The 111,031-nt window shown below is 46.5% G+C and overlaps 1 protein-coding gene and 1 long non-coding RNA gene across 2 annotated transcripts; both read right to left on the reverse strand.

Annotated features, from left to right (window-relative positions):
* Positions 1 to 23,591: 23,591 nt before the first annotated feature.
* Positions 23,592 to 95,585, reverse strand: USP10 (ubiquitin specific peptidase 10). The gene is made up of 14 exons (XM_040633239.1): positions 95,468 to 95,585; positions 63,529 to 63,597; positions 56,578 to 56,638; positions 51,156 to 52,196; positions 40,669 to 40,760; positions 40,033 to 40,142; positions 39,574 to 39,629; positions 39,241 to 39,344; positions 36,768 to 36,867; positions 35,835 to 36,012; positions 33,085 to 33,250; positions 29,878 to 30,022; positions 28,054 to 28,119; positions 23,592 to 24,619 (listed from the first exon to the last, which is right to left on the reverse strand). The coding sequence occupies exons 1-14, from the start codon at positions 95,501 to 95,503 to the stop codon at positions 24,432 to 24,434; spliced, it is 2,412 nt and encodes an 803-aa protein (XP_040489173.1). The 5' UTR covers positions 95,504 to 95,585; the 3' UTR covers positions 23,592 to 24,431.
* Positions 95,586 to 100,409: 4,824 nt separating this feature from the next.
* On the reverse strand, positions 100,410 to 103,142 carry LOC103673829. Its single transcript, XR_571482.2, has 4 exons — positions 102,234 to 103,142; positions 101,822 to 102,004; positions 100,854 to 100,999; positions 100,410 to 100,469 (listed from the first exon to the last, which is right to left on the reverse strand). It is a non-coding gene; the product is annotated as an uncharacterized LOC103673829 (long non-coding RNA).
* Positions 103,143 to 111,031: the final 7,889 nt, after the last annotated feature.

Here is a 111,031-nt window from a genome sequence, read left to right on the forward strand (position 1 = left end):
GCTGAGGAAGGGTATGGGCTGAGTTCCACATCTTCTATTGGTGGGCAACTTTTTGGGGGCAGTGCGGGCCCTGCTGGTGGAGAGATCTGGGGCAAGGTCTTGATCTACTGAAGTTGCAAGAGAAATGCACTCAAGTTAGCGTAGGCAGAGAAGGGAGCTTCTGGAAGGGTGGTAGCTTGCAGTGGAACCCAAGGACAGTCAAGACCCTCAAAGAACTAGAATTAGCCCTGGAGGGTGTCAGCGTCGTGGTAGTACTTTGTGAGCATTTCTCACTGCACTGATTGGGGGCCCCTTCCTCTTCCCTCTGTGGCCAGGTCTTGCCCACTCCCTATGGATATGACCATCCCCTCCCCAGCCTGACTTCACATCCCCCTAGTTCCACAGACCTGCTCAGGCTGTGCTTGGGTACCTCCCGATCCTGATTCCTGAAGAGAGAATCTAATTGGCCTTTTCAGGAGCTGATGTCCACCCCTGGTCAATCAAGTGCGACCCAGGGGACAATGCCAGGCAACATGAGTGTGACAGCAGGCACTGTGAGCTGGGGGGGACGTGCCCGAAGGCCAGACTGATGGAGATGGCCCATGGCTGAGTCTTCACATCCTTACAAAAGGGGAGACTCCACTTCATAATTTCATGAAACTCCTTGCTCATGCTGCTTTGAAACCATTAGTCCAGGTTGCCCCAAACCAATGTCCAAAACACGCCTGCGTTCCCACCCTTCCTGGGGTTTCTGTGCCTTCTGGTCTCCCTGATCTCCAAGCACAGGAGCCAAAGAACACCGAGGACCATGACTGGAAATTCCTCAGGAGATCCAGCTCTTTTGGCAAACGCTGCCACGGTGATTGCTTTCTCCCTGGGTGACAATCGGGCTTTTCCAGAGGAGGCTTGGCCCTGAGTTTCACGCCCAGGGTGTGGTGTTTCCGGAAGATTCTAAACCTTTCTGTCAGCCTGGGAGGAAGCCAAGTCTCCGGATGCTGCTCATTCTCCCATGTCCCCAGGGCGTGTGCCGGGTCCTTCTGTGAGCTGGGGCCCTCCTCACTGGCCAGGAAAGGAAACACAGCACGACTCCCCTCCTGCTGGGGAGGGGCCCTCACACCCCTCCTCACGGCAGGAGCTTCTAGATCCCCTGTGGGGCCTTGAATCCAAGCTCTGTCACACCTGCCTTGACTTCTCTGCCCCCAGTGTCCTCCCCTGTAAATGGCAATAGTAACAGGCCACGTTACGGAGCCGTGGCTGGAAACAAGCTAACTGTTGGGAATCCTAGTATCATCCCGTCCACATTGTCCACACTCCTGTTTCTACGAACACTGCCCTTGCCAAGCGTGACCTCCTACGGGGCACCCTCCCTCATCACCCCCACCCCAGGAAGCAAGCAAATAAGTAGTTTGTAGTCAAAGACTGGAAAGCAGGGTACATGAATACACTGGTTTCCTGGGGCTGGTAACACATGACCACCAACAGGGGACTGAATGCAACAGGAATCTGTTCTCTCCCAGAACCCAGAGTCTGAAATCAAGGTGCTGGCAGGGCCATGTTTCCTCTGGAGCCGGAATGGGAGGATTCCTGCCTCTTCCGGCTTCTGATCTGTCCATGTCTCCTCTTCTTATAAGGAGCCAACAGCCAGCACCAACGTGCAGTTATGAGTGTACCATCTTGGAATGGGTCCTCTGGATCCAGTGGACACACGAGCAAGATAAATGCCTGCTGTGCTCCATGCCGCCAGGTGCTGGGGCAGTTTCTTATGCAGCAACAGACAAAGTAAGAAGGATGAACACAGTGCGGGGCACACGGCAGGTGCTCACTGATGCTTGCTGACTACAACGGAACCCTCTCGCCCTCCCGAGAAACTAGCTGGCACTGGCAACAATCAGAGCCATTAATAAAGAGAATGTGCCAGGGCTCTGTCTTCCTTCTCACCTCAACCAAGGTACACTAAGACTTTTATTTCCAATGATGGGGTGGCTTCAGTGTTCCCGTTAAATAGGCCATACTGGCCCCTGATGGAGGACACACCTTTCACGGCCCGTGGCCAGCTCCGGCTGGGTAAGGAAATTCATGAGACCTGCAGACGTGCCAGGCCTAGCAGATGCTTCGACCCGGGGACACTTGCAAGATGACCTCATCCTGCATGTAGATATTTCAGATCACCGCCATCAGCTCAACAACTGGGGGGCTGCTGCTCCTTCGGTCTTGCTTTCAACCCACGCTAAAGCGGAAAACGTCTCTTCAAAAGAGAAATGCCCATGTAAATCATTACAGATCATTATAATGACGGCTCCCAAGGAACCCCACCTCCCCGTGTCCTGCGCCTTGCAGTGTGGCTCTGCCCCTTGTCTCATCAAGAGGTAGAGTCGATTTCCCTCATACGTGGGCTGGCCACGGGATCTACTCTGGCCAACAGATTATGATGCAAGTGAGAGGTACCTGTTCCAAGCCCAGGACTTAAGGGGTCTGCAGCCTCTGCTCTCACTCTCTCAGACCCAGGGACAGCTGTGCTCTGTGGAAGCCCAGTCTAACCTTCTGGAAGATGAGAGGCCACATGGAGGCAAACCAAGGCACCTGAGCAGACAGTGAGCACCAACTGCCTGGCGTCCGAATGAGTGACCGTGGACGCTCAGCCCTACTCAAGCTGTCAGCCACCTGCGGCTGCAGGAGTGAGCCCAGCGAGACCGCAGAAGGACCATCAGACTGCCCCCCTAGAGAACAGGAGAACAATACACTGTCACCTTCTGAATTCCCGGTAGTTTGGGATGCTTTGTTATGCAGCAGACACTACCAGCCCATGTCCTGGAATGACAACCATCGTCAAGGAGGGATGATTCTGAAGGCCAAACATTTCCCCTCCAAACAGCCACCTGCCCAGCACAAAACCCCCGGGGAATAGTCTGCATTTCTGATAAAGCCTGAATTGTGCCCCCGCCACCCCCAAATGCACATGTTGAAGTCCTAGCCCCCGGTGCCTGAGAGGGGCACTGTACTTGGAGACAGGTCTTCAAGAAGGTAATTAGGGAAGGCGCCGGGCTGGCGCAGGTGGTGGAGCTTCGGACTCTTGATCTCAAGGTTGTAAGTTCGAGCCCTGTGCTAGGTGTAGAGATTACTTAAAAATAATAAAAATAATAAAATCTTAAAAAAAAATAAGGTAATTACAAGTAAAATGAGGTCATCCTCATGACTGGTGTGAAATTTCTGTTGTTTAAGCCCCCAGTCTGCAGCACTCTGTTACAGCTGAGCAAGCCGATACAAGTTGCTGTGCAGCTCAACCCTGCTTTGTCATCACAGGACAGGGAACCACTCCTTTCTCCGAGGGCCCAACTAGCCTCCAGCCCTGAGCCCCCACCTGACACGCAGGCACTCACTCAGTACTTGTGGAAGAACTTCTAATACGACCTGTGTAGCCTTCGTGCAGTCCTCACACTTACTGCAGGGCATGTGCTGTTTTCTCCCCTCTCACCTGAAGGAACCAAGGCCCAGAGGGGCTGCCCAACCTGCCCACGCGCACATAGAGGCTGTGAAGCACGGAACCTCCAGGCCACAGTCTCCAACACTGCTGAATCATGGCCCCCAAAGACGTCCCCTCCTCCTCCTGGGCCCCCATGAACATTATGTCACATGATGCATTCATTTCCTGGGGCTGCTGTGATGAAGAGCCGCAAAGGTGGGGTGCACAAAGGGGGTAAACAACAGAAACGTCCCCAGTTCTGGAGGCCAGAAGTCCGAAATCAAGGTGTCATCGTGCCTTTCTCTCAGCTCCTGCTGGCCGCTGGTGGTCACTGGCATTCCGTGTCTCCTCTGCCCCCCAGCTTCTGCCTCTGTCTTCACGTGGCCCATGTTCCCTGTGCATCCTGGTCCAGATTTCCCTTCCCTAACAAAGATGCCGGTGTCCGGATCAGGCCGCGTCCTAATCCAGCATGACCTCACACACGTGCTGACCCTACTTTCCAATCAGGTCACATTCTGAGGGTCTGAGTGGACAGGAATTTGGGGGGGATACTGCTCCACCCTCTACACATTGTAAAAGGTGCTCTGCTGATGTGATTAAAGATCTTGAAGCAAGGACATTAACCTGCATGACCCCATGATTCCAATGTGATCACAGAGGTCCTTTTAAGAGGGAAACAGGGGATTCAGAGGTCAGAGAGGAGAAGGTGATGTGGTGACAGGGGCAGAGGTGGGAGTGACATGCACTGCAGGTGGAGGAGGGGCCGCTGGCGCCTCTGGAAGCTGGAGAAAGCCAGGAAGCAGATTGTCCCCTGGAGCCTCCAGAAGAACACAGCCTTGCAGGCACCCTGACTTGAGCTCGGTGAGACCCATTTTGGATTTCTGACCTGCAGGACTTGAGATAGTAAATTTGTGTTGTTTTGAGCCACGAAGGTTGTGGTGACTTGTCACAGCAGCCCTAGGACACTGACACAGACCCATGATGGGCTGCGTCTGTGAAAGGGCCTTGGGTGGCTGCAGAGCTGGGCCAGGGGCCCCTACGCCGCCCCTCAAGCGGAAAACCACCATGAATCAGCAGAGCCCAGAAACTGCTTCCAGGCAGAACACAGAGCCCTGCGGAAGGCTGGGGCAGCCAGCCGGCTCGCAGACCACACAGCGCTCGGCACAGCCCTGAGTCATCTGGCTCCGAGACGCGCCTCCTTACAGCCTCTTTACCAGAAATGCCCTGGATTTGCCCTGATTATTTTCCTAGTGATCGAGTAACACTTTCCAGATGCGAAGCGGACAGTGGCCAGTCTCAGACTTTGCATGGACTGGGAGGTCCATGCAGGCCACTCCGGTGAGCTCTTCAAGTCCTCATGGCCGTCACGGCACCCCAGGGCCCCTGAGCGCCTGCAGCATCCTGGTGGGCAGTAGCTGGCCCGCCACCAGCCAGGGAGCCTGGACACTCCTGCAGAAGCCCTGACCAGGCCGGACTGGCAAGGGGCCGAGGCTGCGGGCAGAGAGCCCAGCGCATCTCGGTGTCTCCCCGAGCGGCCATCCTCCGCGCCTTTCTCACCTCCGTGGGATGGGACAACTACTCAGAGGTGGGTGTTTGTTTTCTGCAAAGGGCGAGTGGGCGGTGCAGGGAGCGGTACTTAACTTGAACTTGACAATAAGCGGTATCCCGGTTTCTTATCTGACCTCATCTCCGTTCATGTGAAAGTCTCCTGGATGTGCCATCCGGAGCCTCTCCCCACGGTGTCTCCCTCAGCTCTCCCCTTCCCGAGATCCCAACGGGGATGGGATGTGGGGTCCTTGAGGTTTGGATGGGGGACGGCCCACCCCTGGCCCTCCAGGTCCGTTTATAAGGCAGGAGGCAAGATGAGGGTCCTGGGGCTGCCAACAAATGACCACAAACTGGGGGTGCTTAAGACAACAGGGGTTTACTCTCTCCCAGTTCTGGAGGACTGAAGTCCAAAGTCAAGGTGTCAGCAGGGCCATGCACTCTCCCAAGGATCTAGGGGGAAATCCCTCCTGCCTTTTCCAGCTGCTGGTGACTCCAGGTGTCCCCTGTGGCCACATCACCCCAACCTCTGCCCCCCATCCACACGTGGCCTTCTCTGCTTCCTATAGCGACACTCCTCACTGCATTTAGGGCCCACCCAGGTGGTCCAGGACCATCTCAGCTTGGGACCTGCTGCGTGCTCACATTTGCACTCCCAGGTGGTCCAGGACCCATCTCAGCTTGGAACCTGCTGCGTGCTCACATTTGCACTCCTCCCAAACACGGTCACATCCACAGATTCTGGGAATTAGCACTTGGATAGATCTTTTCAGTGGCCTTGCTCAACCACGGCAACAAGCGTGGGCTCACCTCTAGCTGGTCTTGACCCTGACCAAGCCACACCAGCAGCTGGGGCTTCCGCCCCTCCCATCCCCTCCCATTGGAGCTGGGCCACAGTGCACGGAGGTCTCCCCGCCACATGACACTATGGGGTGGCTCTCACCACCCCCCATCTCTTGTCATCTCCCCTCTCCCCGGCTGGAACTGGAAGGGAAGGATTTCCCACCTTCTTATGCCGCAAGGATGCTTCTTCCATGAAGCGCTGGATTTTATTTCCTCTCTGGCTGGTGATCAGCTGGTGATCAACAGGTCTGACTCCTGATGCCTAAGTGGGAAGGGAGCTAAAGGGACTTAGGAAACTCTTCTGTCTTTTACCCACTCCAGCTTTCAGGACTCGATAAGGATGTAAAAGCTACCCCCCCCCCACTCCTTGTCTTGCTGAGCTCCGGCTAAGCTAGCTCAGTCCCCCCCAAGGCAGAAGGAGCCTCAGCTGAGAGGGGAAAGGGTCGTGCACCCGAGACACAAGAGGAAGGCACACCCACGTGTTCTGAAGACCTGACCCCCTCTGCTGATCCCCGTTCTCACCAGCAGGAGGCCTCAGGGGCGGATTTAAATCCACCGTACAAGAGGTCACCTCCGTATACAATAAAGCACACACAGCACCCAGCCCCAGGAGTTCTGACAAACATCTCCATCCGCGAAACGGCAACCACCGCTCTGGATGATTCCACCCCCTCATGGCCCTCCCAGGTTGACCCCTCCCACCTCCCGCCCCCACAGCTCTGCCAGGTCTAGAACGTCAAATAAATGCAATCACACAGCGTGTTAAGAGCTGCTCCTGACCTTTCCCTTCCCCTACAAGAGAGCACATTCAAGCCTCCAGCTCATCAAGCTTGGTCCATGAGGAAAGACTTTAAAATAAATAAAAATTCATTGACTTGTAAGTTGGAAAAAAAACCCCAAAAACCCAAAACCTATTTCGCTAGGTTGTTGTGAGTTTCGGGCACAATAAGGCGTATGAAGTACCTGACACTTACGTACAAGCTTAGAAACGACAGTCGTTATTACTGTGTCTGCTCTCTGCTTACTTTGCAGCCACAAGTATCATCGGAAGACCCGAGCCCGACTGAGACACTCCAGCGCTTACAGACCCCAGCTGGCTTCATTACTGGCAGCTTTCCGGGCACACCCACCTCTCCTGCACCCGACCCCTTACCCCGCCCACAGATGCTTACACCCAACTTCTTCCTGCCCTCTGAACCCACGGGGGCCTTTTGTGCCCCTGGGCCTTTGCACGTGCTCCACCCCTTCCCCTTGGGGATGCCATCCCACCTCTTAAGAACCAGCACAAATGCGACCTGCTCTGTGAAGATATGCAGCTGGCGGGCTGCAGCTGCTGTGACACCTCTGTCTTCCTTAGCTTCCTCTTTTTGCATTTATCGTGCAAATTACTTTACCCAGCTGTGTCAGATAAACTGAGTCATCGATCCCATTCTTTACCTTGCTAGACAACTGTTCTACAGTGTTGGGGCTTGCTATGACCTTGTGGTGGGCAGAGAATACTCCTCAACTCTTGACCTTGAATTTGGCTGTGTGACGTGTTTGACCAATGGGCTTCTGCCATGTCTACAAGGAAACCATACCTCCCAGGTGATCCCTGGAGAACTGGGCACGGAACCAAGATGTGTAGAGTAGAACTGGATCCAACCTACAGCTCGGAGGCAATCCCAGCTGAACCTGGCCTCGACCGGGTGACCCCACTGCCCTCCCCCTCAGCTGACCTGGAGCAAGGTAGAGGCACAGAGTTACGGTGCCTCATTACTCAGCATCACTGTATAACAGCTACCTGTCCCCTCACCTCTTTTTATGACAAGCGTGTGTAAGACAGACCATGTTTCACTCCCTCTGCCTCCCCAGCACCAGCACAGGGCTCACAGTTGAAGGGGAAGATGTTTTAGAAGGCCTTGTGAAGTTACCTAGCGCTCACTTTAACCACTGGAAAGGAGAGATAGAACTAGGAGATCTAAGCAAGACGGGCTGTCCCTGGGATAGCTTAGGGGTTAAGACCACAGGTTCTGATCAGTGGACACCCCAAGTTTAAATCCCAGAAGCTTCCTTAAGGGCCTGAGCCTCATAAAGTAGGACTAAAAACAGTGTGAACCCCAGAGTTTTGATGGGAGAAATAGATGAGTTAATGTGGGTAAGGCTCTGGATAGGGCGCTTGGCACACTGTCGGCCCCAAAATGCTCCCTAGAATTGCTATGGTAGAGAGACATGCAAGCTCACCTAAGAACCGCACTTAACAGTGGTTAAGGACTGGAAAACTCTGGTTAAGAGAAACATCCTTTGGCCACGGCAGTTTTGGAGCATGGGATCTTAGCTTCCCGCCTTAGCACGAGGGCAGCAAGGAGAACCAGGGAAGGGGAGCAGAGGTGAGAACGTCATTCCAGATGGCTGGGCTTTTGGTTCATTACCGAGTCTCCCCCAAATTTCCAGAACTCTCCACTTTGCTCCTTTGATTATTCCAACCACAGATACCACAACTGTGAACCTAAGGAACAAAATCCTTCTGGTGTTAAGTGTATTCTGTTTCCTAATGGTAACCAGAGGCAAATCCAAATATGCACTGTCACTGTTGACCTCTTCCTTAACCAACTGTCTTGGAATTGGGCGTGTTACTTTAGGGAAAACCTCTACTTTCTATATGTCCCTAATGAACATTCAACTTTTTAAATATCTGCAAGCAAATAATAAAGGTAAATTGGAATCACAGAAGCCATGCAATCAATCTAAAAGAAGACAGGAAGAATGAGGCCAAAGGAAAAGAACACATGAGACAAACTGAAAACAAGGAGCAAGATGGTCGGTTTCACCTCAACTACGCTAACATTTATATTAAACGTAAACGGTCTAAACAATGCAACTGAAATGCAGGGGTTATCAGACTGGATAAACAGGCAGGGCATGACACATGTTGCCTGTAAGAAGCCAACTTTAGATACGAAGCTACGGACAGGTTAAAGCAAAAGGACGGAAAGATGTAAGCCCACTGACATACATTCATCAGGAGAAAGCAGAGTGGTGGTATTAGCATTGAAGCAGACCTCAGAACAAGGAATATTCCCAGGGATGAAAAGGAACTTATTATAATGGTAATAAGGCCAACTCATTAGGAATATATAAAATCCCTATTTTATAATAGAGCCTTAAAATACATACAGAAAAAACGTATAGAACTGAAACGAGAAATAGACAAGTCCAAATCATAGTTAGAACCTGAAATTTCCAAATTACCATTTATTACTATTTATGAAATATGAAATACTTAGGTCTAAATCTCACAAAAGATGATCAAGACCTACATACAAAAAACTGAGCTGAGAGAAATTAATGACCTAAATAAACAGAGGACTACACCGTGTTCACTGACCAGAATTTGAGGAACTCACATTGGTCTATACTGTACGTTCAATGCAATTCCAATCAAAATCCCGGCAAGTTTTTGTGTTTTTTTGGTAGAAATCAATGAGTACATCCCAAAATACATATGGAAATACAATGAACATAAAGTAGTCAAAACAACTTTGAGAAAATCAGCCCAAAGTGAGATTTACACGGCTGCTCAAGACTGTGACTATAGGACAGGAAGCAAGGGTGTGTGGTATTGGCATCAAAAGAGACAAAGAGGTCAGCAGAACAGAACAGAGAGTCTAGAAACAGACCCAGATGTAAATGGTCAAGTTTTTTGCAAAGGTGAAAGACATACATGAGGGGAAAGGAGAGTATTTTCAACAAAAGGTGCTGGAAGAACTGCCATATGCAGAAAATTAACCTTAATCTACGCCTCACCCCATACACAAAAGTTAACTCCATCCAATCTTAGACCTACACGTAAAACTAGAAGAAGAAAACATAGGAGAAAGTCTTTGTGACCGTGTGGTTCGGCAAGGATTTCTTAGATACCATATCAAAAGCACAATCAATAAAAGAATGGACGGATAAACTGAATTGCTAAAAGCAATTTAGCAATTGTAACCCTGCCTTGTGGGGCTTACAGTGTGTGAACTACAAGAGCGCAAAGTCAGGGGAGGGGTAAATGGAAATATACTGTTGCAACGGCCCTGCATTGTCTGGAGTAATTCAGCAGTAAACCTAACTAGGTTGCAGTAAGTTCAAATGCACATTGAGAGCCCTAGAACACCACAAAAAATGATGGCTCTTTCCACGGCCCTGGGGGGAAAGGTACTGAAATACACGAGACAAAAATACAGGACAGCAGCATCATATTAAGGGTATAATCCTAAATATATAAAGAAATCCTAAATACAGGAGTGCCTGGGTGGCTCAGTCGGTTAAGCAGACAACTCTTGATTCTGGCTCAGGTCATGATCTCAGGGGTCCTGGGATTGAGCCCTGCCTTGGGTTCTGCGTTCAACAGGGAGACTGCTTGAGGATTCTCTCTCCCTCTGCCCCTCCCTGCCACTCATGTGCTCTCGCACTCTCTCTCTCTAAAAAACAAGTCTTTAAAAAAAAAAAGTGTACTCCTGTGGGTCATGACATTATGGGGGTAGTTCTTATTTTCTGTTCCATGCCTAACAAAAACGTTTACAGTGAGCATGTATTACTTCAGAGGGCAATGTGCAAAACAGGAAAATGACAGAAAAATGAGTGGGAAGGATGAGGAGAAAAAAAAAAAGGAAGAGAGGAAGGGACAGAGGGAATCTTGCAGGGCAGAGGAGGGAGAGGGTGGCGGGGCACTTGCATCCAAGCCAGGAGCTTCCCCCCACATCCCGCCAGGGCCCTGTTAAATGTCGGACGATGGCTGCCAGGTGACTGGCCAGAACAGGGCATCCCCTGAACTTGGAGCGGAAGGAAACCCACCTGTTCAACAGTCCGCACCCACAGCTGCATGCTCCACGCTCGTTATGAACCGAGGGCAGACGGAAGCACGCGAACTGTGTCTCAGCAGCAACCAGACCGACCCCTTGCAGCTGTGCGATGTGTGAGCGGCAGACCAGGGGCCTCTGGAGCACCCCCACTGCCTTGGGGCGGCCTGGGGCGGCCCCTGTGACCTGGTCCTGAGACTCATCAAAATGACCGAGTCGGGGAAACTCTGGTTCCAACTCCTTAGAATCGGACCTCTCTGAGTCAGCGCTGCTGACCGAGACTGGGACGGGTCAGGGGAAGGGAAGGTTAAAAAGTTCCCATGAGTGACGTGGTCTTGCTCCATCGGTGGGAAGAGCCAACTCTGGTGGGAAATGGCAGCTTTCTACACAGAAAGACGGCCCTGGCTTCCCAGAATTCTTCATCCAAACAGAACGCCATAAACGTACAAACTTTCCAAGGTTAACTGTTCTTTACTCACATTTCCCGCCAATAAATTAAAGTCATCTGAGAGAGCACTGGCTACTTCGCTTCTATCTGAGGTCGCTGTGGAGCGCCGGCTGACACGAGGGCCGAGGTGCCGATGACTGAGTAGGAGAGGGGAGATCGGCCACGGGCTGAAATTCTGGAAGTACGTCAGCGAAAGGTAAGCTAGCCTGCTGCGTTTGCCTGGAAGACTTCGTTATTTTACTTTTTTAATTTATCCTGGCTAAGAGGCACCATAAAAAAAAGGAATGTGTTTGAGTCTCTGCCATAGCACTTCCTTGCTGTGTGCCCCGGGGAAAGTCACTGCCCTTCTCTGGGCCTCCCTCCTCCTGCCTGTAAATGAGCGCAGCAAGCCTGATCCGCCTCATGGGGCTACAGGGCAGATGAATGAGAGAATTATGAAGTGCTTAGTAAGTGGTGAGTGCACAAGGGTCAGGGTGCAAGTACGTGTTTAGTGAGGGATGGTGCTTACTTTTAATATTAAAAATAGAGACTCCCAGCTGTGCATGCTTGACCCAAGTGCATTCGATCCCTGGATGAGTCACGCTCTGTTAGCAAGCAGAAGGAAAGAAATAATAAAGATGAAAGGCAAAAATCAATGACATTGAAAAGAGAAAAATAGAGGAAAGAAATGAAACCAGAAACCAGTACTTCAAAAAGACCAATAACATTTGACAGACCTCTAAAGCATGACTGACCAAAAAAGAGAGAGAGGAGAGAGGGGAAGACACACAAAACCAACATCCAGAATAAAATGGAGCTATCACCAGACCACAGACACTAAAAGGCTAATGAAGTAATAGTTTAAGCCCCTCTGTGCGTATAAACTCAACAACACAGGGGCACCTGGGTGGCTCAGTCGTTAAGCGTCTGCCTTCGGCTCAGGGCGTGATCCCAGCGATCTGGGATCGAGCCCCACATCAGGCTCCTCCGCTGGGAGCCTGCTGCTTCCTCTCCCACTCCCCCTGCTTGTGTTCCCTCTCTCGCTGGCTGTCTCTAGCTCTGTCGAATTAATAAATAAAATCTTTAAAAACAAAACTCAACAACACAGATGAATGAGAAAGTTTCCTGATAAGCCACAGATGACCAGAACTCATCCAAGATGAGACAGACCATCCAAGATGCCTACAGTTACTAAAGAAATTGAACGTGTCATTAAAAACCTTCCAGGGGCACCTGGGTGGTTCGGTCGGTTAGGCATCTGACTCTTGATCTCAGCTCTGGTCTTGATCTCAGGGTCGTGAGTTCACGTCCCGTGTTGAAAAATAAAAAATAAAAATAAAAATAAACCCTTCCAAACATGGTATCTTCAGGCCCAGATGGTTTTACTGCTGAATTCTAACAAATGTTTAAAGAAGAAACAATACCAATCCTACACAGTATCTTGCAGAAAGTAAAAGAGGAAGGAATCCTTGTAATTCATTTTATGAGACCAGTATTATTCTGTTACCCAAACCATATGAAGACAGCACAAGAAATGTGCACAGACCAGGAACATAGACACCAAAATCATCAACAGATACTAGCAAATTGAATCCAGCAATATATAAAAAATACACAATGACCAAACGGTGTTTACTCCAGGAATGCATGACTGGTGAAATATTTAAAATTTATTTTTAAAAAGTATTTAATCGATCAACATATTCCATCATATTAACAGACTAAAGATGAAAACACATGATCGTATCAAAATTGGTGCAGAAAAACATATGACAAAATTCGACACCCATTCATGATAAAAAGTGCTCAGAAAATTGAGAGAAAAGGGAACTTCTTTAACCTGACAATGGACATCTACAAAAATTCCTTAGCTAGCATTATAATTGATGGGGAAAGATCAAATGACCTCCCTTAAGACTGGAAACAAAGCAAGTACATATGTTCTTAACATACGCCTTTGTACATTTTACTAGAAGGCCTAACCAGTGAGATATTGCAAGAAAAGGAAATCACTAACATAAAGACTAGAAAAGAAACAGAATTATCCCCCTTTGGGGCGCCTGGGTGGCACAGCGGTTAAGCATCTGCCTTCGGCTCAGGGCGTGATACCGGCATTATGGGATCGAGCCCCACATCAGGCTCCTCTGCTGGGAGCCTGCTTCTTCCTCTCCCACTCCCCCTGCTTGTGTTCCCTCTCTCGCTGGCTGTCTCTATCTCTGTCGAATGAATAAATAAAATCTTTAAAAAAAAAAAAAAAAGAATTATCCCCCTTTGCATACATTATCATCTATGTAGACAATTTTAAGTAATCTATAAAAGAATGATAGAAATAATGACCTCATTAGCAAGGTCACAGGATATAAGGCCAATATACAAACTCAATCATATTTCTATATACTAGCGGTAGACAACACCAGAAATCCTCAAAATCACATCCTTTACAATTGCTCCTCCAGAATGAAATACTTAGGTATAAATCTAACTAAACTTGTACATGACTTGTAAGTTTCATCAAAGCACCAATGAAAGAAATTTAAAAAGACCTAAATAAAGTGACAGAGATATCACGTGTATGGACTGGAGGACTCAATGTAATTGAGTTGCAAATCCTCCCCAAACTGATCTCTAGGTCTTGACGCATTTCCAAAAATTCCAGCACACCTTTTGTAGACAGAGGCAAGCTGAAACGCGTGGACAGCCAAGGACCCGGAAGACAGAAAATAATTTTGAGAAAGAGTAAGACTAAACTCATCCTGCACCGTCGGCCCTTCCTCTGGGCTCTCCCACCCCCAGCTCTTGTCCTGTGACCTGAGCACTCAGGCTGCGTCCCTCTCATTCCCCGGGTCCAGCATCCTCCCACTGACTGTGAACTCATCCAAATGGTCAAAATTCACAGTTGTCCAGGGGCGCCTGGGTGGCACAGCGGTTAAGCGTCTGCCTTCGGCTCAGGGCGTGATCCCGGCGTTATGGGATCGAGCGCCACATCGGGCTCCTCCGCTATGAGCCTGCTTCTCCCTCTCCCACTCCCCCTGCTTGTGTTCCCTCTCTCGCTGGCTGTCTCTATCTCTGTCGAATAAATAAATAAAATCTTAAAAAAAAAAATTTCACAGTTGTCCAAATTCTTACCTCCTTTCACTTCTGATCTCCCTGCCACTACAAACCAAACCTGGCACGGAGTTGGTGCTCAATAATGGTTTGAAGAATGAATAAATGCACTTGAAACTGATCCTGGTAACGGCTGATAGTGGACTCGGGGCAAGTATTTCAGGGAGGGGGACCAGGAGGGGGAAGGAGGCTGGTGTGTGATGGTGGAGAGACTGGCCAGGGCAGCACGACCCCCAGACCCCACCTGCACCAGTACAAATCCTCAGTACAGAGTACAGATGTCTCCTTCGCCATTTACAGTACTAAGAATAGACTGGCAAAGCCCCTATAGACATAGTTATTAAGTATCAATTAGGATTCAGGCTGGAACCATCCAGGGTTTGGAAAATTTTTCAGATTATTTTCCAAGTGTTTGATGAAACCCCAAAGCTATTTTTCCCAGGCATACTTTCCCCAGGAGTTGGAAACCCATAAGTATTTAAAGGAGAATTTAATCCTTGGGTTTAGCCTTTGTTTGTGCTGAGCTCATCCCAACGGAACGGCACACGATACCCAGGAGGCCCGCATGCCCCGTATTTGAAACGTACAATTAGACACTTGCGTTTCAGATGCACACAGTGAATCCCATGGTCCTTCTCAAACCAGTACTTGAATTCCAAGAGGGTGCAGACTTGGCAGGTGTGCTCCCCAATTATTGGAATCAAAATAATCCCCTTGGGTTGCAACAAAACCAAACTGCAGGTCTTGGGGAACCAGGACCCTTGGTCTTCAGGAAATGGAGGACAGGAGGGGCTCCAGCCAGCCTGGGCGGGCAACTCAAGCTCGGAGACACAGAAGGACAAAGTATTTTAAACTCAGAAAGTAAAGGGGCGCCTGGGCGGCTCAGTCGGTGAAGCATCTGCCTTCAGCTCAGGTCAGGATCCCAGGGTCCTGGGATCCAGCCCCTGCATCAGGCTCCCTGCTCAGCGGGGAGTCTGCTTCTCCCTCTCCCTCTGCCTGCCGCTCCCCCTGCTTGTGCTCTCTCTCTTTCTCTCTGTCTGACAAATAAACAAATAAAATCTTTTTTAAAAAGTAAATAAACTTAGAAAGTAAAAAACACCCATTGTAGAAAACTCAGAGTACTCGTACAGATAGATTTTAAAAAGCAACCTCCAAAGACAACCACCGCTGATGCTTTTAGATGAGGGTTATTTGCTTTCAGGGTTTTGCCCTGGGCTTTGGGAACCGGCTCTGAGGCTGGCGAGTGTGTCTCTGAAAGGCGTGGTGCAGCTGCCTGAACACCGGCACCGGCCCCTCCGGGAAACCTGCAGGCACAAGAGACGGGTGGGGCTGCCCTCCTGGCGGGCAGTGGGATGGCGAGGTGGCCAGCCTTGTCACTCACGCAAACTTCACCCACAACAAGTGGACACCACTCTGCCCATCCACAGAAGCTGTGACATCGGGGTGGGAGCAAAGCAGAGGACAGACGAGCCAGGCCACGATGGACCGGATGCGGGGACTCCGCAAGGCAGCACCAGCTAAGCTTCATTTTCCTTGTTCTCAAACGGGACTAACCCTGCCCCACCACCCCTAGGGATGAGGAAGGTTCGCGTGCCCTGCCCCACCACCCCTAGGGATGAGGAAGATTCGCGTGAAGACTCCGTGGTACCTGTTTGGCCTGGTGTCTGATTATGGTAAACGCGCCTTCGATAAACGGTAAATGGGAAGAAAAGGGTTTTCTATTGTTCTGAACTATGAGAGTAGTGGATACAGCATTATTAAAACTGGCACTCCGGATATACTTCTGTGATCTTAAACCCTCCTACTGTGAATTTCAATCCAACATGACTTCGAGCACATCAACAGGGTCGCGTTAACCCCGCAGTGCGTTTAAAATCGTGACCAGAGCCTCATGGCCGGGAGCAGTGGAAAACGGTACAACTATTTTGGAAAACTGTGAGGCGGTGTCCACGAATGCTCAACACAGGCCTACCCCAGGACCCTGCACCTCCCCTCCCGCGTGTGCACCCCAGAGAAACAGGCACACACGTGTACCAAACACAAGCAGGAGACCCTGCAGAGCTTCAGGCAGCCCCTCCATCAACGACACACGCTCCGATACACCAGGGTCCCGTCACACCACGGACTACTACTACTCAGCTACGAAAAGGGGCAGGCCACTGGAACCAACCACCGTGTGGGTTAATTTTAGAGAAATAACATTAAGTAAAAGAAGACATGAAGAGTGCATACCCTGTGATGGCATTTACAGGAAGTCCCCAACAGTCAAAGTGGCCTCCGGCAGCAGTCCTTGACCGGGGGTGACTTGGGCCGTCTAGGGAGACGCGTGGAGTTGTCACAGCGGGAGGGGGTGGAAGCCGGATGCCGCTCAGCCCCCTACGATGCACGGGACGGCCCAGCCACAGAGAATGACCGGCCCCACGTGCCCAGTGCCAAGCACGAGAGACCCGGGGGCCCTGGGGGCTGGAGAAGCTCCATGCGCTTCCATGGGCATGTGAACAGGCAACAAGCCACCAAGCGGCACGTTTCCAGGCGACGCGCTCTGCTGCGTGTGGGCCCTCCCTCCCTCTCCAGTGCAGCACAGCCTGGCCGTCGCCCCCACTTAAGTAGGACAGGACATTTCAATGTATCACTTTGACTCGAGTGAAATTAAAGGGCTGGGTTTTCGGGTATTCCAAGGCAAACACGAACCATATGAAAATGCAGACTCACGGTAGCCACTTGGTTCTGTTTCTCAATATTTTCCAAACCACCGCCGTCGCAACAAAGCACAGAAGCGTCTGGCGTTGACGCCCCCCCCCCCCCCACCCCAAGATTTTATTGCTCTGGGACCATCGCCTGGGAGAGCTCATCGTTTCCGTGAAAGGGGGGCCTGCCCCCCATTCCTGCTCAACCAGCCGCAAACCTGCTCAGGGATGTCCACGCTGGAAGAGGGGGTGGGTGTTGAAAGACCCAGTGTGGGTCATCTGTTCAGTGGGCCAGGAGGTCAGTTCAGAAAAGCCGGCGTGCAGCTCAAGTTCCGACCCATGACTTAATCCCATCCAGTCCGGGCAAGACTGGGCCGGCGATCCGCCTGCCAGACCCTGCAAGGAGGTCCCGCTGGGGGCACCGCTCCAGGAGGAGAGCACTGAGGCTCTGCCAGGAGGAGCCGTCGGCCCCATTGATTCTAATGTTTTTCAGCGAATTTTACTTTCCCTTTGATTCCTATTATATACGGTCACCATTAGGACTGACACCAACATACTGAGAAAGGTTTGGTTGTGGGGGAAAAACACTCAGGACTCTGAGTAAATGTGGGTTCTTCAGGCACTGGGGACATAAACAGCTCAATGCCCCAAGGAGAGAAATCAGGCAAACACTTGCTTATGAACAATGAGCGTGCTTTCGGGTCAAGGAGATGGACACCTCCAAACGTCCAAAATCAATTTCTAAAATGCAAACCATTCTTCAGACACTGAGTCTTTCAGAATTCAAGTGAGCTCTGTTTCCGGGAGAAATCATGATGAGTGAGGCCTTCCCTGCAGAGATCAGGGGGTCAGGGTTCACGACGCTGGCTGCAGCGGCTGGTGGCGACCACCACGGCCCAGTGTGACAACCCGCGGTCATGGTCTGCGCCGTCTCACGAAGGGCCAGGCTGCCCCAAGGCGCCCCTAGGCTCATACCCCTCTCCTCCGCCCTCTCTCCTCCCCCTTCCCACAGCCTCACCCCTTCTGTGCCCTTAATTGGTCCCAAAACAGAATTAAAGCATATTTTAAAGTGCTGAGTTTACAGAATGAAATGCATGCTTTCTTCTTGTTGTAAGCGTGTGTTGAAGATCTTTATTTCAAAACAAATCTTTGGTTGCTCTAAATCTTAGGTTGGACTAGTCTTTGGTTTATTTTTCCTGTGCTCTAGTGATTCTGAGTCGTTGCTGTTGCTGTTAAGTCCCATAAAAGCCATAAAGAAGAGCAGACGTTAAAAAAACACGAGGCGTGTGTGCGGCCAGCCCTTGACTCCGGCAGCGCCAACAGTAAACGTCCTCCGGAGCCATGCAGGCTGACTCCCTGGGCCAGTCCGTGAGGGGGCTGCCCACCACCCACTCACACCGGTTTTTTCAGTGGAAATCTGGGCAGCAGCAAGTGCCACTCCACCCGGGTGGGCCGTGACCAGGCAGGAGACACCGCCCAGGGGTCTGAGTCGAACAGAAGCATCCAGAACGGCCAAGATGGCAGAATTCCAATGAGGGACCAAGGAAGCAGAGTCAAAGCTGGAGGCAGGTCAAAGACGGAAGTTCAAAGGTGAGTTGTGAGCAACAAGGCCCCAGGCACAAGCCCGGCCAGGACACCCTGAGCCCCAGGGCCGTGCTGGGAGAGCTCATCTATTAACCTCCCTAATCCTGTCCCTGATGCCACGTGGCAATGCCACCCTTGGCCATTTCAGACTATGCTGGGTCAGCTCCCCAAGGTCATGTAAGTGGTTAGTGTGGCGGGGAGTTTGGAAAGCAGGCTGTGTGGCCTCAGTACCCTTTTTACCATTGTTACTTTGTTGCTTTTGTTTTAATGCTACAATCGCAGAGAGCTCGTGCACCTGTTCCCTTCCGTTTCGTGGCAATACCCACTGGCCTCTGGCACTCCGGTTTACTCCCGAGGGCTGAGCTCAGTATAAAGCAGGGCAGGCCGCAGGGACGCAGCCGGGAGCACCCGCACGCAGCGGACTCACGATGCAGAAGTATTCAAGGGGGCACCCGAGGGCCACACACCTACAAGGCACTCAGGAGCAGGCCTGGCCCCCAGCAAGTCTGAGCTACCTTGGACATCCTAAAAAGAAATGAAAACAAGCCCTAAGCCAAAGGAGCAGGGCGGGGTGGGGGGAGGCCGGAGATGCTGGAGGTGCTGAGGGGGCGGCAAGCAGGAGCACCCAAGGGGGATCACAGGAGACACTGCGGCGACTTGCTAGTCCCGGGGCACCTAGGGGTCCCCGTCCGCAGCCCAGGTGGCGGCTCCATCTAAGTCCGCGCTTCCCGTACTGGGAGGGGTGACCCGGCTGGCAGGGTGCATTTGAAGCCACAGGAAATGGGACACGGTCCTAGAAAGCACATGTTACTCATTGCCAAGTTAATTTACACCTTTGCAAAACGAGAACACATTTCTATTCACCGCATCCCCCGCTAGGAGGGCTCACATGCCAGCCTCAGATGTGAGGGTGGGTATCTGCTGGGAAGCTGGGGCACCAGCTCATTCTCTGGAGCACACGGAGGACGCACTCTAAGCTGCATGTGGTAAAATAAAGCAGGAAGCACGTCCAGCCCTCCAGGCGTCAGAGGCCACCTGGACAGCTGTCAATCAAGGGCTCCCTGCACAAACGCAGACACGCATCAACAGTGCAGAGGTCCAGCGACTGAGTGAGGACAGAGTCAATGCTCGGATCATCAAGGGAATCCACACCTCACATGAGAGGCTTTCAATCTTTTTTTAAAGCAGAGGAATAATTTTTTCTTAAATCACATAAAGAATCCCAAAATTCTCAGCAAATATGTGAAGAGGTTTGCTTTCTTTGAAGGACAGGGGGGAAACCCAAGGTCAGTTCACCAGACCCAATCCCAGAATCCCTGGGCGATCCCGAACACTGAAAAAAACCACACAGATGGCCAGACAGCAGAGACCAAAACACCTTCCAGGTGCATGAAAATGCTAAAACAAAACAAAACAAACAAAACCCTTGTATTAAAAAAAACAAAAACAAAAAGCACAGTGTTGAGGTTTCTCTGGTTCCCAAACGTGCCGTGAACAACATGTGCATTCCTAAGTCCGTCCGGGAACTCTTCAAGTGCACACCTCTATTTCGTTGGTTTTATACAGAATAAATGAAGCTACCGTACTATTTTACTTGTTAGAAAACAAACAGGAAACTTTTCCAACAAATGATAAATACGACAAAGGGCTAGCACTTAAACGGGAGTCTCGGAGAAGATGGAGTTTATAAACAAATGAGAGTATCCTCAACACTATCCCTCGGCGTGGGGTCCTGGAGTCGAAACGCAGCACAAACACGGCAGCTGTCGGGTCGGGGCACGTTTCCTTTCATGCACACACACGGATTTACAAGCGTGTTTGCCAGTTATTTCCAAGGAAAGATCACTTGACAAAATGCTCTTGGGTTCAGCACATCAGGGCTTAGGAAACGATCCCAAGTATGATCCGCGAACAGCACAAGTCTGCGAAGCAGCATGCGTGTGCAACTCGGGGAGAACCGCACGGAACAAATCCTCTGGAGGAAACCCCCGCTCGCCAGCTACACCGGGGTGCCCCTCCCGTGGTGGCGGGGTGCAGACAAGCACGTGAAGGACTGCGCCAGGGGACTGAGCACTTGTGTGCTGGTTCATTGTTTACTCCTCAAAATTCAGAACAACCCCCCCCACCACAGAGTGAAGCCAGGCTAGGAGGTCAATTTCATTTCTGGAAGGGTTAGTCCAGAAGATGAATACCAACATGTAAAAAGAAAAGAATCCTAGGAAGCAAGAGAAAAGGCTCGCTGAAGGAAAGTCACGTCTGCTTAGCAATGTACTTGACTGGTTTTAAATGAAAAACATGACGTCCCATGTCGAGTTGGCTGTGAACACGTGGTCTTGCTGGTCACTAGCTATTTTCAAAAGTCACATTTTTAAATGTTTTCCCAGTCCAATGATCCTGAGGAAATTGGTGAAATGGGCACGGTCATCACTGGGGACAGTCAAGAAACCAGAGAGGTTAACAGGAAAGCCTTGGCTCTTCCATCCGTCCTGAGGGACTAAACAGACCATTAGATTGATGTATCCACACGGATAATCCGACTTACTGATAATGCACGTCTGTTCAACAGCTGTGCAGTACTAAACCCACTGGTTTATTTGCTTAATCCAAAGCATCCCACTTTGACTGCAATCTTAGCTTCCTAACCAGTTGGCCTGGTCAAGTGCAAACAGCCTGTGAAAGCAATAAACAGAAATTTCCACCAAGGGAAAGACAGACGATGGTACATCTGTGGATCACAAAGTTCCTGCTTGTGGTGCCCACAAATCAGGCCACGAGGATGTGACTAAGTGTGCTGAGATATGAAAGCAGAAGGCTTCTATGAGCCACTCGGGCAATGGAACTGTGTATTACAAACAGGGCAACCAGATGACCGCCATTTCTCATTCTGAATGGAACCCACAGCACAGGGTGCACTTTCTTGGCCACTGGGCAAACATACGAACCAGATAAACTTTGTTACATTCTTCCCTGTAAGAGAACTTCTGAGTCTTGTTAGTAATCATTCGCACATTAAAGAAAAGCCTCCACATTCCCAACAGTCCCCTAGCATTCACAGTGGTTCAAAAGATGCCTATGAAGACGAGTCATATGCTGATGAAGGAAAATCATTCGATCTATATCCCCAACACCAAGGTTAACAGTCCAAGTTCTAAGTGTGAGTGACCTAACACCAGGCAAAGCGTCTACGAAACTTACAAAGATACTAAACATCGCAGCACAAAATACTGAACGCTGGGTTCCGGATCTCAAGAACAGCTAACACATGGATAACAATTCACTTGGGACCCTAGAAAATGCTGGATTTGCTAGAATGATCTTGGTCTCTATCTAGGGGCCAATTATTCACTCAAGGGACAAAACGGGAACTCCCAATTCCGGGCTGACGTCCCCTGTGACCTAATTCTGTCCCGTTGTGAGTTCCCTCGTACGTCTGCAGCTGGGTGTGCTGATCCGAGGAGAGAATAGGGAAGTCCCACCTCCGTCTCACACAGACGATCGGAGGAGGTAGGTGGGACGGGGCTGCACACGCAGACTCTTCCAAACAAAGGACATATGCACACAGAGGGTAACAGAGGAGCCCTTTGCTGGCTACCAGAGGCTGAACTGAAAAGTCCGGTGTCCCACACAGGGCAGAAACCTCGAGAGGGAATGCTGCACACTGTCCACAGACCAAGATGCCCAAGGCCCCACTGGACTAACTCAGTTCCACCACTCTTGAGAGACACTTGAGATCTTTCCAAGTTTCTCAATACCTCAGTCATTTCCAACAGATTTTGGCCTAAATGAAATATATACCTTAGCAACCTAAAGATTCCACAGAAACCCATCAATGATATTTGAGGGGACACTTTCTCATCTAAACAGGTAGGATGTGTTCTGAGACTTGGAAGCAGGTATCAACAAGGACATTCTTTCACCTCTTGTTCCAGATTCCTGTGAAAAGCCATTCCCAGATCAGAGGGCCTTATTCTTGAGAGGGCACTCAGTATGACTTACAGGGGCAGTCCAGCGACAGAGCCACTGACCCCACTAGGGGTGAAGGACCAGCACAGGTTACAGAGGCTAGGTGTGTATGGGGACAGGTAAGCCATTCGCACAGCAAGGACATCACCTGGATCACAGTATCACAACCCAGAGCTCAACTGGGTTCCACAATAGGGCTTTTTTTCTTTTTTTTAAGATTTTATTTATTTATTTGACACAGAGACAGCCAGCGAGAGAGGGAACACAAGCAGGGGGAGTGGGAGAGGGAGAAGCAGGCTCCCAGTGAAGGAGCCTGATGTGGGGCTCGATCTCAGGACTCCGGGATCACACCCTGAGCCGAAGGCAGACGCTTAACGACTGCGCCACCCAGGCGCCCCTCCACAATAGGGCTCTTTATTCCATCTTTGGCTGGGTTACTGCTGGTGGGGTTTGCTTCCCCCAAAGTGAATTTGGACTCCATACACGTGTTCCTAAAAACTATACGTTATTTTAATGAGAACCTAACTGTAAGTCAGCTAAGCAAATCAGATTAGAATGGCAACAGGGAAATGGGCTAAGTGGACGGTGTGAGGACTGTGATTTTAAGAGTAAGCTGTGAACGCAGGTGGCACAAGGCTATGATTACGAACACCAGCCACCGAAGGAGCTGCTTGGGGAGGGGCTCTGACCGCGTACACTTGCTTCTCTGCGGATCCCGGTACATTACCATGAATTGTCTGCATGGGCTGGAAGTGGGGGCACCACAGAAACGAGAGCCACTAGGGGTGGCCTGACCCGCACATGGCCTCCCTCCTCCCCATCTCTTCTGTCTGGGAAGGCCTCCTTTGCACAACCCAAAGGTGGCGCCTGAGCTGCTGCTAAGATACCCCAGCAGCACGATGTTGAGCCATGATCTGAGACTCTGGTGATGCTGACCACGCCAGGGCCAGGAACACCGCAGGGACGCGTCACCTCCCCTGTTCTGCGACTAGAAGATTCAAAAGCTCTATTTCCCCAAATCACTAGTTACTAACAGTGGACATATGAAACGAGCACAACCCGAGTCTTGGTTCATCTGGTTGGAGGGCTCGCTGTAATTCTGGGGGTGTCCTCGTGCCCCCGGAACTCCAGTGACGGGAAGAGGCGTCTGCAGTCAAAGAAACACCACGCACAGCTTTAAACCAACTTTGTGATTTTTATTGATGGGCGACAACTTCTGTATTCCTAGAGATCACTAAACTGTGTACGATTAGAGACGCAGCATTATAGAGAGCAGACAGCAGAATTAAACAGAGCGACTTAGGGAAGTATCAATCTTCATTATTTTGCCCACTGTTCATTACGTGTACACAGAAGCATGAACGCAATTTGAAATCTTTTAATGGCAATAAAGTTTACAATCACCCATCTATGCGGACTAACATCTTAACTCCAAATATCTGATCTGCAATGTGTTCGTAAGCAGCTTCTCATCGCACAATTATTAAAACGTATTTATTCCTGTTAGGAACCAGCAACTTATTTTTTGTATTTACGTTTCTTTTGAAGTAAGAACTATTTCTTCTCTGATAACTGGCTCATTTTTATCATTTATCAAAAACTAAAGGGTGGGAAGGAAAGTGTGATGGATTAAAAAATTTATTTTTTTAAGGAAAGATAAAATTCATTTTCACAAATTTACAAGTGTTGCTGGTGCAGGATTTATTCTACTAAGCAATTAGACTGGGAATCAAATGCAAGTCCCCCTTCTTACTCAGGAATCAGCATTATTTCAGAAACATGGGTTTTGTGTATTTTCTTAAATCAAGCGACAGTCTGTTGGAACCGAATGATTTTGATTTGGAAGGTAGACGTCAACGCGAACTGTTGCGCACAAACCCCGAGGCGTCTGCTTTCCGTTCTAGCCCATTTCTGCAAAGGACAAAGAGTCTCTCTAGAGAGGCGCTAAAGAGAGGGAGAAAGTCAGAGGGAGTCGGTGTCTGCAAGCGGGCATCGGGCACACAGAGCGCAGGCGGCTACAGCAGGTCCACACGGCGGTAATACAGGAGGTAGGCTGTGCGCTCCGCAGTGGGCTTCACCACCTGGTACTGGTTGATCACCTTGACCGCCTGGTCATCGATGCGCAGCCAGCCGTTGAGGCCGATCTGGAAGACGTCCGTGGTGTAGTGGCCGCCCGTCGCACTGCTGCCGTGGTGGTAGACCACTGCAAGAGAGGGCCCACGGGCGCCCCGGTGAGAGAACCGCACCCCAGCAGCCGAGGGCGCCTGCCTGACCCCCCCGACAAAGCCACTGCATGTGACACACCTTACCGAGGCAGGTGGGACACAGAGACGTCACTACACAAAGCTATGTCACATAATCAAACTCCCTGCACAATTTACAGCAAAAAGCCACACGTGTGTATCTTAATGACATTTTTTTAAATGTTTAACACCTCACAAACACAAGAGACACCAGCTCGGTGGGGCTGTCGCACATGCCAGCCCCTCAGGTGAGGACTGCCCACTATTTCATGTCCATCACTGACGAGAGCACACGGGACACAGCGTGAAAGACCGGCCGGCCCCCACAGAGCTGCCATCACCACACACCGACCAACCTCCAGAAATGCCGCCCAGAGACCCCAAAACGCTCATGCCCTTGATCCAGCCGATCCCACTTCTAGACTTCTGGAGAGCCCGTGAATCTCAAAGATGTCATAACGGTGAAAAAAACAGAAAAGCCTATATACTCGTGCTGGAAGGATTAGTGGATTATATCACAATAAGATGGACAGAGAGAGGGACTGGGGACATAGGAATATGCTCGTGAAAAAACATGAAAACACAAGAACCCCAGGTTTTCTGTGACTGTCATCACAACGAGTGACCTCGCCGCCTCAGGAGGGACAGCAGGGCTGTGATGTGGGCTGAGTGTGTAGCAGCCCCACCGAGAGGGCACCAGTCATCACACTTTTTCCTTTTAAAAAGTTCTTATTTTCCATGTTTCAACAAATAATGCCAAAATAATAATAAAAATACCATTTGTTATATACTTAGAAAAAAATTCTGTGGGGCGCCTGGGTGGCACAGCAGTTAAGCGCCTGCCTTCGGCTCAGGGCGTGATCCCGGCATTATGGGATCGAGCCCCACATCAGGCTCCTCTGCTGAGAGCCTGCTCTTCCTCTCCCACTCCCCCTGCTTGTGTTCCCTCTCTCGCTGGCTGTCTCTCTCTCTGTCGAATAAATAATAAATAAATCTTTTAAAAAAAAAAAAGAAAAGAAAGAAAGAAAAAAATTCTGTAACCTAAAGACACCAAAAGCCGCACCTTCCCCTCCGTGAGGAGGAGGGCTGAGGGGCCCAGGCAGCAGACAGGAGGCGGGGTGGGGGAAACGTCCAGGGGGCCAGCAACGTGGCCAGGCAAGCTATGTGCCACCACTAGGGGCAAAAAGGACAGACACTTGAAGAGGCACTATACTTGGCTGTTGGGAATGTCACCGGGCTCTGGTGGCCGCGGTCATTCCTCGGGAGGACCCAGCCTGCTCCGGGCCCGTGGCCACCACTGGTGGGAGGACAACCCCTCTGGCAAAGCAGCCTCTGGGGGCTCAGAGGCTGCCGCAGCTCTATCCCTGACCACCCACATGACAAACACACTGGCCGCCCGAGGGTGGAAGACTGCAGCACAACCAGGCAGGCAGCAGTAGCAGGACCAGCACAGGTGCTGCTGGCCACAGCGCTCAAAGGGCCGTCAAGGGCATGGAAGAAGCTTGGCACAGCTGGTCCTTTTGACCCCAAATCCGCTTTAAGGCTTTCGTCCTGGATTTTCACTTTCAAGACCTACCTGACTTGGGCAAGAGTTTATATAAAGTGACCTATCAGTGGGATTTAAAGGACCTGTGGTTTAACTGATCCGTATTTCGTTCCGGACACCTCCATTTTAAAACCTCCAGAGCAGGGACTGCACACGGCTGGGGTCTTGGAAGCGGCCGCCCGGGGACTGGCAGGGCACGTCAGGGCCAGAGGAGAGCCCCTGATGAACCGGACTGGGCAGCGCGGCATTCACTTGCTCTCTCGATCCCACCATCCGAACCATTTTCACCAAGCTCTTCCTTACTCACATTTTATAGAAAATTCCAACCAAACGAATCCAGTGCCCTTATTTCTGAGATTAGAAGCCGTGAGAGGAGGAGTCAGGACTGCAAGTGACAGCCCCAGTTCAGACGCTGGGCCAAGGCCACAGCAGGCGGAACAGGACCACACCGGGGCTCCTTGAGCAGGAAACCTGGAAAACCTCGCCCTCAATCCACAGCCTTCCCCCACAATGGCCCCAAGAGGTAGAGCGGCAGGGAGGCAGCAAAAGCAGCACTTCATCTCCTCCTGGGGCCTCGGTGCCAAGCTCCCTGAGTGGGCAGAACCCCAGGGCTCATCTGGTCCTGGAGGCAGGCTGCAGAGCCTGAGCGCCAGCCAAGGCGGCAGGGCTTCCGTGACAAGGCAGAGCAAGGAAAGGGCTGGAGACACCACAGGAGTGCATGGCCACCCTGTCTGGGAGGAGCCATGATCAGCTGCCTTGGGGGAGAAGAGAAAGTCAAGGGCACAGCCTGCAGGAAGAAAGACCCGACTGGGCCAAACCCCTACCTGTGTGGTGCAGGAACCTGACCCCCTGATGAGGGCCCAACCCAACCTCCTAAATGCACAGGAGGGACTGACGGCTGCACGGTGAAGCCCAGCCAGGCCACCACGCATCAGAGTAGAGAGCGTGTCTCTCAGAATTTGGGTTTCTTGTTTTGTAAGATGGGGATACCACCATATCTCTCAGGACAGCTGTGAGGAATAAATGAGGTACTACAAAAAAGGTACCTAGTAGAAAGGTTCAATAAACATGTGGGGGTCAATAAGAGTTATGTTATTTTAAATTACAAACAGGCTCATCAAAGCCAACACAAAAGGCGGATAACAAAGCAGCTAGAAAATCCTAATAAAAAAGGCCAGAAAGCACACGCAGTTGTTGCAAACAGTGACTACCAGAAGAGACATAAAGCCTCCAAGGGCCAGAAGACTCAGGCTATAAAAGAGCAAGGAGGACGGAAGGAAGGACACAAGGTGCCACAGAAAGCACCGGGCCAGGAGGTAAGAGGTGTCAGGGCCCCCAGTTCTGGGGCCGCAGGGGTGCCATCGCCTCCCTCGGAGGGCTCCGAGCCTGAGTGTGGCAGCCCAGGAGCCCAAGCGAGCCAGCGCAGTGCGGAAGACCACCCGGCGGAGCGTCCGTGTGAGACCCGCTCTCCTAACCTGACCAGGCCGCTCCGTGGTAGCGCCCCCACAGGTACCGCCCCCCACAGGTAGCGCAACTGCAGCAGCAAAGGTCACACCCCCAAACTGCTGGCCGGGCAGCCTCACATTTGCTCTCTGACTCGAAGACAGAAATGATGCTAAACAAGGGCTGGATTCAGCTTAGAGCCAAAAGGATATTCTGTCAACTTCCAAGCACCAAATGTCAGGACAAACACACATTTTCAAAAGATGTACTGACTTAGCAAGTCCATGGGGAAAGCAGCAGAAGCGTCTATTCTCTGTGTTAGGTGGTTATTACAGCAAAACCGTGCCTGGGCATAAACCCTTTTATCACTGCTTTAGTAAGGAAATAATAGACAAATTTACTTACCTGCAAATAGCCTATAGGTTCTGTGGCATTTAAAATTCTTATTTTTAACCCCTGGAGAAAGCAGTTCTGAAAAACAAAATACCAACAGCTGTGGTCTATAAAAGCACTTAAAGAAAGGCTCAGAGTGACGGAAGCGAAGAGCTGACAATGGTCCCCACTCACATGCACCACCTGGCAAACCAGAATAACAAAACCCACTGCCCCCCTCATGTGCACAGGCCCTGCCCATGGGGGGACCAGCGGGCGGTACAGCAACGCACATCGCCAGCAACCAGTCGGAGCAGAAAGAGAAGAGACAGTCTGAGCACCCCACGCTCATGCTTGAAGCCCCTTAGAAGCAGATAGTCTAAACACTGGAAAAGAAGAAAGCTGCCCACTTAGAAACGGAACAGCCCCAGGAAACCTAAGAACTGAAATGTTTTATGCGTGAGTGAGACCACAGAATTTCCACTGTGCGAGAGTCAGATGGTCTCTCCAAGGAGGCACTGGCCTACCAGCTGGGCAGGGGGGCAGTCCTGTCCTCGGGGCCCCGGGGCCCCCTGCAGGAGCTGTGCGCCTGCACGTGGACTCCTGCCACAGCCACCACCAGCCAGCCTCTCCCATCCCCCCACCCATGACCCACATCAGGGCCTCCGGTCCTCCCTTAGCTCATTTCTCTTTCTAGAAAGCATTTAAGGTGGCAGCTGATATAAAAACACACATAACAAGCAAGAAAACATCTTGTCTATAAAATTCGTGTAGTCAGTCCAAATGGTTAATCTGGGCTTGAGGGACGATACAAGAGTACGGGGCACTGGATGGCCCTCTGGGCTCAGTGCACGCTCCTCATTCCCTCACAGCCAAGGCACAACAGCACGGGCGACTCCCGCTTTCTGGTTCTCAAATGGGATCAGGAAAACATGCTGCCTCTGAAGGAAGCCCCTCCAAGTGGGGAGGCGGGAGGCACATTAACCCGGCCCAGGAGTCAAAGCCGTCAGCTGACGACCTGAAGACCTGAAGACCGGCTGCGGAAATGCAGCGTCCCTGCCTGGGGCTCTGGGTGGGGCCAGCTACCCCCCAGGTCTGGAGTCACAAGCTGGGAAGGAGTGGAGTGTGGCTGTGCTGTGTGGTGGGGACGGAAGGGGAGGGGCCAGCGACAGCTTCACTCCTCTGCAAAACCCAGGAATGAGGTCCCACAACTCCTTCTCTGTTTTCCACACTCCTCAATGTTTTGAGGATTACCTCCAGCTTGCTCCCAATGAAGCCTAGGACTGAACGGTACCTTCTTCACAAATCCCGAAGCTTTCAAGGAAAGTATTCCCTCAAGCTGCGCTTTTACCAAGACAACCTAAACTTCGTGCTTTGGTCAAAATGTGTCGAGGCTGCTGAGCCCCGGTTACCTGCAGAGACTTGTGGCTGACAGCATGCCACAAACCTGACCCAGCGTCATGCAACAAGAGGTCAGAGGAACCCCCAGTGGCCTATGGGCCACATTCTCTCACTTCACTGAAAAAGCCCATTTCACCAGGCTGGGCCGGGACAGCTGCTAACACTTAGTATAAAGAAAATGATTTTGTACCACTAATCTATAGGTATTTCTAGAAAAATGACGCTCATTTTGAGGGACAAAATTTCTGTTTCTCTAATCTAGTAAGATTACACGGCTTACTGATTTTTGCCTTTAATTTTCAAGGCTACTCTTTGGTGACGATTTTAATACAAAGGTCTACTATAAGCCGAGAAATTTAAAAACAGAAAGTCATTATACAGAAATGCTAAGTGCCAAGTTCACTGATTCCCAGGACAACTGTCACCATGAAGGGTTTCACCTTCCACGTTTGTTACCTTTACTGATTTCCAAGTCCACAGGATATTCAATATTTTTTATGAGCTTCTGGCATCCACCAGTCTTCTCGTAAACAAACCGTTTGAGGTGCAGCACAAGGACAGGAGGGAGCTTCTCCAGAGTCACTCTTCGACTTATCTCCACCTAAGGCACAAAGCAGAGGAGGGCCCACCATGCCTTACTTCACGCGGCAGCAGACACATGTCCGTCACACAAGGACCCCCTGTGAGAGCCGGTGGCCTGACGGTCCAGGACAGCACTGCTCAACCCTTGCTGGGTCGAGGCAGCTTCTGAAAATCTAACATTCTGCTAAGAGGCCTTGTGAGAGCTACAAACATTCCTCTTAGAAAAAGGCATACATCCCTCTACACGCAACTGCAGGAGATCCCATGGATCCCTAATCCCATGTGTGAATGCCACGTTAAGAACCTTTGCTCTGTGACGCATTCATGACGCATCGGCACAAAAATTAAAAAGCTAACTTAGCAGCAGTACTTTGCATTACATATGTATTAACATGTTTTTTTTAGTCAGTCCCGTAGCATCAATTAAACGGAAGCCAGAGTGTTTCTCAAAGTAAGTATTCTAAATAACCTATTCTAAATAACCCAACAGCCATCTAGTCTAACCATTAGTTTTACAAGTTTCAGTTTTATCAACTTATATGCTCCCTACATGCTTTCACAGGTCTAATGAATGCTGCTTTTCATTAAAATGCACCCTCACATGGGGGCGCCTGGGTGGCTCAGTTGTTAAGCATCTGCCTTTGGCTCAGGGCGAGATCCCGGCGTTCTGGGATCAAGCCCCACATCAGGCTCATCTGCTGGGAGCCTGCTTCTTCCTCTCCCACTCCCCCTGCTTGTGTTCCCCCTCTTGCTAGTTGTCTCTATCTCTGTCAAATGAATAAATAAAATCTTTTTTTTAAATAAATAAATAAATAAATAAATAAATAAATAAATAAATAAATAAATAAAATGCACCCTCACAAACTATTCTTATTCCCTTTATTTACTGTTCTTTGTACTTAGAAACCCTTCGATGCTTTCTGAATTTACATGAAGGATACTTCTGGTAGAAATATTTGTTTGAGTCACAATCTAAAAGATAAGAGCATAGATAAGAAACCAAGAAAGCTTTCAGAAGACCACATCCACATCCGGGTGGAGGTGTCTTAATGGGCACCTGGTTTCCCACCCCGACTCCGATCCCAACAAGAACGTGTGAATGATGGTAAAGTGTGGCTACAGCTCAACAGTTAAAAAACCAGGATTCTGATGAGTGGACTCCAGCTTCCTCATTCGTGAATCGGGAGTTGGACAAACGTGTCTCTGGGATGCTTCTCAGTGCTGGCAACCCAGATTCTGACCTCAAGTTTTCAGGCAATTCATCAAGTGGCTAATCTGAAATTCTTCCGAGTGTTTTGGGTTTCCAGACAAACTGAGACACACTTTTCTTCGCCCAATAAAACCAGACCTTTTCTATACAGCAAGTATTTTGTATAATCGTATTTTCCCATGGACCTTCATAATGTGTTCCCAAAGCAAAAAACCTCGTGACCTTAAAATATAAAAACATTCAACTGGGTATTTTAACAAGTAAATTTAAAGAAACTACATTCCAGAAAACGTGATACTTGCTCTTTCCAGATATCCCCACCCCATACGAACTGCCCGAAATCTTCCTTTCTCGAACATCTGCTTTTCTGAGTGTTCCTGCTCTTGATCTGGTAACACACCACCACCATCACGGAGCTGGGACGGTTTGCAGTTCCATTTTCTTCTTTGAGACTCCACCAAAATGCCTCTTCTTTCTTCCATCCTTCCTCCACCTGCTATCTAGAACAAGCCACCTGTTCCTCACACTCTCTCCTCTATCTCATCTGCACCCTCCCCGCAGTCCACAGCTAACTGCAGCAGGAGCAGGAGAGGACAACCGCCATGTGAGGGGGCTTTGCCGGCAGCCTGGGGAAAAGCAGAAAGCCGCCTATGGGATGAGTGCCTACCAACCCCCACGGGTGGCCGCAGAGAGCGAGCGAGGAAGAGAGGCTCGGGGGCCAGGACAGTGACTCCACCTCCAGAGCCACAGCTGCCACAGTATGAGCCAAGCACACAACTCAGCCACACCAACCAACCTCCCCGAAAACAAATACCCACTTTCTCTCTCATTAAGTTCCACCGCCAGCCTCAGCTTATTCACTTAAGCCAAGTGCCAAGATTCTGTCTCTCGCTCCTACCACTTTTATTTTTTAAACAAAATCGCCCGTGGGAAGCAAGTCAGAAAACGTGGTGGAGGATTAGGCGTAACTATGTGTGGCTCTCCCCAGAGGACGGCTTCATCAGCCCCAGCAGGAGGCCCCAGATGAACCGAAGGTCTCCACGTCCTCCTCCACTCTGCTCTCCCGGCGCGCGCTGCACAGCCAGGGAGGCCCACTGAGCTCCGTGGGGTGCTGGCAACGTCTACTCCTCATGCACCTTCAGCGGACACACAGTCCCTTCACAGCAGGCCTCCCAGGGACACTAGGGACGGTCCAAACAAGTGCTGCCAGGAGTCACCAGCACGATCTCAGCAAAGGAGAAGACCCCCTCGACCAGAGTGGAAAACAGGCGTAGAGGGTACATCTGGACCCCAGTAAGCTCTTCGAGAGCAGAATATTCTCTCCCTCTCCTGACTCGGCTGACAAGTACACCCCACAAAGCTATTTGCTTCCCTTGACTCCTGAACAGTGAAAGACTCAGACTTTTATCCTTTTCAGACCAAATAAAAGACTAATAGGCATGAAATAAGCTAGTTTCTATTTGTCAATGTCCCTGAAGACCTACCATCAAAAGCAAAATAGCTACGTTTGGAATCTCTTTTCTCTCCTAATCTCGTGGAACTGTGCTCTATGACATCAGGGATGGCCTCCGTTAGAGGTAGTACTGATTTTTATTTCATCATGATTAGACTACCAGAAACTTAAATGTAGCTCAGGGTAAATAACCTAAACGATCATTACCTTGGGTATACAGTTTAGAGGTAAAGAAGGTTGCTAGGGGCATGTTTCAACCATTTCATTCTAAAAATGTGGAAACTTCCAGTCCAAAACAGTTAAGCGACAGGGTTAAGAGGCAGAATGCAAACACACTTCTCCTCGCTCCTACTTCTGCGCTCTTTCCACCACGCCAGAGTGCCTCAGCACAAACGTTCAAGATCAGCTATGAGTATACCTCTTGTTTGGTTTTTGTGGTATAACCCTGGACAGACTCTCTTGCCACCAAGCTCTCCAATGCATCCTGGACCGTCCGGATCCTGTCAGACTGGATGTCCAGCTGCAAGGTGAAGAATGGCTGCAAAGTGGCCGACTCCTTTGAACTCTGCTGGTAAACCACAGACCTAAGAGGCCAAGACAAAAACAGAACACTGTCAGAGACCACTCCTTCCCGTTCTCTGTTAAGGTGAGCCAGCAGGAGAAGAGGCATTAACTGAAAATGAGATTGCTGAGAATCATTTTCAGAAGACCAGAGAGAACACAAAAGCCAAAAATGCCTGCTGAATACCACCCCCTAAGTGTTTCTAGCAACTATGCACCAGCTGATCGTTCTCCCAGGGCAAGCACGCTGGAAGAAAGACAGTTCACCTTCCGAATCCCTTCACCTCCACCCCACACTTTAACACACCAGTCAGTAAATGCGCCTATCTGGCCATGGCCTCAAATGCGGACACTCTCCATTTCTCAAAGTATCATAGCCTGTTCTAATAAAAGAGAGGAAACCCCAGGGTAAAGAGTATGTTTCATGGCATTTTCCCCCTACGAAAATGACTTACAAGAGAAGAGGAGCAGGGTGTGTATGATAAAAAATAAGCTAACATTCCAGGAAACAAGGCTACCTACCACCCTCAAGAAGAAGGGTGCCGATTCAACCTTGTTTTCTTAGCTGGTTTTTCATTTCATTTTTCTTTTTCTAAGTTTTACTCAGAAAAACTTGTGTGCTTGGCCCATCTCTCACTTAGCCCCAGCAAGGAAACATTCCAGGAGCTCCACAAGGAATTCCACTTCTGCAGCCTGAGTGACCTAGTTTACGACGGCCATCACATGGGTGTGCGTGGATACTGAGGCTTTACAGAGCAGACGCCGTGACGAGCAAGCTAAAGGGCCTCCCGTTCGCATGCTGCTTCCCTGCAGCGCGATCTGAGGACGCACCTTCATGCGCCCTCCCTTCGAGTGTACGGATGCGGGAGCAACGGCCACTCCCCTGGTTCCGAGAGCGGCAGTGGGAGCAGCAGGCATTAAAACTGGTGAAGGAATCAAGAGGCGGTCCTCTTGACTCCCAACGGCCTGGACTTTTATTCACGTGGCCTGAGGGGAAAGGTGAAGAAAGGTGCTGGTTTTCCTGGGGGAAGTGAAAACCCACCCAAAGAGGGTGAATTTTAAAAGAAAAACCTTCCGGCTGTCCGAACAAGGAAGGAAGTGCACTTCCTGATGGCTAATGCACACAGGAAAGAAGTCTCCTAAGTTGTAAGAGTTAATTCCTATCCTTGCTTTATGATTTCTCAAAAATATCAACAATCAATTTCAACACAAAAAGACCACTGAGGCTAGAGGCCTGACAGAGCCATGGAGGCCAAGCTAGAAATTTCTCAGAGTGGATTCTGGTTTTTCCCACTGGTTAGTCTCAAACAAGTGTGGGCTCTTTGGGAATGTTGGTCTCAGTGGCCTTGCAATCACCGGGCTTGTTCCCTCATCCTCTCTCCCATCCCTAAGGGACCGGCCCAAGAATGCTAACATCAGAGGTCTAATGCAGAGCTAAGGGCACAAGACGGCCTCCTCTCACTGCTGTCGCCTGACCTGGATCCCTGCTTCCCTTCCCAAAACGGCCCAGCCCAAGGAATCACATCTGGCAAAAACAAGTTATGGCGGCAGCGGTCAGGGGCCGGGCGTTCCCTCAGAGCACACCTGATCACAAGGCTGATGTGGAGCGACTCCAGAACAGAAGGGGGCCCGCAGGCTCAAGCTCACAGTGAAGAGCACAGAAATGACCTGTTCAAGGTGACGAGGTGGCATGACTGGCTTCTGAATCCCATCCAACAGAGCAGCACTGACTGGCTTGTGAAGGAGCCAGTGGACATGCTGAGGTTTTATTAGCCTACTGAAAGGGGCTCACCCTAAGCTGTACCACAGCAGAGAGAGACCGAACTAACTCTCCATGCCTTGGAAAGGGTGTTACTTCTTTTGGATACACAGCATTTGGGACAAGCAAAGGGTGAGTCTCACTAAAAAACCACCCTTGTAGGATACAATGCGAGGCCTTCCCAGAAGAAATCCTGCTCTAAGAGGCCCTTTGGGACTCTGGATGACTGAACCTCCTTGGAGACGGCCCCCATGCTCCTGAGTTCCACATAACGATGGTCCAGAACGGCTCTAATGCAATCAAATAAAAGCCTTCTAGAAGGACGTCATGGAAGCGCAATGAGCAGCTGGTTTATGGGAAATGGGGCAGAGGAGGGGCCCAGACACTCCAGGAGGCCCCACGTGCCCCTTTACACAGAACTCTCCCTCCACACTCCCTTACCTTTCTAGCTCACTCAGTTCCGGCGTCTAATATTCCTCTAGTCAGACACAAGAATTTCTTCTCTTAACAAAACATGTATTTCAACTTAACAAGTCTTTCTCTTCCTACCTAGCGGTGAGCAGCTGGCCTGAGGGAATGTAGTGCTGATGGAGTGAGGGAGCAGGAGTCAGAGCAGTCGCCAGGCCCTGGGGGCCAGCGCCCTGTGCTGAGGTGCTGTGCGGGGCGGGAGCAGTGCAAGCACTGGGCAGGACAAGCACAGGGAAGTCCAGGGACAGAGCGGGCACAGAGGCGTAAAGGCAAGCCATCGAGTCCAAAATTTCTTAGACACATCTTATACCTTCCCCCTTCAGCAAAACGGCAAAACCCTGAAAAAGGCAAACACTAAAGTATTCCAGAAAAGCATAAACCTGATGTGTCCACCAAAAATGCCAGTGATTGGGGTCTGAACAAACTCCGCCTGGCGAGTGACTGAAGTCTTATTTCTGGGGCCCACTTGCTCCCATTCGTCCTCACTTCCTCCGCCTGGTTCTTCCTGCTCGTCTTCATTCACTGAGTGGCTTTTGGGTCCGTTGGAAATAGTGAGTTCTGAAAAGGAGACAGTTCGCTTAAGCTACCACTGGCAACAGTAACAGCAAAAAGGTTTTAGAGAAAGGTTCTGCATAAGCCACCCGCACAGTTAGCTTTCAAAGTGAAATCAGGGTGTGTCCTACATGGAGAACAAATGCAACACGTATGTCCACCGGACCCCTGCTGGAATGAACTACCCAAGACAGCGTGCTCAGGACAACTGGGAAATCCGAAGGCGGACTGGAAATCAGGCATTGACTATGGAATCACAGCCAGATTTCCTAATTCGGTAAGGGGCTTCGGTCATGCAGGGGAGCGTCCTCATCCTCAGGAAATGCACACTTTGGCACTTAGGGGCGAACTAAACTGGTATCTGCAACTTAACTTGTGTCACTCAGGAAACTGTGTGTGGGGACAGAGACAGACAAAGCATGACAACATGCTAGCAGGTGCAGGATCCAGCGCTTATACAGGCATTCGCCAAACTATTCTCCCAGCTTTTCTGCATGTTTCATCATTTTCCTAATTAAGAGTTGAAGGGAAAAAAAGCAGAGGTTCTGGATATATTTTAAATTATCCAAGTAGAACATTCTCAATGGTCTATAAAAAAAGCAATATAAAGATAACCAGACTCGCCCTAGTGAGAAAGGGACTCAAAGGGTCAATGACCTGGGGGAAAAGCAACGTACTCCACGGGCAGGTGACATGTGTTCAAAAGCAATTCTTAAGGAAAGGTTCTCACTTAATTTTGTGGCAAATAGACCGCAACGTACTTGTGTTATTTGGTGACAGGAGTTTCTTCAGGTTCAGCATTTCCTCATGAAGTCCATTTAGAATGAAGCCCAAGTACTCCTCAGCATCTTCCTGTCGACCCTGAAAAGGCCAGATGTGAGCACATTAATTTTAATTGCTCACCATGCAAGGACTGCAGGGAATATTACACCTGCGTATTCGGACTAGGTCTCCTCTTAAATTTTCAACAAGATTTAATGTAAAGTGTTTCCCAAAGTCACATGAGCTCTCCTTTGGACCACTGAAATGGGTAAGCTGAGAGGAATGAGGATGGGGGAGGGGGACCAACTATACCTTTATGTCTGAGTACAGAATGAGTAGGAGCTTTTATTTATTGTTTTTTCATATTTTTGCAAATATTCTACAATAAATACACATTACCTTTATGAAAAAAAAGTTATTTAACAGTTGCTCTTCTGTTGACATGAAATAGAAGAACAGGAACTAGAGGTCTAGGGCCACCTCACTGCACAACCCCAGGGGCTAACGGTCACACTGGCAGTTGTGAATAGCAGCCTGTGTGTCTCCTTCTATTTTTGATGATGGGCAACTATAGGGGAAAGGACCCAAATTATACATGAAAAGCTCTATTGATTCAAAGATGTAGCTAACAGTTGTACACACACACACACCAGCAAAATCATTTATAGATGAGTCATGCGATAGTCACATATTTGTCTTATAATCTCGGGATTAGTTCCCACTTCATTCTTTGGAGAAGAACCACGTGTTCCAAGGATTTTCAAAGTCCTCTCTCGCAGTCTCAGGGTATATTTGTTTGTTCCACATAGAACTGCGGCTCTACACAGACAGCAGCTGTTCGGAGCTGAGTACGCTCTGTGTGTGGAAAAGGACAGAAACTGGCTAGCTCAAGATGCAGGAAAAGTTGACATAGCAGGCGTGGGGCTACTGTTATTGGAAAGGTCTGCTTGCTGGGCTGGTCCTCGGTTGGCATCTGGGAACTTGGACGTGGGGAGGGATCCCCCCATTCCAAGAAGCAAAGGGACTGTGCCGAAATCGCGCCGTGCGGTTTGTGGCGCACACCTGCTCTCCCTCTGAAGTCTGGGATTCTGGTTTGCGCTAGGCAGACGATGCCTCTGTAACCAGTCCTTGGTACAACGCCTGGGCACTGAGTCTCCAATGCGCTTCCGCAGCAGACAACATTTCACACGTGCTGTCACACGCCGATGCTGGGAAATTAAGTGCGTTCTCTTGACGCACCAGGAGAGGAGTCTCAAGGTTTCCCATGGCGGTCTGATCTCGCCTTTGTGTCCCTGCACTGTACTAAACCCTGCGTGGTAACAGCTTCTGAGTCCCGTGAGTCCTTCCATCAAATCACCAAACCTGAGCGTGGTGTGGGGAACCCAACAGAGCCAATATTCATGTGAATATTGGAAGTGAAAGACACTTCTGTCAATGAATATAACTTCTGAACAGGATTTGGGTGGGACTTGACCACAGGATGCCCCCTGAGATTCACTGCTTTACCTCTGCCTCCGCCTGAGCTGCACAGCCCTCCTCTGGCTCCGAAAGCATCGGTGTATGCATCTATTTTAGTAGTTCTCTTGCTGGTCTGTCTCCTTGGATGACATATCTAACTCTCCAGTTGGACAGGTGAGCTCTTTGCGGGCAGAGGGCAGCTTACTCCATGTCTGCGACCCTACCATTCTGTACATTTCTTATTCCCTGGGAGATGAGCACTTCGAGCTAAGCAGCAGCTCAGAGGAATAAAGCACTCCTGGTGGTGTCCGGCTACACCGTCCCGGCCATTCACCCTTCCTCAAAACAAGGAGCTTCAGTATTACTCTACTCAGCTTTAACAGAATTGTTTTGATGCTTTTTCTTTCTAAATAATTTCCCTAAGCATCATTTCAATTGCTTACACTGACTCATCACAAACTCTACACAAGACCTCCTTGGCCCTTGGTCCCACGCCTTCAGGAGCGAGTGTATGACGGGAAGACACAGATAAGAGAGTCAAGGAGCTGCTTTAGAAACGTGTATGGCGAAGACCTAGCTCTCCTGAAGGCCGCCACGATTCCGGGCGCAATGACCAGGCCCCATCTAAATGGCAGTGCAGTGGTGAAGAAGCTGACTGTAACGCCAGGCTCTGCACTTACGAGCTGTGTGACCTTGGACGAGGATCTCACTTTTCTCAACTGTAACAGGAGACGACCACACTTCGCGCACAGGGTTAGGAAAGCTAGCGTATGGGAAGAACTTACAAGAGTACTCGGGGCACAGTAAATGATGCGTGAGCAGCTCTGATGACGGTGATTATCACATTTTTAATACTCATTCAAGCAACTGACTCCATAGTAAGCCTAGATCTACCGAAGCCCCAGCCAACCCCCGCGCTCGAAGTGCAGAGCAGGCCCTGGACAGGCTCCGGCGCAGACACAGAGCGGAGCAAGAGGCGAACTTTCTACTGGCTACATGAGAGCAATGCCAAACCTTTTCAGACAGGCTCGACTTGATAACGGTCAGAAGTCTGTAAATATACGTAGGTTCAAAAGCAGCTCCAGGGCGGATATCTCTCACGATTTTATCCCCAAGAGCTGCAATGGAAACAGGACACAGATTTTCGTAACGAAAATGAAGTCTTAAAATGATGAAAAGCAGCAGAACCCCCCCCCACCCTCACGCAGTGCTGAGAATAGCACAGGTGTAGCATCTTGCATTTTAAAAACATTCTCTTTCCAACAGGACTCAATTTATGACATTCCATCACCTGACCTCCTAACTGTCCATATGTCATGGGCATCAGAAGACCTCATTTGTACTCACCTTGTCTGGGTTTTGGAGGTACTGGCATATTAGTAAACTCATTCATTAGCCGAACACTATAAACATGGGGGGGGGGAGAAAAAGTTTAGTACATGTTTTAAAAAAGACATATTTTACTAAAGAGCCTTGATGGCTAAGTAGAATTTTAGTAGGAAGATGGCGAATTTTAAGTCACCAATGCCATACTAGCTAGTGAGTTCTTAAATCTCTTCTCTGTCAGGTTTTGGTGTACTTTAAGGATCGTACACTGGTAAACATTACACTTACGTAAATGACCCTGCAGAGCACGAATAAACGCTCTGGTTAACTTCCACACAACATCAGCAGGACATTCTTTTAAGAAATAAAACTATAGGACTCATTTGCAACAAATTAAGAACCTTGCTAAACTATTTGAATTCAAATTATCAGAGGCGAAAAAACCCAGCCCCTAAACACATCTGTAAGCACCTTACTTACAAGCTATCTATCATGGGTGTCGACGTACAAGGCCTTTGCACTTTTGAATAGAGAGGAATGAACTTCATCAGGTGATACATCGGAGGGCAAGCAACCAGTGCCTGCAGTGTCTGAGTATTGGCAGTAAGGAAGCGTAAAGGAAATGAAACAGACACTCCAATGCTTCTGAAAGGTACATTAAACCCAAAGCATACAAAACTAAATACGCCAAGGACACTGAAAGACTTACAAATGTAAACATAAAAAGGAATAAACCAAATAACCATGAGGATAACTGCCCTGTGATTTCCATGTAAGGGTTTACTCTACAATCAGCATTTACATACAAAAACATGATTCGACCAAGATAAATCAATTAACACAACATTTCCAATTGTAAGTGAACACGCTGCCCCATTAGGGCCATGCTAATGAAAATAAAAGTCGCCTGATTCTGTCACTCACCAGTCAACAAATCATCTTGTTGGGGTCAAGAATAACTCTGTTTATAAGCAAGGTAGGCAGACTAAGCAAGGAACCAAGTTTTTGGATTCAAACTTTAGGGCAGAGGCCCCACGGCAGCTGCACGAAGTCAAAGGCACGGGAGGAAGAGAGGTGCAGCCAGCCGGCCTCGGGGACAGCACTTGAGAAGGATACAGCATTAATGTAGCACCAGTTTCCTTTATTGATCAGCCCACGGGGTTGCAATGACACTGGTTTATGTATTAGGGTTACATTCTCCAGTAACTCTGCAAGAGTGAAGAAGCACATTGAAGAAGTTAATGACATCTAGTGAATAACATGGAAGTAAACTCTTATACTCTGGTGGAGGGTTAAAAACCCCTTTGAGAGAGCACATATCCAAAGAAGAGGCACACTGTGTGGAAGCCACATGCTGTCCAACACCATGTACAATATTTAAGGATTAAAACTGTTTTTTAATATCCCCCCCCCAATGAACACCAACATTTATTTATCTTTCTGTGGGAATGTAACTGGGGAACACCACAACTCTTTTAACAAGAAGGAGAAAAGGCTGAGATACATGGGTAACAGGGGTGACAGAGATCCGAGAGACACAGGCTTCCCCCCTGCACGCTGAGGGCAAGGCAGGAGGGTAAGGCGGGCCTTGCTAACAGTGTAGGCCCTCTGACACCAGCCAGGGAGTCCACGGGCAGAACCCGAGCCTCAGCCAGTGGGAACCCCCAGCACCTACTAGGGCACCCAACCCACCACAGTGGGCAACCAACCACTGTTCAGTGAGGGACGATACTCCTTTCTGGGACAACTGTCTTATACTAACTGAACTGTATTTTTCAATAGAATTCCAATTTATGCAATATTTTGGATGCCGGAATGCCCTCACTCCATTTAGAAACACATTTATCCTCAGATTCATCCTCTTTTCTACAGCCTTCAGACAGATGTGAATGCCATCTTCATATAATGCTTTAATATTTTAATTAAATGCTTTAAATATTTTTTTCAGAACTGCTTTAAAACAAGACAAAGTCTCCCCATGTCCCATTATGAATCTTGTACCAGTGACAGCTACAAGTTATGGACACATTCTATCCTCGGCAAGTGCTTTACAATTTACACTTAATCCTCAGTAACCCAGGAGAACCACCACTATCCGCCTTTCACCAGTAAAGGAACGGAGTCTCTGGAACGTTAACTAGCTTGCCTGTGATCCCTCAGCAGCTTTGTAGTGCAGCCAGGGCCTAAAATCCAAGATCTGTGGCCGTTCCATACCGCCTCCCTTTACTTGTAAATTGTGAACCAGGAAAGAGGTAGTAAGTGCTTGTACATTGGACGCCACCATCCACCCAAGACACCGCTCAAACAAAAGCAGCTTTTCAATTCTAAACACAGTTGGACTGGGAGGTCTCAGACTTAAGCATTAACTGAAGAAGTTAATTTGCAAAATTCTAATGTCCAGACGTGCATGCGTGCACACGCACACACACTCCCTCCCTCCTCTGAGAGTAAATGCCCTCTTTCCTCTGAGGAAGCACACAGAATAATTTTCCTATTTATAAAAAGTAAAGCATTACAGGCTCAAGAAAACCCAATGCATCTATTCAATTAGTCTGGGCTTACAAAGCTCTTCTCATCTTCCTCCTGCTGATGCGAGGACCACATCAGTTAGAACTGAACTACAAGCTCCATGTGAGAGCCCCCAGCAGACAGTCCCGGGCACATGGTAGACACTGCACTGGGGGCTTCATGTGCACTGTTCATAATCGTCCTCACAACCCTATCAAGGAGACACGGTTATCCTCCTCACTTTACAGGTGAGAACACAGAGGTCCAGAGGGTCAGGGAACTGGGACAGGCTGTGTATCTAAGCAGACACCTGACGGAGGTCGGCTTTCCCTCTCACGAGGTAACAGGCTCCGCTCTACAACCCTTTGACTCAAAGGTTTCCATACTAACTTGCCCCCCGGGCTTGAGACCTCCCACTGACAGTGGAGCTGTCCATTTGTCTTTGATGCATGTTGTCACAACAGTCCACATTCTCCAGTGTGTGCCAGAGATTGGCAATTATTTAATATAATCACTCCATAAAAAAATCTGTGCATTTTCAAATAAGCATCAATCCCAAATGAATACTCTAGCATGACCCTGTGAATCTCTGCCATAGCGCTTTTATATCTGCGAACAGTCATATTACGTTTTTACATAACCGTAAGACTCAAAATCAACTGCACTCCTACCACAAGGACCTCTGTTAAATGACCCAATGTCATTCACTGAGCCCTGCCTGGGCACCGGCTCCTGGAATCACAGAGATGACTAAGAGGTGGCCCTCCCCTGAGCTTGTGGACCAGTGAAGAAGGGAAAACCCAGTGCAGGCTAAGCTGAAGGGGGATCTGTGGAGGAGATGCTCAGCTCAATCCACAGACTGAAGAAACCATGAGAGGGCCAGGGGCCAATGACAGCAAACAGCAGCTGATACCACAAGGGCCCTAGCTGGGGTGATGGTGCCTTCCACCCGGAGGAGTAGGTTTCTTTTTGTTTTGTACAGTGATGAGCTCACAAGTGTAGTTTCAGAGGCACTGATAAGAGGTACCCAGATTACACCAGGCAACAGTGTACTTATACCACAGAGCAGCAAGTAACAGATCTACACACACACACAGGCCCAAAGCTTGGGGCTGGCACTGTGTGTCCTGACGACACAAACCTCAAGAGGAGTGATGTGTCAGGAGTGGAGTCTTAAGCACTACCCATGTCTAAGCGGCAGGCCAAGAAGAACCTGTACCATCTACAAGGACGGGGCAGTTTGAATTTGCAGTGGAGGTGGAAGTAGGTTCTAGGGCTCCAAAGAGGGAAGCGAAGAGGGGAGCCGCGGCCTAAAGCCCGCCTGAGGGAGACAGGATGGGGTCGCTAAGAGGCTTACAGGACTGTGGAAGGGAGGGAGCTAGGGAAGCACAGACTCACCAGTTCATGGTGGGAAAAGACAGGAAACAGCAACCTCAATTTCTTCTGATGACAGGGAAGGACGCAACATTTTCTAGGGTGGGGGTAGGGGCGAAGATGGGGAGGTGGCTTAGTGACAGTAATCGCTGGTTAGTATAGACACTGAAGGAAAATGGAAAGAAAATGACCAGGGACTGAAATGTAAGATCTGAAACTTCCCTCCCACCTTAACTGTCTCAACAGATTGAAAAACAGGTTTATAGCTGGTCAAAAGTACTTTGAATTAGTATCTTATGAAATTTAAAAAAATCACTTATGACAAGGCCAACTCCACGCTCAAGAGGGAAACAGGTGCAAAAATATCAAGAACTGCTCTAAGCTCCAGTGGAAAACGCACCTCCTCTTACGTCTGTTACTGAGCCATGTGCCCAGAGTAACGTGCACACCTGCGCATGGTGGAACACTCAAGCCTAGGGAATCAGAGAATATATCCGACAGCAGCTGACTTCTCTCCATCATTTATCTAGGAAGCAGCGTGTGCTGGCTGGACAGAAACCTTTAACATCAACCCTTCCCTTGAAGCCGGGCCAGCTTCTGGCCATTTCTTTTGCTTCACTTATTTTAAGGAAGAGGCAGGAAAAAACCAGTTTCACTGTTTGGCCTCTACAATCTTAAACTCAAGGCTCTCAGCATCACCTAGTGGTTTGTCCAATAACTGCAGGTAACAAAACATGACAAACAGCCATCTATCTACCAAAGGAACAAGGCAAAAACTCAGACACGTAGTGTGGAACAAAATGACACCCGGGACATTTATCAGAGAACGCACTGAACTAGCTTCAAGTCTTTAACATTCTTTGAAAAAGCCTCTAGTACAGGGGCGCCCGGTAGCTCAGTTAGTCTGCCTTTGGCTCAGGTCATGGTCCCGAGTCTCAGGACTGAGTCCTGTATGGGTCTCCCTGCTTAGCAGGGAGTCTGCTTCTCCCTCTCCCTCTGCCCCTCCCCCCGCTCATGCTCCCTCTCTTGCTCTCTCTCAAATAAATAAATAAAACTTTTTAAAAAGTAAATTAAATAAATAAAAGAGCCTCTGGTACAGGGGTACCCGGTGGCTCAGCCGGCTGAGCGGCCTACTCTTGATTTCGGCTCTGGTAGTGATCTTAGGGTCCCAGGGATGCAGCCCCGCTTCAGGCTCTGTGCTCGGTGGAGAGTCTGCTTGAGATTTTCTCTCTCCCTCTGCTCCTCCCTCTGTTCACTCTCTCTCTCTGAAATAAATAAATCTTTAAAAAAGAAAAAAGAGGCTCTGATATAATGTTCATAAATTTGTAGATTAGTATCTTTATAGACTCAGAACATACAGAGAAGAAACACTAAACAATCCAGATTTTCCTTAATCATTATGCTGTTATTCTAGAAAAACTTTCTCTACACTGGCAAGTCTTACATAAGCTAAAATAGAGTATCACTCTGTCGCTCCTGTGTTCCAGCAAGCCTGAACTCTACTCTCAAAGTAAGACGGACTGGCTGGAGTGGAAGCAGCCTCCCCTGAAGGTACCTAGAGAGGACACGGCCTTTCTCCACAGCAGTAAGGCACCACGGACTCCACCTTTTATCAGAGGTGTGCAGCTCCTTCCAGACAAGTCCTTCTCACTGCTCACTGCTCTGCTGAGCCCTCCCTGGCCAGGTAACAGAACTTCCAAGCCTTCTTTGTCCCGGCCTCATCCTGCCATCCCCAAGTTCCAGAAGATCTCCTACTGGCCCCTAGCCCCCAAACCCCTCTGCAAATGATTACTGCTCTTTCTGCTACTAAGAGTAGACATCTGTTCCTTCCCTATCTTATTCTTTAGACAACACTCATGACAAAGCCGATCATTACTCACTGACCGAGAGAGTGGGTGGCCTACACAAAGTACTTATTAAGAGTAGGAGGGGGTGAATTAAACATCTGGAGACTAAAGTTGTTGGTTTTGGTAAATGACTCCATTCGAGCTTATCAGAAATGACCCAGTGGACTTTGAAGGTCATTCTACCGCACTGTTCAGAAAGACTCCAGGTGCCCCTGTGAAAGAGACGAGAGCCCAGGAAGACAAACGAGACAACCAGGGTTCAAAGCCTGGCTCTGCCACTTCATCTTGCAACCTGGAATGGAAGACCCCACTCCTCCCTTGTACGAGAGCCAACAAGCCACACCATGCACGGCTTCAGTGAAGACATGAAATAATGTGATAGGCGTGAAGAGAACAACTAGCAGGATGGCCAGCTCATCACAGGCACTGATCCCTATTAGAAAATGAACTGAGGCGCCCAGCTCTTGATTTCAGCTCAGGTTGTGATCTCAGAGTCCTGGGATTGAGCCCCTCCTCGAACCCCACATCAGGCTCCATGCTCAGAGTGGCGTCTGCTTGAGGATCTCTCTCCCTCGCCCTCTGCCGCCCTGCTCACTCTCCAGGGCTCCCTCTCTCTCTAAAATAAATAAATCTGGGGAGAAAAAACTGATACAGATGGCAAGAGAAGCAAAAAGGAAATTTACAGAAAACTGTGAGTGAACCAACAATTTTCAGTACTCTAAGCAGTTAAATTACTTAAAATTAAATATTGAACATTTTGTGAATATATACAGTTCCATTTCAGAAGATATAAAAACTTATAAAAAAATTAAATATCTTATCTAGGATTTTCTCACAAGAAACAAACATCCACACAATGCCAAGTTTCGGTTCTGTAACAGTGTATACTGGGCCTTTACCTCAAGAATTTCAATCCCCATAAACTGAGCCAGACACCAACATGTGACAAAGTTTGTCAGTGCGCTCCTCCTCCTCTCCCGCCTAGTGAAACACACACACACACGCACACATGCACGCGAATCCTCATTCTTGTCCACAGTCACCTGTCACTATTACTGAATCCTGCTGCTATAATTCAGTCAATTATTCTGCACTTGCAGACCAGCCGGTATGATAACTGCTTTTAGAGTTTTGGTATAACTCTTGGCTCCAGTTCCTTTTACTATTGTATTCCTACCCTGAAGTTCAACAAGCACTGTCATGACTGAGGTCAGAAGAATTAAAGCCGGGGGCGCCTGGGTGGCTCAGTCGTTAAGCATCTGCCTTTGGCTCAGGGCGTGAACCCTGAGTCCTGGAATCGAGCCCCATATCAGGCTCCTCCGCTATGAGCCTGCTTCTTCCTCTCCCACTCCCCCTGCTTGTGTTCCCTCTCTCGCTGGCTGTCTCTCTCTGTCAAATAAATAAATAAAATCTTTAAAAAAAAGAAGAAGAAGAAGAAGAATTAAAGCCTGGAAGGGCGGTGCCACAGGACAGAAGGCGGGTACTTCTGGAGCTCGAAGCTTGAAGACACCTGTGCTGCAAAGTCGTCACTGCTGGTTCTCCATCTCACCTCCTTTGAGGGCGAATAAGCAGAAGTTGACCGTATTAACACACTTCTCCTCCAGAGGCGTTTTTTCCAATTCATTCTCGTCCATGTAATTTAGTACTCAGATCCACTGAGACAGCAACCTTAAGGAGATCGGCCTCCTCAACCCACAGAACAACGTAACCAGAACGGCACAGAAGGCCACGATGATTCCATATCACATGAAAGGTACAAAACTGGAACTGGTGTCTTCACTTTTGTAACAGCTTAAACATTAGATGGCTGAATTAAAATTCAACTTTCTTATGAAATCTGCTGACATACAAAAAAACTGAGTGGTTAACAGCCTTTCTCATATTTTAAAACATACACAGCTCACATGTTGCCACAAATCTTTCCAATGAAATGATTTACAAACTCAGTGGCAATATTTGCACTGTAAACTTTTAAGTCAATATAAGGTAGGATTATTTTTACACATACTTCATGCATCAAATTCTGTTTTCCTAAAATTAGGATGTAGAGGTCACATTACCATTTAAGTTCTATGAAAATACTAGGTAAGAACGCTCCTTGATTCTTCAGGCCCAATAAGTGGCCTGTAATCAACATTCTGATGCTGCTGACCTGCTTTTCTGTCCTCTTCCTCAACTACACAGAACATCCTGCAAGTGTTTTTGTTTTCCTCATTACATCACTTTGGAAGAACACGTGCTAGCTAGCTTGGTTGCCTAATCACGTAGAGGACAGCAAAGTGACCAAAATGTATCACTGTCCACTGGCTGTAGATCAACGTATGCTTTATAGGTAGAGGGATCTCAATTCAGTTCTAGAAGCAAGAACATATACACACTGAATCAGGTATGGACCAAACTCTCCACCCACAGGCAGGGATTCCTACAAACAGGTGTTATACCTTTTCAGCTTAGGGTATGCTACATTATTACTACCTTTGCTATTTTGGACAATTTTGAAAAGGAAATGCAAAATATTTAAGAAATCATTTCCCAAGGAAGAGGTGAGTATAATTTATAAGCCACCAAAAAATTATCAATCACAAGGTATGTATTTGTTTACAATAAAAATAAATACGGACATGGGAATTCATTTTTCTGAGCAGATCCAACTTGTAATGGTTTTGTTGCTCTCTAGGAACAAATTTTAGGTATAAAACTACGTGCAAAATCATATATTAAGTAGGTTTGGACTAAAGCTCTTAATAAATGGTATGACTCTGTGTTTCAACTTCCTCACAGAAAAGATTTTTTTAGAGCTGTCAAAGACCTCAGTTTACTTCATTCTCTTTCCACTGGAATTTTAATCCATTTTATCTGGGCCTTCAGCCTGGTCCTTCTCCTTGCCTACCATTACTTACACTCCTTTAAAACAAAATACATTGATGCAAGATTTTAAAAGCAAAATATAAAATACAAAACAGCTCTACTTGTGATTCGAAAGCATTTGATACAATTTAGGCTTGGGATATGACAAATGTTTCTTAGTAAAAACCCAGGAAAAGGTAAATGTTCATCACAAGGATATATACGCTTCATCACGAAGATCGCACGCGCTGCCCCAGCTCCGGGCGCCGAGGGAGCAGCACATGCGCGTCGGCCTTCCCTGGGCTACTTGCGTTCCACATACTTATTCTTGAACGTAGACAAATCTAATATTTTGCAACCACTTTCAAATACAAGCTACCAGGATTTTCAAATTCCTTGTTCTCACCTCCTGGTTCAGTTGTTCCTACTGAAAAGTGGCAAATATTCCCTCTCAGACTGACAATAACCACTCACTGGAACACGGACCCCTCTGCAAGCCTATGCAGGCTTCTGTGTCGGTTCCTACTTTCCGCGGGCTGGGGAAGGCACTTAGCACATCAGGACAAGTGCCCTTCCCTTCCAACTCCTTAAATCAGAGTTTACACTTAAGAAGAAATAGCCAATGAACAAAATGTTGACAGTCTACACCAAGAAGGTGAAAGCAGAACCCGCTAAAGTAATGGATAAACAGTTACAAGTAATCAGGAGCCGGCTGTATTTCTGTTCAAAATGCCTTATATGGTGTACTTATTCTTTGTTTACAGTTGGTTTGTCCTAATTTGTATTTAACGGGTGGTTATACAAAAATCAGCTGGCATTTAGGAAGCACAGACTTAATGATAGGGCAGAGAATCCAGAAATGTGGACATCCAAAATAAATGAACCTGGACTTAAAAAAAAAAAAAAATCAACTGTGGATATTGATACTATTCTAAGAATTCAAAAAAAGAATAAACTTGATGCCTGAACTGCTGCCTTCTCCCTCTTTCCCCAAAGTTAATAAATATAATAATAAATATAAAAATTACTCTCTTAGTAGAACCAGTTAGATGCTCATGCTAATTCTAGGATAACTAATGTCAATCAAGAGATCTTTTATGGAACTAGAATCTCACAGTTAAATGCTGTTTCAACAAGTGAGCCTACACTCAAAAGCACGCCCATTCAAGGGCAGTTTATGGTAGTGCATCTTACTCATGACAAACTGAATACAGTTCACCATTTTTATAAAGCAAACCTCCACGCAGAAGAATATGACAAAGGGAAAAACTTCCAACCCACCACTTTACCCCAGCTGTGTGTGATCCCGAGTCATTTAGTGTCACCCCACTGCTGTGTGGTTTTACAGGAAGCAACACTCAAAACTGTCAGCAGCTACGGTCCCGATTTCTAAGGCCCCGTAAAAAGGCTCAAAAGAATGAAGTATTTTAAAAAGCACTACAGTTTTGCTGAGATGATTAAAACATCTTCTTAACTAGACTCATCAAACTAGGATTAAGGAAATAAGCCTGCTGGGGAGGCACTGCCTCAATTCAAAAACACGCGGACTGTGCCCGGCAATGCTCTCCCCCAAATACAAGTAGCCGACGGCCTCCACAGCAGTCTACCTGTGGGTTAACAGCAGATTTGAGCAGGTGAGATTTTAACAAACGTACAACATAGCAAACTGTATCAAACGACATTCAAAGTCATAGGATTAATATGTTTCAAAACATTTAAAATGAAGTTGTTCTTATTTTAAATAAAGACAGAAAATTTCCTAGAAATGGGAGATTTTTAGGAACAGAAGTATAATTGTAACGCCTTCAGAACTTTGAACTCAGAATGCACATTTTTAAAAGCATCCCACCCATGCATTTCTCATATAGAGTTTAAAAATAAAACTTTTAACATAATGATCTATACAAAGGTTTACACCGTCTTATCCCGACTTTGACAGCTTTCTCAAGCAATGAATACATTCCAAAAGTTATAATAAAGAAATCACTTAACTGTAAAAAAATATGTATAAGGCCCAAAATGACTGGCCTACCAATTACCTTCTTAAGAGAACTCGAGACATCAAGGTTATTCAAAAGGATGTGTTGATGGAACTGTGACCATTCATAAAAGGGTGTGTATTTGCAGCTTGCTACTGCAACTGAGCCTGACCCCGGGAACAGGTGCTGTCAGCTGTTCCAAATGTTCAATCGGTAGGTTTCCCATAAAGCCTAAATGGGACAGCTTATTTTAATTCAGCTAATGGGGCAGGAATCTGAAGAGCTGGCTGCTGAACTTCTTGGTACAGTGAAACCTGAAGAGATGCTCTGGCTTCCGAGACATGTACACACGTGCACAGTCCCTGCATTTCTGACTTCCTAGTTTACCTCAGAAACAGTGCAGATCACGCAGCTATTTTTACTGAAACCCACCCTACTTCTGAGCCTGAGCACTCGAAAACAAAGCACAAACTTTGGCCTCAATTGTGGTAGTTTTTCTTTTCCTGTCAAGAGCTGACCCTTAAGAGTTCTACAAATGAGTAAAATCCATTTACTCAATCCAAAATAGGCAATAAGAAAAAAAAAAAAAAAAACCAAATGCTTTCTTACATCCTAATACAGAAGAGAAACAGCGCAAAGTGAGTCCAAATCAAGGATTACACAGCAAAGGTGCCCGACAGCTGTGACGCGGATAGGACAAGCGCACTCAGTCACTCGCTGGAGCAGAATTACCAGATCCAAAGGCAAGGATGTGGAAACGCACTCTGTCAGCAGAGAAGGACTGGTAATAGACATGAAGTGTTCACTTAACGTAAAGGTCTGAGCCCCCCCAACCCGCTGGTACTGTGCTTAAGTATCATCTTACTTCTAGACAGCATTCAAGGCACAGGCATCCTTGCGAAACTCCTATTAACACACAGGTCACCAACTACTGCTCTGGGTAACAATCTAGCACACAGTTTCTCAGCCCAGAAAGCCTGAGAGGTATTCAACAGGAGCAGAGATCTGATCCCATCCTCACTTTCGACCTGGACCTTGTGAACTATACCTGCAATCTTTACGGCTACAGGATCCTCCGAAACCGGAACGAGCCCTTCTTTGACTTCAATCTGCTTTTCAGAGGCCAGGGCAGACGTGGCAGGAGGGGAATATTTCGTTTCCACAGAAGCCACGGGTGAGGAGGGAGAGGGCTTAGAATCATGAAAAAGACTGGCCCATGACTTGGGCTGGCTAGTGGGAGCCATGCCCGTCGCAGCGGCCAGGGCGTCGGCAGCAGGGGGAGCGCTCCCGGCTTTAGCGGGGTCCGAGTCCGCGCTCTCCACAGTGTGCAGCTCGACTCCATTGGCAGCTGAGCCCTCACCGGAGGATTCAAGTATTTGTCCGTTAGCAACTCCGAGGTTTTCAGTAGTATGAGTTCCCGTGTAAGGCTGAGCCACCGCTGTCCTCAACAGGCTGTCCCTGCCAGCCTCTGCAGGGAGGCAGGACTGTTCCGAGTCAGCCCCGGGGCAGCCCTCGGGCTGCCCTGCAGTCCTGGAATCACCGTCGAGGGCTCCGGGGAAAGGCCCAGCAGGCACAGCGTCACTGACGAAGTCCGTGGAATCCTGAGGGCTGTTACAAGTCCTGGGTGTCCCCGATGGGGGCACATCGCCCACTAACTCTGCATCCTCTGAGCCTACGCTGTTTGGGACTGCTGGATTGGCGTGGCCATTGACCAGGGCTTCTGTGGGAATACTACCCTCACCACCATCTTTCAAGTAACTGTAATATCCCGGGGGACGTTTTTTCTTCTTTTTACGCTCCCTTTGTCCAAGACCACCCGTGACACCATCGCTTTCTAAAACTTCCACCTCCGTGCTTGAACTGCCATCCAGGGCAAGAGAAGAGCCCGGGTACTGGCAGTCAACAGAGCTGTAGGTCGCTTCTTTATCTAGGTCATCAGGGGTCTTTTTGGAAGTTGTGCAACTGAGAATAAACTCAGGGGCCTGAGGATTCAATGTGCTTGAAATACTGTAGTTGGGAGTTCTCGGCAAAGTGTCATTGGGTTCAATTACTTCATTAACACCAAACTCAATTCTCTGATATTCTTGTCCTGTTTAGAAAGAAAATGATCAGTAAATATGCCATTAGTTAAGAACATAGCTACATAAACCGTAAGTCTCAATAACCAATTATTTCCTTTTTGAAACTAAGCCTTTAAAGTCTTCTTCTAATTAACACAGCTATGACATTTCATTTCTGTGACAAATAATCTGCCAAAAATAAGTAGTGACTATAAAACCATATTTAATTTTAGAGCTATGAAAACCAGAAGGCTGTATTCATTTTCCACTCTCAGGGTAGCTAAGGAAGACTTTCAGAAGGTAGAAATTTAAATGAAATTATAATAAAAAGCAAATAATATTTTGCCTGTCTAAAAACACTCCTCAATGAAATCTGACTTTACTGGCTTACTTTCTGACTGAGACTAGGGTATAGGTATTTTGGACAACTTAAAAAAAGAAAATCATGACGACTACCTTAGGGATTTAAAGTCACTGCTGTCTTTATGGCTTTCCTGATTTGTGTAATTTAGTAATTGAGAAAGTATGCACTACACCAAGAATTCATCCTTTCTATAAAAGTGCTCTTCAGAGGCACTCTCTCGAACCCTCCAACTCCTGACCTCCTTCACGGACCTTCGCTGCGGTCTGCAGACGGCCTCGCATCAATGCTTGTCAACGTGCCCTAAATGAACTCATAGTGGATCCAAGGGTGGTGACAATACTTCCAAAAATACTGAAGGACAATAAGGACTGCAAACTTTTAAAAATCTCTTTGGAACCCTTTGATACTTCCTGCCAACTGGCCAGCAGGAGTATAGACCATCTACACATTCCACCCATTCCAAAATGTACATTTTTTTCATAGTTCACATTTCTGAAATTACGTTAAGTTGTAGAATCAGCTGCATCTTTCAACAGACGTCAAGCATCAGTGTCATCTTGTATCTGATGAAACAGTTAAAAATTCTGAAGTTAAGGAAAGGACACACGCCTCTTCATTTACCCATAATGTGTTAACTGAAGATCTCTCCGAGTCTTGCACAAGAGGCCTACTTCTTCTCAAGGCAAGTATTTAAAACAAAACAAAACAAAAACCATACTACCAAAAGAACTGTGCTCTACTACAAATAACTATTTTTCACCTTGGAAGTCTTTCAACAAGCAGCCCCAACAGGGGCCCGTTATGCGCGAGTTAGTTAGGGGCAGGGACGTCACCAGTCTCCTCTTTATCTGCTTTGTAATCACGCCTGGGGGGGGGCGGGGGGCAGGAGGGTACACCTTCCCAACAACAGAAAGTTCCTGAAAAAGGAATACTAATGATGGCTATACCTAACAGCACATTTTCATATAAAGTCACCAATATGACCATTTGAATCCTTTGGCCTCTGAGCACCGCTTTTTTATTTTCCTTATTTTGAAAAGAATCACCAAAGAGAAATTAATTTCTCTATTATTACACCTAAAAGTAAACTGTCCATTCTGATTTCAGGCTTCCCCTAGTCCATGACACTTCGAGGGTACAATGCCACTATATGGTCTGTCATGGATATACCTGAGGAAATGAAGAACACTCCCCGTGGGGAGGCTACCCTTTGGAGACTGTGGCATGCATTGTGAAATCAAAACAGACATTAGTATGCGTTGTGGCATGCAGCTTGTGCAAGGTTTTAACTATTTCCAATAGACACAGTGACTTCCACATTTCAATCCTTAATCTTATCGTATCAGAATATTCTAGAACATGATATAGGACATTAATGGAACCATTTCAATATGTTACGGTTATTACCAAAACATTTACCCTGTATAGGGTCTGACTGTACCACTGAAAGGCAGAGTCCCACCCAGAACAGTTCCTCTTCTTAGCCACAACACGTTTCACAGACACACATGCGCACTGCACTGCACAGCAGAGGAGTCAGCACAAAGCCCAATCGTGGGCTGAAGGAGTGATGAAAGCCTGCAAACCCGGGCTTGAAACAACACAGTTGATGCATGGGGTGAATGGGGCCTCAGTGCTCAGGCCATGCAGACAGTGGGTTGTTGGGGGAAGGAAAACCAGCTCAAATGAAACAATGCCATCCTAACACAGCATTCTGCCAAGCGTGCTCCCTGCAGCGTCCAGGGTGCTGGACAGGCCCCACAGTCCCCAGTGCTGGGGGGGGGGGCAGAGACTGTCATGCCCACCTATCTTGAGAACTGCTGCTTAAGTGGCTTCCTCCACTGATTTCTCCAATTAATACAGCACTAGCTATGTGCAAAGTGCTTATTATCACAGAGGGCAGGGAGATTAGTGAGGCAAAGTCCCTGCCTCAGGGAGTGACACTGACTAGTAGAAAAACACCTCGGACTGAAGCTGATAGTGCAGAGGAAGGGCAAGATGAGGCCTCAACAGCTTTACAGGAAGAACCCTTCCAGCTACAGAAAAGAGCGACCAATTCCAGTCAGAAGCTACAGAGAAGTCAGTGGAACTGGCAGGATAGCTGGATGGGGGCGGGGGGAGTGGAGGCTATTTCCAGCTCTAGGATCGCACTAAAAAAAGCAGAGGTATAAAAGGCACGCCGTGATAAGCAGCCCCTGCAAAGAGCTTGCTGTAGGCCTCTGGTAGGAGGGAGAACAAATCATCCTCAATCATTCATCCAAAAACACACGGAAGGTTTACAACCTTCCAGCTACTACAGCGCACAGCTGCTGAGCACACAGAAATGCATGATCATGACCCCTGCTGCCCACAGCCGAACTCTGTGTAAAGAGGGAGGCAGGCTCATTACTGGACAGCGGGACAGGCACTGTAAAAGCAATAAACGTCACAGAAACACAAGAGAACAGAAAAGGCCCCAGGGAAACAGGCCTTTAAGCTGGCCTGTCACTACCATTGTGAGCAGGTGGCAAGATCCCAGCTGTGTTTTTGGCAGATTAAAAGATGGACTTGAGAGGAGAGACAACGGAGAAAAGGAGCCACAAAGCAGGAACTAAGCAGAGAGACTAGCCTGGAAGGAGGGGTGTGGTGTAAGGAAGGGAAGGAGAGGACACTGAGAGGAGCTGGTGGAGCCTCGAATCTGCAGCCTGGGCCCCCGGGAGGATGGTGAGGCCAGGAACTAAATGAGAAAGAAAAGAACAACACGAAAGGGAAAAGAATGAAACATTTTAAAGCACTGAATAGACATCGTAGCATGCTTACTATGTGCAAAGTACGTGGAGACAGAAATCCGAGAGACTCGGAAAACAGGTGCTCTGAAGGCTGGGCAGCCAGGCAGGGCGTCTGGACCCCTCCAGCTCACTCCATTTCGCTCTTGTCCTGAGCTGCCACTAGAACTGCTCTAAGATTAATTGTTTATCCATTTAACAGAGAGAGAGAGAGAAAGAACACGAGCGCACAGAGCAGACGGAGCAGCAGCAGAGGCAGAGGGAGAAGCAGGCTCACCGCTGAGCAGGGAGCCCGATGTGGGGCTTGATCCCAGGACCCCAGGATCATGACCTGAGCCGAAGGCAGGCACTTAACTGACCGGGACACCCAGGTGCCCCTAGAACTGCTCTTTGCCTCAGCCTTCCAGATCACGGTTTCCTACAAACTACTAAGAATGTTAGATACTATCACATCTCTGAGTTTACTGTACATAAAAAGTCTGGACAGACTCTTCAAGGTTTATGTTTAAATTATAATGAAAACCCGTTCATAGGTCTGACCATGCTAATGAAAGAGGGAACCAGACCCCTGGCTCTCAAAGCAAAGGGTCAGCATCCGCTTCTCCAAGGCCAGCAAGGGCCTTTAATGATCCAAACTGCACACTGGTCCACACGGACAGGACCTGCACCCCGGCAACCTACAGTAACCAAACAACCCGCCTTTACTCAACCACACAGCATCACTGCATCCCAGGAAGCACCGTCCCCAGTAATGAGCTCTGTGTCTGTGTAGAGACAAAAAAAATAAGAGACCAGGAAGTATAAAGGTCCTCTGAATTCCCAAGAGCATTAAATGACAGACTAGGACAAAAATGTAAACTGCAAAAAAGATCTGAGCTGTCCCAGAGCCATGCAAAGAGCACATTCTCAGAGAATCACCAGATCTGGGCCCAGGAGCCTCTACAACCAGAAGAAAGGCCACCTGAGAACTTTTACAAAAAGCACTCGCTATAAAGGACACATGTGTGCCACTGAGAATGGTCAAGAAAAAACAGAATCAGACAAGTATTTCCTTAACTAAACCTCGAACATCTGACACTCTGAAGCACAGAATATACTTCATTAATCAAAATGCTTCAGAGACTAAATACACTATAGTTTATAGCAAAAACCTCAAGCAGTAAGGGAATGTTTATTCGAAAAGTATGAACCAGCAGGAAAACATGATTTCCAAATAGCCTGCCCACCCAGCACACATGGCCAGAATGCGCGTCAGGGAGACAAAGGAGAGAAGCGGCTTACCATCAGGGAGTTCGTCTGTAGCTGGTGGGCCACACACAACTGCTCCACTGTATGGAGGAAGCTGCACAGGGAAGTGGAAAACAAATTGTAATTCAACAAAATGTTAAAACCCAACACATTTTTTCATTAAAAACTCTTTATCCATTCAACTTTTCTCAAGACTTTTTTTTTACCAAAATAACATACATTGAGACAGTAAAATTAAATCACTTTCATTTAATATAAAAATACCATAGGAACGGTTTTAAATATTGTCTTTAAGATCCAAAAATGAGGCAAAAAATTAAAAAAAAAAAAGATTCCAAGGGACATGTAAATCAACTACAATAAAATGTCACGATAAACCCTTTGTGTCGTAGGATGTTAGAGACCACCCACAGATACCACAGCCATCGTCCTGGGCCACTAACAGAGATGAGTCCTAGTGACCACGTGCATGTCACACTCGCAGCAGTCCATGTCCTCACAGCCCGGGCAGGCAGGCCCCCGGGCAGAGTGCACAGAGCCCACAAAGAAGCCTGGGAACCACGGCCCCCTTTTTACCACAGTGCCTTAAGTTAATGAATTAATGAATTAATGGCTGGAAATCACATTCCTTGTCTGGAAGAGAAAAAGCAAAATGCCAAGTATCCAACCTCTTTGTGAAAAGCAGGAAGGTATTATGAACATCCCAAATTTTGCTTCTTCCTAGCCATCCCAATATTTAATATTTAAGAATTGGAAATGTTTCAAATCGACACACTGGGGATGAGAAAGTTCAGGACGGAAGGGCTAAGGTAAGCGGACTTACAGAACAAAAGAACAAAGCAATGACCTCCTAACACAGCACTTCCCCAAGCGTGCCTCCTGCCAACACCCGGGGTTCCCGGATGGGCCCCGCAACGTGAGATGCTCAGGGGCCCCGGCGATTCTCAGGCCCTCCACTGTCTGAGAACTGCTGCGCAAAGGGCCTCCTCAGCTGATTTCTCCAATTAACTCTTAGTAAGTCGATTCAACCAACAAGTTAAGAAGTTCTCTCCCCCAGGGAATGAATGACAAGTAAGAACCTAAGGAAACAAAGGGCAATTCAAAATGAACTGAAGGCTTGCAGGACCTGAGAGCTGCACATTTGTCCACTGCGGGTGCCCGGTGTTCATCACACTGACACAAAAGGAGAACCCATTCCGGGTGCTGCCAAGGGCTACACTTGGCCTTGCACCTGTAGCACAAAGACCAGTCAAACGCTCGCACCCCGTGCTCCAGCATTTACCGCTGGCACAGCCACATGGAGCAAAAAAGGTGCATCCAAGGATCAATCAGGTTCATGTTCCCCTGGAGTCACAAAAGAAGTTTAGCAAACTCCCAGAGGCAGAATGCCTTCTTTTTCTATCAGTGATACCAGGGTGCCCCCTGGTGAAAAAAATCGGTACAACTGTGAGGCACTAAAAGTTTTTTGTTTTTTTTTTTAATCATGCAGTATTTACACAAAATGTGGTTAAGTGATAGAGGCAGGACCTGAAAACAGACTCCCCACCCCAGCAGACCCCAGGGCAACGCAGCCATTTTCTGTTCACGTTTACAACACTTACTAAGAGTTACTAAGCTGGTAAGAGTGCAACTGTGAGAATTAGTACTGGAATGAATTCAGGTCCTAAGGAGGGGTATATGTGTATCTTTTTTGCTCTACAGGCACGTGGCACCTTTAACTCAACAAACCTCTACCATTTATAAGATGCCCCCTGGTCTGTGGAAAATGTGTATTTACAGAATGAAATTGTAAGAATTGCTCAAAGTTCCCTCTTTAACTATATATAGCTACTTATAAGAATACGAAATTGTAAAATCAAAGCAAAAACAAAATCTCAGACATGAATTCAAGGTGAGCAATGTAAAAAAGTGAAATCTAGTTATATTAAATAAAAGGTCAGGGGCGCCTGGGTGGCTCAGTCATTAAGCGTCTGCCTTTGGCTCAGGGCGTGATCCCGGGGTTCTGGGATCGAGCCCCACATCGGGCTCCATGCTCTTCTGGAAGCCTGCTTCTTCCTCTCCCACTCCCCCTGCTTGTGTTCCCTCTCTCACTGGCTGTCTCTCTCTCTGTCAAATAAATAAATAAAATCTTAAAAAAAAAAAAGGTCAAATCAATTTAGTCTGAAAACAATGTTACCATCTTGTGAAGTCAGTACTCAGGCCATTGGATTAGGAAGGTAATATTTTAAATATGATATCCCTTATCTTTAGAATCTAACAAAAAACAAAACACAGAAACTCAAATAAAAAAAACGAAGACTGGCAAGGCACCAGCAAAGGCTGAAGTAGGGGGCGGGGGAGCCGCGGGGTCAGAACTTACACTTGCAACCAGCTGATAAACACGTCCCTGCTGTCTAATACACAGTACCGGGATTACAGACAGCAAACCTTATTATAAACTTTAAGCCTGCTAAGAAGCCAGATTTTAACTGTTCCCACCACCAAAGAAATGGTAATTATGTGACACGATAGCGCTAACGCTACAACAGCAATCTCGCAACAGAAATGTATCAAATCAGTATGGCATTCGTCTTAAACGTACACGATTTTATACGCTGATTATATTTCATAAAATAAAATGAAATGTTTTTAAGTCTTTTTGGCACTGCCACTATTTGTTCTTGCCCTCATGAACCCTAAATCTCTCCTCTGAAATCCCACGAAGACCCCAAACCACCGAGAACAACAGCACGCCTGCAGCTGAACTATGCTATCCTGGGCTTGTGTGTCCAGTAACACGTTAAAGTGTGCGTGTGTTGCCTCAAATCATGAGTTCTGGAAGTCTCAAGAACAATGAGCATTCTCTTCTTTCTGAACACTAATGACACGATTATGAATGGGGTTCAAAACATGCTTATTCAATAAATTGACTATTTTTTTTCAGTTGGAGAAATTCACCTTGAAATCACGATGGCTTATAAACTGGAGCACAGCTTTAGAAAGGATATGTTACCTTTAAATTTATACTGATATTTAGGATCACACACAGAAATCAGCTGAGATTGTTTCCTCTGATTCTGTTGAACTGCTAACCACCCTACCTGGCCAGTGGCAAGCTTTCAAACAGGCAAACTAAAACAGAGTCCAAAACTCAGCTGAGAGGATCAGTGCTTTAGCTGAAAGGTAGAATGTTTTTACATTTTAACACCTGTTTCTCAAATTTTGTTTTATCGGTTCTTGGCCCCAAGTAGAGAAAAAAATGTTTTATCGAGTTGCTAACACCCAAAAAACTATATGAAGACCAGGGAGGGGTTCTAGTTCGCGCCAGGAGCACAGGGCAGGAGCAGTGCTGGTTGGGGCTGCAGTCATTTTCACTGAGAGATAAAAGGCCCAGCAGTGCGGGGAAGAGAACATCACTCCCACACCCACCGATCGAGCCACACATAACCCCGTGAAACAGTCTGTGTCCGATGTGATTATACTATTAGTACACTCCAGACTCCTGAATTATAATAATTACAATACTAAGAAAGATAGCTTGGCCCAGTCACGTTAATTAGCCTACATTTCCCTTTTGCGGGTTACTGGACCGACCATATGTGATTTTGATACACAACATCTGTCAGGGCATACTCAAAAGCAAAAACACAGAAGACCCCAAAATAAGCAAGATTTAGACTTCTGGCTATAATTTATTCTGATAAGACAGAGCCATTATTTCTGCAATAAAAAGTCTGACATGACTTTACCACCAACACCCTTACCCACAATGTCTGTTATCCACTAGGTAGTCCACCAGACACTAATCATCTCCCAACAGTTCTGTGAGGTAAGTCAACACTCTCCATTTCCTTATTTAAGAAAGCACAACGCAATGGAGGAAACTGCCCACGACTGCCCAGCCTGCTTACGCAGCAGAGAGAGGAAGGAGCCCAGCTTCTTCAAACTTGAAATATGGTTAACTTTTCCACTTTCACATCACAGGAAAAGCCAAGGTTTTACTCTGACACTTATTTGCAAACAGGCACTCACAAACCCACACAAATGCACACACTTGAGAAAAGCTTTTGTAAAACACTCAAGTTGGGCTTTATCATTTTTTAAAACCGTAACTGCGAAGAACACAGACTGTCCAATTCCTGGCAGGTGCCTCCATATCTTATCATGATTCAGAGACAGAAATGATTTAAAATTCAAACCATTAGAAGACTATATAGAGTAGAAGCTCAGTTAATACTAACACTTGGGAAATACGGGATCTGGTTATGTTTTGCCTAATTAACTATTGTGTTTTTTGTTTTTTGTCAGGAAACACTAAACTTCAAGCCTTATCCTACAGAATCTAAAATGCACAGATATATTTTACTGCCTTAGGAAATACAATATACAATTTAGCTTCACGGTTTCCTGGCTTGTATCCTTATATTCCTTAAAATCCTAACTGTTACCATCAATGAACATAAAACAGACAGAGATGGCACAAATCTCTGGATTTACTCGTTTTCTAAAATAAAACCTGATACAAGCTTTGTCTTCTCTGATTTCTTCCCTTTTCCTAAAATGAAAGAGGAGAAACCAATAAATCTTTCTCTCATCTGTGCAACTGAAATAACACTTTCAACACACTGTCATTTAATCCTTCCTCCACAGCTCCAGAAAGAGCTTAGAGTTCCAGAAGCCAAAGTAAAGAAGGAAGGACCAGCCAAGGCCACATGCAACACTGGCCCTGTGACTCCAAATCTCAGGAGTGAGCCTCTCCTGCTCCAGTTTGGGAAATAAAAGAACTTCATGCAAAAACACTTCACATGTGTGCAAACCTACCACGGACATTTATTAAGGGACCTAAGTGGCTGGTTAGGTCTCATTAAAGTACAGTTTTACTTGATTGGCACCTAGTGTTCCTCCCACTGCCCTTTCTCCTCTTCAATGCAATTTCAACAATTTTCACATTTACAATTCAAATATGAACAAATGTTGCAGGTAAGCTTTTATTAAACTAAAATGGATACCATTACTCACATGAAGAGTGGGCATAAAAGAACACCTGAATGGAGAAATACACTGAAATCATATTTAGGAAAACTATCATAAAGATTCTAAGTCTCCTATAAATTAACCCACAATTTTAGCACAATTCCAACTGAAATTTCGATAGGATTTTTCATGAAACTTGACATGCAGCTCATAAATTCCCAAGGAAGAGTTAAGGATGAAGGAGAATCAAAATACTTCTGAGTAAGTGTAAGGGGGTGTGTGCCCTCCCAGAAGATGGGTTATGGAGCTGCAGCAATTAAGACGAGTGGGAACGATACAGATATAAAGCAGGAGGGTCACAGCCACAGGGCACTACCACCGTGGGAGAGGACAAGTCAGAGCCCCACCTCACATACACAGCAAAGTTCATTCCAACTGTATTACACACTACAGTGAAAACTAAACCTTAAAACTTTTAGAAGAAAACCAGCATCTTTATTACCTCAAAGAAAGGAAATATTTCTTAAAGACATTTACAAACCATGAGGAAAAAAGCCAATACTTTTGACATTAAAGTTAAAAAAATAATTCCCTTATAAGGCAAAAGAAATTAAAGTGCATCATACATGAAGTTTAAAAACCCTCATGATAGAAAGAGATACCTGTAACACGCAAAACCAAAGATTATTAATCCTATAAGCAGTAAGAAAAAGGCAAGCCACTTAATAAAAAATGTGGAAGAGGAGAAAGGGTTAAGTCACTGAGGTGGAAATCTGTTACCATCAACCGGCACATGCAAGTAATGAAACAGTTCTCAACTCTATCACCTGGGAATTGTAAATTAAAACAATGAGCATCCATTCATACCCATCAAACTCACAAAAATTTTAAGTATGCCTCTACTGAGAATAAGCAAGAACTTTTTCTTCAAATGAGATGGTGAGAACGCTCATGCACTGCTGATGGGGATGCAGACTGCTAAACCACTTCAAAAGCAGATCAGCAGTCTCCAGTAAAACTATAGACGCTTACTCCCTGCAGACTGACCAGTTCCACTCTTACGGCCATATCCTGGAGAAACCCACAGAGGCACGTAAAATATGTTTACTGCAACCTTTCTGTAACAGTGTACAAACTAAAGACCTAAATGGTCCTCCAGAGGAAAAAATGCAAATGAGCGGAGATAGCTGTTGATAGCTGTTCTATCAGCGGTACTCAGCAATTAAAATCAAAGAACAAAACCCAAAACATATTAGCATAGATAAATGTAAAGAATATGTTTGTTTGAAATAAAAAAACCTCAAAATAATGAATATACAGCTGACCCTTAAACAACATGGGTTTCAACTGTGCAGGTCCACTTCACAGGCAGATTTTTTTCTATAAATACAGTACAGTTCTATAAATGTATTTTCTCTTATTATTTTCCTAACATTTTCTTTTCTCTGGCTTACTTTATTCTAAGAATAACTGCATAATACTTACAACACAAAATGTGCTAATCAACTGTTCATGTTATCAGTAAGGCTTCTGGTCATCAGTAGGCTATTAGTAGTTAAGTTTTGGGGGAATCAAACGTTATACGCAGATTTTCAAATGAACTGGGATTGGCGCTCCTAACCTCTGCGTTGTTCAAGAGTCAACTGCAGTATGAAACCGTTTATCATTTAAACCACATAAAATAGTATGATATTACTATCTGTTGATACCCATGTACGTAGTAAGAGGTGAAAACCATAGTCAGTAAACAATACCAATTCAGCAGAGTTGTTACTTCTGGGAAGGGAGGGGAACGAGATGGGAGAGGGGTACAAAGGAGGCTTCAAATGTAACTGTGATGTTTTGCTATTCATAAATACAGCAAAATGTTAATACCAGTCAAATCTGGTTGGTGGTTTTGGGCATTTCTCCTATTGTCCCTGTATTTTCCTGTACACTGGATTTATCAAAAGCATAAATTAAAAAAATCAAAACTAAAACATAACCATTAATTATATCTACACATATACTCAATAAAGCGTTTTGTCTTACCTCAACTGAAGAGCGAGGAGTCACAAAGAACTGATTGAATTCATCAGGGCTAAAATCTCCAAAAATATACTGGAAAAGAAAAAAAAAAGTCACTGATCACATAAGGCATACAATTTATATACTTTCAGGAAAAATGCTACATATTAAACCAATCCTATGAAATGTGTAGGCCAGAAGCCCCAAGACCCTTAGTTAAACAAATCAAGGGTGCTCTGCAAAATGGAGATTTCCAATTACAAACAAGAAGATACTACTTAGCCTTTTCAATAAATTGTCAAAGAACACTGTAAAATCGATACAGCTTATTTTGAAACAGGCCAATTGTGTACACCAAACGAGTAAGCACAGTTCTGCTTGAAGGAGAACTTTCTGGCTCACAGACACTTGCAGGTGTCCCATTCACCTTTCCGCTGACTCATTTATATGTCCATTTCAGTGCTGTCTGCTACACGCACTACTGGAAAGCAGAAAACACGGTTCACATGGGAAGACAGAGAAATCCAAAAAAAGAATAATGCTATTGATCCTGAGGATCTTTAAGATGTGTATGTACATTCTTATCCTGAAACTTTATTTAACCATGACATATGACCGTATTACTGAACAGACACAAGTCTACCTGTAAACCCTCACTTCAAAGAATTCTGAACGTGACTTTCTGGAAAAACTACTGGTTCAACTGCACGGAAGCAAGTCTGGCAAGTGCCTAGCAGTTCATATTCTCCCTGGAACTTTAAAAACTAAGTCATTGACAAGAATCAGTACGACTAGATTTCTACAACAGAGAAGCGCTCACTAAATTATTCATTCATCTAATCAATAATTATTCAGAGCCTACTAACGCCATGCATGATGTATCAGTACTGGGGATAAAAATGGTAAGCAGACCTGTGGCTCCTCTGCTCTAACAGAGCTGAGTAACCTGCAGGGAAATGTACAAGCATGTGATTCAAAAATAACCAGTAACTACGTATTATATAAACGGATAATGCCTATTATTATCGTAAATGTGAATAAATGATAACTAACTCCCACAGCCTATTAGTAAGAATACACCAAGGACCACCTGGGCGGTACAGTCAGTTAAATGGCCAACTCCTGATTTCGGCTCAGGTCATGATCCTAGGGTCCTAGGATCAAGCCCCATGGCAGGCTCCCAGCTCAGCGGGGAGCCTATTTGAGATTCTCCCTCTCCCCCTCTGCATGTGCTCTCTCTCGCATATAGATAAATCTTAAAAAAAAAAAAAAAAGAATGCACTGATATTTCTTTAAAAAATTTTTTAAATTTGCTTATTTATTTTAGAGAGAGTGTGCAAGTGTGAGCATGGGAGGAGCAGAGGGGGAAGGGTAGAGGGAGGGGAAAGAATCTCAAGCAGCCTCCCCGATGAGCACAGAGCCCTACAGGGGCTCAATCTCACGACCCTGAGATCATGACCTGAGCCTAAACCAAGAGTCAGACACTCAACTGACTCAGCCGCCAGGTGCCCCAATGCACGAATATTTCACAGGAAAATACTGCTAGAGGGGCTCTTTAGCAATAGCTAGCAAAACTGCAAATATGTATTAATAACAAGAATATCGTCACATAATACTCACATATACTTGCAAAAATCCATAAAGAAACTGTGCATTAATAGTAATGGTGAAAATAAGCAGGGTCCCAAAACAATTTAGAAATCATCGCCTGCAATACTTTCACCGTGAACTCAGACCTACTTGTCATTTCCAACACCAGGGAAAAAGCCTGTATTAACTGCAGTCAGGTGTAATCGCAACCTACGGAAGGGAAAGGGATCTTTCAGTGAAAAGGAAGTGGAAGAAAGGGTGGGGGTGAAGAAACAGCTCTGCCAACTGGCATTCCTTTAGAGTCCCACTACAGAGAGAGATCCTTAGGTCTAGATATAAAACCTCAAAATTTACTCAGCAGGAAATGAAAAGACAAGCCATAAACTGGGAGAAAATAATCCCAACAATACCAAATGCTGACAAGGATAAGGAATGACTGAAACTTTCTACATGGCTGACACAGAAGCAGAACGGTACAGCCCCTGTGGAAAAGAGTTTGGCAGTTTCATACCAAGTTATCCCACACCTACTCACTCACCCAAGAGAAATAAAGACCTATGTCCGTGAAAAAACCTGTATGCTGATGTTTACAGCAGCTCTGCTCATAATCACTAAAAACCACCCAAATGTCCATCAAAAGCTGAATGTGGTACATCTATAAAATGAAATGCTACTCAATGGCTCTCAAAAGCATTTAAGGGAAAGAAGTCCAAATTAAAAAACTACATGTGGTATGGTTACAATTTATGTAATATTCTATGGCAAAACTATAAGGACAGAAAACAGATGAGTGGCTGTCAAAGGCTGGGGAAGGGCTGATCACAAAGAGGCACAAGAGAACTTTTGGGGGTGATGAAATATTCACAGGGGAAGCCTGCTGGAAAAACAGTACCTGCCCTAATTTCCAAGGAAACACCCAACCCACTACAACATTAATGATTTCAGTCCCCATACAGGAATGGACATGTGAGGACAATGAATGAAAAGAATTACTCTTAAAAATGAGTCAATGTAGCAAACACAGGAAAAAGAAGAGAAAGCAAAGAAATTCTAATGTGTATCCTTACAGAGATTCTGGCCGATGAAATAAACCCAGATAGACATAACAAAGGAGCCAGCAGCAGCGCCTGGCTGGCTCAGTCGAAGAGCTTGCTACTCTTCATCTCAGGGTTGTGTGTGAGTCTGAGCCCCTGTTGGGCACAGAACCCACTTACTTAAAAAAGCGGAAGAGGGGGGAGGATGCTATCAGAGAACAAGGAAGTATTCGTGCAGATCAGAAGGTCGTTCAATTTAAATTACTAAATTTAAAAACTCAGCAGAAGGTCTTAACAGGCAGAATCAACAAGACTATAAAGCAATGAAGCAATGAAGCAATCTCCAAGAAAAAACTATTATGTCTGTAGAAGTTTTGAGCATTTTATTTGTTTTCATTCTATTCCACAATTAAGATTACTCCTCAAATGCAAAACAGAAATAATTCTTTGACAACCACAAACCTTTCTGTTGGGGGAGGGGTGCTTAAGAATTCCAGAAAATGAATTCAAGAGATACAAGAGTTGTAAACAAAGCAGCAGGACCCAAGAAACTGCTGATACTGCAGCTGTGAAGTCCAATGCAGATAATAAGAGTCACTAAACTGGATTCCTGGTGCTTAATTTAATATAAATAGCAAAAACATCCATTTTATCTTCTCTTACGAAGAAGGACCCCTATTTTATTTCAGAATGTGGAGAAGACATATAAGGATGAGAACTGGAAGGTTCGACAAGATCATTAGGTTATTTTCTTGAGGCACGTTTTCTTCCTGGGTCTGAAAATAAAAACAAAACGCTCAATTAAATCACACTTCTAAGCACACTTTCTTATTTCGGTTCACATACAATCTAAAGTCTTAAAAACAGAGATATGGGTAGTGCAGTAAGAGAACTAAAACTCTAGACGACTTAGTAATACCGTCAATAAAAAGGACACGCGAATGCCAGTATGACCTGTGAGCGCCAAGTCCCTGCACCAGGGGGCTAGGAGCAGCCTCACCGCCAACCATGGCAATGCTCAGAAAGGTTCCAAGGAAAAATTTTCTGTTACATTCAATTTTACGTTTTTACTGCTTTACTTATTTATTTTTTTTAAGAGAGGGAGAGAGAGAAAGAGAATCTCAAGCAGGCTCCATGCCCAGAACAGAGCCCAATACGGGGCTCAATTTCACGACCTGAGCCGAAATCAAGAGTTAGACGCTCAACCAACTGAGCCACCCAGTGGCTTTCTTTATTTTTAAAGTATTATTTGAGGGGCACCTGGGTGGCTCAGAGGGTTAAGCATCTGCCTTCGGCTGGGGTCATGATCTCACGGTCCTGGGATAGAGCCGAGTTGGGCTCCCTGCTCATCGGGAAGTCTGCTTCTCCCTCTACCCCCACCTCATTCTCTCTCAAGTAAATAAATAAAATCTTAAAAAAAAAATTTTTTTTTTAAGTATTATCTGAAAAACTTTCAGGACTCCTGGGTGGCTCAGTCAGTTAAGAATCTGCCTTTGGGGGGCGCCTGGGTGGCTCAGTCATTAAACGTCTGCCTTTGGCTCAGGTCATGATCCCGGCGTTCTGGGGCATTCTGGGATCGAGCCCCGCATCGGGCTCCGGGAGCCTGCTTCTCCCTCTCCCACTCCCCCTGCTTGTGTTCCCTCTCTCGATGCCTCTCTCTGTCAAATAAATAAATAAAATCTTAAAAAAAAAAAAATCTGGTTTTGGCTCAGGTCATGATCCCAGAGTCCTGGAATCCAGTCCTGCATCAGGCCCCTTGCTCAGCAGGGAGCCTGCTTCTCCTTCTGCCTGTTACTTCCCCTACTTATGCAGACACCCGCTCTGACAAATGGATAAATAAAATCTTTAAAAAAAAAAAAAAAGAAGAAGAAAGAAAAAAAGAAAAGAAAAACTTCCCTATAGATTTTAAATGTGTTTTTATTTTTTTTAAGATATATTTATTCTAGATAGAGTGCAGGGGGAGGGGCAGAGAGAATCCTCAAGCAGACTCCCCACTGAGTGAGGAGCCATTGCGGGACTCGATCCCAGAACCCTGAGATCATGACCTGAGCTGCAATCAAGAGTCAGATGCTCAACTGATGGAGCCACCCAGGCACCCCTAAATGTGTTTTTATTACAACTTCATGCCAATCATTTCTCTACTGGATACATACCTTCAACCTGATCACAAATCTAACTGGGGAAAAATGCAGAAGAGCTTGCTTTACAAGTGGGAAGAAAATCTCCAGGTACTGTTAAACGAAGAGAAAACTCTGGGTACACAAGGGAAGAAAAGCTGGAGCAGAAGAAAAGCCAAGCAGAGGCAGTGCAGCCCCACCAGATTCCTAGTGTGTCTCTTGTCAGAATTCTTAGTTCTGAACCATATAAAAACCTTATCTATTCAAAAAATTACTTGCAAAAAGTCAATGTAAACAATTCAGAAATCACTGTACAACTATTCAAAGATACCCACTTCGCAAAAAAATTACAAGTTTGCACCTAAATTTGCGCCTGTGTTCATTTCAAGATCTCAATGACAACAGGTTAGGACTTGACAAAAACATTCAATCCAAAAGAGCCGTCATAAGCAACTAACTACCAACTATGCAAGGCTAAAATATCACTGAGCACTCAACAAATGGCTAGCTGGAGCCGCTCTTCCCGCAACGTGGTTTCAATAAACAACGCCGTCGAAGTACCCGTGCATCACATCCTCCTGCCACCGATTTCCAACCCTTCAAAGGCACATCTTTGAAAACGAGCGGCTACACCTCCACAATATAAACAGCGGTCATTTCAGTTGTGTGAGTGGGATGACAGAGGGCACTGATAGGAAGCTGGTGCCAAGAACGGCGGCATTTGTGCAAGGTGCCCACCTCCCTGAGGAACCTGGTTGGGATGTGTTTCCTGATGTTCATGGCAGAGAAACAACACAGATCTTTCTTCTGTGTGTCTGTACACATACTGCTGATGCTTAACCAGAAATGCAAATGTAATGAAGGAACAGTACAGGAGGGAGTTCAGTCTCACAGAGGAGCTGAGCTCAAGCCCTTGGGGGCTCAGGCAAGGGAACGCTTCCTGAACGTGAATCCCCGCAGCGCATATGCAACAAATTGGACAATTGTTTCTTTCTAGGAACAGTAACGAATGCCTCTTTGGTAACCATTCAAATGTTCACTTGGAACAATTTAACGAAGTATGGTAAAAATTCTAAGGCTATGACATCATTTCAGTGTTTAACAAAATCACTTACATCATTCAAAACTGACTACAGGAAGCATTACCACAAGTAAGCATTTATTATCCACACCGTTCCAGAAAGGCAAATAGAGTTGCTTATAAAATAAAAGTGAGCTTACATAAATTCAGTGGGAGAAAAAAAAGGTAATTTTTAAATAACCTGAAACTACAAAGGCCAAATATTTATTCTCGAGCAAATCCCAATGCATGGACATAGAGTATGCTGCCCTGCGTTCTACTGACAAGTATTTAACTAAATCTGCCTGACGAGAGGCTGAAGCCACACAGTGCTGTGACCCTGAGGAGTCTGTCACAAAAATTCAGGACGGCCAACTGCCATTACACGTTCAGGTTCTACCACCTCCTGCTCCAAAGCCTTCCAAATGTTCAATCACAAATTATTCTAGGTGTTTGGCAAAATGAGGAATGTGACCAAACAGGAGCAGGGCTGTGCTCTTCAAAAAAAGTGTTATGAGAGACCGTGGAAACGTCCCAGATGACAGAAGCTAAAGAGACATGACAAGTGAATGCAGTGCCTGACCCCAGACTGAATCCCGTCCTGGAGGGAAATGCTATAAAGGAGATTATTAGGTCAACTGACAAAATTAGAATACTGACAGTAGGTTATGAAAAGTACTGTCCAGTGTAGATTTATGAAAGCGGTAACTGTCCTACTGTGCTTATATAAGAGAATATTCCTATTCTGAGGAAATACATTCAAGCACATGGGGGTAAAAGATCATGGTGCATAATCTCTCAACTCTCGGAGACTGGAGGAAAAACTGTGTGTCCGGGTGTGTCTGCGAGTTTGGGAATATGTGTGTGAGTGAGGAGAGAACTCAAGCACACACCAATGATTAAGAAAAGGTTAAATCTTAACTGGTTAAGCTGGGGAAAGGAGTAAATGGGGGTTCTTCATACTATTTTTATTTTTGCAACTTCTGTAAATTTGAAATTATTTCCAAATGAAGAGATTTATTTTTTAAAAAGCCAAAGCAGAAAATACTCAGTTGCGAAGAAAACCCTCACACCCTCTCTTTATGTGAGTGTGAGACATTCACCTTTCTCTGGAGGATTATTAATAAATGTATTTTAAAGTCTTTTTAGGGAAAAAATATTATAGGAGTCTGGGTTAGAAAAGATAAAAAGGATTCTGCCTGATTTCACAGGATTTCTAATTTAGTGATTGACTGCATGGACAACTGAGTCTGCGTGAGAGAAGAAACAGTATGAGCAAGTGCATTCTTTCTCGCATTTTCAAACACCGGTGCCGGGCCCGGCAGACAGAAGCTCACTCAGGCCACAGGTTCGGTGAGGATAAAACAAAAGAAGGTGCCTGAAGGCCCTCTGTCGACCCAACTGCATGACAAAAATGTTTATATTGTCATTTATAATTTCACTCTTCTAATAGTTGTAGCAAATACTGTCTAAGGCAAAAGCTGGAAACTCCCTCTAGGTTTTGAGCAACCCCCACCAGAGTTGGCTAAATAATGGAGTCAGGAGGAGAAACATGAAAGCAAAACGGAATGCTCCCTCCCCAGCAGCCAGGATGCCCGCAGGAAAGGCACGTGGTCAGGGGGCATGTCCCAAGGGCTTGCGGCCTCTCCACTCCCCGCTCGGGGACACAAGCCAGTGAGGTGCAGAGGCTCCTGCCCAACACCAGGGACACAGCTGACCTCCCCTCATTTCCTACTCACCTCAGCTCAGGCTTTCAGAACTCCCAGTTTGCATGTTTGATTATTTTCTGATCCTTGCTAGAGAGGATATGATAAAAACAGATTTAAGAAGTGCTGCAGGAAAAGGTGGCAAACCCACAACACAGGACAGAGACAAGACACCACACTGAAACACAGACCCTGGATGTGGCTGCTCTGGGTCTCATCTTCCGGAGACCCGAGGCCATGGCCCTTAAGAGGGTCTGGCTCTGTAAAGCCCAGGGAAGGGGCTGGTTAAACGTGGAAACAGCACGTTCATGCTACAAGAAAAGCAACCGTGCAAGGTCCCCGCAGGAAGCTTCCCCGCTACAGGGCGGGCTAGCTCCACACAGATCTGCCACAGCGCAGGCAGGAGAAACGGGGCGCTAGCACTCCAGCGAGGCACTAGGGGGCGCAGAAGCACAGCACGCTGCGCCTCCAGTCCAACTTTCAAAAACCTCCCCTCTAAAAGCACAAATACATACACAGGGCGCCACCAAAGCGTGTTCTCTGCCTTCATAAGGACTTCTGGAAATACGAGATCAGCCTCCGAGGGAAAAAATGAAGATACAAGGCTCCGTGAACGTCCCTCAGTCTCCCAAGGCAGGCAGGCAACGGCAGGAGCCCCAGTTCCAGAACCACCTCTGGCGTCCAGGCCTAAGTCAAGCCTCGCAGGATGCAAGGACAGAAGCAGGCGCCGCCAACAAGAGGCCGAGAGGCACAAAGTCTCCTTCTCCCTCATTTCCCAGCCCAAGAAAGCTGAATTTGAGAGAGATGACAAAACACGAAGGGCTAACAAACTGTTCCCAAGGGTGAGGTAAGTGTTAATTTCATCTCTAACATGAGGGTGTGCTGGACTAAGCAACTTCCAGAGCTCTCCCCGGCTCCAAATCTCCTGAATCTAACAAGAACAAAGAAACGGGGTCTGGAAACGTCCTCAGGCGAATCCATGCTACCACATGGACGAAGCCTGAAAACATCACGCGGAGTAAAAGAAGTCAGACATGATAGGGCTGCAAGCTGTAGCATTCCAGTCATACGAAACGTCTAGCAGAGGTAATCTAGAGACAGCAGGTAAATTGTGGTTGTCAGGTGTTCAAGGAAAGGGGAAGTCACTGCTAATGGATATGGGGTTTCCTTCTGGAGTGATGAAATGTTCTAAAACTGACTGTGGTGATGGCTGCCCAACTCTGTGAACACACTAAACACACTAAAGCGCACTCTGCTTAAAATGGGTGAGTGCTATGGTATGTGAATTCTATCTCAATAAAGTAAAAAAAAAAAAAAGGTCTGTGCTTGCCTTTTAAAAAGTCTAATTTCTTTACTAAACTTTTTAAAGCATTTATTTATTTATTTATTTGAGAGAGAGAGAGAGAGGAAGCGCGCGAGCAGGAAGCCTGACAAGGGGCTCGATCCCAGCACCCTGGGACCAGGACCTGAACTGAAGGCAAATGCTTAACCAACTGAGCCACCCAGGTGCCCCTGCACTAACCTTTACTGATCATGCCTCTTACTTGATGGATGCTAACTGCTGTCTACTGAACAGTCGGTCACAGCACACTTTCAACTCCACAAAGTGGTGTGGGTGGTTTGGGAACACATGGAGATGACACTGTTTGGGGAGTCGATGCACAGCAGGAATTTCATTGATTTAACCGTATGTACTGAGCACCGACTACCCACACTGAGCTGTGCTAGATTATAAGAAACTGAATACAACAGACACAGGGTTCAGGACACCGTGACATTTACAGTTTTATCGCAGCACCAGTAGACTGCAAGTTGCAGTGTCACAAGGGGCAAAAGCAGACAAAGGGAGGCAGAGGAAGGCCTGATCCTTAATGGACTGGGTTGGAGCAGAGGGGTCCTGAGAAAGGGACAGAATGGACAAACTGTGTTACAAAGCCACTCCCACAGGCAGGACCCCATTCTCACAATTCAAGCATCAAAAGAGCACAATGTAGTGTCTAGTTTCACGTGGTTTGTGTATTTTATGTGACAACTGAAGTCCTATCAGAAGACTGCCTCTCACCTTCCCGAGCAGGATCTGTAATGGGTTGGCTGTATACTCTCTAAATGCTTTCATGGAGATTCTGAGCTAAAACTTGTCCCTACCAAATGCATTTCCAAATTAGAAAACATGATTCATATAACAGAAATCCATTTTTTACCAACTATCCAGTCCTATGTCTACAATAGAGTTAGTTACTTCACACAAAGGCAGTTAAATTTTAACTTGCTTTGCTCTAAACTAATACTAAACAGCAAGATAAAAGCGCCCACATTATACAGTAACTTGCTATCTAGAATTTTAATCACATGGAAAAGACCTGATAAATTACTAGGGAGCGAATTTAGTGCATGTTATCCGGGATAGCTCTGGTAGAAGTTCAAGATTCCAGATTCCACCTACTTTAATTTTCATTACAATCACCTAGGTGCTAATCTAGGAAGGAAGGTATGGGAAGAAAGGCAAGGAAGGCGAGAAGGGAAGAAAAGAGAAGAAAAGGGAAAACAAGCAGAACACCAATAAACAAGAAACTTTAGCAGTAGCTCTACCTTTGCTGGGGCCCAGGGTGAATGAGAAGATAGGCTGGCTGCAGGGGGCACAAGCGGAAGTTCTGGGAGCCAGAGAAAGGGTTGAAAGGTATCTTACCTGTGGAGGTGATTACACAAACATGTGCATTTGTTAAGATTCATCATATATACTTTAAAAGGGTGAAATTCAGATATATTATGTCTCCATAAAGTTGTTTTTTGTTTTGTTTTTTTTTAAAGAATAGGAACCAAGTTAAATTCATCTTTGTATTGCCAGCAGCTAATACAGTAAGTACTTAGCATACAGTAGGTGCTCAAAAAAGCCTTGCTGAGCAGTGAATTCAGGAAAAGGAAGATGAAGAGAAAACCCTACGGCCAATGTAAGTTCTAGGGATAAGGAATGATAACCTCTCCAGCCTCCACATCGGGGAAACTTCCCACATGTCAGTGCTGTCAAATCACCTGGACTGCCCTGACTGGTTTTTTATTCTGTTTTTAAGATCAGAGATGTTCCAGCCAGAAGCACAATTTTCACTTTTCAATATAATCTTTAAATATATAACTTTTAATTTTTAAATGTAACATTTAAACATAAGACAATTTGAATTAAGCTTTACAGAAAACTTATTCAGTGCATGTATTTTGACCCAGAGGAAAATCATGCACAATTACCACGGGGTCTCCCAAACTAAAGAAAAACCAACTTTCACATTTTAAATCCAGAAGGGGAAAAAAGGGTAAAACAAATGACAGATGTGATCAAAAAGTATCAGGGCAGGTCAACGTTCTAAAAACCCAGTTTCATTCCCTACCCCTACTATCCTTGCCTACCAAATAAGTCTCCTATGTACAGTGTGAAGAGGGCACTCTCCCAGTCTTTACTGTCCCTCCCTCTTTTTGGTTCAAACTTTTTATTTTTTAACATATTCCACTAAGAACCACCTATCTGCACTCAGATTCACTTTTCTGTCATCAACGTGGACTCTTGTTCTTGTGGACAAACAATTCTTCCCTTTTAAACTGATGCACCATAAAGTTAGCAAGCCTGACAGTACCAAGTGCTGGGAGGACACAGAAGAAGGGGAGCTCTCATGACTGCCGGTGCAGGTGCCAAACAACACAGACACTCTGGGGAAACTCGGCAGCTTTCTATAAAATAAAACGTGCACACCATGCGACCCAGCAATTCCACTTCCAGATAGTTTACCCACAAGAAGTGAAAACCTATGTCCAGCAAAGACTCGCACATGAATGCAGACCACAGCTTCAATCATTACAAACACGACAACGACAAATGTTCATCGGAGGTGAAGAAAGAAACCGTAGTACAGCCATATAATGAAAACCACTCCACACTGAAAGGGAGAGAATTCTTACAGTATGGACGAATCTCAAAATGTTACGCAGAGTGAGAGAAGCCAGAAAGAAGAGTACACGCCACATAATTCTGCCTCGACAAAATTCTAGAAAAGGGGAAGAGCCTCCAGGGACAGCAGATCAAGACCTGCCTCAGTACAGGATAGAGATCCACGGCAAAGGGGCATGAGGGAACTTCCGGGCAGCAGACTGACTGTGGTAGTAGTTACCTTGGCATGTATTTATCAAAGCTCAAACTGAAAACCGAAAATTTTGAGCACACTTATTGTATTAAATTATACCTCAAAATGGTTGATTTTTCAAAATCCATGCGCAATCAATGCACACCTACAAATAAGGTGGATGAGGCAGCCGTATTATAAAAACAGCTCTTGAAGACCAAGGACCACAGCATAAATCTTTCATTTACATAAGTATTCTTAAGTATTCTGTTTGTAAACATCCACGCACTAGGACTTTTTTAAAGATGCCATGTTCGTTGGTCCAAAGACTTACTGGTAGCATCCACCACCACCCAGCATACTGTGCAGGACACCTGTATCTTCCTGCCTGTTCTCACCGTAAGGGTGTCCACTCTTGTACTTCTCCAATCACTAGGCCTCAGACTGTTCTGGCCCGGCTCAGCCTTTGTAAGTGCCTAGATCCCCGGACCCCCTATCCAAACCCCACACCACACACAGACAATTACTGCCAGGAACACTGAGTCAAACCTCACGTGTCTCATTAAACAGAGAGCTACATGGGCAGAAACTTGTAAGTGCGTCTGTTCTACAGGATTTTTCACTTAATGAAATATGCTGGAACCAAACCAACAGAAGCTGGCCTACTGAAGGCCACCTGCCAGAAAGGAAAGTGCATCGCTGAACCAGAGTTTCAGGTTTAAACACATTTGGAAAAAAGCAGTGTTACTACATAAATGACTTTCTTCAATTTGCTGGCCATTACCCATGGTTTCTTAAATACCTCGCAAGATCTAGGGCTGCCCAACTTACACCCCTGTCTGTATCCCATACATCCAGAGGGAGGAAGATACCGTCAACCCTTTCTATGGCTCTCAAAACTTCCCCGTGTTCCCCTTAATGAGTTGCTTTGGTTGTTAATGAAAATCAAAGTTACTTAGAAGAGTTGGTCCAAGCAATAAAAGCTGCTAAACTACGACCTGCTGAAAATAAAAGAACACAACAAATACGGTGCTGACAGCTAAGGCCAGCAGAGTCCACTGAGGAAGCAGTCCACTGCTTGCTTTTTCAGCTTTACTTCTACCTAATGATCTGCTGAAAACGAAGACTGCAACTATGCAGAAATAGTTTCCTTTACCAGCCAAAACAACAGACTGAACTTCATTCCTTAAGTATGTATTTAAGTTCACTGTTATGATTAAAAATCTTTTAAGATTTATTTATTTGAGAGAGAGAGAGCAAGCGAGCAAGCACACACGAGTGGGAAAGGGAGAAAGAGAGAACCTCAAGCAGATTCTGAGCTAAGTGTGGAGCCTGACATGGGGCTTGACCTCACGACCCTGAGATCACGACCTGAGCCAAAACCAAGAGTCGGACATTTAACCGACTGTGTCACCCAGGGGCCCCTAAAAATCTAGAGAAAATAAAACCTGAGACTTCAGAAAGTCCCCTTTACGGTAAATATGTACAGCTCAAAACTTCAGTATCCTAGAAAAGAGGTATTTTACCCAATTAGCTCACAATACTGTTTCCCATACAGAAGCAGAAAATCAAACACTGGTGGGGCTCACCTAGCAGGGAAGCAGGGTGAGCTATGCAGGTTAAAGGCCGAAGGCAGTGATTCTCAGCCCAGGCTATCCCCTAGAATCACCTGAGGATCCTCAGGTCATAGCTGCAAAAAATCAGGGTTCAGTGGGGGTAAGGGGCGCCCAGGCTTCATTCAACATTTTGAACACTTCCTGTGTAATTCTGATGTGCAGTTAGGGTTCTGAATCACTGTGCAGGGGTGTTCCCATAACCTAGGGAAAAGCTCTACCACTATACACAATTGAAGGGTGGGAGAAACTAAGCAGACAACAGGAGGGAAGGTGAGCAGAGCTACTTTGCCACTCAGTTATGCCCCCAAACCAGACAGAAGCAACTATGAAACAATTTGAAACGATTATTCACTTTATAAGATGACCTACTGCTTGATGAACAACATCCAGGACAGATGTTTTTAAACGGGGAACTCCTGGGGCACCTGGGTAGCTCAGCTGACTAAGTGTCTGCCTTTGGCTTGGGTTTGATTCCAGGGTCCTGCCCGTGCTCAGCAGAGAGTCTGCTTCTCCCTCTCCCTCTGCCCCTCTCCACACTCAAGCTCACATGCATGTGCTCTCATAAATAAACAAAATCTTAAAATAATAAAATAACAAAATAAAATGAGAACTCTTTTAGTGTTTTTAAGGGTGTATCGATCACTAACAACTTAAAGACAACAAGGCTAAATGGCAATCAGAAGAAAAACTATCATGCAACTGAAATAATTTGACAAAAAAAATTCCACTCCTATGCAACTTTTTAAAAATTTAATTTATTTATTTTAGAGAGAGTGTGTGAGCAAAGGGAGGGAGAGGGAGGGGGAAAGAATCTCAAGCAGACTCCTCCCTGAGTGCAGAGCCCTATGTGGGACTCGATCTCATGAACCCAAGAACACGACCTGAGAGAAAACCAAGAGTCAGACGCTCAACCCACTCAACCAGCCTGGTACCTGCCCCCTCCCAACTTTTTAGTCATGTCTTTTCCACAAAGACAGTTCTTTTATAACTGAGCTCATTTCCCATTTGCTCTTAACTAACTGAAATCTAACACTCACCTCCAACACTCTTTTTCAGAAATAACCTCCCATCCAATCCAGCATCCTTTTACGCCCTCCAGCTAGTGCGTCTTTCCATCAAGCATCAATCTGTTAACATCAAGAGCTCTCTCTCACACACACTCCATCTACCAGTAGCTCCCATACCCTGTAAGACTGGACTCTGCCTCCCACCACTCCCTCCTCTCATTTCGGCTGGCCCCTCAAGATCCCCCACAAGAAGCTCTCCTGCTCTCCAAGCATCAACTGTGTTGGTAAAGTCCAAATTCACTTCTTCCATGTGGACTGCGCCATCACACTGCAGTTCCATTTTCCAGGCTGCCAGGCCCACAGCACTTCCTCTTTTATGTTTAACCTTAAATCCAAAAGACCCATTATTTTTTCAGAACCAGCTTCTACACTTGTGCCAATGGCATACTTCATTGTTCTGCTAGCCTCCTAGATGAGAAACTTTGAAGATTATCTTAAATTAGGTACTCTTTCCATCCCAAATTTCTGTGACAATCAACAAAATACCAAAATGTTCAGAAAGCTCTACCAGCAGAGCTTGAACAAAGCAACTACATGAAGTACAAGCAGCATTCTAACCGATGCCTACCGATATCCCACATGACGGAGACCCAGAGAACAGTATCTCAATGCATCAAAGGCAGGAGTAGCACCTTTCTGAACATACATTACACCTCAATAATAAGATTAGAAAAATATGATTCATCTCCTCTTCAATCCTGCTGTTCCTGTTACTATCCAACCCAAGCCCTGATGAGCCTACCTCAAGCTTGGCTACGCACGACATCCAATGGCAGCCTCTCAACACCTAGTAAAATACCTGACACACAAAGAGGACCCTCAAATGCGGTCAGGATGGCTAACAGTCCTGAAACAGTTTGTCACCAAACTACACAGATTTTTGCTGAGCACTGATAGTATACAAAACATTAAAAAGTTATTTTAAATGTTTAAGCAATGTTTCCTGCCTCAAAGAACTTGGCCAGGGGAAGAGGAGTGGGAGGGAAGGAAGACAAATACCTAAAGCATTCTGGATTACTCTCCTGAGTCAGGCACTGCCTTAAAGGCATTTCATGTATACATGTCATTTCATCATTACATTATTTCTAAAAGGCAGTGATTTTAAATGTTTTGGGGTGGTTGCAGAGCCCCTGAGAATCTGATGTAAGCAAATTAGGACCACTTCCTGAAGAATGCACACACCCACATTTTTGTGTATGATTCCAGGGACTTCAGGGACGCTTTGACACTCCTAATGTCCTATCCTACCCTGCTACTCAAAGGGTGGTCCCCAGGCCAGTAACAATAGCATAACTCAAGAGCTTATGCAGCTCTCAAGCCCCACCTCACACCTACAGCAGCCAAATGTGCCATCAAAAAGATCCCCAGTTGACTCTTTCTGTAGTGAGGTTTGAGAAGTTCTGCTATATTCCTATGTGATCCCAGGTCCTACTCTAAGGTAAGCACTGCTTCCTGTACACTGCCACCACGTGGCTCTCAACTCCCACTTTAAGTCAGGTGACCATTTATCACCCCAACTGGAAGCACAGTTCAGTATGAAAGAATCACATTAATTATCCCGGGACAAGTGTAAACCAGGATGTATAACTGTACAGTATAAAGAGATGGAATCTAAACCCTTTAGCTTGGAATAAGGGCCATTCCCGCCTAAATAATCCAGCCTTGCCTTGTTGTGCAGCGACCCCAGTTATTCTCTTGCCCTGAAGCCTTCATGCAAGCAGCTCCCTCCTCCCTCGCTGCTGTGACCACCGCTTGTCAAGGGTCAACACAGGCATCCTTCCTCAGGGAAGTCTTCCCAACTCCTTATTTCTGTCAAAGCAACATCACATCTCATGGTAATTTCTCATTTACCTGTATGTCTCTGTAAATGAATTGTGACCTCCTGTGTCTTTCAGTTCGGGATCCCAACCACTTAAGTGCTTAAGTACAATACTTAGAATCTAGTAAATATCTGTTGACTGTGTGTTAAGATGAAAAAACTTCAAGTTCAGCGAACTAACTGCCCAAGATCCCAGGAACAGAAGATGGGAGAGCCAGGATTAGAACCTGGGGCTTGGGGCTACCCAAAAAGAATACATGAATAGTTAAGGTAGAATAAAATTTAATTAAGACTGAAATACAATAGAATGCCATCGGACTGTGCAGGATGACTTGCCAAGAAAAAACGGCAGAGTCTTCATTCAGAGGAGTCCAGAAGGAGGAGGAACTGACAAACCTGAAAAAGGAGAGTGGGAAGAAATGGTGTTCCCGGATGGGAAGGTAATGACCTTTGCAGCCATCCTCTGAAAGTGCGTTTTCCTCCTCCCTGCTAGTGAGTGGTCCCCCAGCTCAGAAGGCTGACACACACACACTCCCAGTTCTAGATGGAGCCTGACTTGGCACACCACACCCCTTGCCCACAGTGCTTGGTTCAAGGGTGACCCAAAGGGCACAAACCCCAGGACACAGTCAAGAACTCCGGAACACACATGCACTCTCTTGTTCTGGTTGATGCGCTGTAGGCTGGACACCACCCGTGAAGCCTGCATCTGCTATGACCATGGTGTCATTTGGAGAACTAGCCTTAGGAAAATGCTGACACAACAGAAGTGAGAAGAAACCAGGTCCTCAAAGACAGCACTGGACTGACTCAGCAGACCAGCCCTGAAGCCTGGCCTCCCTCTGGGATTTCTAGTTCCATGAGCCACTATGTCCCTAGTGTATGGCGCAAGCCAGTTAGAGTCGGCCTTTCTTTTTTTACTTGTTATCAAAAGCATCCTAACTAAGATAGGAATGAAGTGAGTAATGAAGGAGATAAAAGGCCTGCTCCAAGTTCAGTGGTAGCAATCAGGGGATTCATAGAAAGTAAGATCACTCCAAAAGCCAAAACCTGGTTAATGTGAAATCTAAGCCCTCCTCATTCTGTTTCCCCACACAGAATGCCCTCCTACTTCCACTCCATTCGCCAAAATCCTCTTTCACTGTCAAGGCTACTCGTCACTCATCTCCTTCACTCTCTGAATTACTGGAGAACTTCACACGTGCACCACACAAACTCGGCACTTAACTACACATCTCACAACGTGCCCCAGCTGTTCCCGAGGCCTCAAACATGTGCTTAGTCACCCACTGCCCACACAGGGTAAGAGCACTTCAGTTACCTTCCTGAATAGTTCTAGCAGCAGCTAAAATAGTTGGCCTTCACCAAACATTAACCAGCTTATTGACAAATATTTTATGGAAAGAGCTTTCTCAATCTTTTTCAAGTATTTCACATGTATAACTTGTCTCTGATCAAATCAGTATGTAGTTTTAAAATCCAAACATTTAGGGCACATGAGTGGCTCAGGTGGTTAAACGTCTGCTCAGGTCATGATTCCAGGTGATCCCGAAGTCCTGGGATAAAGCCCTGCCTTAGGCTCTCTGCTCAGTGGCAAGTCCGCTTCTCCCTCTCCCTCCACCCCTCCCCCCTACTCATGCTCTCTATCTCTACTCTCTCTCTCTCTCTCAAATAATATCTTTAAAAAAAATAAATAAAATAAAAATCCAAACATTAAAAAAACTTCATGTTTTCGGGGCACCTGGCTGGACCTGTCAGTAGAGCATAAGACTTTTGATGTCAGCGTTGTGAGTTTGAGCCCCTCATTGGGTCTAGAGATTACTTAAAAATAAAATCTTAAAAAAAAAACTTTGTTTTAAATTACCACTAATTACTTAATATTACTTAGCAAAATATATCTCCCCCTCTACCCCCAAGATAATCAATGATTTAAATTCACCTTTTGATTTACTTCAATGCTTTAGTTGTGAGAAATAAGATAATTCACAAACTGAAACAACTAAAAAATGTATCCAAAAAATGCCCATCACTGTTTTTGTTGTTGTTGTTTTTTAAAGATCTTATTTATTCGTCAGAGAGAGCACATGCAGGGGGAGCAGCAGGCAGAGGGAGAAGCAGACTTCCTGCTGAGCAAGGAGCCTGATGCGGGACTTGATCCCAGGACCCCGGGATCATGACCTGATCAGAAGGCAGATGCTTAACCAACTGAGCCACCCAGGTGTCTCCCATTACTGTTGGTAGTATGTATAAAACCACAGTACTTAAAAATAATACTAAATAACTAAGTACCACAGTACTTAAAAATAATACTGAAGAAAAAGTTTAATAATGGAGAATATTCACAATATAAGTGGGAAAAAAACACTTTACTAAACAACACACAGCATTTCACTGAAGAAGAAAATGCATTATTAAAATACATTACAATAATGCTGCCTGGCTCCCTCTGCATCCCATTTCAGCTGGTCACCCAAAGCCTCATTTACCCACCCCATCCCTTCAGTGCTCCTCAGTGGGTCAGCCGTCCCTGCCTCCAGGCTCAGCCTCCACACTCCAAACCACAGGCAGCCACCACAGCACTTTCTCTAAAATGGGAATGTGATTTTGGTCCCTAGGAAGAGCCTTCCACAGCTCTTCAGGAGAAAAGGCTCCAGCAGAGCATACAAGAACTCAGGGTTTGTCATTCACCTACCTGTCCAGACTCATCAGCAAGTTCCCCCCACAGCCTGGCGCTGCAGCTCTCTCTGTTCGCTTCCACGCTGCTGTGCACACGCGGGTCTCTTGCACCAGGGGCCTTCTCTCTGGCCTAGAGGTCTTCTCACACCAGAGAACTCAGTCACTTCCAAAGTCTCAGCTTTACCAACTATTTTCCCAACAAACCTGCAGAGTTACTCACTCTGGATTGTAGCAGTGGATTAGTCTCTCCCACACTCAACTGTGAACTTCCTCAATATATGGACTGTGCTGTATCTTTCTCCAGTTTGTTCATCAATACATACTTACTGAGCACTGTTACGTTCTAGGCCCTGGAGATGTATCAGCAAACAAAACAAAGAAATCCCTGCTCTCGTTAAACTTATGCTCATCTCTGACATACAATTAGGCTCTCTACCTGGGAAGGCTGACAGTTCTGTGGCTCTTGAATTGGGGGGATTAACGGCGTCTGCTCTGGCCTGGTCAATAAAGGATGGTTACCATGGCCCACTAACAGGGCATGGGAGAGGGGTGCTGAAAGCACTGTACTGGCATCAGCAACTGTCCTCTGATCTCAGGATTACATTTACTGAGAAACAACCCAGAAAATAAAACAAAATACCTTATTATCTGATACTGAGGTCAGTCACCTGGATTCAAGAAACTACACAACAGAGATAAAGAGAACCATGAAAAACCCTAAAAGAAGCTTAGAGGTCACCCATGCTTTTTTTTTTTTTTTTTTTTTAAGTAAACTCTACACCCAATGTGGGGCTTGAACTCATAACCCTGAGATCAAGAATCACGTGCTCCACCACCTGAGCCAGGCAGGTGCCCCACCTCCTCATTCTTTTTTTTTTTTTTTTTGACTGAGAGAGAGCTGCACGTGCGCGCGCGCGCACACACACGCGCACACACACACACACACACACACACACACACACACACAAGCAGGGGGAGCAACAAAGGGCAAGGGAGAAATGAGCCTGATGCGGCTCGATCCCAGGACCCCAGGATCACAACCTGGACCCCAAGATCACGATCTGAGCTGAAGGTAGATGCTCAACCGACTGAGCCACCCAGGCGCCCACCACCCACTCATTCTTAAGGCAGAAATTATAATCAATCTGATTACTTCATCAGCAGCCTATCCTCCTTATTCAGGTCTCGTTACTAAAAGTTATTTCTACAGAGGACCAATCTGTCCCTCATGGTTCTGCACGCTGTGGTCCTAATCTTCATTTCCAGAATGTGAAACACCAAAACAAACCCATATGCAGTCCTGAACAAACTGAATGACAACCAGGTGTTCTTTTTATTTCCTCCAACTGGTCCCTCCATCAAGTAACTTACCACTGCACACACAGCGGAGGCAAGACGCTGTGCTGACAGTGGAGGTGCTGGAGGAGAACCAGACCTCAAGAAAGCCTTCCTGGGGCACCGGGTCATTCCCAGGGTCCTTATTCTTACTTCAGAGCCTCTGCCAGGGCTCTAGTTAGACAACCATGTGTGTGGTGTTCCCCTCCACCAGGCAGGGCCCTCTCTGGGCACAGTGCCCACGCAGGGCCTGGGAGGCTGCAGGCCTCTATGAACGGCTGACTGACTCTCAGAGGAAAGATAGTGCATCTACAAAACCAAAGTCCACAGGGGCCTCAAAGCTTACTGTGCACGTTACATACATGGCATTCCTTTCCTTTTTCATAGGACAGTGAAGGACTAATTAACAAAGCTAGTTCAAATAGGTTTCCACCCAAAAAGAGATCAATGTCAAAGAAACAAAATGACAATGTACTTTACTTTCTGTCCACCTTAGAAAGAAAAGCCTATTTGTTCAACATGGGATAAGAGGTAAACTCTTTGCAAACTCAGCTGTGGTAATTCTGTGTCCAAGACTAGTCACTGCTAGGATACTGCTACAGTGTCATCGTGTGTGAAGTTCAAGTTATAGTCAGCTAAGCTTCCAGCCAAAACTGCAGAGAATGCTTTTCAGATTTGAAGAAAAAAAAAAAAAATAGAAAAAAGTAGCTCTCTCATATCTTTCTCATTTAACACTAGTCAATTTCAATTTTTAAATTTAGAATTTGTGTTCCTGGCACTTAATTCATCATGTACAGTTGTGGCATGGAAAACCCAAGAGTTCAATAAGAAGATGGAACCAAGAGTAATTATTTTAGGGACCTCTGGGTGGCTCAGTCGGTTGAGCATCTGACTCTTGATTTCATCTCTGGTCATAATCTTGGGGTCGTGGGATGGAGTCCCAAGTTGGGCTCCGAGCTCCACATGTAGTCTGCCTGAGATCGTCTCCCTGCCCCTCTGCCCTGCCCCCTACTCTCTCTCAATCTCTCTCCTTCTCTCTAAAATAAGTGAATAAAATCTTTCTTTAGAAAAGTAATTATTTTAGCACGTTTGTGAAGAAACGGAGGCAAGAATTTCCTAAACTGACAAATCCCTGACAGCAACAAAAAAGGGTAGCACGAATTTCTGAAAACAAATTGGCTTAATACTGTACACACAACCTCAGAGAAATTTTGACTACGACCAGACTTTAGGGTGAATTAGAAAGTGCACCCCAGTTCTCTGGGACATCACATAGTCACAGTTCGAATGAGCCGTGTGGCAGTCTGGGCTGCTCCCACACCGTCCACACTGGGTCCTACCCACAACTCAGAGCATCGAGACCACAAGCAGAGTGGCTCTATAGAATGTATCTGTACTTAGGTATTTTTTTGTAACTGTGTTTTGTAACATACAAACCCCAACACAGGTGCTAGCACACAGCAGGAGCTGGACAAATGTTGCTGAAAAGTAATTAATCAAAAATCTCCATCTGGTTGGGGCGCCTGGGTAGTGCAGTCGTTAGGCGGCTGCCTTCGGCTCAGGGCGTGATCCTGGCGTTCCAGGATAGAGTCCCACATCAGGCTCCTCTGCTAGGAGCCTGCTTCTTCCTCTCCCACTCCCCCTGCTTGTGTTCCCTCTCTCGCTGGCTGAGGAAAGAAAGAAAGAAAAGAAAGAAAAGAAAGAAAAGAAAGAAAAGAAAGAAAAGAAAGAAAGAAAGAAAAGAAAGAAAAGAAAGAAAAGAAAGAAAAGAAAGAAAAGAAAGAAAAGAAAGAAAAGAAAGAAAAGAAAGAAAAGAAAGAAAAGAAAGAAAAGAAAGAAAGAAAGAAAGAAAGAAAGAAAGAAAGAAAGAAAGAAAGAAAAGAAAGAAAGAAAGAAAGAAAGAAAGAAAGAAAGAAAGAAAGAAATTGGATAGTTGTTTCAAAAAAAAAAAAAAAACTCCATCTAGGGGTGCCTGGGTGGCTCAGTCGTTAAGCCTCTGCCTTCAGAGCGTGATCCCAGAGTCCTGGGATGGAGCCCCACATCGGGCTCCCTGCTCCACTGGGAGCCTGCTTCTCTCCCACTCCCCCTGCTTGTGTTCCCTCTCTCGCTATCTCTCTCTGTCAGATAGATAGATAGATAGATAGATAGATAGATAGATAAAATCTCCATCAGAAGACCCAATGTGACAAAGGGGCAAAATTTTCAGGTTTTTCATGCCTGTTCTATTCCCACAATTCATTCCACTCAGTGCTAAAATTAGATACTATTGCCTCTCACAGCGGTACATACATGCATTTTTGTTGTTCACACCTAACCTAGAATGGATAAGTTAAATAATTTTACCCAAAATGATTTAGATTAATCCTATTTATAGTAAGTGCTCAACAGGTTAAGTGAAACAAGCCAGAACCAAAGCCATATGGAGGCTCTGAAACCTGAGCATGGCTATAACATCCAGGGGGAACTGCCTACAACCCAGATCTGGGGGCCTGCCCACGAGGAGCCCTACCCAGGAGGTCTGGCTAGCCATCAGGGTGCAAAGATTCCCGAAGGAAAAGACTATGATCAAAAGTCACAATGTAGGGGCGCCTGGGTGGCACAGCGGTTAAGTGCCTGCCTTCGGCTCAGGGCGTGATCCCGGCGTTCTGGGATCGAGCCCCACATCAGGCTCCTCTGCTATGAGCCTGCTTCTTCCTCTCCCACTCCCCCTGCTTGTGTTCCCTCTCTCGCTGGCTGTCTCTATCTCTGGCAAATAAATAAATAAAATCTTTAAAAAAAAAAAGTCACAATGTAAGAAATACTATCACATGAAATGATTCCAAATTTCTAACATCTACCATAAAAAGGGCTGAAGGGAAGCATTTCAAAATATTAACCTCATTAAGTCACCTCAGGATTGTGGGATACTACAGGTGACATGTATTTCTTATATTTTAATTCCTAGGATCACAACAAAGGAACAAATGCTTGTTTTTAAAGGTGCCCCCCCAAATAAAGGGAATAATGTCCCCAAGTAGCCTTCCCTAACACATCTATCCAATTATCACTGAGGACAGTCAAGAGCTATTTGCCTTGCATTAATCCGCCTCAGATGCCCCCAAAAGACTGCCCTACTTTTTTCCCCTCAAAGTTTTGGGGTTTAACATGCTTGGGGTGAAGTGAACAGAGGACATTCCCAGATCTGGAGGACAGCCAGAGGAGTGAAGCCTTTAACAGCCCATGAAGTTCTTCAACTAACCCCCTGGAAACCATCTCCGCCAGCAAGGCTAACACAAAGTGGTACTACCGCTTTTTAAAACCTGTGGTTTTATTACAAAAAAACTGTGGGTTCCCACAGACCCCCACCTGCTTACAAGATCAAAGGCAGTCTTTGGCTTGGACTCTCTCAAGGTCTTTCACCTCTCCTGACTCCTGCCCCACCACTTCACCCTAAACATCATGTCAGCCACAAACCTCTCCCGGGTCTCTAAACATGCCTCAGGTTTTGGGACCCGGTTCCTCTGCATGCACTCTCCCATAAGCCCTTGTCCTCACGCTTCTCTGCCCAAATGTCACCTTTTTAGAAGAGACATCTTCCCAGCTTCCCCTGACACTCAAGTCATTCTCTCCTCCTGTTCAATCCATCTTACACCTAAATATCTCTTGAACCATGCCACCTCTCTCCACTGCACTCTGTTTTTTTTGGGGATTTTATTTATTTCCAGAGACAATGAGAGAGTGAGAGTACAAGCAGGGGGAAAGGCAGGCAGAGGGAGAAGCAGGTTCCCCGCTGAGCAAGGAGCCGGATGCGGGTCTCGCAAGGAGCCGGATGCGGGACTCAATCCCGAGACACTGGGATCATGACCTGAGCTGAAGGCAGACGCTTAACTGACTGAGCCACCCAGGCGTCCCCACTGCACTCTCCCTAAACAAAAAGCCAGAAACTCTCCTACCTGACCCTCCGATGGCCACTGTGACCCCATTATGAGTCTATTCTGCACAGGGCCGTCAGAGAGTGAGCCCACACTGCTACATGACTCTACATGACTATGTGGCTCCACGCTGTATGAGCCCCTCCTTCCATGTTTTCCTCAGGATAAAGACATTAACATCTGAGAAAGCCGGCAAGGTTGGATAGACCCTGGTCTGCCTCTCCTCTCCAGCACTGAGCTCTGCACACACAGGCTTTGTCCAAGTTCTCTCGAGTGCTCTGAACACCCTTCAGCCACAGGGCCAGTGCACAGGCAGTCTGCGCTGTCTCACACTGTTCATCTCCCCTAAGGCACCACTGTCAGGGAAACACTTCCTTGACTTCCCCAGGCCACGCCAACACACTGTGTCCCCTTCCTTTGGGACACGCTTCTCGGCCTGGAACCACACATGCATTACTGTGATTATCTGATCAGCAACTGCGTCCCTCACCAGACAGTAAGCTCCCTGGCAGGGGGGACAATGCCTGTTTTTGCTTGTCACCCCATCCTCAGTGCCTGGTACACAGCAGCCCCTCAATAACTATTTGCTGAATGAATGAATGAAAATTCTTGACAAAGTTCTTCACACTTCCGTTACAGGAATTACCACCCGAAATCAGAATTCACCAATTAGCCTGTTTCTCTCCCCTCTGCTACTCTGTGAACTTTTTCTAAAGCACAGGAACTCTCTTCAGCTCTGTATTCCTAATGCCCAGGTGCCAAAAATTTTTGTTTGAACAATCACAAAAAATATAAAGTCCTTTATATGTGGTTCTGAATAAAAGCATCTGATAGCCTACAAATTAATTCCAAATGAAAAAGAATGCTACCCTTGGAAGACCTGATTTTGCATTTTATTTGTCAGAAGTGGCTGAATGCTGTTGTCTCTGGGGAGAGGGACCTGAGGTGGGCAATGCAAGAGTGTTTTATTTTCTGCCATCGTAGTGCTTTGATTAAAACAAAGGAGGAGGAGAAGAAAACCTGATTTTAATAGAAGACAGGGGAAAACCCAGGCTAACTACCAATTCCCCCACTATTCACTCGGGCTGGTGACCTACCTACCAATCTCTCCAACTAAGGAAAGGTTCATCCTCTCAATAACCTTCTAGTGAAGAGGGGGGACCAAGAGACAAGAATCCCAATCTGATTCAGGTCTCTTTTTACTATATAAAAACTGGATGGCATGGCTGCTATAATTGAGGGGTTGAATTCTTTAAACTACCATTTCTTTAAAAAAAAAAAGAGTGCTTGGACATTTTATTACTCAGAAATTTCTAGAGCACTTCCACAGTTTTCAGTATACTTTAACCTCCAGAATATCTGTTCCATTCCCTGACAAAAATCAGGTATAAAGAAGAAAACTTACTATGCTTGAATAGATGCCTTCAAAAATTTTAAAAACAAGATTTGCTCCAAAAGGTTCAGCTCAGTGACCGTCTGGTTAAACAGACCACACAATGGAACAACAACAAAAACACCCAGCAGAAAAAAGCATGGAAGACATATATCGCCCTTGGACTTTGTGTTTAAAAAAAATCAATACGGACGCACCCCACACAAAATTTAGTAACGAGTAACATATTAGCAACTCGTAGTAAGGTTACTACCTTTAAACAGTTTCAATTGGGGGGGGCACCTGGGTGACTCAGTAGGCTGAGCATCCAACTCTTGATTTCGGCTCAGGTCATGATCTCAGGGTCACGGGATGGAGCCCCACGTCAAACTCCGTGCTCAGCAGAGAACCTGTTTCTCCATCTACACTTCCTCTGCTCATGCATGCACACTCTCTCTCGCTCTCTCTCAAATTAATAAAATCTTTAAACATTTCAATTTTTATTTCATGCATTCACCCATTCCGTAAACTTCCACTGAGGAAGTGCTATGGCAAAGTCACCATGTGAAGCACTAAGTCTTTACCAGTCTCTTGTAGAAAAGCAGTCTGGCAAAGCAGAAAAAACAAAGAATTCAGAAGTCCAAAGACCTGCTTGCAGGACCCTAATCACACACTTAACAGCCATGGGACTTCAAGTCACAAGCTGGGTCTCACTCACTTCATTCATCTGTGAAATGGTGATGACAACAACATGCTGCACAGTGGCCATAAGGATCAAACAAGCTACCGCACTTTATAAACGATGACGCTTACACCCGGCACAACATTCCTCAAATGCTGAATACTGTGACATTCAGTGTTTTATTATTAATATGTTCTTCCTTGCCCAATTATGGGATCTACACAGAAGGCCTACTTCAGGTCTCAAATAAATATACACATCTTGGCAGCCATCTAAGTGGAATTACTACTTAAAATATCAAGAGAAGTACTTTACAACACCAGGCAAGCCTCTCAAAAAACTCCAGAAAGGGGCGCCTGGGTGGCTCAGTCAGTTAAGCTTCTGCCTTCAGCCCAGGTCATGATGCCACCATCTTGGAATCTTCTTGGGATGGAACCTGCGGCGGGCTCCCTGCTCACCGGGGAGTATGCTTCTCCCTCCCCCTGCGCTCTCGCACACTCTCTTTTTCTAACTCTCAAATAAATCTAAATCTAAATCTAAAAAAAAAACACTCCAGAATTAAATTTCGCTGTCAAATTCTCTTCCATCTCCCCTAAAGCTTCAACACAGCGAATCAAAAGAAAAAAAAAATTAAGACTTTCAGAAAGAATAGGGAGAGTAAGTACTTTAATGACGTATGAAAGTTTCTCAAGAAAGGCACTGCTTCTCTAGAGTTATAAAATGTCTAAAATAGGAGAAACTCCCCCCCCCCAAAAAAAAAAAAACACCAGAAATCCTCTTAACAGTTATTAGAATACCAAATAAATTCATAAGTTAATTAGTCCTAACTGAATTTAAATGAATATAATAAAATTTAAAATGCACTCCTTATATCCAGGGCAAAGGATGTCATGTTTCTGTGAGAACAAGTAAACACTGCAGACTGTAACCAGTTACACCAAAAGGCCAATCACAATTTTCTACACACGATCATCTTAACTGTCCGTGAGCAGTTCCACTTCACAAGCCTGTACTTGCAAATGTAACTTACACAGATATTTAGCTTTTTTATTCAATTCATTTTATAACACAAGTATTTTTGACATGTACTCATAATAATGCAAAACCACCATTTTTGTGGACAGTGGGAGAACTAAGTGGAGAAAATGGTCTGGAAAGCTGTCCCCACCACCTCTAGCACAATCAACAGGTCTCATCTCAGAACAACAGCTCCAGGGGGTGCACCATTCATGGCACCCTGCCTTCCCACCCCAGCCACCAAGCTGTCTGCACACAGTACAGGAAATGAAAAAATTTTCTTTTTTCAAAGATTTATATACTTATTTTAGAGAGAGAGAGAAAGCACAAGCAGGAAAGGGAGAGAGAGAATCCTCAAGCAGACTCCACCCTGAGTGTGGAGCCCAACTCAGGGCTTGATCTCACCACCCTGAGATCTGACCTGAGCTGAAGAGTCGGACACGTAACTGACTGAGCCTCCCAGGATCCCCGAAAAAACTTTCCTCATAAAACAAGGACAAATGGGGAAAGAAAACCTGCCACCACCATATATGATAAAAAGGGAGCAAAGGAAGGGGGAGGAAGGGAAAAAGGCAACTAGATGTAAAAATCAAGTACCAAAGGTGCAAGAGTGGGGATCCCAGCCTTTCTACTAGAAGCTGCTTTCACTTGTAGTGCAGTTGTGAGACTCTTGAATCAGACAGTGTAGGCATGTCACTCAAGCCGATACCAAAACCATAAATTAAGAATTAATCTGAAGAATGACAACCAATAAAGCTGCAGACAAAGCCCAAAAGGAAGGGGTCTGAGAACCACAAGAGCAGCCAGCATCAGCACATGGACACTTGGTGGCAGGCACTGGGGGGTAACACTCCATGCACAGTACCATCTAACAATTCTCCAGTAAGCCAGAAAAGGAAACTCAAACAAAATATGCTCTAATCCTCTCTGCGCTACATTATTCTCCCAGCTCTAAACTACACCTCTATCTTCTCTACTCCTCACCTACTCTATTCCCAAAAGAGGGCAACAGGAGAACCGTATGTGTCAAGACAGAGGGCAGAATGGAGTCACTGGCCAACAGCTTCTGGTTTCTCAGGTCTTCTGCTGGAATGGGGTCACAGCTAAGGAGCTTTCAAATAGTCAGAAAATAGCGAGCTCACGAAAAGTCTACATTTTGAAGATCCACATCCAGGTTTATGATAGATTCTACAATGTCTGATCTTTGAAACAAATACTGTGAACATACCGCACGGGCTACCTTTATGTCACCTACACTTAATCCAGCCTGTAGTGACAAAAATGATCACAAAAAGACCTTTGGGGGAGATCACCTCAATAAACAGGCAAACTGCAATCCAAGCACATGTAAGTCTTTGGAAATGAACATCCACACTGCTGAAGTAGCACTAAAGTGACAAATGACAGTAATCCCATGGCCCAAGGCCAATAGATTCCACTGCAAACAGATTTATCTGTTTTGTGCCACTGGGATTCTTGCATGGGAGGCAGTAAATAGAAATATTAACAGTCTAATTACAAATCCAAAAGCAAGCTCTTCCTACAATTTCTCATACTTCAGTAGATCAGTAAAAAGTGTCCTCAGCAGCCACCTTTAGCAAACCACTTGAAAAACCAGATCCATTAACAGCACATACTCACACGTCTGAAATCAGTAAAAACACAAAAACGAAAAAGAATCTTGATGTAACTAATAATTCAAGTAGAGATGATACAACTTTTCTCAATTACCTGAATATTACACTCCAAACACGGCACAAAGTAAATGCGCCACTAGGTTTGTCATTAAATGATCATTAAATCTTGTAATCCTTTCCTCCTTTCAGTTCTCTATGTGAACCACTATTTAAATCACGCAGTTTCCAAATAAAAGTGCACTGGAATGTATGTCCTAACTTTTGCTCTAGAGAGGAATCTGGAATGAGGCAGGTCCGCTTCACCTTCAATGTAATTTCAGTAAACAGTGGTCCCAACAAGATGGCTCGAGAACACGAGGCCAGGGCCCTGGACACGACTCATCTGCACCGCCGCTCTGTAAACCACGGCAGCAACCATCAGCTCACAGACTTTAAATGGCATATCTAGTCTTAGGCCATGTTTCCGTATTTTGCTGTCACTACGCAAAAGAAAATCAGGATCTCCAAATACCCTGCATTTCAGATAATTTTATTTACTTCAGCTGCTCACTATGGGAGACTCCATAAAAATGTATCTTTTGAGAATTACTATTAGAGCTGTCAGTTACAAACAGATTTTCAATGACACAGTAACACTCTGCCATATGCTGTAAACGGGATCCAAGAAATTCCATAGTATAAAATGTGGGGGCCCCGCTACTGTGAGGTAATGAAAAGACTGGAGTGAGCCCGCTTCAGGGGACCAGGACAGGAGAGCTGCCGTGATACTCAAACAGGGGTAGGATGAGCTGTTAAGGGAATTTCATTACAAACAACTTCAATGACCACAAAAATCTCTTCTGGTTTAATGAAGAACTGGTCAGTTCAAACTAATTATCCCAGAGCATTTCATCAGACAACAAATATTCATAAATGAGAGATGTATTTACACTTCAACTGTAAAGTTTATCCTTTGTATTTGGTAAAATGTTGAAAGCTACTGGCATTAGAAATGTTTCCAAGTTCTGCACTGGTTCACTTCAATCCAGGGAACAGGGTTCAATCAGTAACAAGGAAATAGGATATAATCTATATAAATTTTTAAAACTGTAACCGTAACAATTCAATTTTAATATAAAACCCTTACTATTAATTTGTGGTTGTCATTCCCAATTATAAACAGGTAATACACCTAACACCCATCCTTAGCACATGGTAAGTGATCACCATTTGTTGAATGAATGAATGGATGACCACTGACGCTGCAGGACCCTCAGGATGGAAGGTAACTGAATGAAAACAAATTTCTAAAAATGCTCAGCAGGCTGGGCAGGATACAATCGTGTATCAAGCAGGATACAATCATGAAAGCCTGTCACAGGATTTCATTACTTGTTTTCATTACTATTCTTTTAAAAAGAAAATTAAGAGAAATCAAACTAATCCTCTGCCACCTTCTCCATGCTAGAACTTCAAAGCATTTAAATCACTCTTAAAAATAAACCCAACAAAAGAATAAACTCAAGCCGCTAACACTTATGCTCAGCTGACTTCAGCCACTGCAATTTTCTAAAGATGTGTATAGGCAATACTGTAGTATAAAACATAAATACTAGGACAATGAACGCAAACGAAATTACAATTAAGTTTACATAGTCACTGTTAATTACCATTTCAATCAATTTGCGTTGTAATGGGTGCTTATAATAATGGACTGAATTAGGAGCGCCTGGCTGGCTAAGTCGGTGGAGCGTGCAACTCTTGATCTCGGGGTTGTGAGTTCGAGCCCCACAGTGGATGTAAAAGCTACTTACAAAAATAAAATCTTGAAAAAAAATAAATGGACTGAATTATCCCTAAACATGCTTTCTTCGTTTCCCAAAATCACTATGCATATTACATTACACGAGTCCACAATCTTGCACCTGTTCTTACTAATTTTAACGAGCTATTCACATTAATATTTAAGTTGAGAAAGCGACAAATACCAAATCTCATAAGAAAATCTTTCAATTATACATGTGTAAAAATTATTCAAATACTAAATCATACTAAATACTCACAAAAGCAGATGTACAAGTGAACAAAAAGTTAAAGGGGGAAACTTCTACTGCAAACTACAATACCAAAAATTTGACAGAATTTTAGCTTCCTGTAAGATCTCATTTTTAAAAAAAAGGTTCTCTCGTTTCAAATTTCACGACACACATTAATTACAATGGCCATTAAAATCGACTTCATTTCCAAAAAGAGCGAGAAAAACCAATAGCTTACAGAGGGTTAGTATTTACCGGGCACCAGTTTTCCCAGTAGCTACGTTGTTTCACTTTCCCATATTTAACTCCAAAGCACCCTGGGACTGTATAAAGCGCAGTAATTTCTAGGGATTAGATGTCAAAAAACCAGGGGTCTAAAGCAAACTTGAAAGAGAATACCACATGAGTAACTGTAATACCACATGAGTAATTGTAATGGAGGAGGGGGGGATCGACTCTACACGTACATCTCCCTAGAAGAGAAAGGGGAGTCCTACCCTTCTTCCCACTACGTTATTATAAACGGCCCCTAAACTTTAGATACAGCTAAGACACGGCGCGTTAGTGTCAGCCACACTGCGATGAATTCGTGCAAAAGATGTCACTCTAATGGAAGTAAAAGTATGGTCCTAGCGACTCAATTTCCAATTCTCTTTGCAACAGTAACCTAAGACTGCCCCGCAGTGACTCGAGTCCATCAACCAGAAAAGCAGTAAGCCCCTCGCGGTCAATCAAGCTGGGGAAGAAACCTTCTGGGCAGCAGGGCACCCCCACGCCTTGGGGTCCCGCTCGGCGCGGAAGGACGAGCCAAGCGTCTGGAGGGCCCTAACACTGCGGGACCTCTCGAAGCCTCCCCCCCGCCCCCGGGCTGCCTCTCCGGGGCGCCCAGGGGCCCCTCGGGACCCCCGGCTCCCCCGCAGTCCACCAGGAGGTTAACCCCTTCGCGTCCCCCGCGCCCTCCGCAGGCGGCCAGGAACCCCTCTTCGCTGCTCCCCCGCGGCGGGGCCCTAGAGCTCCGCGCGAGGCGGCTGGGGCGGCCGGGGCGCGGCGGCGGCGGGAGGCCAGGGCCTAGTCCGGGGCAGCGTGTCCCGGCGCCCTCCCCCACTCCCACACGCTCGCTCCGGGTAGGCTGCGCTCGCCCGCCCCGGCGCCGCCCGCCGCGGCTCGGGGCCGCTCCCGCCCAGAACGCGGGCCGCCGGCTACCTGCGGGTTGCGAAGGGCCATGGCGGCCTGTTTCATTGAGCCTCGGCGCTCGTCCGACTCCTCACGCTGCTTCCCCCGCCGCCGCCATCTTCTCACCCGCACATACACACTCGCATCGGCCGCCGCGCCTGCGCACAGGCCGCGCGCCGCGGGGCGCGGGGAGGCCGGGCGCGCCGGGCGCGTGCTGCGCATGCGCGGCCGACAGGTGGGCGTGCGCGGCGGGAGCCGGCCTGGTGGCCTGTGAGCTCGTGCCCCTCTGCGCCGCGGGCCGCTGGGCGGTGCACTGGGGGCTCCGGGCCCCGACTGCGTTGCTGAAAGGGGAATGGGCAGGGGACGGAGATGGTAACGCCAAAGCGCCCAGCTGGTCTGGGCTTCTCACCTGCTGGGAGGCTAGCTGGGTGCTGGGCGGGACTCGGGACCGTCCGGAGCCTGAGGTCGGCCCGGGCCTCGGCCTCGAGCCGCAAGGCCGGGGTCTCCCAAGTGAGCGCCGAAGGTTCCCGGAGGAACCCCCCTGTTGATGGCGATAACACTTCTGTCCATTCATTCGTTCATTCACTCTTCATTCCACAAACGTCTGCGCGCCCACTCTGTGCCACGCCTATTGCCAGGCACCGGAGAAGATTCAAATAAAACGCACGCGTAAGCGCTCAGCACTGGGGGCTGGCAAATAGCAAGCACTCAGGAAGTGCTCCCTATTACACACATACGTGCACGTATGCAGACAGATCACCTTTTGGATCACTGATCCCAGAAACAGCCCCCTACCTGACCACGCAGTTTACCATCTGGTTGGCCCCCTTTCTGGGTGTGTGACTTTGGACATGTTACTTCTCTTTCTTCAGCTTTGCTTTCCTCACCTACGAATGAGACGAATGCAATTTAACTCAAGGGATTTCTGTGAGGATTATATTAGATGAATGTGAACAAATAGGCCAAGAGAGCCAGCCTTCCAAAAAAAAAAAAAAGTAGCTACTGTGATTATTGGTTTCACTTGTTCAACAAATATACATGGAGAGCCTACTGTTGCCAGACCCCGTACTAAGCAGCAGAGATCAACAGTAAGATCCATGGCTACATTCTGTTAAGACCGAGGGCCTGGTCTTCTCAAAAATGGGACACCACGAAAAATATCACAGGGAGGGGGGGAAATTGCTCTAAAATAAAAGAGTTAAAATATAACCAAATACAATGGCTGAATCTTGATGGGATCCTGCTGTGTTTTTTAAGCGAGTAGATATCTTTTGACAATCAGAGAAATTGGAGTATGCCTTGTTATTGGTAATTGTAATGGTGTACTAATGATATTGTGCACGTGTGAGAGAATGTTCTTATTGTTAGAATATGCCTCTGAAGAATTTAGGGATGAATGTCATAATGCCTGTGAGTTCTTTTTTAATGGTTCAACAAAAAACAGTGTATAAAGACAGGCAACTAGACATAGAAAGCAAATGAGGCAAATGTGAACAATTGGATCAAAGTGGTACTATCAACTTTTCCGTACATTTGAAAAGTTATATAACAAAAAGCTGGGTTAACAATATGGTATTGTATCCATGCTACGGTTACGACAGAAAAATTATATCTGCATGTGGATAAAGACAAAGCGATATGAAAACCCAGTGTAGTCTTATGGTGGTTGATGTTCGATTTTATCATAATGGTGCTTGGACAAAAAATAAAAATCAAATAGGACCTAGTTCTAAGTTTCAAATCACTCACAGAGATATTAACACATGATTTCAGTACAAGGAGGTAGATGGTAAAGAGCAAATATCAGGGGTGCCTGGGTGGCTCAGTTGGTTAAGCGACTGCCTTCTGCTCAGATCATGATCTAGGATGGAACCCCGCATTGGGGCTCCCTGCTCCCAGGGGAGCCTGCTTCTCCCTCTCCCTCTGCCTGCTTCTCCCTTTCCTTCTGTCTGCTGCTCCCCTTGCTTGTGCTCTGTCAAATAAATAAATAAAACCTTAAAAAAGAGAGAGAGAGAGAAAATATCAATAGGTATTCTGGGCCCCACAATGCTGAGCAGGCCCTGGTATTTGCAACCAGTTCAGGGGCATTGGAGGAACCCAGAGTCAACACAGGCCTGAATTAAAATCCTGACTCCTTCACTCATTGGTTGTGTGAACATCAGCAGGTTACTTAGCCTTTCTGTAAATCTTTCGTAAAAGGAGGTATGATAAGCAAAATAATGCCAGCCCCTCTTCCATCCCAAAAATGTCTACGTCCTAATCCCTGGAATCTATGAATACATGACCTCACATGACAAAAAGAACTTTGCAGATGTGATTATATTGAAGACCTTAAGATGAAGAGATCATTCTGCATTATCTGGGTGGGCCCAGGTGAGCACAACGATCCTTATAAGGGAACGAGGGAGGAGGCCAGAGAGTCAAACAATCAGACAAGGAAATGTGGCAACAGAAGCAGAGTGGGGGGAGAGAGAGATTGATCTGGAGATGCTATGCTGCTGGCTTTGAAGGTGGAGGGAAGGGCCAGGAGCCAAGGAATGCAGGCAGCCTCAGAAGCTGGAAAAGGCAAGGAAACAGATTTCCTCCTAGTTCTTCCAGAATGAGCATAGCCTTGCCCACACCTGGATTTCAGTAAATCTTCTGACCTACAAAATTGCAGAATAATCCTTTGTAAACCAGTAAGTTTGTGGTCATTTGTTACAGCAACAATAGAAAACTGACAGAGGGAAAGATACCCCCTGCTTTGCAAACGTGTTGCCAGGAGGAAATGAAGCAATGGCTCAGCACGTGGAATATGGTGCCTGGCAGTTTTTAACTACTGTTCAACAAACTTGTTATATCTAGGGAGGCTATAAGTGTTCTCTGAAGAGGTAACATTTGAGCTAAATCTTGAGGAGTATATCTTGAGAAGGGATCCGTATTTCCCCATCTAAACCAGCAGACAGGGGGCGCCTGGGTGGCACAGCGGTTAAGCGTCTGCCTTCGGCTCAGGGCGTGATCCTGGCGTTACGGGATCGAGCCCCACATCAGGCTCCTCCGCTATGAGCCTGCTTCTTCCTCTCCCATTCCCCCTGCTTGTGTTCCCTCTCTCGCTGGCTGTCTCTATCTCTGTTGAATAAATAAATAAAATATTTTTTTAAAAAATAAATAAATAAAAAATAAACCAGCAGATGGGGTGCCTGGGTGACTCAGTCAGTTAAGCGTCTGCCTTCAGGTCAGGTCACAATTTCGGGGTCCTGGGATCACGCCCAGCATTGGGCTCCCTGCTCAGTGGGGAGTCTGCCTGTCCCTCTCCCTCTGCCGCTCACCCCTGCTTGTGTGCTCTCTCTCAAATAAATAAATAAAATCTTTAAAAAGGAATAAATAAATAAATAAATAAATAAACTGGTAGATACATAGTCTGACAAGCAGAAGTTAATTCCTGGATCCCAGAGGACAGACTATTTCTATTAGGCCTTTCCTATCTGGAAAATTCTTTTCTGGAATTCTGATAGTATAGAGGAATACCACTAGCTGTATGACCTGAGGCAAGTACCTGACCTCTCTGGTCTCAGTTTCCTCATCTGAAAAATGGGAAAAACAATACCTTGCAAAGATGTAGTGAAAATGAATATAGTAACAAGATAACATATGTAGATTTCTTGGGAAAATATCCAGCCAACAGCAAGAGCTCAGTAAACAGTGGAAACTATCATTACCCCAGACTCCTTGGAAAAGAAAGTGATGTTTGCACAGGAAGAATGAAGTGTATTTGACAGAATTTATTGCTGATAACGAAATTCAAGTTTTCAAACAAAAAATGGAATTTTGGGAAACATATCCACCATTGTGAGCTGGGTGGCTTCCCAATACTTAAAGATTTTTCTGGTGGGATTGGTGGCGATAGTAACAAATGTGATTTTTTTTTTTTAATAATGAAGAATGGAATGTTTCAGCATTTGGAAGATCTGCATACCTCAGTGAATCAATATTTCCCACATGACCCAAGTGGGGTATTATAAAATCATGCATGAGTAAAAGATCCATTCAAAGTACAAGACAGACCAATAGATTTTAATCTAACAGAGTAGAAAAAAGTTCATTAATATGATTTCGCATTCCGCTTTGCAGTGTTTCTTTAAGAAATCTGTCTGCTTTTGGCAGTGATGAGGAAAAATATCCAGCACTGTCTAAAAACATCATTCCTAAAAAATAAATAATAAAATAATAAAACAAAATAGATTAAAAAATAAAAACATCCCTCCTTTGGAGGAATATACTTTTTAGGAAAATACCCTACCCTCCCTTTCCTAACCACACTCTCTGTGTGAGGCTGGCTTTTCTTCACATACCTCAACCAAAGCAACATATCACTTCAGACTGAATTCAGCAGCAGATGTGAAAACCCAGCTGTTTTCCTTTAAGCCAGACACTAAAGAGCTTTACAAAAATCCACCATATGGGGTCCCTGGGTGGCTCAGTCAGTTAAACAAAACTCTTGATCTCAGCCCCGGTCTTGATCTGAGGGTCGTGAGTTCAAGTCTTACATTGGGCTCCACGTTGGGTGTGGAGTTTACTTAAAAAAAGAAAAGTTGGGGCGCCTGGGTGGCTCAGGGGGTTAAGCATCTGCCTTTGACTCAGGTCACGATCCCAGGGTCCCAGGATCGAGCCCTGAGTTGGGCTCCCTGCTCAGCGGAGAGCCTGCTTCTCCCTCTCCCTCTCCCTCTGCTGCTCCCCCTGCTTCGCGTGCGCTCTCTCTCTCTCTAATAAATAAGTAAAATCTTTTAAAAAGTAAAATAAAAAAAGAAAAATCTACCATAATGCCATTCTTTTCACCCAATTTTTTTGCTTTGGAAAATAGTTATTTCTCATTAAGAAAAAAATGTTATGGGGCTCCTGGGTGGCTCAGTCAGTTAAGCGTCTGCCTTCGGCTCAGGTCATGGTCCCAGGGTCCTGGGATCGAGTCCCACGTCGGGCTCCCTGATCCGCTGGGAGCCTGCTTCTGCCTCTCACAGCCCCTTTGCTTGTGTTTCCTGTCGCTGTCTCTCTCTCTCTGTCAAATAAATAAATAAATAAAATATTTTAAAAATGCATTGTTTTTACGTTGAAGTACAATGCATTTATGATTAATGCATTACTCTATTTTTTAAATGTCTCAGTTTTCATTCCTAAATGGTAAATAACAATAGACATAACTTACAAAAACAAAGATTTTCTGAGGTCAGCAATAATTCTGAAGAACGTAAGGAAGTTTGAGAATGACAGACAGCCTGCCTCTTTGCTTTGCTCATCTGCCCGGAACTTTCTTTCCCCTCAGCCACTCAGCTCTCTGATGGCCACTGTCTCTGAGAGGAGGTCTCTGGCCACTCTGGCCCTAATGGCCACCTCGCCACCTTCCCACCTGTTATCCTGCTTTATTTTTCTCCAGAGCACTTACCGCTAGTTGCCAGTCTGCGGAATCTTGACGTCATGTGTGGATCGTCTGTCTCCTCCCCAGGACCCCAAGCTCAGGGAGCACAGCGTTTGGTCCTATTCCCAGCATCCGCAACAGTGACAGACATTTGCCAGCCACTCCATAAATATCTGTTGAATGAATGAATGAATGGCCTCGTTTAATTCTCACAAGACCCAGTGAAGTGGATGCTTTTGGCTTCCCCGTTTTAGGGCTGGGGAAACCCAAAGAAGTCAAGCAACCTGCCTAAACTTGCACCTCTAATAAGTGGGGCAGATTGAGATGAAAAACATGGGTGTGTCAAATGCAGAATTGGGATCTTATTTGGAAATTGAGTCAAGCCAAGCAGCGTACAAAGACGTTCTTGAGACAATGTGGGAGTACAAATGAGGCGTGGAGGATACCACGGAATTTCTTATCAATAAATGGGTTAGGTGTGCTAGAGCCATCTCGGCTATGCTCGAAAATAGCCCTTCTGGTTTTAGGAGATGTATGCTCAAGTATGTAGAGGTGAAATACGTGACGTACGATGCTTTAAAATATTTGAGTAAAGCACAGAAAGAAGAAAGGAGAAGATGAGGCAACATGGCAGACTGTTGGTAGGTGTTGATCGCGAGATGTGGGGGTGTCCGTTCAGGTCCTCTGAGAAGCCAGAGTGAAGATGTGCCGCAGGGGGAACGGGAGGGAGCTGGCCGAGGCGGGAGCCTGCAGGCTGGGCTGTGGGGCTGTCCCCTGGGAGCAGACGGGGACCAAGCAGGGCTGGGTAGGAGTAGTCTTCGGCTACCCCACAGTCTTTGAGAGTTTCCGCGGGGCCATCGAGGAGCCCCTGAGCCACATTTCCCACCAGGAGGTCCCATGTCTCAGGGAAGAGCCTGCGGAGTGTGCGTATCCTAGGGCCGCTGTAACAAAGTATCACAGATCGGGCTTAACCCAGGGGGAACTTGTGCGCTCACAGCTCTGGAGGTCAGGAGTCTGGAATCAAGGTGTGGGCGGCAGGTGTGGGCTCCTTCTGGAAGCTCTGGGGAGAATCGGCCCGGGCCTCTGGGGTTGGCACGCCTCTGCTTGTGGCTGCATGGCTCCCACCTCTGCCTCCATTGTCGCATGGCCTTCTGCTGTGAGACTCTGTCTCTGTGTCCCTTAATAAAACCAACACAGAGGACTTTTCATCCTGAGCCCATTGGAACCTCAGGCGGTGCACTTGAGCCCCTGATCGCAGCTTATTCCACAGGACACATTACGTGAAACCTGTTTAGTAGTGAACATGAAGGTCACACTCAGCCAGGCTGCCCTGGGGGCACACGGGGACCCAGACTGCCACCTCCCAGCCCGTGCACTGGCCGGGACATCCTGAGCACAACCGCTCACCTTTTTATTTCTTCTCATTCTCTTGCTCTCCCTCTCGTTTTCGGTGGCAGAACTCATCAAGTTGAAGGGTCTTAAGTATCCATGCAAAGCAGCTCCTCACTCACACGTTGTCCTTATGTCCTTGCCCCTGCCCTCCCCCCAGGTCAGACGCAGCCCCAGACGAGGACGTCACCATGGCCGGGGAGACCCTGCTAAGGAAGGGCAGTGAACACAAAGTGAGAAGAACCGCTGGGATGGATTGCATCTCCAAGGCGGAGGGCAAACCACCTGGAGACCGTGGCAGAACCACTGATTTCCCGGAGCTCAGGTCCCAGGTAACGGGGGAGGTCCTGCCCGCCTCAGAGGATCAGTTGAGACACGAATGTGACGCGACTCTAGTCTCGTAAAATGAGCCATTAATGGCTGAGTGCTCGCGTTAGTAATGAGTTCAAGTGGCAACATTGCAATTTGATGCCGTTCATTTGTCTCGGTCCAGTCCCCCTTACAAGCCTTCCCCTTTCTTTCCCACTCAGCCAAGAATTGCTTATTTTTCATTGACTTTCAGCTAACTTAGGTTTTTCCTGTCTGTCAGACAGGGAGCTCAGAGGGAAAACAAAACAGAACAAAAATACCACAGTCTTCCAATCTCTTATAGCCTACAAAAATAAGTATCTTTTCTACTCTAAAGGCAAGGTTAATCATTATGACAAAATCAAGAAATAAAAAAATAATCCATGACCCCAGCACTCTGGCACAAACACTCTGACTTCTTAATTTTTTTTTTCTCCCTAAGCCTGTGGTTAACATGGATGGGACGGGGTTTTCCAGAGAGGACTTGGAATCTGCCAATCTGAGCTCAGCTCCCAGCTACCCACTCAGCAGCGGGGATACCGTGGGCAAGCCGGCTGCTGGAAGCTTCCGTTTCCCTTCTCACACAGTCAGCAAGATTAAATGAACTCATATATATTGGCTAGAGTGCGGTAAACTGGGGATCAAAGGGAGGAGTCAGCCAAGGCGCCCCAAGCAGCCGATACCAAATGACCCTGCAAGCGATATGGTGGGGCACGAGCAGGGGGAGAGGAGTTCGGTCCAGGAAAAACTAGAGGAGTCCACGCAGTGCCTGGAAAATAGGGCTGGACTGTCAGAGTCTTGGTAGAGAGGATGTCGGAGAAACGCGCGGGGCAGGTCGTATAATGACATCTACCATGTACCGAGGGCTGTGTGCTAGGCACTTGCATTACATTTTTATATGCACCAGCCCATCATGTATTCATGTATTTATTCATTTGACAAAAGTGCATTGAGCTGCTACCATTTGCAAGTATTAATTTAAATGCTGGAGATGGGAGGGAAAGTGACACAGAATGCCTCCATTTACCGGACAGAGACACACATGCGTTCTGAGCTCATACTGTCCGTGCAGGTTGTCCCCAGCATTTCACCATCACTGAGGACACTGCCATGAAATGTGGGTGTCTTAACACATCTCCTTCTGACTTTCTTTTTGATTATCAATTGAACAAGCAATCACTTGGTGGCTGGTGAGCACATTTCAGCTGGGGGATCACCCAAGGGTTTCCCGACAGGTGTGACTCCCTGTAAGGGAGGCCACTCCCAGCTGAAGACACGGAGCAGGAGACTGGTTTTGTCCCATCACATGCTGGTCAGTCAAGGCCACAAGGTTCCCTCGTCCTGCCCCAATAATTATGATTTTGCTCAGGGGAGGTGAGGTCCATACACGCCTTGCTTTCCATTAGAGACTTACCACCAGGCAAATCCCTGACACGTGGTGAGTGTTCACGGATGCTTGATGAATGAATGAACAATGGGGGCCCTGAGAATATTCGAACCATAGCTAGAGTGTGCGGACAGGGATGCAGCAGCTTTGAGCCTTCAGAACCCACCCTCACGTTTTCTCCAGAGTAGAGATTCTCTTTCTTCTGATTCATGACAAACTAGGTCTTTGAAACATGACAAGGTGACCCGGCTAATTAAACACAGAAAAAATGAGCACCCACACCTTGCCTGGAGGATAGCAACACCCTACTCATGCAGTACCCTCCCACTCCACCCTGCCGCTTCAGTCTACTGTCCGCGGAGCGGCCAGAGAGCCTGTGGAAGCTCACACTCGCTCCTGTCCCTCCTCTGCTCAGGACCCCACGCTGGCCCCCAGCACTCTGGGTACAAGTCCGTACAGTGACCTGCAAGGCCCTCCACAATCCAGTCCTGTCCCCTCATCTTCTCCTTTCCCTAACACCCTCTCCCCTTAGCACACCGGCCTCCCTGCTGGTCCTCCCGCCCCAGGACATTAGCACTCGCTCACGCATCTGCCTGGGATGTCCTCCCCACAGGTCCGTGGCTACTCCCTCCCTCTCTCATGAGGACTTCCCTGGTTGCCCTTGACAAAGGGAAACCACCCCAAACTGCTTATCCTCTTCTTTGCTTCTTTTTTTCTCATTAGGACATATCACTCACATGCCTATATTGAATCTATTTTCTTTAAATGAAAGCAGAGATATTGATGTTTTGTTCACTCTAATGTCCTCACAGCCTAGGACAGCACCTTCCACGTAAGTGTTCCATAAATATGTGCTGATTTAATTAAGTGCTTGGTTAATGAACCCAAATGGGGTCTCCTGAGAGCCAAGACAAGTCACTTCCTTTATCTGGGGTCTTCATTTGGGGACATTTGGAGGATGTCCCCAAATCTCGAAGACCTCTTTTACCTCTGACAACCATTACCTCCAGACAAACATCAAGATTTTGACTCCTCATCTGTTGGTTCCAAGACCTTTTTTTTTTTTCCATTTGAAATGTGCTCTAAAGCCTGCTGGCCTTTAGCTCCACCACACTCAAAGTCACCCCAGGGACTTCTCCCGCGCTCACACCCCCAGAGCCATCTGTGTGGAAGAGTACAGGCGGCTGCCAATTCTTTGACGCTCTGCATTGGGAGAGGGAGTCTGCTCCCCTCCCCTGGAATTGCTGCCCCGGGACTTGCTTTGCCCAACAGAATGTAGTGGAAGCGACATTGTGTGAGTTCCAAGGCCGAGCCTTTCTCTCTAGTGCTCGGAGTGTTTCTTCGTGGAACCCAGCCCCTGTGGTGTAAGAAGTCCGAGGGACATGGGGAGGCCACATGGGGGAGAATGAGAAGGTCCTGCCCTCCCCCTCAGCCAGGCTCCCAGCCGACGGCCACATCCACTGTCAGCCCCATGCGGGAGCCACCTGGGATGTCCCAACCCAGTTGAGACCCCAGATGGCGGCAGCCCCAGCTGTTGCCACACAGAGAAAACGATGGCCCAGCTGAGCCCACGACATCGTGAGAGATTAAGTCACGGTGGTTGTGTTAAGCCTCTATATTTCGGGTGACGCGTTACGCAGTCATAAATAATCATATGCCCTGGTCTGTTGGGGCTGCTATCACCGGAACACCATAATTCCATAATTCTGGATGGCTTCTAAACAGCAGAAATACATTTCTCACAGTGCTGGAGTCTGAGAAGTCCAAGAGTAAGACACTGGCCGGTTGGGGGATCCGCTCCCCGGTTCATAGATGGCATCTTTACCCTGTGTCTTCACAGGCGGAGAAGGGAGGCAGCTCTCTGGGTTTCCCTGATAAGGCTCCTTCCTCGTGACCCGGCACCTCATAAAGGCCCTGCCTCCTCACACCGTCACACTGTGGGGTTAGGCTCTCAACATATGTGTTTGGGGTGGGGAGCGGGACACGAACATTCAGCCGCATCCAACATCATCCCTAAAACACATGCAAATGCACCCTCCTGGGGGCCTGTGTGGCTCCTCAGCTCAGCACCGGACTCTTGCTCTCCGCTCAGCTCGTGATCTCAGGGGCGTGAGATCGAGCCCCCTGAAGGTCTGCGCTCAACTCGGGGTCTGCTTGAGACGCCCTCACATGCTCGTGCTTACACGCTCTCTCAGATAAATTAAATCTTAAACAAAACACAACAAAACAGGCGCCTGGGTGCCTCAGTCGGTTAAGGTCCCGACTCTTGATCTCGGCTCAGGTCGTGATCTCGGGGTCCTGGGATGGAGCCCCGTGTCCGGCTCCGTGCTCAGCCGGGAGTCTGCTTCTCTCTCTCCCTCTGCCCCTCCTCCCACTCACACGTGTGCCCTCTTTCTTTCTCTCTCTAAATAAAATGAATAAATACAATCTAAAAAAATGACCTCCTGTGAAAATAATAATAATAATGACAACAAATAAACAAAACCTCCGGAAGAGTTTTCCCCTTTTGTTTTTACTTAAATTTTTAAACCACTGATGCCAGACCCAATCCTAGACCAATCAGTCAAAGTCTCCAGGTATGGGCCCGGGCACACGTGTTTTATGAACCTCCCCCCCACCCCCGCCCCATGCCCCACGCTGTGCTAACAGGCAGCGTGGACAGAGAACCCCCTTTTGGGCCCTCTGGCCTTGCCATGCTGCCTCACCAGCTGGCCGGCCACTACAGGCAACATGACCTCTCACAGCCCCATAGCTTAGCAGTGCCTTTCCCTCTGTCTGAAACACCCTTCCCTAACGTTCCGGGCTGGCGAACTCCTACTGACTCAGCGTGTGCACCCCACCACCAGCATTACTGGAAACCACACAAGCTTTGGATTCAGGTAGACGTGGGTCACAGTCCTGCCACTGATCGCTGTGTGAACTTGGGTGAAGTACTTTGCGTTCCCAAACCTCAGCGTCTTCATCCATGAAATGGAGCTAATGCCGGGGGAGTTCTGTGGAGCTGTTTGTGTCAGCATCTGGCACAGTGCCTGGTCCTTAGCGTGAACTCAATCAACGCAAGAGAGTTTATTAGCACACGGTCATGCCCATGCGTTTACGTGTTATCTGCGGCTGATTTCCCACTGGAACAGCAAACGGAGTGGTTGCAACAGAGACCCTCTGGCCCACAAAGTCTAAAATCATTACTATCAGATCGCTTACAGGACAGTTTCCTGACCCTTGGCCTGGAGCTGTGGTTCTCAAAGTGCGGTCCCTGAACTACGAGCAACAGCAGCGGGGCATTGTTAGAAATGTAAATGCTTGCACTCCTTCTGCATTCAGCCCCATGGAATCAAAAATTCCAAAAGCAGGCTCCCCAGGGTTCTAATGCCTTTGAAAGTCAGGTGACCTCTGGGCAGACTTGAGGACGTTGCTTGAGTAGTCTGATGTGACATCTGAAGGGCATTCAGTATTCCAAGTTTAGAATAATTTTCCCCTTTTTTTTTTCAAGATTTATTTATTTGTTTGAGAGACAGAGAGAGAGGGAGCGAGGGAGAATGTGAGCAGGGGGAGGGGCAGAGGGAGAGGGAGAGAGAATCTCAAGCCGACTCTGCGCTGAGCACAGAGCCTGAGACAGGACGTGATCCCAGGACCCTAAGATCATGACCTGAGCTAAAACCAAGAGCCGGACCCTTCACTGACTACACCACCCAGGTGCCCCTAGAATAAGTTTTCTTTAAATGGCGTATGGGGGGAAATGGTGGGAGTTAAGATTGGGGAGCTAGGCAGATGGCAGATTGTGCTAAGGCAGGAAGTTAAACTATTATTCTGCACTGAAGACTTTTAGCACAGGAATGGTGATCAGATTTTCATTTTTAAAAGATATTTCAGGCATCAGCGTGGAAACCAGCGAGGTAAGGGTAGGAAGGTGGTGAGGCTAGAGGACCACAAAAAGATGGGAGAACTTGTAGCTAGTTAAAAGCCTGGAACTAAATCCAAGGCTGGAGACACTTTGTTAATGCCTGGATACAGCCATACCTGAAGCTAGAGAAAATTCATAGACTTCCCAATTAGGCCATCCTCAATAGGATGCTAGAGAGAAGCTAGGTAACGGGAGACAGAATTGGAAGATACTGAGGGGATGGAGTCCGACGACTGATGTGCAAGGTGAGAGACTGGCAATGTTATCCTAGTGCCATATTTCTGATTTGTTGGACTGGGTATACAGGGCAGCCCGGGAGGAGGCATTTAACTGCATGTAGAACCTGTCTGGTTGCTTTCAAAATGACGGGCGAGAGAAACATAAGCCAAGGGAATGACAGTGCTCCTCTCGAGACACAGGATACGTGCCTCGTCTTAGTCCTCACTTCCACCAACACACCCTTGTGAACACCGTAGCAGAGGTTAAGAACACCCCTCGCCTGGCAAAACCATGGTGGCTGAGGGAGCCTCGCTTCCGAGTTCAGTGCTCCTAGGCTGAAATTCTAGCTGTGCCCCCACAACAAGCCATTTCATCTGACTCAGTTCCTGCTGCTTCATCCGTAATCTTGGGATAACAAGATGGAACTCCAGCACAGCGGTGAGGAATACGTATTGAGACACCGAATGCAAACCGCTTTGCAAGGTGCCTGGTATGCGTTCAGTGTCGTGTCAGAGGTGGGCGTTAGGATGATCGTTCTGGGAATTCCAAACAGACAAACATTTTTTGACTAACTGGCTTGTGACATGGATTGTTTCTTTCCAATTTAAAAGGCTTTTTTCTTTAAATGGAAGTTTAAAAAATAATAAAAGCATAATTACCATTTAACAGGTAATTACGATGCTGTGCTTGCTCTAGGATTAAATAAAAGTGATTTGCATATAAGATAATATTGTTCCTGTTAGCGCTACTGATACATTAGTTATGCGATAATTTTGACTTTAACTTCATGGGTAGATTCTGGGGATGGCGGCCTCCCAGGAGGGGGAGGGGGCGCCCTACCTCCTGCCAGTGCTGTCCCCACTGCTGCTGTGACCTCAGATCAATGGCAAGAAGAATCAGAGGCAGGAGACTGAGGCTCCAACCTACTTTGAATAATCCAGTTTGTTCTAATTCTTTCCAATCCTAAAGGCAATTCGAGCTCAATGTGGTAAACAGGGTAAAGCAGACTAGAAAGAAGAACAATCTCATTTCTCTTCAAAAACCAACACTGTTGGCTTTTTGGTATATAATCTCCAAACCTTAAAAAAATATATATATAGATAGATATATATTAACATAATAGTGAGAATTTCATTGAGTTCAATGGTGTGCAGAAAACATCCAAGACAGTGCGAGGCACTTGGCTACTGCTCGGGAAGTGTTACCAGTATTATTATTGGATATCTGATTTTGTATCCTGGCTGTTTCTATGCAACTACTTTCCCATTTTATTAAAAATGAAAAAAAAAACCACCTCATAAACACTGTACAATATTCTGTCTTGTGCACATTTCCTGTATTTAAATTGCATTAATCCTTCATTCTTATGACTATTAATAAGCATCTTCGTGCTTAAGGTGGTCTCTACGTTTCAAGTTATCACATTGTATTAGTTCGGGTTTTCCAGAGAGAAAGAGCCAATAGGGTGTATATACACAGAGACAGAAATTTCTTTTTCTTTTTCTTTTCTTTTCCCTCTTCCACACCCCAAGGTAGACATTCAGTTTAAGGAACTGGTTCATGTGATGATGGAGGCTGGAAGTGCAAAATCTGCAGGACGGGCTGGTAGGCTGGGGGCCCTGGGGAGGGGCTGATGCTGCAGTTCAAGCCTGAAGACAACCTACTGGAGAATTCCCTCGTGCTCTGGGAAGTTTCGTCTTTGTTCTGGTAAGGCCTTCACCTGATTGCGTGAGGCCCGTGCACGCGATGGAGGGCAATCTGCTTTACTTCACTGTCACCACTTTCAGTGTTAATCTCACCAAAAAACACTTCCACAGAAACACCCAGAGTGACGTTTGACCAAATGCCCGGACACAGTGGCTCAGACAAGTTTACGCATAAAAAATTCCCCGGCACCGATGCATTAACTAAATCAAGATACCTGACCTGCAAAACTGAAAGCCAGACCCAAAAACAGAGCAATGGCATCAAACCCCTGTCTTCCGTGGGGGAAGATGTCTTACAAAGCCCGCTGACCGTTTTCTTTGATATTTTTCGTGGCGTCCTTCCATGTGGGTGACGAAACAATCACTCGATCTTTGACTGTCAGAATTGATGGGGACACAGAAATCTTTCAGCTTCCCATTTCCCAGAGGGTAACGTGCTGACACAACAGTCTCTGTTGTTCTTGGTAGAGCACAAAGGGGGAGGGGGCTGGCGGCAAACAAGCTGGGAAAATACAGGTTTAAGCAAAGTTAGATGGGTATCTGATGGGCCTTTTGGAGGCTGTGATGTACAAATGTGCACCCTGGTGTGAATCTCCAAGAGGTGGGTATTGTCTCCGGGATTTCCCAAACCCTTCCTGACCAGAACGCCTTTATTTATTTATTTATTTTTGAAACGTTCAAAACCCATGCGTAGCTTTAGTCAACTACGTAGATACGACCCTTTCATGGAGCGTCAGTGAACTTCGAGTGTGCGAACGGAGCTCTTTTAGGTGGCTGCCTAGGGGACAAGGGTTCTGCAAGTCACACCGAGGGACCCAAGTCGCCTCCAGCCATCTCCTGGCACGGCCGCAAAGATTTGAGAGGCGGTGCCCCATCCAGGGGGTGCGTGACCGAGCCAAAGCTAAACTTTGCCTTCCTGCCTCACAGCCCATGCTCTGTGAACATCACAGGGGGCAGATCCAGTCCCTTTCTACAAACAGGAGCTACTGAGTGAAGCCTTGCTCGAGGCTCCCTCGTTACAAACACTGGATCGGGGTCCAGATCTCAACCTCAGCCTGGAACAAAAAAAGGCCTACAGCTTGGACGCTTGAAGCTGCCTATGGGAGTTACATATTTTTAGTGCCTTTTGATGACTAGGAGTGGGACCGCGGCCCCTGGGGAAGATGAGTCACCCCTGCGGCATGCCTGGTCCAATGATCCCGTTAAAGCCAGAGGAGGCTGGAGATCATTCAAAGGCCTGGGCCACACCCACGCC

The sequence above is a fragment of the Ursus maritimus genome, unplaced genomic scaffold, assembly GCF_017311325.1.
Source record: "Ursus maritimus isolate PB19 unplaced genomic scaffold, ASM1731132v1 scaffold_19, whole genome shotgun sequence".
Classification (NCBI taxonomy): domain Eukaryota; kingdom Metazoa; phylum Chordata; class Mammalia; order Carnivora; family Ursidae; genus Ursus; species Ursus maritimus.

What these genes read in the sequence shown, in the direction of transcription:
- USP10 (XM_040633239.1), bottom strand. Translation starts at nt 95,503, where the DNA reads ATGAAACAGGCCGCCATGGCCCTTCGCAACCCGCAG. An exon ending in ACACCCATGATAGATAGCTT is followed by an intron (nt 39,630 to 40,032) that starts GTAAGTAAGGTG and finishes CCATGTTTATAG; the next exon opens with TGTTCGGCTAATGAATGAGT. An exon ending in ACCTCCAAAACCCAGACAAG is followed by an intron (nt 39,345 to 39,573) that starts GTGAGTACAAAT and finishes TTTCCATTGCAG; the next exon opens with CTCTTGGGGATAAAATCGTG.